The sequence below is a fragment of the Enhydra lutris genome, unplaced genomic scaffold, assembly GCF_002288905.1.
Source record: "Enhydra lutris kenyoni isolate GAN:26980312 unplaced genomic scaffold, ASM228890v2 scaffoldscaffold13, whole genome shotgun sequence".
NCBI lineage: Eukaryota > Metazoa > Chordata > Mammalia > Carnivora > Mustelidae > Enhydra > Enhydra lutris.
The window spans coordinates 35,465,517-35,606,404 of record NW_019154097.1 but is presented as its reverse complement, the minus strand read 5'-3'; the positions used below and the strand labels follow the sequence as shown (position 1 = coordinate 35,606,404).

The 140,888-nt window shown below is 52.9% G+C and overlaps 1 protein-coding gene across 1 annotated transcript; it reads left to right on the top strand.

The window, feature by feature from the left end:
- The first annotated feature begins 33,819 nt into the window (after positions 1-33,819).
- On the top strand, positions 33,820-113,177 carry LOC111145866 (Rap guanine nucleotide exchange factor 1). The gene is made up of 24 exons (XM_022501144.1): positions 33,820-34,939; positions 46,304-46,443; positions 47,037-47,150; positions 51,757-51,935; positions 56,550-56,706; positions 68,185-68,273; positions 68,960-69,112; positions 69,573-69,696; positions 70,120-70,303; positions 71,417-71,908; positions 77,095-77,294; positions 96,121-96,206; positions 99,131-99,242; positions 100,807-100,882; positions 103,067-103,151; positions 104,975-105,067; positions 105,979-106,164; positions 106,839-106,923; positions 107,066-107,160; positions 108,432-108,510; positions 108,604-108,705; positions 109,888-109,985; positions 110,835-110,963; positions 111,251-113,177. The coding sequence occupies exons 1-24, from the start codon at positions 34,927-34,929 to the stop codon at positions 111,399-111,401; spliced, it is 3,222 nt and encodes a 1,073-aa protein (XP_022356852.1). The 5' UTR covers positions 33,820-34,926; the 3' UTR covers positions 111,402-113,177.
- Positions 113,178-140,888: the final 27,711 nt, after the last annotated feature.

Here is a 140,888-nt window from a genome sequence, read left to right as displayed (position 1 = left end):
AAGTTCGGTGTTGGTAATTGCTGGGTGAGTCCCTGAGGTCCCTCCGGCCGTGACATTCTGTGACTGATCTGTGACTATGTGAACGTGTCAAAAGAAAATACCAATCTGTGCTTCCTATGACACACAGCACAAGATGTGCCTGTGCCGTGGATGGTTTCCTCTGGGGCTGGGCGGGGAAGGCACTTCAAAGTGGAGCCCAGAGGGCTCAGAAGCCTGACTCCCAGACTTTGTGCCTTACTGCTCTGCTGGGCCTGACCTCAGGCTGGTCATTCCCCTTTGTTTATGTCCTAGACTGAGCTGGAACTCCCACTTGGAACCTTCCCACAGTGCTTGGCCCTTCCGCATATTGTTGTATTTTTCTCCAGAGGGGAAGTGACCAACACAGACTTTCCTCCTCCCAGACGAAGTCCATGCACAAAGCCTTGCATCAGCTGGTGGGCACCTGCCTCTGCCTCCTTGCCACTTGGGGGAGGTGACTGTGCACAGTACAGCAGTCCCTTGCTTTTCCCATGATTTCCCTCAAGAAGTGATCAGTGCCCTGCGGACTCCCCGACTCGGGTCCCTTCTGAACCAGTATGTCGTGTTCGGAGGGGAGTCTCATTCAGAACTTTGTTTGTCACAGTATTACCTCCCTGGTTTAGGCCACTTTCCACAGTCGAAATGTGACTCTGCTGGTACAGATGTTGTAAATGAAAACTTTATTTGCACTAAAGGAATGAGTTGTTTGCCAGAATATTGCAGCGGATCTTACCCTGATAAGGAAAAAAAAAATCCCTTGTGAGGGTAAGTAGTTTTTCTTCAACATATCTAGGGCTGGATGTTTACAGATAATAAAATAATAAAACCAGCAAGAGTAGCTATTCTTTAAGAATGTCTGCTGTGTGCCGGGCACTTCTTCAATACCCTGTTTAACCTTTAACCTACCCTCTGAAGCCGGCGGCGTAATTGTACACGTTACATAAGTGAATAAAATGAAGTCCAGAGAGGTTAAGTTCTTGTCCCAAAGTTGCCCAGCTGGGAAGTGCCTGCCGATATTCAGATCAGGCCAGCTTCCCTCCAGGGCCAGCACCTTTCCCCTGCTCTCCCACCTTCTCCTGTCACGAGGAAATGGGTGGTGGCTTTCCCAGCCAGGGATAAACATGGAGCTAGAGCCTGCTGTCTCACCAGCTGGGTGGCCTTGATTCCCTCCCCACCATGGGTGGAATAGAGGAGGAGTTTGGGGGGCCTTGTCCTTCTGTGAGTGATCTGGGCTTGTGGTAGTGGTACTTCAAGGAGGAACTGGTAACATGTGGCCAAGTAGGGTCCGCAGCATCCTTGAAGCACTCGTGCGAGTCATGGCACATGTCAAATCGGCCATGCGCCGAGCATCCTACGTCGGATGGTGTTTCATTGTCGATTCAGGTCATCTGGTAGAGTCCCAGGTTGCCTCCCTAATGTGTGGACTGGAGATGGGTCCCCTACTACATTCCTAACTGTACTTTCATGAGAAAGTGCAACTCAGATTAGAAATAGTTGATTGACCATTGAACCTTACAAATGACCTAGAAATTTACTTGAGAGAACACCGTTGAGGTAAGGACCCTGTGATTCAGCTGCTTCTCAAGGAATCATGGCCTCCCAAAATGATTCAAATGTAACCTTTTTGGAGGTAGGTAAAGATCAGTGGACTAGCCCATTCTTAAGAATTCCTCACTAAATCTTGGGAAGTGTTTCTCACGGCACACCCCAAACTGGTCCATTTCTAGCTTTCCCCTCTCTGACCACCCGATTCCCCACTCCTCCCCCAAGGAAAGGCAGCATTGAAAGTGTTTGGAAATGCAGTTCACTCTCAGGCGGCCGCTGTGCGGATGAGTAACAGTGTCAGAGGAAGGCAAAGGAAGAGCTTCCTAATATAGAGGGACGGATGGATGGGGAGGGAGAGCCACCCGAAGGGCGATAACAAGCCTTTTCTTCTGGCTTCCTCTCTGGGAGTGAAGGGAGTTTGGAAGGCAGGAGGCAAGGGCCTCTGTGAGCAGAATTCAGGTTTTTCTTGGAGGCGTTGGCCAGGGCTTGCTGCTGCTTAGTGATTGGGATGTGGGAGAGATGAAGCCCCTTTCAGCCGGTGCCGCAGTCCTTACTCTGTTCAGCGAAGACACCTAGGCTCAGAAGGGGCCTTTGAGCTCCTGACTTTAGAATGGGCAATGCTGCTGAGAAACAGAAGCCCCGGAAACGAAGCCGTCTGTGCCCCTGGAAGCAAGGTAAGCAGGCCCTGGGCTTCATCTCCAGAAAGAAGGAGGCAGCATTGGGATATTTTGGCTCAGAACCAAAGCTGGAACTGCTTGGGAAACACCTTCCATGCCAGAAAGCTCTGCAGGTCAGCATAGTTTAAAGAAAATGAACAGACAGCTCTCCCAAGGAATAAAATGATTCATATCTCAATGTGATAGCACAGCTTGGCTGAGAATGAAGTGGGGCTGGAGGCTTGTGTTCCGTGCAGCATGTATCTGTTGGTTGAAAATTTTAAACTTTAAAAATATCCCAGGGGCTCCAGGGTGGCTCAGTGGGTTAAGCATCTGCCTTTGGCTCAGGTCATGGTCTCAGGGTCCTGGGATGGAGCCCCGCATGGGGCTCTCTGCTCAGCGGGGAGCCTCCTTCCCCGCCCCCCGCCTGCCTCTCTGCCTGCTTGTGATCTCTCTCCCTATCAAATAAATAAATAAAATCTTAAAAAAAAAAAAGAAAAAGAAAAAGAAAAAAATATCCCAAATAAAAATTTTGATATCCAGGAGTTTGAATCTTTTTTAGCAGTTCGGTGAGAGGATGTTATTAATAGCTTTTAAATATATAGTGTCTTTCTTCCAAAGAATTCAGAGTCCTTTCTGTAAGAAGTCTCATGGTTACCCATCCTGGAAGCCCCTGCTGCTGGCCAGCCTCCACCGACACCCGCTCTGTGTCTCCGCAGGGCTGTGTTAGTGTCAGCTCTGGGGAGGAGGACGCCAGTGGGACCCTGGGCACTGCCACGGTGCCCTTGAAACTGGGGGCCCGTCTAACCGTGCCCAGGGCAGTTTGGTCTTGCCACACACCTGGCGGCCTTTTTCATGGTCATTAACCCCTCAGACCAGCTGTTGGCCTTGCGGACTTCAGGTCTTGGCTCTTTTACCTCCCCTTGCCACACTTAAAAGTAGAGCTGGCTCTTGGCTGGCAGCCAGACAGTTTGCTTGCAACTGTATATATGAGTGTGTGTTTACGTGGAAAATACAACCTGGAAGAGAACATAAGGAAATGTTAACCGTCGTTGTCTTTTGCGGTCCGGTTACGGGTAATTTATTTTTCTTTTTGAAAGGGAAAAGTAGGTAGGCTGCTAATTCCATGCCAGGTTCCTGTGCCTGTGACTTTCCATCATTCGTTCTTTGTGTCCCATGTTACTGAAACCGGTACTCCCTAGCGGTCTTTGATTGGGTCCTGCTTTGAACAAAACAGTGATAAGACATTTGGGGACCGTTCAGGAAATTTGATGTGAACTGGGTAGTAGGTGATAATCTGGGGACTGTTGCTAATTTTATTATGTGCGATAATGGTGTTGAGTCATGCAGGAGAATGTCCTTCTTTGGATAGTCATGCTAAAAAGTGTTTAGGGGTGAAGGGTTATACTGTCTGTAATTTTACTCCAAAATGGTTCAGGTGAATGAGTGCATACCTACACACAGAGAAGCAAAATAGGTTAAGTTTAACAAGTAATAGGTATATGAGGTTTGTTATATTTTCTTTAATGTATTTTTACTAAAGGAGGAACCATTAGAAAAAATGGTTGCTGGCTGCGTCATTCTACTGTCTCCTTCAGAAGAATAATCTTAGCAGACATGGTTATTTACGGAGGTGGGTCAGGATCCAGCACTCTAATTCAGTGCCACATGGCTGGTATCTCTTGCCACCAATAAGCAAATCGTCGTGAAAATCTGGCAACTCAGAAGCACCACTTATTCTAACAGGCATTTAATGTATTTACTTTCAGGTAATCTCTGGTTTTCCTTAGGAAAATGTATAAGAGTTAAAACTTCTTGACATTTCCATTGGAAGCAGCCGAGTTTACAAACGAAACTAGAGCCGGCGTCTGTGTCTTATTTTGCAGTTTGTGCATGTGTGTTCACTAGTTCCAGCGAGAGGAGCTGTGGGAGCATGGTGAGTGGTAGTCGGCCCTGCAGCAGGGTCCGCAGTGAGTTGGGGTAAAAGAAGGAGCAGCTCCCTGCCCTGATTTCCAAGTCCGCATGGATCCCTTTGACCAGGAGCGCATCTTGGCCGGTGTCGCGTCAGGGTTGTTTGGTTTGTGCAGGGTTAGACCCTGGGAGAGCAGTTTGTCTCCCTGATCCAGAGTCCCGTGGAGCCCTGCCGGGGACCCACAGTAGCAAGGCTGTGCGGCAGTCCTCCATATTATCTGTTTGCCTCTGTCTTTAAGGGTTGTTGATGTTTTAGAAATAGGATTTTAGAGCAGTATTTAGGAATCAGATTTAGTGTATCCCAGACACCACGGTGACCCTGATCTGAGCACATTTTCCATCGTCCACACGTCAGCATGACTGAAATCTCAGTGTGTGACTGATGACTCCAGGCTCCAAGGCAGAACAACATGGTGTCAGTGGCTGCTTTGGGGGCAAGTGAACGGGAAACACATCTTTGTGTGCATTTGATGCAAAGAGCTTAGGCGGCCTCTGACTTCTCCCTCCTGTCTGTTGCCCTGCAGTGCCGGGGGCTCCCGGGAATACAGATTTTAACCAGAGCTGGATATTTGTGATGAGGAGGGTCAAGCCCAGAATACATTCCGAAAGCAAGAAATCATTATCTCCCCGTTAGGTCATTTACACTTCTGTTTCTAGGTTGTGCGCTTGGAAAGTTGAAAAATTTAAGTGACAGAATACTAGTTCGAGAAACATAAATCTTACCACCTCTGCCAGCTGTCTCCCTCAAGAGCATTTTATACCTCTAGAAAAATGTCCCTGTATGACTTTATTAATTTTTTGTTTTTAAAGATTTTATTTATTTGACAAAGTGACAACGAGAGGGTGAACACAAGCAGGGGGAGGGACAGAGGGAGAAGCAGGCTTCCTGCTGAGCAGGGATCCTGACGTGGGGCTTGGGCTCCATCCCACAACCCTGGGATCATGACCCGAGCTGAAGGCAGACGCTTAACATCTGAGCCACCCAGGCGCCCCTGTAATGACTTTAAACGGTGTGCAGTGTGCTCTCTCTTACTCTTACTCTTTTCTCATTGCTCTTGGAACCCAGAACATAAGGAGAAAACAGTGCTGCTCTTTTTGGTTTTACAATACCAGGTGCTTGCAGCGGTTGATAAAGGTGTGAGTCATCTGTGATACCATAGGGAGCTCTAGCAGGCCCCCATACCTCCCCCCCGACAAAAAAAAGAAGAAGAAAGAAAAGGATGGGAGGTTGTCCAAAGCAGTGGCTTCCAGCGTGATCCTGGAAATTCCAGCCAGAGCTCTGCCCCACACTTGCCGTCGGACCTTGAACACCTGGGTTTTGTAATCCCATTCCCAAACTGCGCCCACCTCCCACGGCTTCTCCAAATGACTGTGTTTTTCTGTGTGATTTCCTTATAGCCCTCACCAGAGGCATTTTTTGTTGATCTATTTATATACTCATGGTTCTGTCTTTCACCCCAGCACAGGGCCTGTTGCTTGTTACCTGGGGCCCTCCGTGAGTGTGCTCAGTGACAAAACTCCATGCTCCCAGGCTGGCTGTGCTACCACGGGTATAAATGAGGTACGAACGGCAGAGCCTGGTTCTGGTGCATCTTAGGTGCTCAGTAAATGCTAGCTACCAGTGCTGGCTGGTGTGTGGTAGTTATGTGGACCTGGAAATGTCCTTTCTTCATCCTTCTCTGCTCCAGGGGGAGACATTGGTGTTGAAAATAGGTACATCTTCCTCTGTTCTGCAGCAGTTCTGAATTTACAAAGAGTAAATCTATTGATGATTATTCACATTTGGAAAAGATTGGTTCACAAAAGCACTTAAATCATAGTGAACATTTAGATGCTGATTCATTGACCCAGACACCTGGTGAAACCTTCCATTTAGAGCGAACTTGAACTCTGAAGACACCTATAATCCTGTCCTCTCAGAGGACTCAGTTCGTTTGTTCTTTTAGAGAATTCATTTGAAGGGTTGCTTACAACAGCCGTTTTGGCTCTTGGGAGTATAACACAGGCAGAAGTTTCCTGGGGAATTAAAAATTGCAGGAGTAATTGCAAATCGAATTATCTCCTCCAGAAATCCCAGCAGCTTGGGGCCACACCAGCCTGGTAAACGGAAATGTTGATGATTTCCATGTTTGTACACAGTTGGGCGTGAGCGCATGAAATTAACACCCTCCTGGAAGAGCTGATGGGGGCTGCCTGGGGAGGAGGAGATTGGCTCGCTGGGGTGGGGGTGGGGGTGGGGGTAGGGAGTCCGGGATTCACATGAATTCCTCCCGTTCCCTGGTCCCTCTGCTGAAGGGGCAAAGGCAGCATTGTTTGGATTCCAATTGGTGGTGATGTTGAGACTTGCCACTGCAAAGTCAGGTGGTGAACAAGCACCCAGGGCTGCTGGATGCCCATGTGCCAGGGAATTAATACTGATGGCTTCTCTGGCCAAAGCTGAACCCGGCCCACCTCCCACCATCCATTTTCTGGTCTTTATTCCATGGCTTTGGGGCTCCAGGGGTGTCTGGTGTCAGCCTCTCAGCCAGTATACCAGAAAGCACAAGGGCTGGATGCTGCCCTCGGGCCACCCAGCTCAGTGCCTTTTAGCTGAGCCAGGCAAGCCACATGACTTCGCGTTTCCAAACCCGTCTCCTGGTCTCTGTGGGAGATTAATAAGAACAGCTTTGAAGGGCTGTTGAGAGAATTAGATGAGATAATACAGCCTTTAGCAGACAGCGAGCACTTAATGAATGATAGTAATTCTTGTTATTATACATCCATGAATGTGGATCATGGGCCTGGCTCTGTTCCAGCCCCAACTCGCCATGTGAGTTTGCTTGATTCTGCCTGTTTCCGTCTCTCAGTGTAAGAGACCACATGTAGCTGATTGCAGAGGTGCTCGTGAGGTCTGTGAGTCAGTGACCATCTGCACTGGCCAGGGCTGTTCCTGCTGCAGCCACTCTGGGGGTTCAGCGTCTGAAGAAGGTATCAGTTATGCTGAGCACCAGGGGCGTGGGGGGATTTTTATGGCGTTGAAGTTCTTTCAAAATGGTCATGGCAGGGCCCATCGTCATTGAATTGTTCCTCCTTTAACTAGGGTATTAAACTAATCAGGACCGTCCATTTTCCAGTTCTGCGCATGGTAGGATTGCCATTGTGATTAGGAGCCCGGGTGCCGGGGTTGAATCTTTGCTCCTCCACTTGCTGGTTGGCTGATCTTGGGTGGGTGAGTTCGTTAACTTCCAGGCCTCAGTTTTCTCATCTGTAAGTACCTGTAAAGTGCTTAGACAGCTCCTGGCACATAGTAAGTGTCCCTTAAGTATTTATGATTGGTGTTATTTTTAGGTTAAATACAGAGGAATCACATTTCCTTTTAATTGAAAAGATGGTACTTTATTAAAGATTGGGGAAAATGGACAGACGCAAAGAAGAAAATGCATGTTGAGCTTCTAAATCTAAAGGGCCTGAACCGTAGTGAGGGAGTGGAGTTCGCCGCTACTGTGGATCTTCTCCAGGGCTGCACATGGTGCATGTCTTTCAGAGTTGGGATCATGTGCAAGTCGTTTTTTTAATTTCATGCTTCTGTGTGGTCTTCATAGCTACTGTGATGACTATAACATTTCCATTATGTCAATATTCCATAACTTATTAAACCATTCACCTGCCGCTGACTATTGAAATTATTTCCCCTTTTCACTATTATTATAGGTGAGGCAACGATAAGTAGCTTCATTCATATATTTTGTGATTACGTTGCATGACTTCCTTAGGAAAGACCCTAGTGTAACATTCCCAAGCCAGGAAAGTAGGAATAGCTTTAAGTCCCTAAGGGACATATTTGTGTTTTCATGAGTGATCAGGTTATCTGTTAGCCACAAGCTCATCAGCATTGAGTATTATCATTTTGAAATTGTTTCTCTTGATTTACCAATGTCATTTTGATGAGTTATCTAATGGCATGAGACTCAGAGATGGGCATGGGCAGTTCAAAACTCAATATCAGTGTTAAGAATCTGGTTTTGTTTTAAGATTCTGTTTTTCTCATAGTCCTTTGCATGGGATTTGGCTCAACCTCATTCAGGTGCTGAGTTTTACAGAAGAGAAGCATGAGATTTTATTTAAGAATAGGCATTTACCATCACAACTTTTTTTCTTCTGCCTCCCAGGGAGCAGTGAGTATTAAATAATACCCATATGAAAGGTACAGAGTGAGCCCCCAAGAGTTGTTCACATTGTTGGTGTGATGACCGCCCTTAGTGCCAGTAATGAGCAGTTCTTCCTCTCGGCTCCTGTAGGGCGCCCTCCCCTGCCGTCGTCTCCAGCTACTTGCATGTGATGGGCCACCAGGTCAGGTGTTGTTAAATTTTTTTTTTTTTAAGATTTTTTATTTTTTATTTGACAGATGGAGATCACAAGTAGGCAGAGAGGCAGGCAGAGAGAGAAGGGGAAGCAGGCTTCCTGCCAAGCAGAGAGGCCAATGCGGGCCCCAATCCCAGGACTATGACCTGAGCTGAAGGCAGAGGCTTTAACCCACTGAGCTACCCAGGCGCCCCTCAGGTGTTGTTAAAATCGGCACACTGCTATTAAACAGCGTGCTGCCTACGTAGTTTGGATCAACAGATGCAGGCATGAGGGCTAGAGTAAATAATCATGGACGAAGGCAACGTCTAAGCCTGTTCTCAGCAGGGCTCGGCCTTGGTTGGATGTGACCTTATTCAGGTGGGAAAAGGAGGTTCTGAAGCCGCATCTGTTTACCACGCTAATGGAATCACAGATGCCTTGAGCTAGAAGAGAATGATAAAACAATTTCTAAAATGATTCCTTGGTTTAACCAATGAGGATATTGAGGCTTAGAGAAATGAGGTAACTTGTCTGAAGTCCTTTGTGGAGTTTGTGGCTAGTGCCTCCTGTGTCGGGATAGTCACAGACCGGTGGTGTAATAACGGATGTGCTAAGGGTACAGAGCAGCACCATGCATTGTGTCTCATGATTGCATATATTACACCTGTGTTCCGTATTTCCATGCTGTAAAATAGCATAACATGTTCAATACGTTATGCACGTGATGCATTGCTGTGTCACATCTATGCACACGATACGCCACAGTAACATCTGTAATAATAACGCAGTGGTACCACGTTGGGATGTAATGTTGCAGTAATGCTGCCGGCTTCCTGTCTAGAAGATCTGTAGACATAATGGACTTCCATAAATTGGATTTTGTTAAGCGAAAGATCAGATGTAGGAAATGGAGACATAAGTGTGAGGAATTTTTCTCGTGAAAAGTGTGGGGTGGTGTTTTGGGTGGGGTAAGAAAAGGGAAGGAAACTTCGCTCTGTCATCAGATGTTTCCAAATTTAGAACAATATCTGTCCCTAGCCTTTGGCTTTCATGTATGCTTCACCCTGGGAACACGCGCACATTTCCGGGTTCAGCTACTTCCCCAGCTGTGGAGAAGGTGTCACCATTACCTTGGATCGGAGCAGTGGCCGGGGCCACTGTATATCTAACTCCATTTCGGCAAGTGCTTCTAGGGCCCTTGATTTCAGAAGTCACTTTATACTGAAATACCAGATGACTGTTTCTGGAGGCTTTGTGGACCACAGCTGAAGGGCACCAAGGTCAGGGATGGGTCAGTTTTGCAAAAGGTCACATAGTGACTGTTGTGGACCTTGCAGAGTCAAGAGGCACCATCAGGACGATTATGTAGGCACTTACATAACCAGCAGAAATGAAACCATCTCCAAATGTGGAAACCATTCTTTACCTCACGGGTTGTAAACAAGCAACCCAAAATGACAACCAGGAGGCTGGTGGGTTTCGGGCTACAGGCAGAAGTTTGCCAGCCCCTTCTCTGTGGGGTCATTTTCGGTCTGGGTACCCTCTGCGGTCATTATTATGAGTTGAGCTCTGAAATAGGTCACTCATCAGTTAGGAAAAAAAAAAATCTAAGTTTTCAGGCCAGAAGACGACTTAAGTATCATCTTCTGGCTGTCTCATTTTGATAATCGGGATTACTTAGCTGAGCCTTCTGGCTTCTAGTCTTCCACTCACACATTCAGGTCTTTATTGATAAAAATAGTCGTCCGCATCACTACAGGCATGAGAAGATCGATGACAGAGGTTTGAAGAACCCGGCGCTATTGAATATAGATGCCTTAAAGTAGGCTTCCTTACTGGAAAATGGGACACATACTAAAAAAAAAACTCCGTTTTCTATAGTCATTCATTCCTTGATTGATGGATGTTTGCTCACTCAACCAGTACTTACGGAATAGGGCCTGCGTCAGGCACAGTTTTAGACGCAGGGGAATGCCTCATGAGAAAATGAGAACTTGCTGCCCTCTGGATTTTATAGTATATACATAAACAAGTAAAACATACAGTTTCGTTGGATGACAGGCATTATATAGAGAAGGAGGGAAGGGGGTAGGAAGTCCCGGCTGGGGGAGTGGTCCTCCATTCAGGAGTCTGGAGCCAGGGAGGGGAAGCTGCTGCTGGGGAGACAGGGCAGCAGGTGCAGAGAGCCCAAGGGGAGCACAGGCCGCATGGCTGGACTGAAGTTGCCTCAGAGAGAGTGGTGAGAGCTGAGGTCAGGGAGTAGAAAATCATGTAGGGTGGGACCTGCCGCAGGCCTGAGCATCTGTCTGTTACGAACACGAGGGCACCAGCAGAGCAGATGGGGCATGGGACCAGAGACCAGGAGCTGCATGTGGAACCGTTTGAGATGAGTTTGAGCGGAGTTTGAGATGTCTTCCGAGAGCTGAAGGAGATGATTGTTAGGCAGTCGAGTGTAAGCCTCAGGAGTTCAGAAACGCCCAGGCTTTGAGTCTTTGACATAAAGATGTTGTTTAAAGCCATGAGACTGGAAGAGATTACCAAGGAAGTGAATGAGAGAGGAGGAGGGGCCGTGGACTGGAGAGCCCGAAAGCACCCCAGCATTAGGAGGGTGAGGAGATGAGAAAGACCCTCTGGGAAGGTAGGAGGAAATGCTGGAGGTTGTGGTGTCCCAGGAGCCAAGGACAGGAAGTGTGATAGGGAGGACGGAGCAAGGGGGACAGGTCATGCTGATTGGAGTCATGTCACATGAGGACCGAGACTAGCCCATTGTGGTCACTGGGAACCTTGACATGAGGTTTCAGTGCATTGTTGGGAGCAAGAAGGCTTAAAAGAGAGGGGGCAGAGAGGAATTAGACACCGAGCAAGGCCAGTTTTATGCGGGGTTTTGCTGCAAGGGGGAGCCAAGGCGGTAGTTGCTGAACATAGTGGGGCCAAGGGAAAGCTTTTTTTTTTTTTTTTGGTTAAGATTTTATTTATTTATTTATTTATTTGAAAGAGAGAATGAGAACATGAGCCTGGGGTGGGGCAGAGGGAGAGGCAGACCCCCTGCTGAGTACCCCCCAGTCATGACCTAGGGGAAGGCAGATGCTCCGGAGTGAACCACCCAGGCGCCCCCACCCAAGGGAAAGCATTTTTAAAAGGGAAGAATAATGGCATGATTGAATGGTGGCGGGAAAGACCCAGTGGAGAAGGAAAGCCTGGTGGAAAACTGCTGGGCAAGAGAGAAGTCCCCATGGTCTCGGCTCCTTGTCCTGGAGCACTGCTCCCACGGGTGGTCAGCATGGACACATCCTCCCGGTGTTTAGTGAGTTAAAACGACTGGTTATTTAGTTCATGCTTCTGCAGATGGCGGTTGAGGTCGGGGTTCCTCGTGTGTCTGCAGTCAGCTCTGGGAGGGCTCGTGTCTGGGCCTCTGGCAGGCTTGGCCGGGTCACTCGCTGGATATCCGGCAGGTTTCCTAGGAGGGACATACACAAGGCCTCTTGAGGCCCGGGGTCAGAACTGGCCCAGTGTCACCACCAGCTCCTGTCACTGGTGGAAACAAGTCCTAAGGCCAGTCCAGACTCAAGGATAGGGAAGAGGGACCCCACTTCTTGATGGGAGGTGCCTCAGGTCACGTTGCAAAAAGGTGTGGATACGAGGCAGGGACTACTTTGGCCCTTGTTTGCAAACAGTCCCCTCCAGCCGTCTGTGAGCGGAGCACGTGCATTTGATCCCCACAGGATTGCTGTGTGGTGGGGGCACTTCTCTTCCTTTCACAGATGGGGAAGTGGCCTCGCTGACGTGTTCAGGATCACACAGCTACTGAGTGGCAGAGCTGGGACCCAAACCTTTGTCCTTAGTCTCTCTGATGGCAAAGCCCCTCTGATGGCAAAGCCCCTCTGTTCTGCCTTCCTGACAGTGTTGGTTTACCAGAGCAGACTAGAGTGTCAAGTCTTCTCTTTTCTTTTTTGGCAAGGGGGTATTTTGGTAAATGATTATTATCTCAGAACGGACTGAGGGTGGTGGTTATCTTATGTGATTTACGTGTTTACTGTGTGGAGATGAGACTACGTGTTTATTAGATCTCATTGAGGACACAGTGGTGGGCTAATTCGGTCTTTCATTGACAGAAGTTCCTGTCCCCACTCTCAGCTGGACCCTCCATGTCCTTTGACAGTCTTTCCTCTTGTCTTTGGTTTGCTGACCCTCCTCTTCCTCTTGGTGGCCTGTCTAGATCGTCATCGCTGTCTACAAGGCCTCCTCCAAACCCCCCTTTTGCCTCGAGGCCTTCTGACTGTCTGCCTTTATCCCTGACTCTTTCTGTCCTTGACATTGGGACCCCTGCCTCTAGTCCAGGGTTAGCCGCCTCTGCTCAGGTCTTCCTCCCGCCAGAACACGTCATAACCAGCGTCTGTCTCCTCACCCCGCTGGACTTCCAGTTCTCCGAGACCAAACTCCAAAAAGCAAAACAAATTGCCTCTGCCTCAGGGAACTTGGACTCTGTCACTGGTTGAGTAGCCTTGGGCAGGTCACCGTCCCTCAAGTTCACGAATCTGAGGAGAACAGTCCACTCAGGGAGAAGAGGGTCGGCTTGTGTCCGCGTAGGAAACCCTCGGCCTAGGGTGCATTTCTGTGCGCAGTGGCTTCCTGTGTGTCCTGGGTCCCAACCCTGTGTGCGTGTGGGACAGCCGTGCAGCCCACGGCAGCCCTCATCACTCCAGCGCCAGAACTTTGTGGGCTGTGGGGCTGGAGTGGCCGCTCTGCCCGTAGTGCCCTGGGAAAGCCGCTGGAGAGGGTGCTGGGCTGGGTGCTGGGGCTACAATCTCGGAAAAGATGGTATTTGGTTTGAAAGTAAAAACCACAGTGCAGATATTTTTTTAAAGCTCTCTGGGTAAAGGGAGCAGATAAGCGAGTCATTAGATGAAATCAAGCATTTCTAGTCTCTCTGACCTTGCTTATGGGGGGCCTGGGAGCTTTGCCCTTCTTTAAAGCCCCCAGTTAGGATCCCGCGGCGCAGAGGGGCAGCGGGGCTTCTGTCGGCTGAGCTCCCGGAGCTCGTGCACGCGTGCGGGACTGCCGACGCCGAGGGGGTCTTTCTTCTGATAGACTTTGCTGTGAGAGTAATTAGTCCCACTACTTATTTATCATGTAATCTCAGGGAAATTACTTAATTTCTGTCCGGTTCGGTATGCTTGTCTGAAAAGGAAGGCAACTAATGACACCTGCCTGACGGTGTGAGGGGTGAGGGAGGGAGGACTTGGTGGGGATCACACAGTGCCCCCCGCACGTCTCCCCTGTGACTGTGCTTACTAGGGAAGACCGCGTCTTGTTTACGTGGTAAATCATTTGTTAAAGATTTTTCACGCGGCCATGATTACTCTGCTTTGAAGATGCGTCCGTGTAGTTCTTACTCATTTAGTCATTCATTCACTGTGTTTGTGTTTATCAAGCACCTACTTACGGCAGGGTGCGGTAGATTATTTTCTATGTGTTCAGGTTCATTTCTGACATTGTATACCCAGAGCTATGGCTTGGTGAGCACCTGCCTCAGTAGAATTGTTTACCTGCGGGCTAGTTTCTAAGATCAGGGTATAAAAGGGAACATTGCGTATAGTCAAAATTACCCCTGAAACCCCTTAAATCTGTAATATATCAGGGGGTGATCAAACCTTTTCTCTGCAGAGTTGTATGCTAAATACTGGCTTTGTTGGCCGCACATCATCCCTATCACGTATTCTTCATTTTCTGAGCCTTCCAGAAACAAGCCTTGGTCTGCATGAATAGCCTGTGGGGGCAGGTTCCAAGACAGCCCAGCATTGCCTGCTTTGTGATATACAGGAGCCCAGATGTAGTCTCCTCCCATCTTGTCTCGGGTTGACCGCGTGACCACTGCAGAGACGGTGCCTGGTGTGTGATTTCTTACTGTGGCTGGGCTCTGCCTCGTCGCTGCCTTGGGTCCTCTGCTCTGGGGAGGGGCAGCTGCTAGGTGGAAGGGAGAGGCTCGGGAGGTGAGGAGCCCAGGCTCCCTGCTAACAGCCCGGGGATGCGTATTGAGCTTGGAAACAGCTCCTCCGGCCCTGGGTAAGGCTTCGGTGACAGCCCTGGCCAGGACCTGAGCCAGGACCCCCCGGCTCATTGAAATCATCCTGTCTGTGGGTGATTATCAAATCTTCAGCAGTAAAAAAGGGAACAGTGAGGCATTCTAAAGAACGCCTGCTTGCCTGCAAAGGCAACTCAGTCAGTCAATTCAATCAAAAATGCAGTCAGTTCCTCTGGTGCTAAGTATCTGTACCAGTTCACCGTGTCACCAAGTCTGTTAAGGAGTGGGAGAGTTCACGTGACCTGAGAGGAAGATGCAGCCCTTCCGGGTGGGCCAGCCACTGTAGAACACCACTCACTACCACAGCCCCCGCCAAGGTCAGCACTGGGCGCTCAGCGTCTAGTTTGATGACTCGCGCTCTAACACAACAGTGTGCTTGTCTGTGGAGAGCTTGTGCTCCCCCCTCCCCGAATGGCTCCAGATGGCCATGCTCTTTTTTGGTCTCACCCTGAGGACCCTCTGTACTTAATGGCTCTTCCCCGGGCAGCTGGCAGCTGACCTATGTCCTGTGGCCTGCCTTGGAAAGATGAGCTGTGCCAGTTGGTTCTGGCGCAGGAGTTTGATCCAGGAGTCAGACTGTGTGATCACTGGTGGGCACTTGAGCTGAAGAGGCTTACAAAATTGGAGGCAGGCAACCATGCTGTTGTCCCAAATTATGAGGAGGTAAGGTAGTAGTTCAGGAGCGTCTCGTGCATGTGTTTAACATACTGGTTCGAGCAGTGTGCTGGGCCTTGTTTCATCACTTAGGTTATAGGCCTCCATCCTCGTGGCCCATGGGTTTCTAGTAGAAAAAGAGGAGTCAAGGATGACCCCAAGGGTTTTGGCCTGAGCAGCCAACTGTAAGGATGGAACTGCCATCAATTCATTCAAGGGGAGAGGCTGTGGAGGAAGGCTGGAGGTCAGTTAGCAGTGCCTTCTAGATATCCGAGTGGAGATACCGAGTGCATAGCTAGGCAAAGAAGTCTTGAAAGGAGGAAGATCTGCACTAGAGATACACACTTAGGAGTCTTGGCAGAAAGATTGTTTTTAAAGCTGTAGGAGCAAGGAAGCTCCCTCTGGAGATTGTTTTTAAAGCTGTAGGAGCAAGGAAGCTCCCTCTGGGAGTGGGCTTCAGGGGAGAATGGAGGCAGGTGCAGAGAGACAGCAGCAAGAAAATGAGGCCTGCTGGTTCTCAGGGCCGCCTGCCTTCTTCGTTCCTGGCCTTCTGGACAGCTGGATGTTTAGCTGTCCTTGGATTCCCAGGAGTCTCCTTGCCGTCTTCTTTATCATAAACCTTTCTTTTTACTTGAACATGTTCATTGGGTTTCTGTTCCTTGCTATGGAGAAGCCGTGGCTAAAATGGTGGTACCATCCCCATTTTCAGGTAGGAAACGGTTTTGGAATTAAATTTACTCAAGGTTATCCCAAGTGGCCTAGCTGGAACTGGCATCCACCCGCCTCTGGCTCCAAAGCTTGTGCACAGTGTCCTGGGATCCCTTGTTCCTGAGCCGTGGATGGCCGTTGTGTGTGCTGTGTGGTATCACGCGAGTGGTTCCAGGTGTCTCGTGCAGATGAGGCGGTGTGGGCAGCGGTGCCCAGCTGGAGAGCTCATTGGCTTGACCTTGAAAGTTCAGGGGTCTCAGTGCAGTGAAAGGAAGCATTGAGTGGGTAGTTCATTGATTAACTTCTTTTTTCATTTTCGGTCGACAACTATTTCAGTACCTCCTCCGTGTCAGATCCCATTAGGCACAAATCTTTCTGAACCTGAGTTCTTCATCGGGACCACTGAACACAGAACTGAGAGACTGTGTTCTCAGATCTTCCGGGGGTGGGCCACAGCCCGGGTCATTCTAGTTGCCGCAGAGAGAGTTCATTCATTACACCCAGTAGGTACCTGCCTTAGCATCTCAGGCTTCATTCTCTCCTGTTAGGGTCCTTAGTTGAGAAAGGCAGAAACCCAAATAGCCCCAAGGTGGTTCAGAATTGTAGATGAGTAACTTCTATGACAAGTCAGAGCCAAGATGTGAAGAGTTAAGTCAGGGTTAACCAGGCGAAGTGAGGGGGGGCGGGTGGGGACTGTCTAGATGAGGAAACCTTGTGTAAAGGTCCTGAGGCAAAAGGGTGGGAGGGGGGAGGAGCCCTCAGTGGAAGATGACCGGAGCCTTTGTTGACAAGCTGAAAGCCATAGAGGTTTTTTTTGTGTTTTTTTTTTTTTTTAAGATTTTACTTAGAGAGAGAGAGAGCGCATGAGAACGGGGTGAGGGGCAGAAGAAGAAGCAGGCTTCCCACTAAGCAGGGAGCCTGTTGTGGGACTCAGCAACTGAGCCACCCAGGCACCACCAGTGTTTTAAGTGGGCCGCGTGTGCGCGTTTGTGAAAGCTTGATTGAAGTCGGACGTCAGATTTGTGCTCCGATAAGATTACCCCAGCTTCTGTGGGAGAATGCCCCTGGAGCAGCAGGAGGGGAGCAGCAGGAGGGTACCTGGCTGCTGCGCGAGCCATCCCAGCTGCTGATGCAGTGTGGACGGGTGGCCACAGTGGACAGGTTCACTGGTATTTGGAGGTGAATGGGCAGGACTTGCTGACAGTGGGGTTTGAAGGATAACAGGAAGTGAGGTGGGTCAGGGATGACAGTCAGACTTCTAGCTTGTGTTAACGGGTGCGCACAGTGCCTTGAGATAGGAAGTAGGGGAGGAAACCCGTTGTTTATTTGGTTTAAATATGAACAGTAAAGTATGGTTCCTTTAGGGCTCTCCCGCTTTTTGTTAATAACCACAGGAGCAAACCTTGTTGCAGGTGTATGCGGGTTAGTTCTCCTTGAAGTTCTTTACCTGTGGGATTTGAGGGGCTGCTCGAGGGAGCTGTTTGGAGGGACAGTGCTCCAAGTCCATGTTGAGAGGGCCTCCCTTCGCCTGGCATGACCTCTCTGGGGCAGCTTGTCCATGGGGCTCCGCTCAGGGGGGTAACTGCGCACGTCCTGACCTTCAGAAGGGACCAGAGACCTGACTGAGGCTCATTTTGTTTCTTTTCATGGGCAATTGGGCTCCTAATGAGAATGTTTTCTATTAGGAGGTCCCAGGAAACCTCCATTCATGAGTGACTCACATGATTTATTGGAAGAACTGCTGTGTCCCGTGCTCCTGTGGGTAAGTAATGCTTGCTACAGGCAGCCGCCAGGGTGTTGCCATCCAGTGAATGGGACCCAAGGTGACGCGGTATCAAGGTTGACAAGTTGATTTTTCTATTTATATGAAAATGAACTTCTTTTAAGGCATGTGGGTGGAGACCCTTGGATAGATAGCATGAAGGGAGGGAAGATGGGATCTCTGCCTTGGCATTAAGTATTTGCCAACTACATTTAAACTTGTCATCCTTGGCGCCATCCCAGGAGCTGGGCACCTTCTGAGTTCTAAAAAAGATCACTGGAAGCTGGTTGTATAAATGGGCTAATGTCCTTCCATGTCTCCTTTACTTCTTCCAATTAAGAAAGCTGAGGACTACCGTACGCTTAACTCTTGAGACTTTTTTTTTTTTTTAAAGATTGATCTGTTGGGGCACCTGGGTGGCTCAGTGGGTTAAGCCTCTGCCTTCGGCTCAGGTCATAATCTCAGGGTCCTGGGATGGAGCCCCGCATCGGGCTGTCTGCTCAGCGGGGAGCCTGCTTCCCCCTCCCCCTCTGCCTACCTCTCTGCCTACTTGTGATCTCTGTCAAATAAATAGATAAAATCTTTTTTAAAAATAAAGATCGATCTACTGATTTGTCAGAGAGAATGAGAGAGAGCACGAGCACAAACAGGGGAGCGGCAGGCAGAGAGAAGCAGACTCCCCATTGAACACGGAGCTGGATTTGCGCCTGGACCCTAGGACCCAGGGATCATGACCTGAGCTGAAGGCAGGTGCTTAACTAACTGAGCCTCCCAGGCACCCCAAGACATTTTTTAAAAAATGAAATCTAAGGAGAATGTACTCAGCTGAGAACGGGGCATGAGGGGAGGGTGAAGAGAATTCCCTGGGTAGGTTACTTGATTGGCCACTAAAAAATTGATTATTAATTGAATCCATTGCTTGGGCTTGCCTTCTCCAATTTTCCGGTCTTGTTGAGAAGCCAGTGGCTAATAGTTTGACTTAACGTGTTAAACAAAATCCAGCCGAGTCAATGAAGATCTGATTGGCTTTCTTGAACATTCATGAATTGGGCAGCATCCCATCTAGCAAGTGGAAACGAGCTCGGAGAAGATGTGTGAAATGGGGGCGCCTGAGTGGCTCAGTGGGTTGAGCAACTGCCTTCGGCTCAGGTCATGATGCTGGAGTCTCAGGATCGAGTCCCACATCAGGCTCCCTGCTCCGCGGGGAGTTTGCTTCTCCCCTCTCATGCTTTTTCACTCTCTCTCTCTCTCTCTCAAATATATAAATAAAATCTTAAAAAAAAAAAAAGTTGTGTGAAATGGAAGGGCTTTATAGGCAGAAGTAGGGCGGGACTCGGAAACTATTAGTAAAAGAAAAGAAAGGATCCTTTTGGGCTAGGTGGTCTTCCTTTGGGGGCTGGGTGGGGGTCTGTCATGCAGATTACCTTTCCAGCCCAGATCAGGAAATGCAGACTAAGTGGTTAATGGTCACATTCCTGATGTCACCCCTTGGTTTGCTGTTGTGGGGGCCCTTGACTCCATTTTGGGCCTGTTGTTTTCTTTTTCTTCCTTCCTTCCTTTCTTTATTTTTTTTAATAAACTGATATTATTGGTAATTTTATTATTTTTGTATAGTCTTGAACCGCAACAGTTGAAATGTTCAGCTTCTTTTGTTTCTTCCTTTGTACCAGAACCCCGCTCCTAGATTAAGTATCATGTGTCCTTGCAGTGCCATTTAAGTGCCAAGAATGAAGAGTTTCTGGGGTCCGAGAAAGCATGTTATGGGACCCAATCTTCTACTTCATTCAGCAGATATTAATGAGGACTTTCTACGTGTCTAGCACTATGCCGGGCACTGGGGATATAGTAGTGAGCAAAACAGACATAGCCAGGCCTCTCACCGCCCAGTGGAAAACAGAGGCCATCAGCCCAACCAGCAGCACAGTGGGGTGGTCACAGGATCTGTGGCCCAGTGACCAGCCCGGGGGGTCAGCAAATGTGTCTGAGATGAAACAGTTGCTTAAGCAGTAGGAGCTGAGCAGATCCTAGATGGTCTGGACGGCGGATTCACAGTGGTTCCAGGGCCGATTTGACAGCTGTCCGCGTCGGTGCCAGGCCGTGTAGTGGAGCTGTACTTGATACAGGCCGAGGGGCTGGGTTTGAATAAATGTACACAAGTGGTAATTGTACATGGTCACAGTTACTCTTAAAAATCCCAGCGGAAGACTAGCAAAGTCAGTTATCCTTTCAGAATTAAAAGGATGCTGTCTCTTTAGAGCAGGGCTCAGCACCCTTTCTCCCCTCCATCAGGGCCCAATGCACTTGGTTCCCTGCATTTGTAAATTAAGTTTTATTGGAACACAGCCACACCCATTTATTCGCAAATCAGCTGAACTGTTTTCCTACCAAAATGTCAGAGTCCAGTAGTTTAAAAAAGACTGTGTGCCCCACAAAGCTGAAGATATTTACTCTCTTGCCTTTTAAAGAAAACATTTGCTGACTCCTCCTTTGAGCAAATGTAAGAATTTGTTTTATATTTAGGCACCATATTCTAAAAAGAAAATTGTTTTCTTTAAACACAGAATCCTGTTAATGAGGTGAGACACCACGGAAGGCAAGAAGGGACGGCGCAGTCAGTCTCTGTGCCTCTCTTGCCTGACTGTCACCCGGGGTCATATGCTTATTAACGGAAGAGAGAGTGACTTGCCCAAAATATTTATCCTTCTCCCTCTCCCTTCCTTCCTCCCCGTTCTGTGTGTCTCTCTGTTTTTTCAAGTGCACACAATGGGGTTGATCTGAGGTCAGTGGAATGCATCATATACTCTTTGTACTTCAGGTGTGGAGGGCTGGTGAAGAAAAGAACAGTGAGACTTTGGACTTAATTTGTAGACCATGTGGTTCTACTACCGGGAAGCTAAAATGTCCTAGTGATTCAGGAGAGAAAAGTGGTAGAGAGCAAGAACCCAGAACACTGCCCTGCGGCTCTCCACACTGCATTGTGCCTCGCGGAGCAGTCTCAGGAGACCGTTGGCCGTACGCTCGGCCAGTATTGTTCACCTCAGCGTTGGGAAGGTTTTAGTTTCATTTGCATTGAACTATAAATGTGATTTGATTCGATAGTTGTAGAGAAACTAATCATGTGGCAGGCGGACCTTCAGGTGGCTTCCTCATGTTCCCGCCATTGTCTGTTGAGCTGAAGGGACCTGTGAACAACCCAGAGAGTATGGCAGAGGTGATGGGATGTCACTCCCCGATTATGTTTTGTTACATGAGACTCTTGCTAGCAGACACACTCTGGAGACATCGCCCTTTGTGTTGGAAAAGTAAGGCGTTCCATGTCGCAGGGACCTGAGGGCAGCCTCCATCCTCCAGCCAGCAAGAAGCCAGAGCCCTCACCCTTCTGTCTCCGAGGAAATTAATTCTGCCGGCTACGTGAGGGAGCTTGGACACGGGCCCTTCCCTGGTTAAGTACCATGTGAGACCTCAGCCCTGCCAGCACCTTGACCGCAGCCTTGCAGAGGTCCCATTTAAATGCACATCGTTGGACCCTGACCCACAGAGAGTGTGACATAATCAATGCACATGTTTTTTGTCACACAGCAATAGAAAAACAGCACAAGGCATAAAGAGTTTACCCCAGTTGTTATTGGTTCATATCGAACATTATAAAAATCCAAGCTAATTCCAGGAATCTGTGGTAGGTTGGGCCCCGCCCCCCACCCCCCACCCCTTGAGAGTTGTCCTTAAATCCTTAAATCATCAGTCACTTGACCGAAGTGGACTGAGTGGAAGCTTCCATGAAAGTGTTGTACTGATGTTTGATGGGTTGACGGCCGCACTGCAGTGACACCGGAGAGTACCTGTGTTTGTGGGAAGTGTTCACTGAGGAATTTAAAGGAACACACCGTGGTCGGTGTGGAACTGACCCTCAGATGGTTCAGGAGAACAAGAATACACGCATTGTAAGTCTGTTTGCACGGGCGTGCATCTGCGTGGTGGCTAGCGCCTGCCATAGAAGTGCAGTCAGAGAGGCCGAGAAGGTCTTTCCTCGTGCAGTAGAGCGTTTTACCTTTTGCTTTTACTTTTCCTCTCTATACCTCCTGGAGCAAAGTAGGGGGCTAAAAATACCCCTTGGTATTTGTTATTTTGTGCCGAAGCAGAAGAGGCCAGCAGAGGTAGGACCCCTGTCTGCTGCGGGTACTCATGTAAAAAAGCTTGGTTCTTCGGTAAATGTTTTCTCATTCGCTGCTCACAACAGCCCTTTGTTGTGGATGCTGTTGTCTGTCTCCGTTCTGCTGGTGGAGGGTGGGAAGCTAATCGCCCAGGCTTTCTGAGCTACGGAGCGGTCCAGCCGGGCCTGACTGCAGGTGTGACTTGGGGGCCTGTCCCCGCCTGGTTACCATGGAATTTCACCTCGAGCGCTGTTCCGCTTCTAAGGAACTGGCCTCCAGGAAGAGGCCGAACTACCGGGGTGACGCTGAGCCCGCATCCTGCCTTCCGATGGGCGCTCTGGTCACAGCCCTGGTGAGCCTGTAGGCCTTCGTTCGCCCTGTCTCGTCTGGCCGGCAGATCCCCCGGTGGCTCCTGTAGCTGTTTCCGAGGCGCCGACAAGGGACTGCTGATGAGCCCCTGCTAGCAGGCGCCTTGCTCATGGCCTGCTGATGGCCGCCCCGTGGGACGAGGTGGGCGCCCCACACCAGCCAGCCCAGCGTTCTCCTGCGGAGCGCACATGGAGGGTAGGGCCCGTGCTTGTGCTTGGCCCCCCAGAAGTCAGCCCCAGCTGCCACGCTTATCATCCCTCCTCCTCCATGCAGGTCCACCAGCCCCCTTCTTGTCCACACCAAGTTCCCCTTTTGGGCCTGCTTCACTGGAGCTTCAAAGCAGGGCGGGGCCGTTCCAGCATTTGGGGGCCGTACCGACCGGGGCATTCTCGTTCACCCTGTTCTGCCCACGACACTCCTCCAGGCTGAAGAGTCCCTGACCTTGTGGTTTGTCTTGAGCCTGCTGGTCTGTCTGGCCTCGCTGCTGCCTTCCTAGACCGAATCCAGTTTTCCTTAAGCTGTGGAAAATGGTCCAGCCCCTGCAGCCTCCCTCTAATCCTGCCTGCCCGGCTGAGCACTGGGCTCTGAAGAAAGGGTCTCTGAGGAGCAAGCGGGCTCCTGGTTCTCCTGCCCCAGTCCCCCACCTTCTGGAGCTGTGAGGGCTGGCCTCCAGGGGGCCGTCCCTTGGGCTTCTTCTGCCTACTGAGGTTCTGGCGGTACTGGAGGGCGCCCCGTTCCTGTGGGCGAAGAGCACGTCGGGCCCGAGTGGTCAGCGCTTTAACCACACCGAGTTCAGACCTCAGAACTCAGTGTCGATGTGACTGACATCTCACTTCTGCCAGAAATAGGTGGGGAAAACCCCATTTATTTTAGTTCTTTAAGGGCGGATTCTATATTTACTTGGGGCTCCTGGTAACAAAAGACAGGGTCATATTAATAATTAAGGTTAAACCTAAGAAATGTATTCACAAAAAGTTTTTGGGCTATTGATTTTTTTAATAGAGAACAGGTATTAAGTGGCTACTTAAAGAGCATTGTAGATCGTGTAAAACCAAGATTGAAGACCAAATTTATGGTGTTACTTTATACCCTCCCTGAAATTTCTTCTGGAGTGTCGTACCAGGGAAAAGTTTCCCTCTTCTGTAGAGTTCATATATTTTCTTTGGAAGGTCAAATTAATTCCTTTTTACCTTTGCTACTAGGAAACTGAGAGCCAACCATCCATGGCTCAGTTGCAGTAAATCTTGAGTTTCAAGCTTCTGATTCTCTTCTCTTTTAAACCCTCTTGTTTTGTGGTTAGTGTTGCCTAAAGAAATCCCTACATTGGGGGGTGAGGGGGGATTGCTTTGTCACTTTGTGCCTTAATTCTGTGGTTTGCCTTGGCCACCCGGCCCCGCTTCTGGGTAGAAGCAGCTGTATGTTATGTCAGTGATGAGGTACATGTTTTAACAAACGTAGACAAGAGCTTGTTGACTTGTGCACTGGGGGAGAACTCTGATGTCCACGTCTCCTCTAAGGAGTCCAGTCCCATGGCACAGTACCAACTGAGGAGAATTTTGTTCGGACTGAGACAGGGTCTGTGGGACCCATAGCGACCGGAGGCTCTCTGCCCGGTGTGTGTTAATGACCGATGGCTACAGCTGCGCCCCTGGCTTGCCTTCTGGCTGTGTTTCCTTTGCCCTCCTTGCTCACCGGACAGAGGGGAGAGGAGGAAGATTCTTGGCAGATGCTTTTAGCAGGACCCCCGAGGCGTGACGGAGGAAGCTAAGTTTAGTTCCATTTTTAACGTTAAGGTAATTTGGTTGCGTCTTTCCTCTTAGGGTAGAGCATTTGCGCTTTTGTTTTTGATTTTGCATTTCCTGTGTGTACTTCCCAAAGCAAAATGGACTGCTAAAAAGGTCACTTGGTGTTTTATTTTTTGCCTAGAATAACATTCAAGACTTGTGAACACTGTGAGTCACAAAATAGTTTTAGGAGAAAAGAAATGTTATTTGTGTTTGCATTTCCTTCTAGAAATTTTCCAGTTGATGTTGTATGCTTATTTAATTGGACATATATGGGGGCGCCTGGGTGGCTCAGTCGTTAAGCATCTTCATCTTCAGCTCAGGTCATGATCCCCAGGATCCTGGTTTTGGGCCCTGCATCGGCTCCCTGCTCGGCGGGAGGCCTGCTTCTCCCTCTCCCACTCCCCCTGCTTGTGTTCCCTCTTTCACTGTGTCTCTCTCTGTCAAATAAATAAATGAAATCTTAAGATGATTGGACATATATAATCTATTTCTTTCATCAGTAGCAATATAATAATGTTTTATTTGCTGGTACCTTGCAGCTCTCCTTGTATGCTGAACATCTTATTTTTAAAAGTAGAGTAAGTTTTGTAGAAGACAGTTAGAAAGGAAGGTAACTGGAAAACAGGCCCTGTGCACGTCCATCATCTTCAGAGCTTTCCCATGTGCCTGCCACCAAGTGGGCTTGGGGTTGTGCCCCAGGAGTCCCCAGTGTCTGGCACGGTGTGGACACTTTGTCAATACTTGTTGGAAAGTGAAGTCAGTAGTAGTACAGGCAGGGAAGGGTTAAAGAAGGACAGCTTTCTGAGACTAAGTAGGTAGGGAAACCAGCCAGGCCAGTGGGTGTCAGACGTGGCGTGTGGCGTGTGTCGGAGTCACCTGGCGGGCCGGTGAAAGCCCGTGACCGGCCGTGCCCGCCGAGCTTCTGACCAGCGGCTATGGCCTGGGGCGCAGGAGATCCCGTTGCTCCCCATTCCATAGGTGAGGCCGCTGTTGCCGCTGCTGTTTCAGGACGGGACTTTGGAGAACCACTGATCTATGCTTATTGCCCTTCTTTTCCAGAGGCGAAAAGAGGCCAAGAGGAATTGTGCTTTGCCTGTTTGACCAAACCAATTAGTGGCAGAACCTACATGAAAAGCCAGCCTCCCACTCCCTAACTTCCAGGAGAGAGGAATGTGTTCTGGCGTCCCTAAATGGGCAAACTGCTGTGGTAACCACATGCTCTGGTTTCTTTCTTGGGAATGAATCCCAGATCGCTGTCCACTTTGGGCCAGGACAAGAGGTGTTGTTCCAGGTGTTCGTTATTTAATCCTACAGACATGCTTTGTACCAGCTGCCCGTTTGTGAGCAGATGACGTCCACCACCCATCAAAGGAGGTGGTTTGTTTGGAAGCCGATTAAAGCCCTCTCATTGTGGCCAGTTGTGTTCCTGAAGTGTCTTGCCCATCTTGGAGATCTTAGCACAGCCCTCAGGCTTGGTCAGCTGTGGACGGGACACACTGCCCGGGGCCAAGCCAGCCCCTACCCAGCTCGTTTCCCCACAGCATGGTAGGCACTGAGGTGGGGGAGGGAGGCGCGCTTCCGACAGACCCCTGGGCTTCTCAGGCTCTCTTCGCCTGGGTGAGACGCCGAGAATCTCTGATGGGCAGGCAGCCTCGGAGCGCAAGCTGTTTGGTCTGGGCAGAGGGAGGTTATTGTCGGCATTTCCTGCTCACACCTTTCTCTTTCGTTTCCCATGCGCCGTGTGTACTGTTGGCACCCAGGACCGTGCCTGCACATTCGGATCTCACCTTGAGGCAGCTTGCTGTTAAGACAAGGTTAGGGGAGTTCATTTGGTCTAAATGTCACCAACACACTGGGGAAACGATCTTGTTGAAAGGAGGATGACTTCAGGGTGGCTGCCTTCTCACCCTGTGGGTAGCATGTTGAGATCTCCTTCTCAGAGCAGGAGAAGAAGGTGTGCTGTGAACCCTGTGCTCTGTCCTCCTCTGTAGAGCGCACTGCCCATGAGCACCTCTGGGAGGCAGGCCGGCTCCTGGGTCCTGCAGTACTCACCCCGCTGGCGCAGGCTGGCCTGCCGCCTCTCCCCACTCCCTCCCTGTGCCGTACTGACCAGGTCTCCTGATGCACCTTGAGCCAGCTGGGCCAGGACCTTCCAGACATGCTCATCCCTCTATCAGAAACACTTTCCCTCAGTCCACATCCCCCACACACACCCTAAAGAAAATGAAAATCTGGGCAGTTGTCGTGAATCTTTCTGGCTTCCGTTTAAACCAGTTTCCTTGCAGTGTTCATGGTGGTTGCCTGGGTGAAAGATGGCTTTAGAGCACCCTCTCCTGCCTTCCTACCGCCCCGCCCCCATCAGTGTTCCTGCACTTCGCACATAAGCGGCTTGCACTAGAAGCCTGGCTCCGTCTGCCTCTGGGGGCACCGGGCTGAGGTCCTTCAGCACTTGATCTCCAGCTGGGTGAGGGGCCTCGGCCTACTCTGGAAGCATTCAGCCCACTCGTAATGGTGTGTTTCGTTCGGTTCTCTTCCCTGTTCCTCCTAAGCCTTGGTGTCATGTCTGCCTGACTCCCTGCTGCACCCTGGGCACTGAGCACGAGGGGCTTGAGAAGTGCTTTGGGCTCTATGACCTCATACAGTCATCCTCCACGAGTTTCCCTTCTGTCCAAAGAGAGAGGGAATGGAACAGGATCTTCTTGGCGCACAACAACCAGCTCAGACCGTACTTGACTTGTAGGAGCCTCTTCACTTGGGGCCATGTGGAGGCCATCCTTGCCCGGGCAGGTGGGACCAGTGTTGGGGACACTGACCTTCACCAGACTGGATGTCATCAAAGGCCTCGCACTTCTCCAAGCTCGGCTACCCCTCAGCTGGCAGTTACCTCGCTGCCACGTGCCACTCACAGCCACAGCCCTGGAAGGAGAAAAAAATTTGTCCTAAATTAAGTGTGGGTCTCTAGATTTCTTTGTACTGTGGGAAGAGGCCTGAGTAGGGGCCCCTCATATTTTGGGGAGTTGGCTCTGGGTCAGCTGTAGAGCACAGAGGTGTGAGCCCAGTCTTGCCAGGTTGCCCTCTTTAGGTAAGAGATCAGAATTTAAACCCCAGCGGTGCTCTAGTACATTGGATGGAAGAGGAGATTTGAGCATTTCAGAGCTGGCCTCTCCGTGGATGGGTTCGGGCTCACCGCCCCCAGGAGCGGGTATTGAAGGCAGCGTGGCCAGCCTGCGGGGACAGCCAGGCTGTAACCGAGCTTCAGGACATGCCGTTCTGGGCTAATGTTTTTGTTTTGATGAAAAATTTAAAAACACCGCTCAACCTCCATCACAAAGAATACAAAAATATTATTATAAAGAAACTAAATATATTTCAATCCCTGCTTTGTGGTGATACTCAATTTGTAAGGAGAGTTGGAACCAAAAACACTTTAAAAGGTGACTTTCAGACACGTGCCGGACTTCTGCAGAGGGTAGACCCGTTTATATTTTCAATCCACTGATTTTCATGCATTTTCAAGTACAGCCGCTGGCTTTCTGGTAGCTGCGCATTTTTATTATTAAGGCACCCTCAGTTCTGAGGACACTGGGGCCGGCAGAACAAAACCTTCTTTGGGGATTTCCGTCAGGGTGGGTACACAACGGGCCCAGGCCCTGGAAGAAGATGAAGTGACAAGGTTTTCTCCGTGGTCAGTTGGTGGCTCTTAGACATTTTCAGCTGGACCCCATGAGACGTTCCCCTGCCATTCCTCCTCCTTCCTAAGGAAGGGTTCCACAGAGCCCCCCGCACCAGCCCACGTAACGGGAACCTGTGCTTGGGAATGCCGGGTCCTTGGCAGGTTCCTTGCCTTCCCAGTTGGCTTTGTTTTCCTGTCTAGAAAATTCAGGGCTTTCCTTCTTAAATATAAAAATACGGTTATCAGCTTAGAATGTGCTCTGAGGACTATAAATACTTTTGTTTTCCATTAAGAAAACGATTAATTCGTGGGTTGGGGTCAGCATGGAATAAGGACCCAGCTGAGTTCAGGCCAGGTTGCTAGGCCAAGCGGTGGTAGCTTTTCACCCAGCCTTAATCTTGGACACTCTGACACCTCAGCCCCTCCGCTTTTAGCTTCTGTGTATTTTGTCCAGGTTTGCTTTCTTCTTTTTTTTTTTTTTTAAAGAGAGAGGGAGAGAGTGGTGTGAGCTGGGGCTTGGGGGGAGGGGAGGGAGAGAGAGAATCTTAACCAGGCTCCTGACCTCACGACCCTGAGATCATGACTGGAGCCGAAGTCAAGAGTCAGATACTTAACCAGCTGAGCCAAACAGGCGCCCCGGGTTTGCTTTCTTCGGAATGCAAATATGAATGTGTATAGTTGCCTTGTGTATGCTTTTGACAGACACCTTGCCATTGACCCACTCTCTACCCTCGTGAGAATCATTGCCTTAGAGCAATGGCTTGAGGACAGAAACCATTTTTTTCCAGCACAAAGTAGATGCTGAGCAAACATTGCAGCCAGGTATGAGCATGCATGGCATAAAGCAGAGAGGAAAGCAATGAGTGATCACTTTGGTCGCACTTCCGGGTGAAATTTGTTGTCCGAAGCACTCACGCACACAGTGGGTCTTGAGAAATACTGACCGGCTTACCTGCACTCTGAGCCTTAGAGTCAAGAGATGTGTTTTGGCCAAATATCTCCGCTTGGGGTGGCTGGTTAGTTGGAATTTGGTGACTGGGATTTGGTGACTAGTGGTCATCCCTTCCCCTCAACCCCCATGGCTTTGCTCAGGCAGTCCTGTTCCAGGCACAGTGTTTCCAGTCTCTCTCCCCATCAGAAGGGGCTTGTCCGGAGGAATGTTCTGACGTGAGATTTGAACTTCCCTGTTGGAGTCCAAGGACCCACCTGCCTGTCGCTTTGTATGCGCGCGGCTCTGCTGAGCTTGCGGCTTGCCCATCTTCCACTCAAGATTTGGAATTTCTTCACAGTTTCTCTCTTTCCCCCAGACCTTTGTTCCCCTGGAGGACTAGTTAAAACCCGGGTCCTGGGTCCCTCCCCCAGAGATCTTGATTCATTAGGTCTGGGTTGGGGGATGGGGTGGAACTGGTATCCTGACCAGCACCAGGTCAGGCCAGTGCTGCTGGTGGTGACCCAGACCCTTGCCTCCCCTTCCCTCCCCTTCACCCTCAGTTGGGGAAAGGATTAAGACACCATTTGGCCCGAGAATTAATTCATAGGACTACAGAGTGAAATTGAATTTAAGTCAAAATCGAATTTTTAGATTTTTGATACATTTGTGTATATGATTATAGTATTTCTTACTATGGTTGGTGGTCAAGAGAGGCCAGAAAGTCACCGATCGCCTCCACCTTGGAAACGGCCCACTTGCTGGCACTATGCCCATGCATGGTCCTTGGTTCCAGGCCCAGGGCAGGACTCTCAGCCAGGGTCCTCGTGACTCTGGGAAAGGACTGGATTTGTGGTCTCGATCGCCCCTACAGGACCCCTCACCTGCAGCAGCTCCTCATTGTCCTAGTGAGGAGGACGTTCGGTGACCTCATGTCCTAGTGAGAAAATCCTCTGTGCCACACTCCCCAAGGAGAAGGGTCTTCGGCATTTTGAGTTAGTGGTAATGGAAATAAATTTCATGAAGGTGCTATTTAGCCTTAGTCTCTTCTGATCTATTCTGTTCTGTTTCATGTTTTAATCCACGGAATTGGTTTGGGGACCTGATACTGTGTCATGACATGGAGCCAGCGTGAGCAGGAGGAATAGACCAGGCGTCACCCACTAACCCTTTCTGCTGGGGCTCACTCCCTTCCGTCTGTCAGAGATGCTGAGATGCCTCTCTCACCCAAGGCAACCACGTCTCTTCACGTTTCGTGGTCCTGTTCCGTAATGTCTGCTCGGCTTACAGCCTTGGGGCTTTCTTCGTGAACTTTCCCGTATCTTTCTGGAAGGAAACCCTTTATTTCTTCAGCATTTGACTTGCTCTGCTGCGTGTTGGAGTGCTGGGTGTGTGGCTTTGCTTCTCGGTTAGCTTAGAAACCACGCGAGGGCAGGCCCTGCTTTCCCGTTCAGCCACGGACCGCGCCAGATCTGTGGCACCAAATGCCTGGCATGTGGCTGGCAGAAGGAGCGCAGCCAGGTTGTGCTCCATTGTATCAGGGGCCGCAGGGCCCAGATTCGGTCTCTAAGTTTGTTTCACTGAGTGAGTGTGTTCTGATTCCAAGGAACGGAGTTGGAGAAAATGAGTCTCTGCTTCCTTGGTTCTCCCGTGTGTGTGGCCTGTGCTTGTTCTTGCTCCTTGGCGTGCTGAGACAGGGACCGCCTCCTGTGGAAAGATTCGGTCCTCTACAAAGAACTTCAGGTCTAGGGGATGCAAAGGATACAGCTGCCCAGAGAGAACAAGGGAAAACTAGGTTCCCTCTTGGAAAATGTACATAGTGTCCTGCTATGAGGATTCCAGAATGAAGCATCTGGGTTTTTCATAAAGGTACTCTTTGAGGTGGGAGGGTTCTCACAAGAGAGAGAGACTTTGGAGAGAGTTAAAGGAATGTTACTTGGCTGAGTGAGTGTAAGACCAAAGAAGGGAGATGGCCAGCCCCGAAGAACTGTCTTTTAGAAGCACACATTGTGACGCCGGTTTGTTACTAGTTGGAGACTGTAAAGGTATAAATTCATGAGAACTGGGAGGCCTTTTTGACTTTGGAAAGCCCCTTACTAATGCTTCCTAGCCAAACGGCAACTCCAGCTATCACTCAACTACATTTTCTTCCGCAACCTGTTGTTTTTGGAGTTGTTTAAGAAGAGCATCTGGGTTCCATCTATAATCCCACCTCCCGAGGTGAGAGGCTGGGGCTGTCACTTTGGCCTCCCCCTGTGGGCTAAGAGACTGCCTGAGATTTCACCAGCAGGAGTATTTTTAGCCTGGGAGCTAGCACGGCAAGGAAGTCTTTGATGTGCTGCTGCCATGAGTGAGCCATCTTGGTCTTGGACTTTTCCAGAAGGGGGTGACTCACTTTTATAAGCAGTACTGTCCTGAAAGTCTTGTCTTCTACTCTTGTGGTGACTTGCTTACCCGTGCATCAAAGTTGTGAACACATCTAATAAACAGCGTATTGGCTGGGCTTTCATTTTGAAAGGAGGAAGAGGGATCCTACACCGAGATGCAGGGTCTGAGTGGGAGGCTGGGGTGGGGGCAGGGCGGCAGTGTGCGCGGCCAGGCCCAGAGCTGGTTTCTTAGAAGTGAGCCCTGACCCGGAGACAACAGGCTGTTCGTTCAGGGGACAAAGCGTGCGTGAGTCGGCCTTCCCCCGAGCCCGTATTCTGCTTTGTTTGACCCATCTTTAGGGTACTTCTTTCCACCTCAGAAGACTGTGGCTGGCATGTAAGCTACACTGGGCTCAGACCCAGAGTGTCTCTCCTCTCAGCCTCAGTTTCCCAATCACGGAGGGTCACCGTGAAAATTGAATGCGGAAGGCCTGTGAGGTGCCTGGGGTGGTGCTAGACATGGTCCCAGCTGTCGCCGTGTGGTCACTTGGTACCTAATGCCTTCTGCATGTGGAGCTGGTACATTTGACTGGAGGTGAATTGGTTTGGAGGTCAGGCTCTAAGCCGGTGAAATTCTGGCTTTGACCAAACCAGCATGTCTTCAGACTTTAGTCCCAGAATGTCAAGGGCCCTCAGAGCCTCTGGTGGGTGGCGAGACCTCCTGTGGCTGCAGGTTTCGCGGAGAACCGCTGGGTGTCCCCGGTCCTGGAGTAGGCTTTTTTTCCTGGCCCTCTGCATGTGTTTACTTAAGACTCTGAAGTTGTCTCATGAGGAGGAGGAATGTCTGGGAGAGGTTGGTTGATACTTCTTCAGCCATTACGGAGGAAGGAGCCCGGGACTGGCCTGGTTCAGGATGACTGGGTCCCAGGATGGGGGCACATCCAATCCCAGGGCCCCCGCCGCCTCCTCGGTAGGCAGACTCAGGATCCTTTCCAGTGCTCACGCCACAAAGCCAAGAGCCCCACCACTCACTTGGCACCTGCCCAGGGGTGCCACCTTGGCCGTGACTGTGGAGGGATGGGATTGATCAGCACTTGCTTCTGAAGGTGTAGAGCAGAGTGTGTGTCTGGACCATCGTACATAATAAATATTTCTGCCAGAATAGGCCTCCTGACCCCAAACATCTTTGTGAGACAGGAACAAGGGGTCAGGGTCCAGGAAGAAACTCTCATTGAGGAGCAGCTGAGAAGGCCCTTTCCTTGTTTCGTTCCAGAGAAAAATTCGATGCCCCTGGTTGGGTGAGACTAGAGGCTACCTCTCCCTCACCCCCAGCCCTTTCTGCCCTCCACCCATGTGCCTGGGAAGCCAGAAGTTTGCCTTTGGAGAAGTGGTCATTTTCAGATCCCTCTGTGGCCCGCAGAGACTCCTGTGGCCGTTTCCAAGCCGGCACCTGTTTGCTGAGTCTGATGCTTTCTGTGGGTCCCTGTGTGAAAGGAAGCCTGGAGCTGTTCCTGTAAGCCGAGCCCAGCCCTTCCTCCTGCCCTGAGGAGCAGGCAGGGCTGTCTTTCAAGGCCGCTGGGCCTCAGAGCATTTCCACAGCCCCCGGCACCTTCCTCCTGCCGAATGGGGCTGTGAGCAGCTGGAAAACCCCTGCGTTTGCTGGTCAAGTCTCCTTCGTGGGACTCCTCATCTGTGTCCTGACGGAGGACTTTTCCCAGCTCTTCCCTCCACCCCCCCCCCCCCCCCCCCCCCCCGCCCCGGGATTAGGTGGCGCTCCCTGGAGGGAGTAGCTGTGTCTTGCTCTTTCTTGACCCTGGCTCTTTGCAAATATTTGGCGTGTAGAGATAGAGGGAATGAATGAGGGAGGGAGTGAATGGGGATGCCCATGGGCCTGCCGTGCGTTATCGGGGGCACCCTGTTTCCCCAGGTGATAGGGAAGGGGAGGGACTCTCCGGGCGACCCTTGTCCTTTCACTTTCTTCCTTCTCTGCCCAGTAAGCGCCTCTTACAGTATCCCAGGGGCTGCTGGGGCCCGTGGCTCTCCTCTCCTCCCCCTGCTGCCTGGGAAAGAAAGAAATAACGTACTTGCTAACAAATGAAAATTTTTTTCCTCCGGAGGTCCAGAGGGTAGCCTGACAAATGGTTTCTCTGGATCCCTGAGCAGGGCCAAGTGCCACCGAGGCCAGCAGAGCCCCCGGCACCTCAGCCTGCACTGTCACGGGGCACCTGCCTGAGCCCCGTCACCGTGGCCCAGCCCCAAATACACAGGCCTTCCTGCGCCAACTTGGGCTGCTTTGCTGGTGACATGACGTGAAAAAATATGCTGTGAGGCCCTGGAGGAGCATTGTTTGAATTCTGAACTGGCACCGGTCCCAACGTGCAAGTTCCTCTGAGGGACAGAGGCGGCTCCAGACAGCTCCACCTCCAGGACAGAGGTCAGGGCGGACTCCGCTTCCTCCTGTGGTCGTGAGCCTGGACCGTGCTCTGCTTTGGCCCTGTCTGCTTTCTGCTGGTGCGGGGGTGTGTTCACTCAGAATCCACCGTTGCTCCTCCGGGCTCAGTCCCCCACTCCCCTCTCTCTCTTGCTCTCTGTGACTCTCACCTCTAGAAATAAAACTCTGGAGAAAGGGACAAATTCGCATCTAGGGATGTCTATAAAGTCTGTGGCTTTAAGAATCTCTAGGCCACTCCATCTGTCAAATAAATAAATAAAATCTTAGGAAAAAAAAAAAAGAAAAGAAAGAAAGAATCTCTAGGCCATTGCCAAACGGTGATGAGAAAAAAATACTTCCTTGGGAGGAGGCCTCGAGGCCTCCCCAGGCGGGCTGACCTTGAACGCTCACCACAGGAGCCAGCGCTCGGGTTGCCTGTGCTGTGTGCGTGCCGCGTGTGGGGTTGGGGGTTGGTGCTGGGGCCCTGGGACTTGGTTTCCTCATGTGTCTAAGGGCAGTGAAAGCCCTTTCCTTGCAGTGTTAGTGTGAGGATAGGGGTAACAGCGGGCTCCCTGCACAGTGCTCGGCCTGTAGCGGGTGTTTGAAGCGAGAGCTGCTGATGGAGCCTCACCAGGAGAGAAGCAGTTCTCAAGCTGGAAGCTCCGCTTTCATCTCCTCTTGGAATACCTGTCAATATTTGATGAATGTTTGCTAAAAGGAGTAAGTCTTGGGGAAAACTCCGTGTGAATTTGTTCAGATCCCTCTCTGGCGGTGTGCACGAGGGGCTGTTGGGCCTCTGAAGGGCTTTGCTTTTTTCTCTGAGGGAGAAGAGATGCCGCAGGAGGGTTTTGAGCAGCGAGGTGGTGGAACAGGACTTAACCTTTTACAAGGATCACTCTGGTTACTGGGTTGAAAAGACTAGAAAGGCAAGGAGCAGGGCATTCTTGGACAGGTGTGGTCGTGGTTTAGGCACAGAATGGCTGTGGTTTGGGTCAGGGTGTCAGTGGTGCCGCTCGCTGTAGTGGTGAGATTCTGGATAGACCGTTAAGGTGGGATGGATGTGCGGAGTTTGCTGAAGGACTGGGAGGTGGGTGTGAGCAAAAGAACAGAGTCGGAAGTTTTGACCTGAGCCAATGGGAGGGTAAAGTTTCCTGTTTGACCAGGATGTAGTGGCAGCAGGTTTGGGAGGGGCCTCGGGCAGAGTTTTGTGCTTGTGCCGCCTGATCCCGACATCCAGGACAATGACCAGGAACTCGTGTGTTGGAAGAGACCACTCTCACCTCCGAGGTGCGGACCTCTTCTCTGTCTGCGCCGGGCTCTGGGGTTCCCATCTGGTTTCTCGGCGTCCTGTGTCGTCTCTGTGCCACCAGTGTGCTCACGTGGACCCCGCCAGCCTCCATCTGCCTCCTTGACTCAGACTCCTCCCTCCAGCTGGTGAAACCAAGTTCCCTGGGCTCTCTGCAGAGGAGGGTTCCTCTGTCCCGATCCAGGTCCTGGCCCAGATGAGATGCTCAGGTATTTGTCGAGCATGAATACTGTTTATTTCTTAGACCAACCTCATGAATAGGTGCTGTTATTACTATACAAAATACATCGATTCACTCTTGGTTAAAAACGAATTATAGGGGGGCACCTGGGTGGCTCAGTGGTTTAAACCGCTGCCTTCGGCTCATGTCATGATCTCGGGGTCCTGGGATCGAGTCCCACATCGGGCTCTCTGCTCAGCAGGGAGCCTGCTTCCCTCTCTCTCTCTCTCTGCCTGCCTCTCTGCCTACTTGTGATCTATCTCTGTCAAATAAAATCTTAAAAAAAAAAAACAAAAAACGAATTATAGGACACAGATGTATGTACATTTAGTTCTTTGAATTTTCCATACAATAAGGGAAAGGAAATTAGAAAACACTTATTTACTGGTGATTTAAGATCATAAAAATATTTGTATTGGTTCTTTTATTATTTTTACAAAGATGAAACGGAAACTTCCTAAGATATCCGTAGATTCTTAGGTGTCGAGTTACTTGGGAAGACACTCCTTCTGGGTTAAACACGTTTGTTTGTTCCAGCGACTAGGATTTCCTTGAATTGTTAAATGATCTGTCAATCTGACCCATGTAAAAATCAAATGGACCCTTTTAAAACAACTTTAGACCCTTGTGTCTACTTTTTTCCAGGTTTTTATTGATGTGTGCCAGGAGTCAGGAAGGTACATCTGGCTTTAAGCATGCAGCTTCAAGACTTTTCACAAGTCGAACACAAGAATGCAAGCAGCTCCAGTCAAGAAATAGACTGGGGCGCCTGGGGGGCTCCGTTGGTTAAGCATTCGACTTTTGGTTTCAGCTCAGGTCACGATCTCAGGGTTGTTAGATCGAGCCCTGCATCAGGTTCCAAGCTCAGCGTGGGGTCTCCTTGAGATTCTCTCTCTCCCTCTGCCCTTCCACGTGTACACACATGTGCAGTCTCTCTCTAAAAAAAATAAATAAATCTTTAAAAAAAAACAAAAAAAAGAAATAGGCCATAGCTCCCTCCTGCCCCCTGCAGCTTACTCCTCCCACCCCAAGCATAACTGCTATTTCACTCCTAAAATCATAGATTAATTTTGCTTGTTTTTGTATTTGTATAAATGGAATCATACAAAAATGTACTTTTTTGTGCGTATCTTCTTTCTACATTTGTAGGAAGCACCTGTGTTTCTGTGTGTAGGTGTAGGTTACGCGTTCTTACTGCTGCACAGTGTTCCACCCGTGCAGGGGTCTGTGTCAGCATCTGGGTCTTGCTGCTTTGCATATTCTGGTACCTGTCTTCTGGTGACTTCACAAGGGCACACACCTGGGAGTGGGATGGTGGGGCCCCCGGGGAAACAGGTGTCAGCTGCCTTCCAGGTTCTCCATCTCCGCGGCGGCAGTGGACACCGCCCTTTGCTCGCCATCCTCCTTAGCACTTAGCGTTCTCCGTTTCCTATTTTCTACTTTTATCTATTTATCTATTCTGTTTTGTCTTTTTATGCATTTGAGTGTGTTTGTAATGGTATCGCTTAGTGGTTTTAATTGATTGTTTCTTGGTGCCTGTTGGAGTTGAGCACTTTGTCATCTGTCTGTTGGCCATTTGGACATCATCTTCTGTGTCGTGTCCGTTCCATGCTGAATCTATTTTTAATCCTTACTGGGTATGTAAGAGAACCAGAATGGTGGCTCTGTCAGATCTGAGCCCACATCCACGGTGGAGCTTGGTCTCTGCCGTCGGTAGCAGGCCCGGCCTCCTCTCGCACCCCGGCCCTTCTGCTTCTGCCCCAAGCCTCTCTCTTTGGCTCAGTCCCTGCTGGTCTGCTTCCAGCTCAGGCATCTGGATAGTATCTTACCTTTGACCTAACAATTCCATTTCTAGGGGCCCATCTCATGATTGCAGGTGCCTAGAAAGGAAACATGAGCGTGTTCATCAATTTAGCATTGTTTGAAGAGCAAAAGTTAAAAAACCATCAGCCAGGAGTCTGGTTAAATAGGTTTCAGCAGAAACATTATTCAACCATTAGCTGTGCTCATGGGAAAAAATGCCCACAACATATTAAGTTGAAAAATACCTCAGCTCTGCCATATGGAGAGTTATGAGGGATTTTTCACTTTCTATGTTATGTATTTTTGCAGGGCTTGGATTTTTATAACAAGTTTGTTTTACTTTTGTTGCTGGGGGGAAAATGATCTACATACTGCTTCCAGCATCAGCCACAGCAGCTCAAAGTTACCCGTAGATCGCCTGAATGCATGGGTGATACGAGCAACTTTCGTGGCAGAAAGGGGGGCTTTGGTGTTGCAAGACTCCAAATAGTATTTTCCCTCTGTTTGAACATGAATAGTTCTATAGTAAGTAAGACAGAGGATCTTTTAATATGGAAATTGTTGAAAAAAATGAAACATCAGGTTGCTACTAGGCTGTGGCTGTTTTTAGCTCAGGGTTGGCAGGGGTCTGGCCATGAGATCAGATAACAGTAATGGCCTCCATTTACTGAGCATTTGCTATAGATCATGTCCATGGCTACGTGCTTGTCATAGAGGATCCTCTTCAGCCCTGAGGTTATGCTTTTCTGTAGGTGAGGAACCTGCGGCTCGGAGAGATAGAGTTTGCCCGTGTCTGCGCCTGAGCTTGGGTTAGAACAGAGACGGCCAGACCCCAGAGCCCCTGCGCTGCCTGCCGTGGCCACTCAGCCCGAACTCTTGGCTTTAGCTTTTCTTTAGTCTGTAACATTTTAAATAAGTAACAGTCTGAAATGGTAGCTTTAAAAAAGTTCTTCCGGGGCGCCTGGGTGGCTCAGTGGGTTAAAGCCTCTGCCTTCAGCTCAGGTCATGATCCCAGGGTCCTGGGATCGAGCCCCGCATCCGGCTCTCTGCTCGGCAGGGATCCTGCTTCCCTTCCTCTCTCTCTGCCTGCCTCTCTGCCTACTTGTGATCTCTGTCTGTCAAATAAATAAAATCTTTTTTAAAAAGTCTTTAAAAAGTTCTTTCTAATGTCCTCAAGCCACTTCTTCACTATAGTTGTCCTTTTTACATGTTTGGAAAACGGGGGAGTGTGGCTTGGGTAGGTAGCTTTAGAGGGAACTCGTGTAAGTGGACACATGGAGGTCCTTCGCGGTTGTACCACGGTTCTGAACCCAGTACGCTGTAGGGAACAAGAAATTGACAGCCACGCTGTTTCTCAAGATCGGTTGCAGTAATTTTGGAACTGCCTCAAAGTGTTACCCACCCTGACCCTGACGTTGTGTTCCCTTATGTGGCTAATATTTAGAGAGTGCCCTTATCCAGAGTGAAATTAAGCCCTGACAGAAACCGCTGCTAAGTTGGGATCCCAGCTGTTGCCACAAGTGACATTGGAAGGGCCAGTTGATACGTACGTGTGTAGGCACCAGGCAGAGACCGTTGTTAGCCTTGACTGAGGAGCAAATTGAAAACCTATGAATGAAATATTGGTCCCTGGCAGATTGCTCAGGAAAAAATTGGTGCGACTTTTGGGGCTTGGGGGTTTGTTGAGATTTGCTTCTGTGAGCAGGTTACGTGCCTCTCTTCCAGCCTGTCCTTCCTCCGACGTTCGTCTGACAGCTGGGTCAGCGTCCTGTGGTGTTTGCCCAAGAAAGTGCCTGCTCTTAGTAACACCATGGCCGTTTATACAGAAATCGTGAGGCTACGTAAGCCACCCTTCCTCTGGAAGAAATGACTAGCAGATTAGTCACTGGGAGTTCCTGACCTTCCGTGCTGTAAATGCCTCAATGAGCAGTGGTCTGAGGCTCTGTTCTCTCAAGTTCTCTCGGTGACCTTTGAAGCTGCTCTCAAAAATTTGATAAATTACCATAAAATAGCAGCTTATGGCATTTCCTTCTTAAGTGGAGGAGGGTTTTTTGTTTCCTTTGGTGAGGTATGGCCGTGAAGAAAGTGGACCAGTATGGCAGTCCCACGTGTTAGTGGGGATATGGAGCAGCTGGGACCCTGACAGTGGAATTGCAAAGTGGTGAAGCCATTTGGAAAATCATTTGGCAAAATCCACAAAATTAAATACAGTATATACTCTGTAGTTAAGCAGTCTGTTCACAGAGAGCGCTTGCATGTGTTCCAGGAGACAGGTATGAGAATGTTCATAGCAGTGTTGTTTCTAGAAGCTGAAAACAGCCCCGTGTCCATGGAAAGTGAAAGCGTGTACATATATTCCAGTGTGCTTAAATGTCAGACCTACCTCTGAGTGAAAAAGCAAGAATATGACAATATGTACAGTGTATTTCCACTTATGTAAAATTCACAAAGCTGTAAATTAAGCTATACTTATAAACTGTCAAAAAAAAGTAAGGGCTGAGGGGCGCCTGGGTGGCTCAGTTGGTTGGGCGACTGCCTTCGGCTCAGGTCATGATCCCGGACTTCCAGGATCGAGTCCCGCATCAGGCTCCCAGCTCTTTGGGGAGTCTGCTTCTCCCTCTGACCTTCTCCTCTCTCATGCTCTCTCTCACTCACTCTCTCTCAAATAAATAAATAAATAAAATCTTAAAAAAAAAAAAGTAAGGGCTGATAAACACAAAAATCAGAATCATGGGGAGGAGGGGGTGCCTGGGGGCTCAGTTAGTTGAGCGGATAGCTCTTGGTTTCCACTCTGATCCTGATCTTAGGGTCATGGGATTGAGTCCTGCACTGGGCTCCGTGCTTACGGCGGAGTCTGCTTGGGACTCACTCACTCTTTCTCTCTCACTCTCTCTCACAAGTAAGTTAATCTTTAAAAAAAAAAAAAAATCAGAGTCACGGTTACCCGTTTTGGGGACGAAAGGTGTGATCACGAAGGGGCATGTGGTAGCATCAGTGGACTTGAAAACTTTCTGCTTTTAGAGCTGTGTTGTCTCATATGGCAGCCACCATCCCAAGTACTCAGTAGACACAAGGGCCATCACGTGGGACGGTGCAGATACAGAACATTTCCATCATTGCTGAAAGTTCTGTTTGATAGGCCAGGTCGGTGGATGGATGCGTTTAATTCTAAGTTGTGTGTGTGTGTGTGTGTGTGTGTGTGTGTGTGTGTGTGGAATTTTTCAAAAATTTGTTTTAATTTCAGTATGAGAAGATCTCTAAAAACACACGTGTACAAAATCGGAAGTATAACTAAGTAAGAAGTCAGGGACTAATAAGAGAGTGGTTGATGAAGCGACGTGAGACTCCCGTAGTGTGGGAGCTTGGCATTGGCCTCTCGGCCAGGTGACTGATACACTTGAGGGACTCAAGAAGAGGGGCAGGAAGTGGGTGTGTGCACGTGTGCGTGTCTGGTGCCATTGGCAAGATTACCCTAACAGAGACGCCACCTGTTGCTTCCTCCCGCCCCGCCAGCTCTGGTCATTATAGTACTCTGTCAGCTCGCAAATGCACAGTTTGCGTGACCTTGCAGGCCCCCTGAAATCTATGTTGTTGACCCATTGTTTCAAGGAAAAGATGACAAGCAGCCTCCGAGTCAGAATCTGTCCTATTAGTAGTGCTGTCTTCTATTTCCAGAGTTGAGGAGGTCCGTCACCATTACGAAGAAACCAGCTTTTTCCGCTTGATTTAACACCTTGTGTGTTAAAGGTAGGTCTTCCTAGGCTATTGAATACTCACTCCCAGGAGAGGCATTTCTTGGTGGATGCAGTTCTTTCTTTAAATGCTGATAGGGATTCCCAGTTGTGCCTCAAGACGGACTAGAATTTCAGGCTGAGGTCGAGAAAGTGCTGTAATACACTTCTTGCCTCCAGCTTGCTCTCAGGAGAAGGTGCCCTTGGTTGGCTTTTGGGTCATGATCAGGGCTGGCTCCGTGAGTGCAGGAACCTGAGAGGTTTTTAGGGGGGCCCACTGTGCGTTGCTTGCCTACCCCAGTCCTGCCCTGTTGTGATGTCAGGTGGTGAATCTGGCCTGTTCATGCAGCAGCTCAGGGTTGCAGACGGACAAAGCGGAAGTTGGCTCGGCCAGCCCAGGTCTCTGGAGGTCTTTGACCAGCGGAGAAACCATGCATCCTGCCTAGACTTCCCCATTTGTGTCTGCTTTTCTGGGTCTGCTTTCAGTCTTAGTTGCGTGGGTGGAAGTCCCACGGATTAGGACATTACTCTACCATCCCCCCTGGCTCGGGAACCTGCCTGGTTAGCACTGTGACTGTAGGGACACTGAGGCAGGCAGTGGAGACGTGCAGCCACAGAGGGAAACAGATTGAGACTTCTGACCCATGCTAGAGGAAGAGGAGGATGGCATTTCTAAGGCCCTCAATTACTTAGGGTCGTTAAGTTAAAAAAGTTCAGTGCTGCAGAATAACCTGATTCATATGGGAGATGAGAATTCATCTTGAGTTTGGTCAGCCTCGCTGCCCTTCCAACTAGTCCAGTCTGGTCAGCTCCCAGCACAGAGGCACCATGTGCTCGGCACCTGGATAAGACCCTCCCTGCGTTATCCAAAAGGCAGTGCCTCACTTATTCTACATCACGTTGGCCATCTCAAGGACAGCGTCATCAGCCTTATTTTCCGGAAAAAGGAACCTAAGACTTGGAAGGTGACTTTGAAGTATTTTAACCCAGATAGTCTGACTATAGAGCTTACCCTTCTAACCCCCGCATGTATGATCAGACCGGTGACATCATTCTGAAGTATAAAGAAGGAAGTACAGACTGTTTGGGGGACCCACCCTGCTTGGGTGGGGAAGAAGAGGCAAGGTAGAGGAGGACGGAGGAGCCACACCATGCCAGTCCCCTGCTGTGAATCCCAGGGATGACCGTGGCATGTAAGGGCAGGTGCCGAGAGCCCCTCCTTACACTGTACTGAGCTGTTCCGTGTGAGGGGAGAGGTGCACCAGCTTCCTGTAGATCTCTCTACACCTTTGGGGTCCAAGAAGGGTTTCCTGCCAGCAGACAGCTGCAAAACCGTGTTTGGCTAGACCGCACGTGAACGAAGGTCAGGCTCTGGCTTTTCTCTTTGGTCCAGAGTGCAGTGGGCTTCTAGATAGTTTGCAAAGAGCAGATAGTTTACCTGATCCTGCCTGCCACCTGGAAGGTCTTTGTCTCTCTGAAGCCACAGGCAGTAATAGACACGGTGACAGACCTGTAGCACAAGGTCCTATGTCATTTATTTGGAAGGGTGTTTTAATAGTAAACCGTTGGAAAAATGGAAAGGGGGGTTGCCTTGGGACACCTGGATAGCTTGGTCAGTTAAGCATCTGTCTTCGGCTCAGGTCACGATCCCAGGGTCCTCGGATCAAGTCCCACATGGGGTTCTCTGCTCGGTGGGGAGCCTCTCCCTCTGCTTGTGTGCTTGCTTGCTCGCTCTCTCTCTGATGCATAAATAAAATCTTTAAAATAAAGAAGGGGGGTGCCTTGTAGTTTTAAAACTACAAAGCATTTATTTTTCTATTGCATAGGATCATGTTCTGTCCCCTAATTTTCAACCACTTTCAAATATTTTCTGTAAATTTCAGGTAGTATCAAAAGAAGCAGTCTGCTTTGTGGGATAGTTCCTGATTGGTTGGTTGAATGTTTACTGTTGAGTGAATGTCTACTGAGCATCTTCTATGGGCCTGGTACCATGTTTGCACGGGGGATGCAGGCATGCACAGGACAGGTGTGGTCCTCAGGTGAGTTTGCATTCTTGTGAGGCAACAGGCACATAAATAAATCACATAATAAGATGGTTTCAGACCTGGACAGCACTGAGGTAAATGGTGAGATGAAGGAAGTCCTCAGTGGATTTTTGCTTTTTATAAAAACAGCTTCATTGAGATATAATTCACATGTACAGTTGGCTCAAAGTGTAGAATTCCGTGTATGTAGTAATTTACTGGGGTTTGGTAAAACCGTCACCAGATTCTAATTTTAGAACATTTATGTCTGCCCCAAAAGAAACCTCATACTCATTAGCAACCCCTCTCCTTCTCTCTCCCATTCCCTCATTCTTAGCCACTAATCTACTTTCTGTCCCTATAAATTTGCCTATTCTGGACGTTTCAAATCAATGGAAGATCCCGTAAGTGGTCTTTTGTGACTGGCTTTTCTCACTTTGCATAATTTTATCAAATTCGTCCATGTTGTAGCAGGTCTCAGGATTTCATTTCTTTTTATTGTCAGGCAATACTCTCTTGTATGGGTATGCCACATTTTATGTATTTGTTCACGGACATTTGAGTTATTTCCATCTGTCAACTCTTATGAGTAATGCTCCTGTGACCTTTTGTGTACGAATCACGTGGATGTGTATTTTCATTTCTCTTGGGTATATGCCTAGGAATAGAATTGCTGGGTCGTCCGGTAACCGTGTTTGATCTTAAGAGGAACTGCCAGATATTTTCCACAGCTGCTGCCCCATTTTACATTTCCAGCAGGAGTGTAGGAGGGTTCCAGCTCCCCAGCCATCACACACTTGGTTACTACGTGTCTTTTACTATACACCGTGGGTTTGAAGGAGTAATTTGTGTCGGTTTTGGCATTTCCCTGATGACTAATGATGTCCAGCATCTTTTCATATGGTTATTGCTCATTTGTGTATCTTACTTGGAGAAATGCTTTTTGAAGTCCCTGGGTCATTTTTAATTGGATTATTTGTCTTTTGTTGTTGAATTCTAAGAGTTGTTTGTTTTCTGTATGCAGGTCCTTATCAGGTGTAGGAGTGCAAATATCTTCTCCCATTCTGTAGTTTGTCTTTTCATTTTGTTCTGGTATCATTTGCAGCACAAATGTTTTAATTGATAGATAATACCATGTTAGTTTCAGGTGTACAACATAATGATTTGATATTCACAGGTGCAAGACAGTGACCACGGTAAGTCTAGTTTAAATTTCACCTTTCAGTGAAGTCCAATTCATTTGATTTTTCTTTTGTCACTTGTGCTTTTGGCATTCTAAGAAACCATCACCAAATCAAAGGTCACAAAAAGTTTATCTCTAGGTTTTATTCTAAAAGTTAATAGTTTTAACACTTATGTTCAGGTCTTTGATCCATTTTTAATTAATATTTGTATATGGTGTGAGGTAAGAGCCCAGATTCGTTCTCGTTCTTTTGTATGTGAAATGTCCAGTTGTGTCTGCATCACTTGTTGAAAAGAACATTCATTCCTCCATTGGATAGCCTGTATCCTTGTTAAGAATTAATTGGCCGTAGACACATGGCCAATTTATTCTGGACTCTCAATTCTATTCCATTATTCTATATGCCTATCCTTATGTGAGTACCATGCTATCTTGATTACTATAACTTCTGAATAGGAGGTTTTAAAGTCAAGAAGATGAGTCTTCTAATTTTATTCTTTTTTCCACATTGTTTTGGCTATTCTGTGTCTCTTATATTTCCATGCTTATTTTAGGATTAGATTATCATTTTCTGCAGAAAGCCATCTGGGATTCTCCTCGGAATTATATTGAATCTGTAGATCAGTTTGGGGAATATTGACATTTTAATATTAGTCTTAATTCGTGAACGCGGTATGCTTTTGTATTTATTTAGATTGTCTTTCTTTCCACCATGTTTTATAGTTTTTAGTGTGCGTCTTGCACTTCTTGTGTTAAATTTATGCCTAAGCATTTTATTCTTTTTTTTTTTTCAAGATTTTATTTATTTATTTATTTATTTGACAGACAGAGATCACAAATAGGCAGAGGGGCAGGCAGAGAGAGAGAGAGAGAGAGAGAGAGAGAGAAGAGGAAGCAGGCTCTCTGCTGAGCAGAGAGCCCCACATGGGGCTCGATCCCAGGATGCTGGGATCATGACCTGAGCCGAAGGCAGAGGCTTTAACCCACTGAGCCATCCAGGCGCCCCTAAGTATTTTATTCTTTTTGATGATATTGTCAGTGGGAGCTCTTTGTTTGTTTTTGTTTTGTTTTTGTCAAAGTGTAGTTGATACGCAGTGTTACACTGGTTGCAGGTGTAGGACCCAGTACGCCAGCGTCTCCATGTGTTAGACTATGCTCACCGCAAGTGTAGCTACTGTCTGTCACCAGACAGCGCCAGTACAATGTCATTGATATGTTCCCTATGCTGTACTTTTAACTCCAATGATTTATTCTTTCCATAACTGGAAACCTGTGTCTCCCACTCCCTTTCCCCATCTTCCCATTTTGCTCATCTTCTCAACCCCTTCCCTCTGCCAACCATCATCATTTCCCTGTAGTATAAATGGAAGCTTTTTTAAAAGATCTTATTTTATTTTATTTGTTTATTTATTTTTGAAAGACCCTTGAGAGAGTGTTTGAAGATTTTATTTATTTGACTGAGAGAGAGAGAGAGAGTACACACAAGCAAGGGGAGCAGCAGAGGAAGAGGGAGAAGCAGGCTCCCCATGGAGCAAGGAGCCCAATGAGGGCTCGATCCCAGGACTCTGGGATCATGACCTGAGCCGAAGGCAGACTCTTAACTGACTGAGCCACCCAGGCGCCCCAAGATCTTATTTATTTATTTTAGAGAGAGAGGGAGAAAGAGAATCCCGTATAGACTCCACACTGTGTGGGGAGCCTTACATGGGGCTTTGTCTCACGACCCTGAAGATCATGACCTGTGCCAAAATCAAGAGTTGGGCACTTAACCAGCTGAGCCACTCAGGGGCCCCTAAATGGCAGCTTGGTAAAATTTCATTTTGGAACGTTCATTTCTACTGTATAGAAATCCAACAGACTTTGGTATATTGATCTGTACCCTGCAGTTTATTAGTGCAATAGTTTTTTAGTGAATTGCTTGGGATTTTCCATACACAGGGTCATCTACAAATATGTCCTCCTTATGTCCTCCTTCCCAAGCTAGACGACTTTTGTTAGGTACTGGAGTACGATATCGAGTAAGAATGGTGAGAATGGACACCCTGGGCTTGTTCCTGACCTTGGAGAGAAACCATCCAGTCTCATACTATATTCCAGGGGGTTTGAACACCTCAGTGCTATTTCAGTCTCTAGTGCCAACTCTGAGGCTTTGCCCATGACACTTACTGTCGTTCCCTAAACCCACAGAAACGAGGAGGTTGACTCAAAACCTCAAAAGGAGGTTGACTCAAAAATGTATGACTTTCATTCCAGTTCATACATCCTGCACGTCCATGATTCTGCTTTGGTATTCTTGCTTCTTAGCCAAGTTCCCTTAGACTCAGCTCATCAGACAGAGTAAAGAGGACGCTGGAAATATTGGCAGATTCTTTTTCCATAGCCACTTTGACTGCCTTTGACTTCCACAATTCTGAACAACCTAATTTAGATGGAAATTGCAGAAATTAAAACACGTAAGCAGAAGTGTTTCAGTAGATCCGTCTTTCCTTTCCTTTGTAACTAAATAGCCAGGGAAGATTTGTTTAGGGACGATGCTCGTTTCTGCAGAAGGTCCACGGAGCACAGCTTCTTCCTACCCTGCTTCTAACCATTAGTCCTCTCCTTGTTTTCAGACTCTCAGCGTTCTCATCTCTCCTCCTTCACCATGAAGCTGAAGGACAAATTCCACTCGCCCAAAATCAAGAGAACGCCATCAAAGAAGGGAAAACCAGCCGAGGTGTCTGTGAAAAATCCAGAGAAGCCTGTGAGCAAAGTAAGCCGACTCTCTCTAGGTGTTCCTCCCGGCCTTCGCCTCCTTCGAACAGTATGAGTTTGTGCTGTTTTTAAGTTCGTTCCCTGGGGATTCAGCTTTCCGTGCCAAACACCTGCTCCATAGCTACTCCATAGCGTTTGTGCTGCTAGGCAGGGACTGTCCGCGTCCTTGTGCAGTATGAGCCTATAGGATGGTGAGTGTTTGTCCTGTTAATCAGAGTCGAGTTCAGTCGGCTAGAACAGTTCTCCTCTTCCAGATGTGTCATCCTCTGGGCATGTAAAACAGCTCGGCGCACCGTGTTTACACCCCATGGTGCTGCCTCCCTGCCCCAGATGGCCCCGTGTTGCCCTAGCACACGCACACTTAGAGGGAGGCATGTGACATCCAGAACTTCCTTCATTAGGCTTCAGGGCCCATGCTCTGAGACACGCCAAATCCTTAAAGCCCGGCCAAGGATGTCCTCAAGCACCGGCAACCTGAGCAGGGCTGGCTGGGCCGGCCGTGTCAGAACAGCGGTAGACGTTCACCTCCCCCGCTTCAGCCTCAAACGGCCATTTCAAGCTCTGTAGGAATCCAGGTTTCCTCTCTTCCAGGAGGCAACAGACAGATTTCTACCAGAGGGCTACCCTCTCCCCTTGGATCTGGAGCAGCAGGCAGTAGAATTTATGTCCACCAGTGCTGTGGCTTCCAGGTCTCAGAGGCAGAAGGTCAGTGTGACGCTAAGAACAATTGGGTTTGCCTTGCCTTCTACTGCAGAATCCTGGGCCGTGGTTTTGGGGCTGGAAAGAAAAAGCTACTGCACTATCCTTGTGTTCAGTTGGGCGGCAGCTGTGGGCCTCACTGTTCAGGAAACAGTCCAAGGGGCCTTGAGTAAAATGAAGTTTATCCAAGCCCCTGTGGTCTTTGGAGAGAGCTCAGCATTCCGTGACGAAAGCGTGGGGGTCCTTTCTGGGGTTGTTTGGGTATACTGCTTGGGTCCGGCGGATTCTGGGGGAGGTGGGTGAGTCTCAGCTCTCCAGACCCGCTCTTCTTTCCTTGAGCTGCTCAGGGGATGGGACTCATTAGGGAGGAGCGTCTGCTGGGAAAGGCGCTGTGTTACACATCTGCGAGACTGTGTGCGGCGAGGAAGCACAGAACCAAGTACTGAGAACCGGGGACACCTTTTGTGCTGCTAACATTTGTCCAGACTTGCCTTAGCCCCCCTGCTCGGTGCTTTGCGCTTACTCTCTCACTGAACACTCACAGCGACCCTGGGAGGTGGAAACTTACCTTGCAGAAGCGGAAACTGAGGCTGTAGAGGTAGGAAGCCTTAGCCACTGTCGCGCAGGAAGAGGTAGTGGAGCTGAGGTGAGCTCGGGCTGCCTGACACCCTCGTCAGTGCCTGTGGGGCACGGCGCTTCCTCTTTATGAAAGCCAGAATTGATGTTGGAATGTCCTACAAATCCAGGTGGCGACTCTCACACACGAAACAGAGAAGTAGAATTAACCATAGTAATGTAAAATAAAAGGAAGCCCATGGACAAATGCATCCAAACGCTCCGGTGCATGTCACACCTGCACTTGGACACCGCCGGCAGACGCTGCCCCATTACGTAGACACGTCGGCCTTGACTCGTGGAGTGTACCTATATTTTTGTTTTTGTTTTGACCAGAATATCGTAAAATTCTAGTTAAAAGTGGAGAACATTAAAGTCTGAAGTCCAGAAGTCTCTTGCTGAATAACCCTTTTCCCAAAGGAGGCTGAAGAAGGTCAAGTGTTGTTTGTTTGACAGATTGATGAAACCCCGGACTGCAGCGGAGTAGGAAAACAGAAGACTTGGTGTGCAGCACAGTCATTTTCTGGTTCAGTCTCTTCAGCAACCTCTTGGAGCTGAGTTTGGTTAAAAAACAAACCAAAAACAACAACCCCAAGCAGTGTCCACGGCTGGGTAGCGTAGCGCAGGCAGCCCGGGGAAGAGCGGCCGTGTCCTGCTGGTCCCCTCTGATAAGAGACTGTCTCTCCACTCCGTTCTTGGAGCGGTTCCCCCTTTCTTCATCTCTCCGAGAGATGGCACGGGGGCACATTCAGTGTGAAAGTGTCCTTCACTCAGGGTGAGTTCCTGCAAATCCCAGGGGACATTGGCAGTGTCTAGAGACATTTTTGGTTGTCAGTACTAGGCTGGTAAAGCAGGTGCTGCTGGGTCTGGTGGGTACAAGCCGGGGATGCTGGTGAACGTCCCACACAGTCCAGCCCCCCTGCAGCAGCGGATATCCACCGCAAGATGTCCGTAATGCTGCAGCTGAGAGCCCATCCTGTGGCAGGGGCTGTAGGTACGATCTTCACCGGGGAAGAGAGTTCCTCCAGGTGTGGGTTGTCATCCTTTAAGAAGGGTTGAATTACCCTGCTCTGCCCCACGTCAGCTGCCCAAGACCGTGTGAGTACACACCTGATTAGTAGAAACCCACAGGCAGAAGTGGAAGTGCCGGCGAATCTGCCAACACGTGTGAACTTAGAAGATGCTGTTGGAGAAATCTGAAAATACATTTGTCATTGGCTCTCATTATTATTGATTACTAACTCTCTCTCTTACCTCTTAGAGAATATTTCCATATATGTTCTCATTTTAATCCCAGTTTATATGCATGGCATTCTGTGTTTGTTGATTTTATTTTTACTTTTTTTAAACTAGATTCCACACCCAACGTGGGGCTTGAACTCATGACCCTGAGATCATGAGTCGCATGCCCTACTGCCCAGGCCAGCTAGGCGCCCCAGCATTCCCTGTTTAAATACTGGGGAACTGCAGCTCAGGAGGTCACAGATTCAGATTCATCTCCAGCTTCCGGGGGGTCTCTCTCTGCCCAGGCCCTGTCCTGGGTGATTCTACACTCTGTCCTGTTTGCTCCTCACTGTAACTGTGTGCAAAAGCTTCTTTATTGCTCATATACAGAGTCTAGGCTCTGGCCCAAGTATTCTCCATCAAAATCTGGTTTTATTTTATGAACTACTTCCATGTGCTTTCTCACTCACTGCCCCACATCAGGCTCTGTAGGTCACCCAGGTTAGGGATTAGCCTCCCTGTTTTGCAGATGAGCCTGAAGCCAGCGGTCCCCAAGCCCAGCGGTGGCTTAGGTTCTAGGCCCTCCCCCAGCACCACGACCCTCAGGCAGTTGCCGGGTTTGTGGATGGACGGTGGCGTCATCCCCCATAGCAGGAGGGGACACCCCGGTACAACCAGGTGACGTCAGCGGAGCCAAGGCTCTGGGTTCCCAGCTCTAGCACGAGCTCTGTCTAGGTGTCTCCCTGTAAACTCTTCTGACCGCTGGCTGCATTTGCAAGACGAGGAGCTGTTCAGAGGCCGAGGGGCTGTGACCGGACCGCGCTCAGGCTGATGGTTCTGGGAGTGCAGTTCGCTGGAAGCCCGGCGGATGGGACCTGACGCTGCTAAGTTGTCAGCTCCTTTAGCAGGAGTGCGGTGCAGGCTGGCGCTTCAGTGGCTCATTTGATCTCTGCAAAGCACCGGAAGATTCTTTGTGCTCAGAAGTGCCTTCCTGCCCCTTTTGGGTGCCCCCCATCTCCAGGTCAGCCCCTTTCTCCCTGGCAAACCTGATGACACATTTTCTCATGATGTTTCCTGCCTCCTCCCCGACTTTCACCATCCCTGGCTCCAGACATGTCCTGGTGTGCTGAGATGGGCAGGGTTGTGGTCAGGGCCCTCTAGCCAGACTGGCCAGCTGGGGTTTCAGCCACACTGATGTCTGGGTGTGATTCCTTCATAGTCACGTCCTTCCTGGCCCTGGCGAGCAGGGGCAGAGCAGAAAGCTCCTGTGTCCATGAGGTCCATGAGGTGGGAAACAAGAGCCTGACCTCTTGGAAACATACAGTGAATAAATGTGTCCGATTGTTTAAAAAAGAAAAAAAAAGAGAAAAGGTGAGGGTAAAGCGGCCAGTGATGGGGGTGGGGAAGGGGTGCCCCTCCCCTTAGAGAACTTCATCCTTGGGGTCTACAGACCACCTTTGGGGAAGTACCCCATTGAGGGTGGAAGTTGCCTCACCAAAGAAGCTGTCTACTTCTTGATCCCATTTGTATGTTTGTCTTTTGATATTCCCACTCATTAAACATGGCAACTTAAATAAATTTACACTGACATTCCCCATTGTTTAAGAAGAGAGCTAGTGTTCCGAATCATAATTACTTCTTGTTATATATGATTTATCTATTTACATATTATTGTTTAAATCAGCTTTTTCTAGGATGTTCTTCTTGCCCTTAGTTGCTTTTATTAATGTATTCGCTGGACGCCACAGAGCCCACAGGTGGCAATTTTCCTCCTATACAGCGATCGTAATTTGCACTGAACATGTAACCGGTTTCACTTGGGTAGGGCATCTGTTTTATAAATGGCCCTCGATCTCCCTTCCCTGCCAGCCAGCCGGGACCTGGGTTGCTGACATTAGGGCCAATAGAGAGGGAGGTTGGGGAAAGGAACCGAGGTGCGCGTGTACCCACTGACTGTGGATTCGAGGTATCCTGTAGTCGTAGAGAAAAGATTTGGGCATGAGAATTTGAATGCTGGTAAGCGTAGGGCTCTGTATGTTGTTTTCCTCTTAGCTGGGCTTTCTGCAGGAGCAGAGGGACTGAGTGCTGTTCACGTTTGCCGCCCAAGCAGCGACTGCATCGTTGCCACCTGCTCAGACTCCTTTGCCTTTTCACCCCAGCGCATCCGCCCCTTCTAACCCTGGGGTTTCTAGACCCTTTGAGAGAACCATGTCATGTCATTGAGAGGGGGCTGCCTCTTTGGGTTGAATGTGGGACTCCAGTGAGGGGTCCTGGGAAGATGGGTTTTGAACACAAATGCCTCCGCCCATCTTGCATAGTCCCTCAGGTCTTTGAAAGGCCTGGGATCTCTGGATTTGATTTACTGGATAGATAAGCACCAGGAGGAGATCTAACTGTTGGTTTTCTAAGCTTCTACAGCTGTGAGCAAATTAGTCCTCCCTACGCTTAATGAGATGAGTGGTGATATCTCAGTGAGGTAGAGGAGGAGAAGCCATTTTTAAGACCTCAGGCCACGTCAGTCTGTATGAGGAAGGGAATGCAGGAGGATCTCAGTGAACTGTCTTGGTGCACGCTCCCTTTTCCTTCCTTCAAGCCTAGCCTCTGTACCCTGACTGCAGTCCTTAGAAGGTAATTTGGCTTGGTTTCTGCAGCAAGAAGCCTTTTCTCTTTGCACCAGTGTCGAGCTAGTTTATAGGAAATCATACTTTATTTTTCTCAAAATAGCTCCCTTTAATCTCTCTCCTCCCTCCTTATGCTTAACATTTCCTTTCAGAACCTGAGCTGGCTGGAAGAGAAAGAGAAGGAAGTTGTTAGTGCCTTGCGCTACTTTAAGACCATTGTGGACAAAATGGCTATTGATAAGAAGGTCCTGGAGATGCTTCCAGGGTCAGCCAGCAAGGTGCTGGAGGCCATCTTACCGCTGGTGCAGAACGATCCTCGAACTCAGCACAGGTGAGTTGCGCCAAAGTCCTTAGCTGTGTCAGAGCAAGGGAGGCCTACGGGCATCTTGGTTTGGGGACACTTCAAACTCCGGGCTTCTAGGGATTGGGGAGAATGTTGGGAGGGAAAGGGGGCCCCCTCTCTTACCTCCACAGCTATGACTTGATGCTCTCCCAAGGTTGAGGTCGATGTGGCTCATGAGGCCTTGACACTGAGGGAGATCTCTTGCCTTGCTGGGGATGTAGCTGCGGGTAAGTGTGTGGTGGTTTCTTTGCCTCGGGTCATTGGCAGTAATCACACCGAGACTTGGACACATAGCTAGTACCCTTCCTTGGGTTTATTGTAGCATGAAATCTTACGAATATCTAGCCTGGTAGAAACCTCGACTGCTTAGCTGCTTAGGCCAAAAGAGAGAAGAATCCCATTCGAGCGTGGATTCATGAGACATTCCACTGTGTCAAGCCAGGATCTCCCAGACAGCGCCCGGAGCCCCTGGAAGCCAGGTGTGTGGCGTGGAGTCTGCCTTCTTCCCAGGGAGCTTTTGCGGAGGAACACTTCCCCTGCTAGAGTGCATTTTCCCCTTAAAGGCTGGGAGCAGCTTGTTCCCGTCTCTGTTGTTAGGAAAGGAATATTAAATGTAATCGTATGTGAGAACCTCGCAGGCGCTTTTCCTTTGAGAGGCTATCAGATGCCTGCTGGCTTTGTGTTTCTTTTCTGGTACCTGCTCAGGATCAACGCATCTCTGTTTTCAGCTCCTTGAGATGGTTTCCTGTTCATACAGCCCCGTGAGACTGAGCTTTTATGAACCTCTTTCAGAACTTGGTAGTTTCTTCTTCTGGGAGATAGTGCAAACAGTGTCTTTATTTCCAAGAAGCTCTCTGCACTGGGGCTTCGGCCGGCCTTGGGGTCCCAGCCGCCCCCTGCAGATTGTACTCTTCGGGCCATCTGGTGGCTGAGAACAAAACATTGGTATGGCTTTGCTTTGCTGCTGTCCTCACTTCTCCAGGCCATGCTGCTGTCCCCGAGGAGGAACCTGAGGGTCCCGGCGTGCCCTGCTCAGTTGCCACACACACACGGAGTGCTTTGTGTGCTGGCCTCCAGACCGAGGACTGTGTCTCCCTGGTAGTGAGCCCCGTGCCCAGCTCGTAGAGGGCCCCACGCGGTTCTCCTCTGAGGCAGTGTGCCTCAAGGATGCTAGATGTGTAGATGGCTTCGCTTTTTATGCCCTTTTCTCCTGCACCTCTACCCGTGAGATGGTCCCTACCACGGGGGAGTTAGAATCCTGTGGAAAAAAATCAACTTTCCCACATGTGATAAGATGCTAATTTTAGGGGCGCCTGGGTGGCTCAGTGGGTTAAGCTGCTGCCTTCGGCTCAGGTCATGATCTCAGAGTCCTGGGATCGAGCCCCGCATCGGGCTCTCTGCTCTCTAGGGGAGCCTGCTTCCTCCTCTCTCTCTGCCTGCTTGTGATCTCTCTGTCAAATAAATAAATAAAATCTTTAAAAAAAAAAAAAAAAAGATGCTAATTTTATGGTACCAAATGGAAGCTCTGTTGGGATTTGAAAGAGGGAGAGTTAGAGGAGAGCCCGTGGTCCAGTGGAACTTGCCAGAGCAGGAGATGCTGGGGCAGGGCCTGAAGGAAAGGTAGGAATTGGATAGGCCTTGGGGGCAGGGGAGCAGGAAAGGCAAGGGCCTGAGGCTGGCGGGGCACAGGTAGGAGACACGGGAGGAGACACGGCAGTCGTGTAGCGCAGAGCGTGGGGCCTGACTGAGGGGCTGTGGGGAATCGGGGCTCAGGCGCTGAGCCTCTCTGGGGGGTCGAGAGTGAACAGTGCTGAACGTGTGTGGCTGCTGGGGCTGTTGTTCCTGGACCTGGGCAGTTCCCTTCTGGACATGCCAACACGGGAGGAATGGATTAAGGGATGGCACACTGGTTTGGGGTTTTTTTTTTTTTTTTTTTGGTCTATGGGGATTTTTATAGGTATTTTGTAATTGATGAACTAGCGATAAAATGTCTAGAAACGTTTCCTAGAGGGAAGCAAACGCCTGGATGTGGGCGTGAGGAGTGAGGACTTTCCTCAGGTAGTCCTTGGGCTGATCCCACTTCCAGGACTTTTCTTCCTGAAATTCTTGTAAAACCAACTGATATTTTTCTTGGTCACCTTGATAGCTCCTCCTCGAAGTTTCCTCTTTGATTTCTTCCATCCTGTCATTCCTCTCAGTGCAGTTTATAAACTGGGAAGGTGCTTTCCTGTCTTCTTCCCCGAGCTTTCTCTGTGGGGTGGTCCTAGCTGGCGGGCTCTCGGTCGCCCTCCCCTAGGGTGCTGGGACAGTGGTGGACCAGCCTTGGAACAGGCCCCTGGGCCGCTGAGTGTGAGCAGCGCCCGGAGCCTTCTCCCACGCGGTGGGATATCTGGATCCGTTCTGGCCTTCAGTGCGGATGGCTCCGCTCTGTTTCCGAAGCAGACCGGCCACTGGTCCGCTGGACATGGTCACAGTCCAGGAACCTCCTTTCTCTCTGAGTGTCTTAGCCCCTGACACAGGAATATTCTGCTTCCAAGGTAACACAGTTGCCAGATTCGTCAGATGCTTTCAGGGAAGCGTTGCCGTTTGGTGCAGCTAGAAATTGTTATGGAAAAGTGTCTCCCTGCCTCCTTTTCGGCTTAGCCTGGCCAGTAGTTCAGCAGTGTGGTTGGTGCTTTGGTGGGATCCCTCAGGGGAGCTTTGGCAGAAGGAGGCAGTCTTTGTTCACAGAGCCCTCACCTGGCCCTGCTTGAAGCGAGGAGGAGGGCTGGCTGTGCACGCGCGCGCACACACACACACACACACACACACACCCCACCCCCGCAGGGTGGTGCCACCTCACGTCCTTCCCCGGGGAAGACTGGGTTCTTGTCTCCCTCCCACCACCCTCCTTCCCGAGAGAGTGGGTCCAACAAGAACTTGTCACTCCTGTTACTCTGTGAGGCAGCCAAGCCCCGGCTCTCTCAGGCCCTTTGGTAAACTGTCCTTGTTTCTAATGGGGCCCTAGGAGCTGCCTTTCATTCTTTCTGGCTGTTCTGTTTCTCCTGTTGGAACATGCACGGAGTGGAATGCCTGGCTAGATGGAAGTTGTCGTTTTTTCCATCCTACCTGATACTGAACTTCTCGCTAGAGCGTTGTTTGGTTCAGGTTTTTGTTTGAAATAGCTTTGTTTTTACAACCTGTTTGGGTTTTTTTGTTGTTGGGTTTGTTTTTGGTTTATGTTTTTTTTTTTTTTTTTAGATTTTATTTATTTATTTGAGAGTGTAAACACGGGGTGGGGGCAGGAGGTGGGCAGGGAAGAGAGGGAGAAGCAGGCTTCCCAACTGAGCAGGGAGCCCAATGCGGGGCTTGATTCCAGGACCCTGGGATCATAACCTGAGCCAAAGGCAGACACTTAACCTGCTGAGCCACCCGGGTACCCTTTTAGAACCTGTTTTAATCATATCTTACAATATTATATCTTTTTCTCAAAATTCTGTCTTTGGCTTTTAAATGTCTACCTCATTCTTTTTCTCCCCCTGCTGCTTTTTTAAGTGGAGAAAGGGGCCTCCCCCAAATCTTCCATAGTTTTACTCTTCCTCTCTTATGATATATAATATTTAAAATGGAAAAGTAATCCTTTCCATAATTCCTAGAGAAAATTATCTTTAGTAATCTAAAAATGTGTAGGAGATCTGGGATGCCTGGGTGGCTCAGTTGTTAAGCATCTGCCTTTGGCTCAGGTCATGATCCCAGGGTCCTGGCGTCGAGCCCCGCATTGGACTCCCTGCTCGGCGGGGAGCCTGCTTCTCCCTCTCCCGCTCCCCCTGCTTGTGTTCCCTCTCTCGCTGTGTCTCTTCTGTGTCAAGTAAATAAAAACTTAAAAAAAAAAATGTGTAGGAGATCTAAAACGTCTACACTGGGGCCTCCCCTCCCCAATCACTGAGGCGTCCAGGAGTCTCCGGGCCTTGCGCTCTGTGTGTGGGGTAATCACAGTGTGCAGTCGACGCCTCCCCCACCACGGGCCTCCTCGCCTCTCATCTGTCGTCTTGAAACGCTCTTAGTGCGCTGCTCTGGCGTGTCTGCTGCGGAGTAACTGCAGGGATGATGGGGCTGAGCCCAGTGAGGGAGTTCTAGCGACTTACAGACCTGTCGGAGCTCGCGTTTAGAGGCTGCTGCAGTAACGGATCCTGCCTGTTGGCTCCTTGTGACACATTTAACGTGTTAGTCTGATGGAAAACAAGACTGGTACAGTGCTTTGACCCGTGATTAGCAGCGAGGAGGAGGGGAAGGGGGGGCGCTCTTTGACAGAGACCGGACTCTCTTAGGATGTGAAGTTTGAAGAAGTATAAAAACTCATGTTGGAATTTTCGTATGTTCCATTTGGGAAGTGAAAAAATTTTATAACAGACTAGAATATAAAGCTCCGTATGGCATTTGTGGGCTGTAAGGGCCTAGGTCCTGGGGGTGGGGAGTGTTACCAAAAAGGGGGTGTGGCTCTTAAAGACAGATGGAGAAACATGCCCTCGTCACCGAGAAACTGGTTCCGGACTAAACAGTCGCTTCAGGTGAGGGTCGCTTTAGATGTTTAACTTTCTTTACAAACTCTTCTCTGCCCCCCAGCTCAGCCCTCTCCTCCTGCCATAGCCGAGTGTACCAAAGTCTCGCCAATCTCATCCGTTGGTCTGACCAAGTGATGCTAGAAGGTGTGAACTCAGAAGATAAAGAGGCGGTGACAACCGTGAAGGGGGTCATCAAGGCTGTGCTGGATGGAGTGAAGGTAGGACGCAAGCGCCGGGCAGCCTGCCTGCTGGCGTCTGTCACACAAGACCTTGTTCCCGAACCGAACACATTAGAACGCACGTTCTCCCAGCGTCTCCGGTGTGGGTGTGCTGCTCTGTCCCATAGCCGTTCGCTTCTCTCTTACAGCAATAGAAGCCTTTGGAGTGCTCGTCTCCATAGCTGGAAAGGCTGCCGGAAGCAGTCGGACTTTATTGAGCACATATTAAATCTTCAGTGAGCCTTTATATCACAGCTCTGGCTGTGCGTGCTTGCTGGCTAGACAAAAGGCAGAGGAAATTGTTTTTGCACTGACTTTTTGCAAAATTCTCAGCAATCTCGCTATCTTTTCATGTTATAAGAACTTCTGGGATTCTTGGTAGAAAAGCGGGATTGAGATGAGTAAGAAGTGAAACTGTCTGGATTTGAAATCCTTGATGCAGTCTGTGACTTTACTAGCCAGGGAAATCAGAAACAGCATGGTGGGAAATTGTGAATTACAGTTAAGGTGGGAGGTGAAGGCCGTAGAGGGTCTGGAATTGGGGTCCGTGGGACAAACTCTGATTTAGAGACAATAAGTCCTGGTGGGTGAGGAGCAAGGCAGAATATTAAGCATGAAGTGGGTGAGGGCCTTTGGGTCAGTATTAGGGCTGTGAGCAGTGGGAAAGTAGAGACCCTGCTATCTTGTGAGGCCATATTATTATGTAGTGGAAAGAAGGCTAGTCTGGGGCCTGGCTGGGTTTGAATCCCAAGTTCACTCCTTACTAGTCTGTGAAGTTGGGCAATTTACTCAAAGACTTTGTACCTTAATTAACTCATCTATAAAATGGGTATAATAACAGTGCCTTATATCCTAGGGTTGTGGGAAGTATTAAATTAGTTTCTACATATAAAGCTTTTAGAACAAAGACTGGCGCACACTAAGCACTCAGACTTTAACTGCTTTCTTTTTTTCTCTTTACTAATTTTGTGGTGCTGAGTGTATGCTTTAGAAACTAATCTCTTGTCTTGGGGGAATTAAAAAAAAATAGCTGTGTCATTCTCCTTTCTACACCCTTCAGTCCAAAACTGTAGCTGAGGTACGTAAAAAATACCTTTTCCACTCAACCCTGCTATCAGATTCCTAAAAGCTGCCTCCTCTGATTCTGGAGAGTGGAATAAAGGAGCCTCCCACACATGGTAAAAACTGTAGAGGAAAGGCTAAGAAAGCATTGCTTAATGTTTTGAATTGCTCCAGAATGAACTGTGTCGATTGGGGAGGTCTTGGTGGCTCCCTCCCTCCAGCTCCAGGGAAGGAGCTGCCATGTCTGCTGGGAGCGTCATGGAGTTCACCTAGAGTGAGGCTTGGCTGGGTGGCAGCCAGTCTCCTCTGATGGCTCCAGGCCCTCTTCTTTCCCCAAGGTTTATGAGGTCCCACGTCGTCTGTTTTGGCCAGTGAGACTCAGGGTATAGCCCATTGTGGCTGTTGTGCAAGACCTTTGTCACCGCCCAGATTTTGGAGCGCATTCAGACGTAGTGTCCCACGGAATCTTCCCCGCAGCTCTTGGAGGCCAACAGGGCAGAAGGTGACGTGACCTGGGTCCATGCTTCCTCAGAGTCTGTAGAGATCTGGCTCACCCAGCCCTGGCTCTTCCTGTCCAGGCTTCTGGAAATGCTGTTATTGAAAGTTGTTAGTCTGCAGGTGACATTGTTCAGGTTTCCTTCTGCCGGATTATAATGATGTGCGAAACGAGTCAGAATGCCCGAAACAGATGAGATGGAGTTTCTGTGTGTAGAGCTTTGTCATGTTCCCAAGTCAGTTTCTGTTATGGAATCACTAAACCACCTCAGTATCCATTGAAAGACATGTCTAAAAGACACATTTCTGATTTCTCAAATTAACCAGTGAGAGAGGGAGAGAGAGAAACTGACAGATTATGAATGCATCTGTATCTGGAAACAAATAACTTTTCCTCAGTTGTTTTTAAAATACTTAACCCAGAACGAAGACTCTGTAGGTGATGAGCTCTGTGAATTCAGTTCCGTTTCATTTACTCAGGAAGCATTTATCGAAAACCACCTGTGCACCAGGCCGTGCGATGGCGTTGGGCATATAGTGGTAAAACAGGTACAGTCCCGGACCTGATGCCGCTTATGGTCGGAAGAAGGGAAGGGACAACAGAGGTCGTAATCTGTAATTGTAACTAGGATGAGTGTTATAAAAGAAAAAATGGCACATGGTCTTACTTGGCTTTTTGGGAGACCTTCCTTTTTTAGGGTGGTTAGTGACTCTTCCCAGAAGGAGAGACAGGCCAGAGGCAGAAGGTTGTGCAGGAGTTGGCTTAGTCCTGGAAGCTTTAGGGGTTCAGATCAGTCCAGGCTACAGTGACCGTCCAGACACTGTGCTGTTGGCGTGTGTTGCTGGGGCCTCATAGTACAGGCAGCGGACACTTTTTCCCTCCTCACGCTCATGACAGTTCTGAACGTGGGCCTCATTGCCCCTTCACAGGTGTGGGAACAGGCTCAGGCCGACAGTGGTCAGTGGCAAGGTCCTGCCTCATGCCGGGGCCTGCTGGACCCCAGGCCCTGGGCTCTCCCCATCACCCTCAGCTGCCTCCCACGTGCCCTGCCTCCATGCCGGCTGGCCTCCGGCTTCTCTGCCAGTGTCCCATCAGGCTGAGCACAACGTATAAGCCTGTGTCCTGGTGCTGTGAGAGCCTTAGTTGGCTGGGAGGGACAGGGCCCTGCAGAAACGAAACAGATTTCTGAGAATGTCTTTATCCCACTTGTAGAGTGCTGGCACGTTCCTTTAAACTGAGTCACCGCCTTTCAAGTAACTCATTCAGTTGGTAAATGGAATCCCTTTTTTTTTGAAAGGTTAAAGAAGTGTTTTACAGGATTACTTTGTTTAGTTTATTATTTATATTATTTATTACATATTATTATATTTATATTATATAATATATATTATATTTAGTTTATTATCATTTATTATTTAAAGGCCTGCATAAATGTCACTTGTTAGCCCCGTAAGCTTGGGCAAGATACTTCTGTGAGTTTCAGGTAGGTTTTTAAATATTTACCCTGAAGAACTAAAGAAGGATTAAGTAAGACAATGTATATAAAGTACCTGGTAAGTGCGAGGTGTCCAGTGAACGGTGGGTGAGTACTGTTAGCCGTGGAAACGTTAGTACCTGGGACGGCTCACATTTACCAGTTCTTGACAGTGGGTGTGGCTCTTCTCCACGCATCTCACGTCAAGAGGCAGACCTGTTACTATCCGATCTAGCCCAGGCAGGTGCTCTGCTCACGGGCCTGAGGCTCAGAGAGGATGGTGACTCCCCGAGGAAGGAATGTGAGGCCCGAACTTTCCCTGGCACTGGCTGTTGGGAGCCGAGCTCCTCAGGCTCCAGCAGGAGACCTGGGTCTTCCTTTTGCAGCCAGCGCCCCAGCTCTCCCTACCTTTGCCATCTAAATGTCAGCTTCTCCTCTCCTCTCTGTAGCACAGTCTCTTACCCACTGCCCTAGGCTCTGCTTTGTCCTCTCTGCAGACCTTCCAGGGATGTCATTTCTCAGACTGAGGGTCTCTTCCCCTAACCTCCAGCTCCCCCCAACACACACACCACTTACGCTCACACTTTTTTTTTTTTTTTTAAACCTTCTAATGCTGACAACCTTGGAGGAAAATGTGGAACACGTGCAGTTCCATTGTCTAACCATCACTCCCAAAACTGGACTTGTATACCACGCCAGACTCCCTTCGTATATGTTAACCTAAAAAAATAAAAGTTATTTACTAGCAGAATGGGTTTAGTTGGGAAGAGCAGAGAATTGCAATTCGGGACATGCAAGCTATGGCAAAACCACAGGCAAGTCCAACAAAGAAAGGAGGGGGCATGGCTTTATGGACAGGACGTTGGGAGGGGCTGTCCTGGACCGAAGTTCCCTGGAGAAGCAGGACTTCAGGGCAAGGGCGGTTCCTCACTGGCTGAGCTGCTGGGGTAGTGGATTTCTCGTTGGAGAAGCAGCGTCCTTCCTTCCCTGTTGGGTCTGTAGTCATGATTCCCTCCTATGGCGGGGACCTCAGCTGGGGTCTCTAAGTGATGGTTCTTCCTGAAATTGTTGGCAGTGGTGTGGTTCCCCTTTCTAGCCAGCCAGCTCCACTTCAGTGCGGTTTCTCTGTATTAGAATTTTCACCTACAACAGGAATACTTAAAAAGAAATATTTTTCTGACTGTATCAGTTAGGATTAGGTTTGACTACAAGAAAATCCAAAATAATACTGGTTTTTAAAAGATAAAACTTTATTTCTCCTTTGTGTACAAGAAGTTCACAGTCTGCTAGGTAGTCTGAGGCTAAATAACATTTTCATACAACGGTCAGAGATGTGGTCCTCTCCCCTCTTGCTTTCGTGCCATCCTTAGCACGTGGATTCCACCTCATGGTCCAGAATGACTGCTCAGTCTCCATCCATCATGACTGTATTCCAGCCAACGAGGAGGAAGAGAGTGTAAGAAGGTGTGTCTTCTCCATTTAAGGACGCTTCCTCAAAGGCATTACAAAATTCACTCACATTTTATTGACCAGAATTTGGTCACATGCCCAGCTGAAATTCTGTTAATAAGGAAGAACAGGTAGCACGGGGCAACTAGCTGTCACTACCACACTGACATCTCAAATAAGCCATCTCTTTTATTCCTCATTCAGCCTGTTTTACATTTTTTGATGAAAACCTTCAAGCATTTGCAGAGGAAAAGACAGGACAGTGAAGGCCTGTCCCAGAGCTTCCACAGTTGTCTGCTCACGGCCAGTCTTCTATACCTCAGCCCACTCCCCTGCGCCATGGGAAGCAAATCCCAGCTGTCTGTCCTAGCGTCTGTAAATGCCTTCGTGTGTAGCTCCAGGCCAAGGCAGGCTCTTCTGCGAGGGGCCAAGTAGTACATATTTGAAGTCTCTCAGGCTACAGTGGTTTCTGCTGTATTTTGGTCTCTGTTGCACATTCTTTGGTGTTTGTTCATTTTGACTTTTTAAAGATTTTATTTATTTGAGAGAGAGAGAGAGAATGAGAGGGGGGAGGGGCAGAGGGCAAGGGCCAAAAGCAGACTCCCTGCCTAGTGCGGAGCCTAAAAGGGGTAGGGTGGGGGGCCGTGATCCCGGACTCTTAGACCATGACCCGAGCCAAAATCAAGAGCCAGACCCTTAACCAGCCGAGCCACCCAGGCACCCCCTTAAAGTGTTCTTACCTTGAGGGCTCACAGGAAGCAAGCCCTGGGCTGGACCTGGCCCGCACACAACATGTAGTTTCCTACCTAGTAAAGCTTGTGCACCTCAGGTGCCTCGGTGGCTCGGGTGGTGAAGCCGGTGGTGAAGCCTCTGCCTTCGGCTCAGGTCATAATCCCAGGGTCCTGGGATCAAGTCCCGCATTGGGCTCCCTGCTCAGTGGGGAGCCTGCTTCTCCCTCTCCCTGTCCCTCTGTGCTCTCTCAAATAAATAAATAAAATCTTTTAGAAAAAAATAAAGCTCATATACTTACTAGTTCATCAAAATGTATCTAAAGATCCCTTTTCTCTGTGTTTTTGTCCTTGTAACTTACTTATTTTTAGAAGGGCTTGGTTGCTGCTGCTGAAAGTCTCCCACATTCTGGGTTGTGCTGATGGCACCTGTGCCGTGTTGTTCAGCATGTGCCTCTGTCCCTAGAACTGAGGCTGAATCTCGATTCAGGTTTTCGTATTTTGAGTCCTTCCTAGGCCTCCTTGCACCTCCATCAGAAGGCATCTTTCCCTTTTCGATGTTAAAAGCCATTGATGGTTACTGCCTAGATCCAGTCATTGATTAGGAGTTGCAAAATGATCACATTCTAATTCTTTGTGCTGTCGATCCATCATCACTCAGCCAGGTACACTTAAACGGCAGACTTCCTGCGCCAGTTTGTAGTTATTCTGAGTTCTAATTCTCAGAGGAAAGGCAGGATTGGAACTCAGTTCCTTCCCTTATTTACCAGTTATCAAAATAGTGAGTGTTTCCTAGCATCCTTTTTTTTTTTCTTTTAAGATTTTATTTATTTATTTGACAGACAGAGATCACAAGCAGGCAGAGAGGCAGGCAAAGGGAGAGGGGGAGGCAGGCTCCCTGCCGAGCAGAGAGCCCGATGTGGGGCTCGATCCCAGGACCCTGAGATCATGATCTGAGCTGAAGGTAGAGGCTTTAACTCACTGAGCCACCCAGGTGCCCTCCTAGCATCCTTTAACACAACCAGTCAACCAAGCTTTTTCAGATACGATCTTGAACTCATGGCTGTGCCTGTGCTGGTCATGCTCCAGTCCACTGTGGTTGTCACTCTTCCTGGTGCCCAGGCCTCATCTTGGGCTGCTGAAGACATCTTCAGGCTGTTTCCTGAGTTCCCTGTGGCATGACCCTAGAGGTCTTTGAGAGTTTTCTTACCTTTTGATATGAAAAGATATTCGAGGCTCCTCTGATAGTTATTTTCTTTGGGCGTGGTGGTGGCAGGAAACGCCTTATTGAGATCTCATTCCCAGACCGTAGAATTCGCTCACTTACAATGTACAATATAGTGATTTGGGGGGGGGGGTATGTTCACAGACTGTACAACCATCACTGTAATCAATTTTAGAACATGTTCATCCCCTCAGGAAGTAACCTCATATCCTTTATGTTCTCCCCAGACCCTCTCTGCATTTCTTGCCATGCCCCAGGCTTAGGTGGCCTCTGGACTACTTTCTGTCTCTGTAGATTTGCCTGTTAAGGGAGTCGGATCCTCTGTGGCCTTGTGTGACTAGCTCCTGTCCATGTTATGGTTTCGGAGTTCACCCATGTGAGAGCGTGTGTTCTTTTTATTGCCAAATAATACCCCATTGTGTGGCTGTCCCATGTCTTGTTTGTTTGTGGACATGTGGATGGCTGTGTTGTTTCTACCTCTTGGTGATAAGGAGTAATGCTACCGCAAGCACTCCCGTACCCGGCTTTTTGTGGGTGTGTATCATCCTTTCCCTTGGTTACACACCTCGGAGCACAGTCACTGGGTGACACGGTGACTCTGCGTTGCTTCCTGTGTCTTCTAAAGCAGCTGCGTCCGCTCTCTGTCCTGCCAGCAGCGTCTGCGGGTTCCAGCGGCTCCAGCTTCTCCGCATCCTCTTGGTTCCTGCTTGTCCCTTGACGCGGCCGTCTCGGTGGGCTTGACGTGGGATCACGCGGTGGCTTTGATCCGCACTTCCCTGACAGCTAACGATGCTGAGTCTGTTTCGTGTGCTTCTTGGCCATTTACATATCTCTGGAGAAATGTCTGCTCGAATCCTTTGCCCGGTTTTTCATTGGCTTGTCTTTTTATTATTGAGTTGTAAGTCATCCTGTCCATTTCTCACACGGACCTGGAGTCAGCCATTCCTTGAAGGAGCTGGGGTGCCCTTCACTGGGCGATGGAGTTGGAGACCTCACTGAAGGCCGCCGTTCTCATTGCTGCTGCCGGGTCACATGGTTTCTCTGAGACAAAACATCTGGAGATTTTACTGGTACTTCCAACTCACCTTCACGACCACCGGAGTTTTCACGTACCCTCATCAAAACGGTGTCTTCATTTTCTTTCCTCTCACACCGAATTTGAGGTCTCCTCTGGCTGCCTCGTCTTTAGACTGTTTGAGGAATGCCAGCCAGTGCCTTGTGGCTGGACCGAACCCCCGAGCCGACACCAGAGTCACTCACCACCCAGCCCACGCGTGCACCTTGCCTGCAAGAACCACCTGTTCTTGACTGCATGGGAGAGGGAGGACACTTGCTTGGCTGTTGCTGCCTCACACCCCTCACACTTAGGATGTGGGTGGGAAGGTCCCTTTTTGTCAGCATAAAAACTTGGACACCCTGCGATTTCATTCTGCTGCTTCAGTGCAGGGAAGTCCTGCTGGCGGCCGCGTCCAGTGGACTCAGTGAAGGACTTACCCTAGAGCAAGCTTATCAGTAGAGGCCCCGTGTCATGACCTGAACCTAGAGTTCTTGCAGAGCCAGAGAGTGATGGAGGATAGACAACAAGGGGACAGGATGAGGGTGACAGCGAGAGAACGGGGTCAGCATGGCAGGCCATTGATGGCAGGGCGGTGCACTTTTTGATAACAGTGTATGGGAACTTGGAGGATATCAGCCACGGTCTGGTGTCCTTGTGGTGGGGGCAGCACGGCAGTGAGTCATACGATGTGAGCGGTCCCCATGGGCACATCTCATAAGGAGCCCTTTCGTGTGCGGCCTATGTCTACTCTGGCAGGCAGGAGCTCTGTCTTAGTGCCAGAGAGAAGACGGGAGCAGATGGGATCGTTCCTCTCTTCCGCGAGCACCACAGCTCATACTTGGAATTGATGAAGGTCATTTGAGATAGAAGCAGCCCTGTGATCATTTTCAGCGTGAATAAAATGAGCACCAAAGTAAGTACGATACACTTAGAAAGCCATCTTTCCAAATGCCTTTTGGCTTTTGAAAACTGCTTTTCCGTGACTGGGTAGCCGTCTGCTTCCAGTCACCGGCTATGGACACAGTTTGGCACCACCTTCCCCGTCCTTCAAACCTGTGCTTCACGAGGACGGCCACGTCTGACATCCTGCTCAGAAATTCTGCCGCTAGCTCGAGGTGTCGGGCTCTTGCCAAGTTACGGACGGTCAGCTTTGAGTGAGCTTAGGGTCGTTGCCCCAGGAGCCAGGGATGTGCACCTTCTGAGGGCTGTCCTTCATCTCACTGTTCGGCCCGGAAGGCTGGTGGGGTAGAAAGGCTGCCTGCCCTTTCTACATCCTCTGCAGGCCGAGGCCAGCAAACCGGAGTAAGGGAGCTACTGCCATCCGTGTCGTTCTCTTGGAATTCGGGCACGCGCCTGCACATATGCGCCTGTCATTCCGGGACTCTTGTGCCATTGCTCATTAGTTGAGTTCACACAGCTGCCTCTCCAGAAAGATGACATTCTAATTATAATTGTTTGTGAATCAATGAAGAATTAGTGGAATTTTTTTCGTACATCAGCAGATGCAAGTATGCAGACTTCTCTCTGTTCTCTCGCCCTGTTTGTAGAGAAGAGGGAGCGTGGACGCACGTCTTTCAGGACTCTGGTCTGGCCCTGTGACCCCTCTGACTCTGTGATGCTCGTCTGTGCAGCCTGCTGACGAGCTGCCTCTCCCGTCCTCCCACTGCCTGCTCTCTCCTCGGCACACTGTCTGTCTGCCCTCTCTCTGTCCTCGCCTATCCGTACTCACCAACGAGGTAGCTGGTCTTCGCCATCCGTGAGATCACATTCAGCTCCTAAGTTGTGGTAACAGGAGCATACGAACGTTCTTTCTTCCTCCAGTCCTTGACTCTTAGAGATCTTGCTCCTCTCTTTCCCCAAGAACGGGCGCCGGCTGTCACAGGCTGGGCCGTGTAGCTTCCAGCCGTACTGTGTGTGCCATTGGCTGTATTTTTCTTTTTTAATTAGCATTTCCGAAGTAATACATACTCACTGTAGAACATTGACAAGATGCAAAGAAACAAAAACAAGAAAATAAGGGCTGTTTTGGGGTGCCTGCGTGGCTCAGTGGGTTAAGCCTCTGCCTTTGGCTTGGGTCATCATCTCGGGGTCCTGGGATTGAGCCCCACATCGGGTTCCCCGCTCAGCCGGAGGCCTGCTTCTCCCTCTCCCACTCCCCCAGCTTGTGTTCCTTCTCTGTCAAATAAATAAAATCTTTAAAAAAAAAAAAAGAAGAAGAAGAAGAACCCTTGCTCTAGGGAGGATATTAACTCTGTTGTTATTGTCTACGTTGTGATTCCTGTGTGTGGCGTTTTGAGTGTAGAGAGGCTTTGCAGGCTGATTTAGGGACACGTTGCCTATTCACGCCTCTTGCTGCCGCCTCCGTAACTTCAGCAACTGGAACCGCCCCCCTCCCCTACACAAGTAGGTCCTATCCAGATGCCCGTCAACGGGAGAGTGGATAAGGAAAGGGAGGTTTGTCCCTGCGTTGGAATACAACTCAGCAAGGAAAAGGAACGGCACGCTCGTGCACACACAAACATGGAGCGTCACGCTGAGCAGGAGGAGGAATGGAATCGTGACACGGAGTAGGGCTGCGGAGGCTGGGGGAAGTGAGGAGGGGCTGGTAACGGGTACAGTTTCTTCTGTCAGGGATGCGAAGTCATAAAAGCAGTGCTGGTGTGGCTCAGCCCCGTGAGCAGACAAAAAACTATCGGATTGTCCCCAGTCAGTGGCTGGATTTTAAGGCATGGGAACTAGATTCCATAAGGCTGTTCAGAAACAGATGGGCGCTGAAGAGTACATATACTGCAGTGGTCCCGTTTAAGTCGAGTTCTAGGCAAAAGTATTCTAAGAAATGGTGAAATTGGGACACCTGGGTGGCTCAGTGGGTTAAGTCTCTGTCTTCGGCTCCAGTCATGATCTCAGGGTCCTGAGATCGAGCCCCGCATCGGGCTCTCTGCTCATCAGAGACCCTGCTTCCCCCACCTCTCTGCCTGCTGCTCGGCCTACTTGTGATCTCTCTGTCAAATAAATAAATAAAATCTTTAAAAAAAAAAGAAAGAAATAGTGAAATAACATTGGGGCGGGGCAGCTGGACTGGAGACAATGGCAGAAATGCTCAGGATTTGTGATCATCAGAACCCGTCACACTGGGGGAAACTGCATTCTAATTGGGAAAAAAAGTAGGCCTTGATCTTTTTTCTTTTGTTTTCTATTAAAATATTTTCTCCTGGGTGCTGGGGTGGCTCAGTGGGTTAAGCCTCTGCCTTCAGCTCAGGTCATGATCTCGGGGTCCTGGGATCGAGCCCCACATCGGGCTCTCCACTCAGCAGGGAGCCTGCTTCCCGCTCTCTCTCTGCCTGCCTCTCTGCCTACTTGTGATCTCTTTCCCTCTGTCACATAAATAAATAAAATCTTTAAAAATATGTATATTTTTTCCTAAGTCACGTCTCTGCTGGATGATACGCTGTTAACTTTCTGTCCCTCGACAAAGATGCCAGCCGGTCATCCCCCTACACCAGCTGCCACCACGCCCAGCGGTGGCTCACTTTGGGAAACCACCTTCCTGGTGCCAGAGGTTTTCTCCTCAGCACAGGCAATGTCCTGCATGTTACAGAATGCAGTGATTTTTAGGAACTAAAAAGGAGCTCTCCCCCACCACAAACTGACTGGGAATTAGTTCCACTGCGATTTAATTTGTGTATTGAACTTAGTCATTCTGAGACCCTGGGGTTTGTCATTTCCCCCTTCCAAGAGGAAGTGCCATTATGCGTTTGAAACTTCTCAGCATGCTCTGAAGGTATTTTTGGAGAGTAGGGGACATTTTGGGAAGTCGTGCAGCTTACCTAAGTCAAATAGTACTTGCATTTCTAGTATGCGGAAAATGTGTAGGCACAGAAAGAGACTAGGCGGCGGAGGACACACCAGTGACCTACCTTGTGGGGGAAACCAAGCAGCAAGGAGCTTTCTTAGCGCCTCATGACTTCTCTCTTGTGCGGGGTTTAGGAGCTGGTCAGACTTACCATCGAGAAGCAGGGGCATCCGTCTCCAACCAGCCCAGTGAAACCCAGTTCCCCAGCCTGCAAACCCGATGGGTGAGTTCTGACTAAACCCTCCAGTCATGGGGAGAGAGTGGGGGCCAGAGTAGGCAAGCTGTTTGAGGCCTGTACTCCTTTCTCGGCGACCTTGGGGTGGGTACCCGTATTACTTCAAAGTGTGCAAAGCTGACGCGCACTTTGAATTGTTGCCTGATCTCAAGGCTTACAGTCCATGTGACTCGGGATACCGCGCGGCGTCACGTGACCCACGCCCGTGCTTTTCTGGAGGAGCTTCCTTTCCTCGCTGGAACGGACTTGGCAGGGTTGGATTTGGGGGATTTGGCTTGAGAGCATTTAGCTTTGTCAGGAAGGTAAACTGAGGGCCATGTGGACAGTTTTAAGGCCCTGCAACAGGTTCTAGCATAAGTGCCTAGAAAAAATATAAAAGATCAGTTTGGAACATTTGGAGAGCCTTCAGGTCATGTAGTCTGAGGTTTCCTCCTACAGACAAGGAAACTGAGATGGGTCAGGGGGACTTGGCCAGGCTCCTGCTGTGTGTGTTGGTGATCAAACCAGACTCAAAACCCCGCCTCTGCCATGGAGCTCCAGGCACAGTGTCCAGGGCTCCTGGTCCTCGGCCCGGTGGCCCGCATTGTTTCCATGCCCTGGTCCCCTTCTGCCCCTCCCAGGACCTGTGTGTGCTCTGTAACCTTCTGTAATCCCAGGTGCTTCTCATTCTCCAGCCAGTCCGAGCTCCCCCTGACAGATCGAGAGATGGAGATCCTAAACAAGACAACCGGCCTGTCCCAGTCGCCCGAGCTTCTCCCCGACTCTATGGATGAGGAGGTCGCACCCCCCAAGCCCCCGTTACCTGGCATTCGGGTGGTTGATAACAGGTAATTTTTATATTTCTGGCACCCTCTGGACCTAGGCATAATCCGATGAAAGGATGTAGAAGTGAAGGTGGTGCCATGAGGGTGAGAACTTGGAACCCAGCCAGCCCCTCGCTCCTTAGAAGCCTTGGAATCTTGATCTTCCTTGGGAAGGCGTCTGTAGAGGATGTGAGCCTGGCCGCAGAGCCTTCTCTTGCCACATGCTCCAAGAACTCCCAGTGGAGTGCCTTTTAGCCTTAGTACAACTTACGATGGAAGGAAAAGAAAGGATTTTTCTGATTTTAGGGTTTTGGCATTGATAGGTTTATTTTGGCAGCGGTGGAGTTGGACAGGAGCTGAAAGTGTGAGAAGTAGACGGGAAGTGTCTGATAATGAAAGATCCCCACATTCTGCATCCTCACATCTTCGTAAGGAGCTGTCGTTTGGGTTATCTGGTTTGATTGGGTCTCTTGATCTGTTTCAGTCCTCCACCGGCACTGCCGCCGAAGAAAAGACAGTCTGCTCCATCCCCAACCCGAGTGGCTGTCGTTGCGCCCATGAGTCGAGCCACCAGCGGCTCCAGTTTGCCTGTTGGAATTAATAGGCAGGTAATGTAGCCCCATCTGGCAAGGCAGAGGAAGGCTTTGGGTCTGGGAGCCCTGATCATGCTGGTCTTCGGCCCCTGGCAATGAGAGGATGGTTCCTCTCTCTCGGCAGGACCACAGGACCTTGTCGAGGTTCCCTCGTCGGGGAGGGGGCAGGGGTGGAGAGGCTGGAGCTAGGGGTGTCTCCTGAGGACATCTGAGCCTGGCCCCAGGGTGCTTGCTTGCCACACAGACCCAGCAGTCAGCAAGGCTCCTTTCTCGGAAGTCACAGACCTGGCTTTTTACTGCTTACATCAAAGATGGGCCGTTCCATCCGGTTTCGGAGTGTGGCAGTCTCCTCTAACTAAACGTGCTGACCCCTCGCCCCTGGGCCCTGCCACCGTTTCTCAGAAGTGACTTGTGCTTGTCCTTCTTTCTCCACACGAGGATTTTGACGTGGACTGTTACACACAGAGGCGACTCTCAGGAGGCAGCCACTCGTACGGCGGGGAGTCGCCCCGCCTGTCCCCCTGCAGCAGCATAGGCAAGCTCAGCAAGTCGGACGAGCAGCTGTCCTCTCTGGACAGGGACAGTGGCCAGTGCTCCCGGAACACAAGCTGTGAAACACTAGGTGAGCACCGGGCGTCCTGGTCACGCCTCCTGTCTCATCGTTCCTTGATGGCTGCTTTGGGGTCACACAGGGAGGTCAGGCAGTGGTCATACAGCCCTGGCCAGCTCAGTCAGAGTCTGCTTCCTCGTCTGCAGAGTGAGGCTACCGACATCCACCTCTCTCAAGGAGGTGGGGCGTTTGAGTGAAATAACCGTGTGCATCGACAGAGGAGATGCTCAGGTGGTAGCTGTCATTATGGTCGACCTGCAGTGTGCAGTCTCATTCCCTTCGCCCACATGGGAGTCACCTGTGCTCAGAGCTATGGGTGGTGAAGGGGATGGTGAAGGGGAGAGCCCCTAACGACTTCGGACGGAGGGCAAAGGCAAGCGAGCAGCGCGTGCTGACCTCCTGGTGGGTGTGGGCGGGGGGGGGGGCAGGATATCGGGGAGGGGGCAGAGGCAAGTCCAAAAGGCAGCTGGGCAGGAGGTGTCAGGAGCATTAAGCTGTTTGTGTCCCGTGAGCTCGATGTTCCACTTGGAGAGTTTATCTTAGAGATCTGTGGCAGGATTTCTATCCAAGGACGTTAATGCCAGCATCATTGGGAGGAGTGGTAGACCAGAAACTCAGTGGTAGGAAAGCAGAGGAGTTGTACGTGCGTGTGCTGGGATAACACGGGAGTCTGAGAAACCAGTCATGATACACTGATCAACGGACAAAATCCAAGACCACCCACATGGTATTTTCTTAGTTGGGTTTTTTAAAAAAAGAATCCTAGGGGGAAAAAAGACTTTTAAGGAAATACATTAAAATGTAAACAGATTATAGTTAAATTATGGGATTGTGGATGATTTTTTTTTTTTCTATTTTGGCCACATTTTCTACAGTGGTCATGCATTTTTCTTTCTTTTTTTAAATAAGAAATTCAAAAAATACAGGAAAATACAAAGAACAGGGTAGCAAACAGCCATTTTCCCGCTTGCTTTTATGTGTTCAAGCAGGGAGAAGAATGAGGAATATAAAATACAGGGTAGAGATGAGACAGAAATCGTGTTTGTGTCGTGCACGAGTGAATGGGATCGCTGCTTTCTTGGGGCCTTGCGGCTGACAGTCATGTTTTTCCTGCTGTGAATGCAGATCACTACGATCCGGACTATGAGTTCCTTCAGCAAGACCTCTCTAACGCAGACCAGATACCTCAGCAAGTGGCCTGTAACCTTAGCCCGTTGCCGGAGTCCTTGGGAGAGTCTGGGTCTCCGTTTCCTGGCCATCCTTTCCAGTTGCCTCCAGCACCTCCGGAGGGGCCATCAGCCGCGGGACAGCAGATGGACATGCCGCCCGCCCTCCCCGAGAAGAAGCGCAGGAGTGCGGCCTCTCAGACCACGGACAGTTCTGGCTGCCGAGCGTCCTACGAGCGGCACCCCTCCCAGTATGACAACATCTCCGAGGACGACCTGCCGAACCCAGCCTCGGTCCCGTCCATCCCCTTCACGCCCTTTGCTGCTATTCTCCCCTTTCAGCAAGGAGGGTCCTCAGCCTCTGTCGAATTTGTGGGTGATTTCACTGTTCCTGAGTCAACAGGTGACCCGGAAAAACCGCCTCCTCTACCAGAGAAGAAAAACAAACACAGTAAGCTTTCGTCGAGCTGTTGTCTGGAAGCACACTCTGTGACCTAAAATGCGGGTGCGTTTGATCTGAGCATGTAAGCGTGAGGCCAGAATCAAACGAGCAGCCTCATAATTTCATAAAAGATGGGGCCAGTGGTATGTGGACACTTCTGGGAGCCTTGTTTTGTCGGTCCTGGTGATGGTTTGTAGAGCTTGTTAAGCCGACCTCTCTTACGGCCTCTCTCAGCTCTCAGGCTGCCAAAGAGCCCTGAGCGTCTGGCCTGAACACCCAGCGACAGAGAAGTAAGTGAGGGTCACAGCTTCAGGACAGTATCATTACGGCAACATCTGGCTAAAGCAGGATGGACATATGAATTGAGTTAGAGCTCACCGCGCCCACAGAGGGGTTTCCAAGGAGCCCTGAGAGTGTGCAGGGTTGTTGTTCAGAGAGGTCCCTGGTGCGCCCCGCCCCCACCCCGTCCCCTGCCCGCCTTCTGTTTGCAGACAGGGACTGTCACAGAATGAGAACCTGAGGCTGCTTGGTCGGAGCTGCTGAGGACGTTTCTTAGACTGCGTATTTGTAATTATGCTGTTACCAGAGCCCAGGCGTGGAGCTGAAATTTTAGATGTTTGTAGTTGGAATATTTTCCGACTGTCACTTTGCCATCAAATTCCCAAGTAGAGATTGTTTTCCTGCTGGCGTCCGGCTCTCTCTGCCCCACCCTGTCCCCCATTCCACTGGCCCACTGCTCCATCTGTCTGGCGGACTGGCTGTCACCATTTGGAGGTTTGTGTGGTCACCTGGGCCACACAGCCCCGGGCTCCCTGGCCTCAGCTGAAGCGCCCAGCAGAGAACGTCCACCAACTAGGAACTAACTCTCCTTCCCAAATTCCCAAGTGAGAGCTTCTGATTGGCCCCAGCTGGCATGGGGTCCACCCTCGAAGAAGGGGAGAGTGGTTAATGCAGCAGGGATGGCCCCGAGGGTGGCTGGGTGGGCCTTGTCTCCCAGCTCCTTGCTAGGTGTCACCCAGGCTGTGTCCTGGCCTAGGGTGGTCTCGTCCCCCAGCTGGAGGGAGAGCTGGCTCTGGAGGGCTGATGAGGTCATTCCCATCTGCCATTCACTTGTGAGAAACAGGTTGCTACTAGCGGGGACCGCCAGCGGCAGCGCCGGGGATGTTCCCCTCAGTCTCTCCCTCCGCACTGGCAAGTGTCTGGAGAGCTGTTGGCCTTTCCCCTCGACCCCCTCACCTTGACTCAAGTAGTATGTCACTCTGGGCTCATACCCTTTCCTCTCCCTGGAATCCTCTCAACCCAGAACACAGGGTGCGACTGATCCGTGCACACTGTAGCAGGTGCCTGGTGTGGCCTGGCCGTGGAGCCAGGGGCCTCACCTTCTCGGCTTTTAGAGCAGGTGTGGGCCATGGCCCTTATGTGGGGCTGCAGAGAGGAGGAGGAAGGGAGGCAGCCGCTATTCCCTTTCCAACAGCCTCAAGTCTCCAGTGGCTAAAAATATTTTCTATTTAGACGTCTATTTTTAGGCTTTATCTCTTCCATTACTGTCTGTAGCACTTGTGTCTGAAAACCTTGAAAAACTACTAAGAGCTTAAGGTGTGGCACGCCCTGGGCTAAAGCTTCACACACCATCATGTTTAGTCTTCACTGGCTTCAGGCAGTGATACTGGCATGGTTTATAGAAGAAACCGGAGTGCAAAGGAACTGAGCCTTGCCGGCGACAGCTGGCAGGGGGTTGGCAGATCTGGGTTTCGGAGCAGGCCTGCGTTTTCCCAGCACACTGAGGAGGAAGGGATCTGCCCTCCTTTGTGGAGACCGTATGGGTTTCAGTAGTGACTTCCAGGCAGCAGGAGGTCTTTTTTTGGACCCCATGAAAGGACCCCCAAACTTGAGGCCTGGTCCTAGTCTCCAGTCCACTCTTCACTCCCCGTGGGGACCCTTGAGGAGTTCCTTCTTTGACCTGGTGGAAAACTTGCAAAGTCGCTTTGTGGGAAAGGAGGGAGAGAATAATCATCTCTTGTGTTTGGGTAACGCTGGACAAAGCTCATATGTACACAGTCCTGATATCATAGTGTCCTTCTCCTTTGGGTTGCACTGATGTCCTGAGGGTCCTCTTGCTGAGGGCAGCCCTCCGAGCCCGTTGTGCCTGACGAGCTTCCTGATCATTGCCCACAGTCCTCGGTGCCAGCTGGAGCGCCAGCCTGCCGAGTATGCCCAGTGACACCCACTGCTCTCTTCTCGGAGCTCCCGTGCTGCCTTTGAAACGGACCCGGTCTTCCTTATTTCTCGAAGGTCGTGAACCTCACTACTGTCTCTGTGCTTGGTGAGCAGGTCCCAGCAAGCACTTAGACATCCGGAAGGTCAGTTCTTACTGAAACTTCCTGTTTTAGTCAGGCGAAGCTGCTTACGTTCAGTCTTTTTAGGGAGCACTCGGTGGGCATTTGGGATCCCCTTCTAAGGCTCGCACCTTCCTCTAGAACCTCGTGGTGTCAGTCGTGCAGTGCGCCAGAAAAGCATCACGAGGCTCGAGGGGGTGGCGCGCTACACTTGCCTTCAGGCAGCGGTGCCCTCCTGGGTGAGACCACCTTTTCCTACCCGCCAGTTAGGGCCAAGCTCTGCTCTGCGCTTGCTGGAGTGAAGACATTCTTATTGGTTCTTTGAGATAAAGGAGATGATTTTGTACCCCCTCCTCCAGTGAAGGGCACAAGAAAGACACCGCAGAGAAAGGTGTTCCTTGTCTACCTTGACCCCAGTTGAGGGTCTCCAGTTAAGCCCCCAGCCTCAGGCCATGTGAAAATACAGAACGGAGCCGTGCAGAATTGCACTGGACACTTTTTCTGGGTATCCAGCAGGTGCTGCTTCCCAGCACTTGTGATGTGACCCAGGAGAACAGCACCCGGCTCTGGATGGTACCTTCGACCGCTGCCATTCCTGTGCCTGCCCATACACGCACCTAAATTCCTTTGGTTCCAAACCTGGGACCCTTTGTCTTCCCAGCTCCCTTCGTCACTAGCTCCCTCCTAGTGTGTGTGCCGCAGCCCTGCAAATGAACTGATCAGCCTTCGTTCCTCACTCATGAATCAAGTGGTCATAACCATGTTTTCCTTGCAAACATGGACATGTTCGTGCTTATAGGGAGTTCCCTCACTCTCGGGAGCTCCCTCCACCTCCAAGAGAACGGGAGGGCGGTACTGCACTTCAGGCCAGCCTTGACCTGGACTTCGCCGTGGGGAGCGTCAAATGTGGGTTCCAGTCCCACAGAGAGAGGGGGATTAGAGAAGGCCTGCTCCCACCCAGCCTCCTGGCTTCATAAGGGGACCAAAGGACCAGACACAGTCAACTCCGAGCTGTCACTTGCCCTGAACCTGTAGAGCGTGTAGAAGGGCCTGGCTCTGGAGTTGGGGCTCCCATCGCTAACCCCAGGTGGGAGTGAAGTACCCTGATGCCCCCATGCAAGGGCTGCGGGGTCCTTGAGATGTTTTGCCTCCTCAGGCGGTTGAGGCCCCTGCTGGCGTCTGTGGCTGGGTTCCCTGGCCGTGAGAGTGCCCGGCTGAGTCAGGGAGCCTGCCCCTGGGCAGCCTTGAAGCTACGGGCAGAGCTACCCCAGGGGAGCAGGAGGGTGGCCAGGGCCAGGCTTTCTGAAGGAGGTTTAGGAAGGAGATGGTGCACGTGTTTTCCTCGCGGTCTGTGCCTCCCATCAGGATGTTCTGTAGTCTCTGGGCTCGAAGGGAGAGTGGGATTTAGTGGCTGTTACTTTATGTTTACCCGGTGGGGGCTTCACAAGACCCACCCAGGGCCATCGCCTGGTTTAGCAAGTCACGTGGTCGGGATGGATGAGGTGTGTTTTGTTCACTCATTCATTCTAGAGTTGTCTGTGGACCCTGCCGTGTGTCGGGCGCCCGTGGCGCAGCGGCAGACATGGGCCGGCCCTGTCCTCCGGCAGCTTCAGCTCTCTGGAGACAGGCAGTAAATCCTGTTTTATCTGCTTTGAACATGCATCCTGAATCACATCAACCTCACCACCTCCAGCCACACCACAGTCTGTCCCCTAAACAACCGCATGGCCCCAGAGTTGTTTTCTCAAGACAGAGCAGCTCCAGGCCAGCCTGGAGGGGAACCCTTCATAGGTTCCCATGGGTGCGGCAGCAGGTCGGCCTCCTTGCCCTGTTCCCACAGCCTCTCCTGACCCTCCCAGGTGATTGCCTCACTCCCTCCAGCCTCCCCTTTCTGGCTGTGCTCCGCTTTCTGGACCCCTGGCCCGGCCTTTGCCATCGCCCAGCCTGTAGCCTCGGTGTGGAAGGCCTCAGGTAGCTTATCTGTGTTCTGGAGAAGCCCCTGGCACCGAACCGCTTCACTCTCTGTCCTCAGCACTCACACGTGGTCTGTTTTCTGTCTCCTGGGAGGGTGTGAGCCTCACACGGACAGAAGACTTGCTTGCTGGCCGCTGTCTGGTCCCAGCCCCTGAGCTGGTGCCCAGCACGTCGGTGCCCGGTCAAGTCACATACATGGGACAGTCCCCCAGGCGGCTCATGACTGTGGGAAGGGCTAAGAGGACGGCGTGGAGAGATGAGGAGGGGCTGCTGGGCGCGCGGGTGGCGTGGAGCCTCTGGGAAACCAAGCCACAGGCGGGGGGAGAGCCTGCTTGCCGGGCACGCGCACCCCAGTAGTCCCAAGAGCGGAGGAAGACATGCATCTGGGTTCAGAGGAGTGGGAAGTGGTGCCTAGCCTCGGGTGTGACCACAGGGTGCCAGGAAACCCCAGGGCTTTTCGGGGAGTGTGGGGGTCCCCCATATGCTCTTTAAAAAATAGACTACTTTTTAAAGCGGTTAAAGACAGTTTTTTTAGAGTGGTTTTAAGTTCAGGGCACCACTGAGTGGAAAGTACAGAGTTCCCGCAGGTCCTGGCCTCCCCCATTGTCACCTCTCCACCACAGTGCTGTGTGTGAGTCACCCAGCCTGCACAGATGGGTCCCTGTCGGCCAGAGCCACAGCCTGCGCGGGTCTCACCCTTGCTGTGTGGCAGTGGGTTTTGGTTGGGCAGCATGGTGGTGCGGGCAGTGGGGGCGGGGTGCTCTGTGGGCCTGGCCATGGCTTGGCCGTGCAGGGAGGGGCCCTCTTGGGGTGGGGGGGTTCAGCCGTGTGCCCCGCAGCCGCCCCCGGTAACGCCAGGCCGCCCCACCCCCGTGTACCCCGCAGTGCTGGCCTACATGCAGCTGCTGGAGGACTACTCGGAGCCGCAACCGTCCATGTTCTACCAGACGCCGCAGAACGAGCACATCTACCAGCAGAAGAACAAGCTCCTCATGGAGGTGTACGGCTTCAACGACTCGTTCAGCACCGAGGCCCCGCAGGAGCTGGCGCCGCCCCCCGCGCTGCCCCCCAAGCAGCGGCAGCTGGTAAGCCGCCCTCCGCCGCAGGACCGCGCGGCTTCCTCTGCCGGGCTCCCCCGACGCCCCACCCTGGGGGTGGCGACGCCTTTCTCTCCCGGAGCAGCCCCGCGCAGCTGGGCCTGGCTGGTGCTCAGAACGTCTGCTTTCTCTGCTGACAGTCTCTTGTATTTTCCCTCTCTTCTCTGGCTCCAATATAGACCTCCCAGAAAGGAGGGACTCAATCAGGGCACAGGGCCTGGTCTGTGTAGGCCCATCTGTGGACTTGATTTACATAATGGCCCAACTACGCACAGTGACTGACACCCCACCCTGGCCAGGGATGGCCCCGTGGAAACAAGCTCTATTGAAGCACGATGGCCTTACACAGAGCCGTTCTGTGTTCCCAGCGTGGCACCCTAGCTCCTCTGAAAAACCCCCTGTGCAAGGAGCCCCTGTAGGTAACGAAGCCCAAGTCAGCACAGAGGGCGGGCTGTCCGGCCAAGAGCGAGCCGGCGGGCAGGCGGGCAGATCACGGGTAACTGCCGCGTCCCTCCGGATCCCTGTCCCTATGGCTCCCAGTTTACCAACCAGGGGGACCGTGGTCAGATGGTAGAGTCCGAGCAACTCACCGGGAGAGTGCAAAGGGATTCTTGACCCGTTCAGAGCTGCACGTGCCGTTACGCTCATCGGCTGGGCCAGCCTGGTAGTGTTCCCACTTCAGAGGGGCCTGGCCATCTTTTGTCCTTCGTGAGAGGACACAGAGGTGCTGGCCTGCCTTTTCTGACCTTGGGTTACTCCTCGAGCCCCTGCCCCGCCCCAGGGGCCCCTGAGCTTTCCCGCATTTGGTGAGCTCGGGCTGACCAGGCAGAGCCCGGGACTAGCTGTGTCTCACGACTGGCACTCGGGGCCTCAGGTCTTCACCCACCCTATGAACACCTGAATATGCCCCAGTGTGAATCTACGTGGCTGTGAAAATGTTTCAGAAAACCATCTTTACCACGGAAATAGAAACGCCTGCCCCAGGGACCCCTGACCTAAAATGTATGTATGGTTGAACAGTCGAATTGGATCTCGTTGAGATCTGAAACATCTCAGCTCCTCCTGCCGGTGTCCACAGGTGCCCATCGGTCATCCTTGGACGTCTTCTCCGCACCATGGAGCCCCCGGGCTTCACACAGACACCTAGGGAGCACTCGGAGTCAGAGCCTGAGTGGGGGAGCCCGCTGAGCCCTCCCCGTGCTGTAGGGCGGTAGCTAGGGGCCCAGGAGCAGGGCCAACGCCCTTCTGAGCGCCCTCTGTGTCCGCACTGCGGCTTGTTTGGCTTCATGTGGTGCCCCCCACGGCCTCTGTCACACACACCCCACCCCCGTTAAGTCCGCTGAGGCTGAGGGAGCCAGAGGGACTTCATTGGAGCCCACCCGCCACGGGAAGTAGAAGATGGGGACTGAGCCCGGCTCTGGCACAGCCCGGCGCAGCTTGTGGTGTGGCCTGTGCCTACTGTGTGGCCGCCCTCTTGCAGATACAGATGCAGGAAGGCTTGTGCTCGATTTCACCAGCAAAGATAGTAGTTCTCGTTGTGCCCGCTGGCCTGGTACAGTGCGGCAGGCCTGGCTTTGAGCACTTTACACACGGACGGGCCTAGACAGTTGTCCCCATTTTATAGATGCAGAGCCTGAGGCACACAGAGCTTTAAATAATGCCGGAGGCCAAACAGGTCCCAAATGGTGAGACCCAGGTTCAAAGCCAGGCAACCTGGCTCCAGCAGCACCCTCTGTGGAAGCAGGAATAACTCCAGGGTCTGCTCCCCAGGGGAGGACCATGAGGGCCCAAGTCAGTGCCGGAGCTGGATCCCGAGCCCCCTTGGCCTCCTTCCACATTGCCACCACTTCCAGTGAACACAACTTGTAGGAAAGTTGGCTTTTTAAATCCCTCATGAGGAGGTGAAGGAGGGCACCCTCTCGTCCAGGTAGACTTGGGCAGGCATCTTGGATTCCTCTGTTGAGCCAAGAAGCCATCCCTCTCCAGAACGTCCAAGCAGAATTAGGTAGCAGCCTATGAGCCTTCGTGTGTACCTGCCTGACCGTTCTCTGCTTTTCTCCCTCCTTCCCTGTCTTCTCTCTCGTCCCTTCTGTCCAGCAGGCCTCCTATGCTGCTTCTTCCTTCTCCTCTGTCTCCTACTGTGTCCAGCAAACTAAAGTGGCCTTCACCCCCGAGGACAGCAGTGCCACTCAGGGCATCAGTGTGTCCGTCTCTAACTCCTTTCTCAGCCGGCACGGCACCTTGCCTGTGCCCTCGGTGAGTCGCTCCCTGCTGCTCTTTGCTTGGAAACGTGAGTGTGAGCTTTCATTTGTCGCCTGTGCCTCCTGACTTGTGTACTGCTGCCCAGCCCTGACTCTGTCCTCTTGCAGACCCTGCATTAGACGGGAAGGGGCATGCGCAGTTGGTCCTCTGTGGCCCGAGGGACTGTGTGAAGTGGTGGGGTGGGCAGGGTGGGGGCGGGGACCGGGAAACGTTAGTGGGTCGCTCTCAGCATCACCACTCAGGTGTTAGCTGGCAGAAATACTTTGGCCTTTTTACCCTGGTCTCCCGTTGGGCTGTGGGTCAGCCCTGTAAGTGTTCTGTATTTAAAGAGAAGTCCTCCTCCCGTTGGAAGCAAGGCCAGGGAGAGCAGGCCTTACCAGGGCAGGACAGAGTTTGAGTCTGAGTCTACGGGCCTTGCCGGTTAACCTCTGCTGTGTAGTAAAGCGCTCCACACCTCAGTGGCTTACAACGGCAGTAACTGTTTGTCAGCGCTTCGGACACAGGCTGGTAGGGTGATGGACGGCCCGTCTGATTCTGGCTGTCCTCACCGACATCTCTGGGACCTCCGCTGGGACTGTGGGCCGCTGTGGCTGTGCTCCTCCGGACCCGCCAGCCTCCGTGAGGCCAGCCCGGGCTTGCTGTGGCCCCGGGAACGGATGGGAGCATGCAGGGGTCTTTGGGCCGAGGCTCAGAACCGGCCCACTGTCTGTCACTTCCCGGCATTCTCTCGCTTGAATCACAAGGCTGATCTGGGATTCCAGGAGTAGGGCACTGCGCTCTGCCACTCGCCGGGAGCTACTGCCCAGTCACCTTGCCGAGGGACATGGCTACGGGAGGGGAACGGGTGCTGCTGTTTCTGTAAAGTTTCCTTCCGAAACATAGCGGGCACTAACCCTTAGAGAGGCAAGTACTGGTCTGTTACCTTCTGCGTCTGTCCAGACACCCGAATGGCCACCGTTCTTCCTTCAGTTTGTTGAGATGAGACTGAGCAGCCCAGGAAGAGCTTGGCTGAGGCCGTGTTTGGGTTCTGCTTGAGATCGGCTTTGCCGTTGGGTAGTTTGTTTATGCCTCCTGCCTCTGTTTCATTCCTTTGAGATCACACGTGTCTCTTATTTGGTGATTGTGGGGCTTGAGTAAAATCACACAGGAGCGTTTCATTATTACAGCTCTTGCTCTCAGAGTTCTGGGTTCTAGGCTCGGCTCCATCCTCGTTCCGCACGTGACAGCTTGGACATGGGGCTTCATCTGCCTGGACTTCCTTTTCAGAACTCTGCAGCGTGGTGACTCACAGAGACCTAGCCAAGCTCGGGCTCCCAGTGTGGTCTTGTCTGGTTTCTGTCTTGGGGAACCATCCATCTGTGGCCCACGTTAAGACAGTCCTGCCTGCAGTGAGGAATGCACTGTTCTTTGGGTGCTAGAGCTTAACTTTTTAGAGCCCTGAGCAACTGTACACTTGCCGTAGAAAGGCTAAACGCCCGTTCCTCCGCACTCCTGGCCCTACCCTGGCACACAGACACCCTCTGTTTCCTCAGCAGGCATTTCTGGCAAGCTCCTTTCACAAATCCTGCAAAACTTGGCCTTTACACAATCCAGCTCTTGACTGTTTTTCCCACCCTGCGAACAGAAAGTAAGTGTGAGTTATCCTAAGAAAGCATCTACAATGTCCCTGTTGAACAGTTTGGGGTTGGACGGCTGTCCGTGGCCAGAACTGTTTGCTACAGAGTTGATGAAAGCCGGAGGGCGTTTCAGTGACGTTGGGGCTTGAGTGTGTCATGGTTTTCCTCCCTTGGGACGCAGGGGTGAGTCAAGCAAGGCACCTTGCACTGGGAAGACTGCATCCTCCATCCCAACGCCACGGTGCAGCCCAGGGGAGTGAGCTACTGAAGGGCTTTCTTTCTTTCTTTTTTTTTTTTTTTAAGATTTTATTTATTTATTTGAGAGAGAGAGAGGATGAGAAAGAGAGAGCGTATGAGAGGAGAGAGGTGAGAGGGAGACGCATACTCCTTGCCAAGCAGGGAGCCCGATGTGGGACTTGATCCCGGGACTCCAGGATCATGACCTGTGTCAAAGGCAGTTGCTTAACCGACTGAGCCACCCAGGCGGAAGGGGCTTTATTTCTTAAAAGGAAAGTCCCCCAGCCCCCAGAGCTACTAGTAATGGCCTGAATGTTTGGGACATTTGACATCTGATGTGCTGACAGCCCAGAGAAGGGGTTTAGTGCCATGCCAGCATATTCTTCGTGTGTTCTCTGCTTGCATTCTGAGATGAGCCCCGGATGGAGGGCTTTGGGTTGTTCTCAGAGGGGCCCTGTATTCCTGAATCTCATCATTCTGTCGTTCCGGGGCCTGTGTCATCCTTCCAATTGGGAATATAGCTGTTGTCAGATGTGACGACGCCTCACCCTCTCAGCGACCTGTTACTTCTGCTGGGGAAGATTCTAACCATTGAATACCTCCTGGGAACCCTGGGGCTCAGTCAGTCAAGTGTCCGACTCTTGATTTCAGCTTAGGTCATGATCTCAGGGTCGTGGGATCGGGACTGGCTTTGGGCTCTGTGCTGAGTGTGGTACCTGCTTAAGATATTCTCTCTCTCTGTGTCTGCCCCTCCACCCACTCATGCGTGCGGTCACGCTCTCTCTTAAAAAAAAAGAAAACAAAACAAAACCTCTTGAATTAGAGCAGGAAAGCTGCATTGACCAAGCTTAATTGAAGTAGGGGCTGAAAAAGCGTCTTGTTCCATCATCCCTGTGTTCCAGGATGAGTTATGCAGCAAGCACAGGGACTCCCCCCGTGCAGGTCGTGCACCAGGAAGGATCCTGAGGCAGCGTGTGAGTAAGGCCAGGAGAGTCACAGGCTGTCCGTGGGAACACCCTGGGCTACAGAGCCAGGACAAGGTCAGGCAGAGCTCTGCAGGGGAGGTGGCTGTGGCCTGAAGGACAGTTAGGATTTCAGGTAGGTAAGGGGTAAAGGTCCGGGAGAACAAAAAGACCACACAAAAAGACCTACCTGGAGGATGGGAGCCAGAAAGCCTAATGTGCATTCTGGAAGGGGGCCTCAGGGGTGAGTGCTCGGGGATCAAGGTTACGGGGGAACTGGCTGAAGGGTGGTGCCCGTCGTCAGCCCTTCCATGTGTCCTCAGGGTCAGCACTCCCTAACTGAAACAGACCGCTTCCCCAGCCGCTCCCTCCTGTGCACGGCCCTTGAGGGTCAGGCCGGGGGTGCCCCCTGCCCAGCATCTTCCACTGCGTCTGCTCTGCTCTGCTGTCTCGTCCCACAGAAATGTTCACTTGCAGTCCGTGGACTGTCTGTCCTGCCCGGCTCATGCTTCATCCTAGGAAAGCGGAGCATCCGTGCAGACAGGCGTCCACACCCGACGTGCGGCCTCTGCGCCATTACGCCCTGTCTAGTAGAGAAAAGTGTTTAGGGAAACTAGGACTGAGTGAGAGCAGGAAAGATGTGGAGAGCCATGGGCAGCCTCCGAGAGGCCCAGGGAGGCCAGGCCCCTGTTCCTGGTCTGATCCCATTGGGCCTTGGCCACGTGCCTGCCCCGGGGGCGCTGGGAGGTGCTTCAGTGATGGGACTTCCTGCAGACGGCTCTCTGACATGTCCCAAGGGTCCTTCCTTTCTGTCCCCAGACTCTCTTGGTCAGTGCTACCCCCAGAGCTGCCCCCCCTGCATTCTCCCCGCAGCCCTACCATGTTGGCTGCCTGCCTTCTGCCTCCACTCTAGGTCCGGTCACTCGGGTGTCAGCCCTTTCCCTCCGCACTGAATTCCCACGTGCTGTCTCCTTTCCTTGGCCCTTCTCTGGCTCGCGTTGGCTCTGCTTCTGAATCCTGGTCTTGTGAATCTAAAAAGAATCTTAAAAGTTGGATGGGGTCTACGTTCACTTTACTTGACCAAGGCAGTGAGAATCTCTCCTGGGGGCCTGAGTGGCTCAGTCGGTGAAGCATCTGGGGCTTCAGCTCAGGTCCTGATCCCAGGGCCCTGGGATCGACCCCGGTTCAGGCTTTCTACTCAGTGGGGAGTATGCTTCTCCTGCTCTCCCCTTCTGCCCCTCTCCACCTCTGTCTCTCTCTCAAATAAAATATTTTTTAAAAAGTTAAAAAGAGGGGCGCCTGGGTGGCTCAGTGGGTCAAGCTGCTGCCTTCAGCTCGGGTCATGATCTCAGGGTCCTGGGATCGAGTTCTGCATCGGGCTCTCTGCTCAGCAGGGAGCCTGCTTCCCCCCACCCCTCTCTCTCCATCTGCCTCTCTGCCTACTTGTGATCTCTCTCTGTCAAATAAATAAATAAAATCTTCAAAAAAAAAAAAAAGTTAAAAAGAGACTAAGAAAATCTCTCAGTAACCATTAAGGTTGCCAGTGCTGTTCAGGTATTGAAGTGCTGCTGTCAGAAAAATCACCTTCCTCCGTGCCCAGACTGTCTTCTGGTGCGTCTTTCTTTGGCTGACGGCCAGGTGCAGGTTTGTACTGTCACCGAGAGGTCTGTTCGGGTGCTATGAATCTGTGGAAATACCCTTTACCATCGTGGTCTCCAGAATGATTCTGAATAAGGAAAGCCACCAGAAGACCCAGGTTTTGTGAAGCTTGAACAGGATCCACAGCGACGGTCATTTGTTTAAAAACAAAAAAAGCTCTTCAGGGTCAGAAAGTCCAAGGGTGTATCATTTTGAGGAGTTCAGTTACAAAGGGCGGTGGGGAGTGGGGTTCTCTAGAGCTGCCGGTGTTCCGTTCTGAGCAGATGGTGGCTCTGTAGGCGTGGAACCCAGGTTTCTGGACGGCAGCACGCATGCTGTCACCAGAGCGTCCGTTCGCAGGCGGTGTCTCTGCCGTGCCGTCCCCTGCAGTGCTGCAGCGAGGGCCCACTCCCTCAGACCCGGAGTAGCTCCTGAAGGCCCGCTGCTGCATCTGCCCCTCGCAGTGACTAGCAGCTGCCGTGGAGACTGCTGTGGGCGGAAACACTGGTGTAATGGCCACACGGGGAGGGAAAGAGTGAAGGAGAGACCGTGGGACAGGGCAAGGGGAAGAGAACCACGTGGAAAGAAGCAGACAGAGACCGCAGGCTCGGCTTGCGTGGCACAACACCATGTGTGTCTTCTGGAAGAAACAAGCCCCCGCCTTCCTCGCCTCTGTCCCTTGCTTCCTCATGAGGTTACCTTATCTTTATGGCTCCCTGCCCTGCTTGGAGCTCACTCTCTCGGAGAAAGGAGAGCAAGGGAGTGTCCGTGGACAGCACTTGCCCAGGGAGGGGGACTCTTTCTCCAAGCTCCAGCTCTCCCCAGGGAGGGACTTTGTTCCATCGGCCTTCTGGACAGTCGGCCCCGGGGAGAGAGAGAACCACGCTGCATGCGAGCCTTGGGAGCCAGGGCAGTTCCGGGTCCTGGGAGTTGTAGAGACTTGTGCTCTGCCCCATTTGGGGGGGCCTTACCACTGAGTGTAGTGTGCAGCCACAGGTGCAGGCATCTCACTAGACTCTGGGCTCCCCGCAGTAGGAAATTAGATCCCACACCCCTAACCCGTGAGAGGAACAGTTAAACCCTTCTGCTCCCATCCTGCTGATGATTTCTGTTTCTTCTTCTCCTTCTTCTTTTTCTTCCTTTTATTTTTTAAGATTTTATTTATTTATTTATTTTTTGAAAGAGAGAGAGCATGAGAGGGGGGAGGGCCAGAGGGAGAAGCAGACTCCCTGCTGAGCAGGGAGCCCAGTGGGATTCCAGGATCGTGACCTGAGCTGAAGGCAGGTGCTTAACCAACTGAGCCATGCAGGTACCCCTTCTTCTTTTATTTTTAAGATTTATTTATTTAGAGAGCACATGTGCAGTTGAGGGGAGAGGGAGAGAGAAACTCTCAAGCAGACCCCGTCAGTGGAGAGCCCTGTGTGGGGCTCGATCCCACAACCCTTAGACCATGACCTGAGCCAGCTAGGCGCCCTGCATCCTTGTTATTTCTGTGAATGTTGCCACCATCCACTGAGTTGCCCAAGCAAGGCAATGAGGTATTGTTGTCCCTCCCCCTCCCCAGCCCTCCGCCACGCGCCACACACACACAGCAGGTTTACACGTGACCCGCACACCCATGCACCAAGCCCTGCCGCACTTCTGAGTACATGCCCTCAGCCGGTCCTCTTCTCCAGCCTTGTCACTGCTCCCCTATCCCCGCCCCCGGCGTGGCCTCTGTGGCCTCCTTGCTGGCCTTCCTGCTGCCACGTGCCCTTCTCAGCACCAGTCAGACTCCGGTGTCCCCTCAGCACTGCAGAGCCTTCTGTGGCCTCGCCAGCTCCTTCTGCCCACCTCCATGCCCAGGTCTCCGTACCCCCCTTTCTCCTGGCCCCAACTCCTCAGCACCCCCACACAGACTTGCTTGTGTCTTCTGTTCCAGCCCTCCTGATGTCCCCCGTCCTCTTCCCCACCATGTTTTTCCTTACTAGCTGTGTGGACCTGAGCATGCTGTCCCCAAATCAAGTGGGGTGTCCCCTCCACTTCCTCTTCTTGATGGGAGCCTGGAATTGTCCTGACGTAAAGCATGTAACAGTATAAGACACACAACTGACATTTAATAAGAACGGAGGCATTTTAATACATAATCACACTGGGAAAGTGTTTCTTTCTTTTGTAATGTTCACGTTCTTTTTTTTCTCAAAGTCGTAAATCCCCTTGAGGGTAAGGACTGGGCTTATGATGTGCTCGCGGCCTCAGTACGCAGCTCAGGGCCGAGCCAGCAAGTGGCAAGTGCTTTGTGACGCCAGACTGACTAGAAGGATCTTAATTCACCCAAAAGGGACCAAGGAGGCACCTAGCTCTCTTTGGCCACCCGTCACCATGCCCAACTTCCCCACTTCCCCACATTTCATTGCGACAGCATGATGCTGACTCATCCACTTCCAGGCGTCAGACACACTGGTCCCAGACTGGGGCCAAGAACCCAGCTTCTTTCTTGTTTTCCTTCTCTGCTAACCCTTAAGGCCGTGGCTGCTGGCTGGCTGGCCCGAGACCAGAGCTCAGGGACCCTCGGCCTTGGAGACTCGCAAAGCAGCCACTGTGACTCAGCCATTTCTGCCCCTCATTTTGAAGACTTCTTTCTGCTTTTGTGTTGGTTCTTGTGGTGTCTTGGAGGGTCATTGCTCTTGGACCAGCTTTAGACCCAGGAAATAACTGTAGCCCCTTGTGCAGACGTGCTCTGACTCCATCTGTGACAGTCCAGCTGGTCTGGCGCCAAAAGGACCCGCCTGGTCCTTATGAAGGTCCTGTGGTGACATGAACCCTAAGGATGCCGTGCTCACACCCGGACTCTCGCCTGGACCTTCACAGTTCAGGCCGCTTGTCACTGCTCAGGGACAGCGTGCTTATCCCCTCTAGCGGTGGGGAAACTGGAGGAGAGGAGCCGAACCGTGTCGTCTACTCAGAGTCTCAGTTAGAGCTAAGATAAAGAAGCCAGATTGCCACTGTGAGGAACAGTGTTCGTTTGGTATTTAGTAACTGCGTGATTGCTGGTCAATAGTGGAGACCTGACAAGGCGACTTGAAAAGCCCACGTACCGGCTGGACGTCAGGAAGAGGGTTTCCGTCCTTCGTGTCGTGACACCTCCCAGAGTGCGGCTACGGCTCTAAATAGAGTTCTGAGAAGGAGTGTAAATCAGAGTCCCCGGCATGCCGGTTGAATCCAAGCAGAGCAGAAATAGTTTAGTCAGATTTCTAGAACGGAATTCAAATCATTTTTTAGTCCATACTAAACGTTTCTGTAAAGAGTCGATGATCTCAAGGTCAGTATTTAGTGAACGTACAGAGCGTCCTAAAATGTGTCGGAGGTTTTTGCAAGAATATTACTAGACATGAAATCATTAGCCCAGAGTCTGGTGTTTTCAAGGAGGATCTTGTGATTCAGCTTGCAAAAATATGTCACGTGAGAAGAAATGCAATACGTTTCTTTCTTTTTTTTTTAAGATTTTATTTATTTATTTGACAGAAACACAGAGGGAACACAAGCAGGGGAACTAGGAGAGGGAGAAGCAGACCTCCCGCTGAGTGGGGAGCCCGATGTGGGGCTCGCTCGATCCCAGGACCCTGGGATCATGACCTGAGCCAAAGGCAGACAGTTAAAGACTGAGCCACCAGGCGTCCCTGCAATACGTTTCTGCTTTCACCCATCCTACTACCTAAAACTCTCCCAAGAAACATTTTGGGTTTGGTTTTTTGTTTTTTTTTTTTACATCCTTTATTGTAAAATACTTATTAGAATGTTCAAATGGTTTTTAAAAATAGATTCCACCAAGAAGTTTATTCAAAAAGAAGCTATTTTTTGGATCCAGGGTGATGCTGGTGTTGCCTTTCTTTGATGGGATGAATACTGTCCCATCACCCCTCCCAACAGGTTCAACAAAAGTGGCTCTCCTTGCCGGAAGCAGAGAGCGGCCTCTGGGGCAGGTGCTGGTGGCAGCAGCCTCAGAATCTGCTGCTTGGCTTTGGAAACTTACCCTTGACATTATGTAAAACGTAGTTGTTATAAATTAACACAAAGACATCAAAGAAGGAAGTTGCTTCTGGGCATAAAGGGCACCCCTCCACCCGCCCCCCAGTCAAGAAAGGCTTCAGTAAAGAGGTAGTTGCCTGGGACCCGGAAGGAGAGAGGAGACACATGGAACAGACTTCCAGTGTGCCGCCCAGTGACGAGGGATGTTATCAAGGGTCCTTCCTGGTGACTTTCCTTCTCGTAAGAGCCAGACCAGGCGCGCTTCTCTGCAGGAGATCCATCCCCCAGAGATGGCGGAGGGGGCTGTGCAGTGGCTAAAAGCTTGACTTCGTTCCAAGAGAAATCACTTAGCCCCGTGTCGTGTTGACACTCTCAGTCTCTGGTTTAAGGGGAGCGTGAGCCCAGGACCAGTGCTGAGCTGTGGTTCCCGGTGATTCTCTGTGCGGGAAGGAAGCCCAAACCACACTGCAGCAGCAGCCGCCCTGGGGTGTGTTTCCTCACAAATGATGGAGCCAGACATAAGCCTGCAAACCAGCCGTCCAATAGCCTGTCTGTGCTGGTAAGCAGCATTCAGAAGCACTGAAGTCATAAGCCTTGCTTGAGCCAAGAGAAGGCAGTAATGGCCAATCTCTGGCAACTTCTGTGCTTCCCAGACACTTTACAACAGTGAGTCCATTCACTCGAATGATTGCATTGCCCGTGATCGGGAGGGTTGAAAGCCTCAAAGCTCGGAGCTCCAGGCGCGGCTGCTGCAGGGCCGGCAGGCAGGGTCGCTGCTGGCCCGTGGCTCTGGCCCACAGCTGCTGGCACGCTCTCTGCCCCCCTCCCGACGGTCACAGGAATTAAACGGAATGCCTGTTGCAGTGAGGGATCAGAATTTTGCGTTTCAAGGTCTCCACTCCTGCTTTCTTGCCAGCACGGGGCTCGTCCCTAGTCATTTTTCAGGCCAAACCAGAGAGGAGGTACAGTGTCCTTGCAAACCGCCACCTGCCCAGCTCCAGGTGGCTCTGCGTTCTCGTGTGCGCATGATCACAGGCCGGCATGCACGGTCCTCAGCCATCGTTCTTCCACCCAGAAGGCTCACAGTGGTTCGTTCACGTGTCTGTTTGCAAAAGAGCAGATTGCTCGTTCCTGCATCTTCTGTCGGGAGGGTGGGTGTTGTCTCTGCATCCCTGGCTTGCAGACTAAGCCGGCGCTCTCAGCCAGGTCGTAGGAGTCCCACAGAGCTGTAGGGTTACACGGCTGGGGCCTGTCCCGTGCCCAGAGTGTTCCGTGACTGGGACATCCCTTGCCCCTCTCCTAGGATCCAAGCTGTGCGTTGGGAGGTGTGGCCCACTCTGTCACCCTGCTTCTCCATCTTTGTGATAAGGATCCCAACAGCCCTTCGTGTCAATGACGTGAGATAATTCGTGCCAACCCTTAGTCCCTCATCTGACCAGCAGGTATCGTCCTCCCCAGATGGTCCTTGCTGGCACTTGAGCTAATGATGTGATCGAGGCTGACGTTTTGGGGGCCAGGCAGCCCCTCCTAACTGCTTTCCTGGGAACTTGCTCTGGCACTCCCAGATCTTCTGCAGAAATCTGTAGTCTCCAGCCAGGCAGCCTCTCCCCCACCACCCCCCCCACCCCCCCCGGTGGTATGGAGTCCTCAGCGCGGTCTCACTCTGGCTATAAATAAAGATTCCCGCCACAGAGAGCCGCAGCTCTGTCAGAAGCACAGCCGGGCACCAGCCAGGTCCCAGAATAAACTCCAGGCGGGGATGCAGGGGCATTTCTGCTCAGCGGCCCCCTGCCTTTCTCTCTGCCCGCCCCCCCCACTCCCCGCCTTTCTCCCTGCTGTGATGAGGAAGTGTGGTCTTGGAGGCGGGGAAGTACTTCACGGTGGTGCGACAATGAGCCCCAACATGGCCCTCCCCTCCCGAGCTGCAGGAGGGGCACTGAGGGTGCTTGGTGGTGCTCAGAGTGCAGTGCCTTGTCTCTCCCCACTCCGTTGAAGGTATTTTTCAAGCTTGGCTCTTGGCCCAGCAGGACTGCATAGCTGAAATACCGGAGGCTAGAGCTGCAGGGGGTCGGGGGGAAGGGCAGCTGGCCAGGAGGCTTTGTCCCGGAGATGGGAGCCTCCTGGCCTCCTCCGAGGTGGCCCCCTGCTCCTCTGGGGCACACATCCTTGGGGCAGCCGTCCTGGGACGTCTGTAGCCTGCCCCCACCAGTGTCCCCCTGTGGTGGGTACAGCTTGTCCGGTGCCCTTCCACCCTCAGAGCCAAGCCACCGCTGTGAGGCGGGCGCCATTCTGGACACTTCAGTTACAATCTCAGTCAGTGTGTCCGTGTCCCTTCGTTCGGTAGATATGTGGTAGACCCCGTGACCAGCCCAGCCCTGTTGCCTGGAGGGTTCCCAGACTGGTGCTTCGGAAGGCGAGGGGGGAGAGCGGACACCGTCAGGTGCTGGCTCCGTACTCAGGACCACAGCGCCGTGCTCAGACAGTGCGCACGGACCCTCCGGGGGGAGTGCTGGTGTTTCCGTGCTCGTTCTAAAGGCGGAGGAACTGGGGTGCCCGGCTGGCTCAGTCTGAGGAGCATGCGACTTAATCTCAGGGTCGTGAGGTCGAGGCCCACGTTGAGTGTAGGGATGACTTAAATAAATAAAGACAAAGAAACCAAGGCTCAGGAATGTCTGTTATGTACCAGAGGTCCCACGGGTAAAAAGAGAAGGCCCAGAACCCAGTCTGGGTGACTTGAGGATGTCCCTGCCGCAGTGACCCTGGCCATCGCCCGGATGAGGCACACTCGGAGCATGTGTGTCTGCCACCCTGAGCTCATCCGGTCAGACCTGATGCACCATGTGATCGCGCAGGCCCAGCTTCTGTAGCACATCGGCTGCCAGGTCGCCACAGGGCCTGCTCGAGTGCTGAGTGAGCTCGTGTGGGCCAGGGGCCGTCTGTGAGGACAGTGTCGGAACTCCTGTAAGGACTGGCACCTGCCTTAGTCTGTTCATGCTGTCTGACCCAGTCGCACAGATGGGGTGGTTACACGCAACATGGGCCTGGAGGCTGCAGGTCCAAGGTCAGGACTCCAGCACGGCTGGTGCCCCCTTTTGGTCCCAGTCTTCTCCTTGTATTCTCATGTGGTGGGTGACATCATCAGCTTCTGAGCCTGGTGGCCCCTGGTCTCCCCACCTCCTAATACCACCATCTGTGGGAGTTAGGATTTCAGCATATGAATCTGGGAGGCACAAACCCTAAGCAACATTGGTCTTAAAGTAGTTGGATTTGTGCACGAGTCAGCAGAGCACGGCAGCACCTACCCTTGAAGACGCGCAGACAAGATCTGAGAGCTGGGCTCCCTAGGGAGACAGAGCCACTGCCTGAAGCAGCGGTGTGGGCGTCCCTCGGGGTGGCCTCCTGGGACCGGGCCCCACTGTCCACTGGCCAGTGAGAGAGCCTCACTGTGGGGAACATTGACCAGGGATTCACTGGAGAGTCCCAGAACCCAAATCCTATACCTCACTGCCATCCCCAGCAAGGCCTACGTTGGGTTGGCCTGGGTGGCCACTGGGAGAGGCCGGTGAAACGTGGCACCTGGCTGGTGAGGGCACAGTGGGCGCTCGGCATCTCCGCCCCCCACCCCCGTCTGAGAGTTACGGAGCCAGGGTTGCCCGTGTGCAGCTCGTTCAGAAAGAAGGATAGGCACAGAGCTTCTTACAAGGAAGCTAAACACCTTCAGTGTGTCGCTCAGAACGTGGACAGCTCTCCCCACTGATGTGTTTGGCCATGTACAGGGTTAGTCTTGATTTGGGGAGTCAGGTGGAGAAGAAGAATGTGCGAGAGGGAGTAGCCACCATGTGCAGGTGTCCTGGGTCTGATGGAAACCAGCAGAGCCAGAGGGAGCTTTGATCAGCCCAGCCAGGAAGGGGCCGGGGCCGGGGCCAGCAGCAGGTGGGAATTGGGGGGGAGAGTGTGCCTGTCACTTGAGTTGTGGCCCCTCTCAGTCTGGGGCAAAGTGTAGCTTCACAAAAACACTTTAGGATGTGAGTGGCTTTAACTTCCTGTTTAAAATTTGATTTCTTCTTTCTCCTTTTCCTTGTCCTGGGTTCCGAAAACCCAGTGGCAAAATGGAGAGAACATCTGAGTGAGCAACGTGAACGTTTATGTTGAGCTCAGCTCTTGCCAGATTCTGACGTTTACAGAGGGCAGGTGGGCCTGGCAAGGACTTCGGATGCAGACCCTTCCACATGTCCCTCTCCCATTACCCTGTGACAGCATCAGGTTGTCAGGCCCTTTGTGGGAAATGGTGATATCGTCAGGTTCTGAGCCTGGTGGTCCCTGGTCCCAGAGCTCCTCTCTCTCTCCTCCCACAGCAGAGTCCAGGCCCGGACAGTGCTCGTTGACTCTACGAAGCTGCAGGCGTCCACTGTCACCACTACCGCCCCCCAGCCCGGCTTTAGACTCGGTCCTGATGAGAATTTGAGAGAGTGTGGCCTTGCAGTTCTAGGCTAGTATCAGAAGCACTGCAAGACCCTGTCATTTGTTTAAAAAAGAAAAAAGGATTGTATAGGAAAGGACATGAACTCAGAAATTTTTAGCGTTTTAATAATATGGTCCTTCCAACCATTTTTAAGGCCTAATCTTTCCCTCCCCAAAAGCATCTCAGGTGGATTATGGTATTTGAAAGGCTGCAGTGTTTGACTTTCAAGGGATAAAACCAAGGAGATTCATGCAAAAGGTTCAAAATGACTAAATATGACCCAGGTGTATGAGTCCACATACTGAATTTAGCCAGGAGGTTCCTGAAGACATTGCAGGGTTTGGGTTTGGCAGGTTGGGTTCTCTGACAGAGCAGAGTGGGATTACCGGTCCAGCATGGGGGCTGGTTTTTCTTTGGGGGTGCCTGCGTCCCACTGTTCAGACATGGAAGATGGCGCTGGTTGGTCCTCAGGCCCTTCTCAAGGGAGGATGTGCCTGAGTTGGGCAACCTCGGCCGGAGGAATGCGGGGGTTGGTTTGGCCTGATCGGTGGTCCATGTTAGAATTACTGTGAACAGCCCGCGCAGCTCAGCTGAGTTAATCTAATGACTTTTTCTTTTGTCTGTTTTCTTCCTCCCATCTTCCCGTTTTTGTGTCTGTCTTCCGCTTTGATTCCGTAGTATAAATCTGTGTTTAGGTCCTACTCCCAGGATTTCGTGCCTCACAACCAAGCTTCCGTTCAACCTTTCCTTCCGTCTACCTCCTCTTCCTCTCCACATTTCCCACCCGTCCACCAGTCTCAGAGCTCTGACTTAGCGGGGCCAACCGTAGCCAGTCTGCCTCCCAGCACCGTGGACGGGCCTCTCTCATCTTCTCAGGAGAGCAACTTTCATGGGAGCACTGTCTGCCTTCCTTCCGAAACCTCTTTCACTGACTCGCCCCAGACGCCTTCGGTGAGAACTCCGCGCACACCCCCCTCCACGTGGGGCTGCCTGCTTTGAGAAACCGGTGCGGCTGTTCCCGAGGCCGTCGCCACCTGTCCCCGCACCCAGGCCCATTGCCGGTGCACGCCCCAGTGGCAACGGGGCACGATCCAGGTCCCCGGAAGGTCACAAGGTGCCATAGTAGCCTGTTTCCAGCAGCGGGAACCTTCCATACAGAGTTCCCGTCAGGTGGGGAATCTGATTTTCCAAAAACGATTGGTGACCGTTTGGAGACCGTCCTCATAAGGCTGAGACAGAGAGTGCTCCGGTTTTCTGTGGGGTCGTGTGTTAGGGAAAGCTGCCGACGCGCTAGGAAGACAGCTGCAGACGAGCTCGGACAGCGGTCAGGGCCAGTTGCGTGTGCGGTTGTGTGTGCTGGCGGAGAGCCTGCTGCCAGGCCGTGTCGCTCGTGGGGCCGTGGACGGGCTGGCAGGTGTCGACTGGGCGGTGCGGCCTCTGCCCCCGCGGCCCGCGGCCCTCCTCCTGCTGCGCCGGGAAGCCCGCAGGCCCCACAGCCGCAGCGCCTCCTGGGGCAGTTTGAATGGCCCTCGACCTCTTTGGAGAAGGTCTCGCAGGAAACTTGCGTCCCCCGTAACGCAGAGGCAAGAGGTGGCCGAAGCGCAGCCTTCTCGGGCCTGGGAAAAGCTTCCCGGGAGCGGCGAGGGCAGCTGCCGCCATCCGCTCCTCCTCCCCAGTGTCCTCCTCAGGGCCGGCCCGGCAGGCCGCTCTCTCTGAACCGTGCGGGGTGGCTGCGGGCCTGTCACATGTGCGTTTCCTCTCATCCTGTCTCCCCCAGAGTGAAAACACCAGTGAGGAGGCTGGTGAGGGTGAATACGTCAATCTGTATTCCTCAGGCCAGAGCAGCGAGGAGCTGGCTCGCTCTCGAGGCGTAAGTAACGTCAGGGCGGCCTCGTGCATGCGGCCGGGCCGGCCCTGCTTCTGCCTGGCCGGGAGCCCGCATGGCTCCGTGGGGAGAGGACGAGGCTCCCAGAGCAGGTCCTCCCCCGGCTTGCAGTACGTGTGGTGCGCTTCAGGCCTGGCCGGGGAGTCTTCTGGACATCCGCGGAGGCAGCATGGCGTAGGCCTGGCCACACATCGGTTGCTCTCCGGGGTTTCTTTCTAGTCTGCCTTGCTAGCCTTGAAGTCCATCTTCTGTCCCCAACCCAGAGGGCGGGAGCCTTCCCTCCCACACTGCCACGCTCCCGGGCCTTCGCCCCCTCACACTTGCCCCAGCACGCCCCTCCCCAACCGCGGGAACGGCTTCCTCAGAAGCTGGGCGGGTCTGGCCCGGAGCCCCCGCTGTGTCAACACACCTGCCGCCTGAGAGCGTAGAGAAACACCTGGTGTGGCCCCCCTTGGTCGACTTCTGTCCCAGCTCCATACGGCTGTTCTGCTGAGTGGTCAACTTCCCAGGTTTTGCTGCAGCAAAACGTGAGCAAGTTCAAAAGCTTCCAAAATAAGGAGTCCCTTGAGAGGAGGCGCCATGAGGACTCAAGTCCTCCCTGGTGACCAGCTCACAGGGCCCAGCTTGTTAAAAGTCTAGTCACTCCTTATACGAAGCCCACCAGGGGCACCCCCACAGGATCCTAGATGTCCACACAAGGCAAGCCCCACTGGAGACGTTTGCAAGTCCTAGAGCTCTGTGGATTTTCACTGCAATGGGATTCTGTCCACCGGAGACAGGAACCCAATCCCTGGAAGCTGCTTCTCCTCTGGTGTTTCCTCCTCCCCTGTCTCCTCTGGTGACCTGCGCCCCTGCATCACCCAGGTCCACCTCCACACAAGGAAGCTGTTCCCTAGCTGGCCTTCGTGGCTCTCCCTCCACCCGGGACCATGTTCAGTGCTGACTTGAACACCTCCGAGCACTCTCTCTGAGGATGATCTGTGTGTTCATGCCACCCTGCTCTCTCTTGTGGCCTCGGTGGCAGTCCAGGGGTGCCAGATCGCCGTGTCGTCACCAAGTGGGGTGGGCCCAGATTCCCAGGGCCAGGCCGCTGGAGGAGAGGGGGCTGCAGTCATGCACTCGAGCAGCTAGACCCCTTGGAACCCTAACTGGGAGGCACTTGACCACGGCAGTCCCGAGGACTGGTTTAACTAGGAAGTCAGCCAAGGCTTGCTGCACACTGGCAGGGCACCGTGGTTAGGGACACGGGTTTGGGGGCAGACGACCCTCGGCTTGAACGCAGGCTGCAGCCTTCTAGCCGTGTGGTCTTGGGCAGGGCCTTTAACCCCTCCCAGCCTGTGGCGGGGGTGGGAGGGGGCACTGTGATGCCAGCGAATGGACAGGGTCTTGGTCAGGGCCAGGTGAGAAGAGGTACTCGAAGCCCTTAGTGCAGTGCCTGGCTGAGCTTGGCTGAGTGGCGGCGACCCTGGCAGTCGTTTCTTCGAGGAGGTGCTTGGGATGGCTTCCTCTAGGTTGGCAGCTGACAGAGGTCCTAGGTAGGGGTACCTGTTATGTCCACAGAGGTGCGATGCTAGGCCGAAGAGGGCCTCCCCCTTCTGTGTCATTGGCCGCACTCACAGTTCCCTGCTCACATCTCGGATTGCTCTGTAGGAACTTGCACTTGAGGCCGCTTGCAGGCGGAATGCTGGGAAGCAGATCCGCCCGCGTGGGGCACCTGTCACAAACCCAGCACTTCTCTTTTCAGGAATCACCAGCTATGAAAGACGGCCATCCCAGAGATCCCTCGTCGGCCAGCAGCGCAGCGGGGAAGGAGAGCAGAGACGGCGACAGGTAGGGAGTGGCCGTATAGTGGAGGTTCCCTGAGAGCCGCAGGCCGGGCTGGGGAGGGCAGCCCCCTGCCCGCCAGCACGCCAGGCCTGTGGGAGCTGGCGGTGTACATCCTTCCCTTTCCTTCTGACTCACAAAATTCTGCATGTTCAGGGTAGAAAACATGGCAAGTACAGAAATGTGCAAGTCAGCCAGAAAAATCACTAATAATCGCACCCTTCAAGGCGTCCGTTCTGGCGTGCAGTACGCCCTCCTGATTACGTGCTCACATACCACTGACTGCAGATGACCCAGGATAGTCTCTTAAATCCCAGGCCAACCTTCCTTGGCCTCTTCCAAGTTCAGGCGCACTAAAGGGGTGTCAGAGACCCCCCCCCCAAAAAACGTTGTGAGTTACTAGGTGTGTATATTGTGTTAAACCATTTGAAAGTAAGTTACAGACTTGACAGTCAGCTTCTAACTATTTCAGTGTGTCTCCTAAAATATTTTAATTTTTTTGAGAGACTTACTTATTTGAGAGAGAGGGCAAGTGAGCACGTGGGGGTAAGGGAGGGTGGGCCAGAGGGAGAGACTTAGAATCCCAAGCAGACCCGCAGCCCGGCACAGAGCCCGCCTGACACAGAGCTTGATCTCATGACCCTGAGATCCTAACCTGAGCCAAAATCAAGAGCTGGATGCTTAGGGGCGCCTGGGGGCCTCAATCAGTTACGGGTCTGCCTTCAGCTCAGGTCATGATCTCAGGGTCCTGGGATCCAGCCCCACATCAGGCTCCCTGCTCCGCGGGGAGTCTGCTTCTCCCTCTCTCTGTGCCCCTCCCTTGCTCATGTTCACTCTCACACTCTCTCAAATAAATAAACAAATATCTTAAAAAACAAAAAAAGAGTTGGACGCTTAAGTGGCTGAGCCACCCAGGTGCTCCTCCTCCTAAAATATTTTAAAAGTCTACCAGATTATACCATTATCACACCTAAGAAAATTAATAATAAACTCCCTCGTATCATCTGACATGTAAACCTTCTTCCATTTGCCCAACTCTCCCTAAAATTAACTTGTATAGCTTATTTTTGGGGGACCAGGATCATTCAGGAGTCAGTACACTTAGTTGTACGTCTCTTTAATCTTTTATAACATTTTTCAGTATTAGCACAAGTCACACCTGACCAGGTTCAGAAATATGTAGTAAATTTCTCCACGTGTAGGACCCACAGACCCTCTCTGCCATCGGCGACTTCACGAGGACATCACCTTCTTCGTGAACTGTTACACAAGTTCAAGCTTTTCCTCCCTCTCCAGGCCAAGGTTCAGCTACCTCTGGGTTCTGGGCACAGAGCGAGGCAGTACCCACTTGTCGGGCCTCAGCATAAATGGTTGAAGAGGTGGTAAAAATAAAACAGCGAGAGACAAGAGGAAAAACAGACTCCGTTCATTCTACAGGGGCTTGCTGAGGAGGGCTGCCTGCCCAGCCTGCTCGTGGCCCTCCAAGGAGCTGCCCGTGTGGAATCTGCCTGGTCTGCCTGCCCGGGCTGAGATCTCCCCATGGATTAAGCAGGGGATGATGGGTTTTCTAGTTGAACACCTAGTAGCAAACGGCGTCTGTGCCAAGCAGCAGAAGCCCACGGGTCCTGCCTCCAGCTGCACTGAACCCGAGAGCACCATTTTCCAGAATTGCAAATGGCCCTTGAAAAAAAAAAGCAGAAGGAGGAGCACATTCACTGCTTAGAAGCAATTACAAAAATGTCCTCTTTCCACAGAGGCCAGACCGCGGACCTGACACTGAAGGCACACGTAGCAGGTGGTTCTTCCCAGGACTGTGTGTGATTTTGCTCTGGGCCATCCTTGTCTTACTGAAGGCACAAATTTTTATGTCTCACATACTTAGGGTTAAAAATGTGGCCCGTGACCGGAAGGCCAGCCTGGGCCTCACAGGCTCCATGGTAGAAACCATCGGAATAAAATGGGAATATGAGAGAAGATGCTGGGGCAAGAAGGGCCCCTGCAGACCCAGTGTCTGTCTGCTCCCGGAAGGCCCCTCGCCGCCCCTCACTTCCTCTCTGCTGGTGGTTCTCTCCTTCTCCCCCGCTCACCAGCAAATTCCTGCTCTGCTCAGTGCTGCGGGGTGTGGCTCGGCTGTCCTGCCACAGGGGCCTGTTGTCGTTCACACTGGCCTGGGTCTTCCTGCTCAGGCTGGTGCCCCTGCTGCTTGTTTTAATGTCAGTCTCTCCTGCTACACCCAGCATCCCAAGGACAAGGGCCGGTCTGCCTGGTTCATGCTTCTGTCCCGCAGGAATGTGGCCTTTGGAAAAGACTGGAGGAAGGACACTAATAGCCATGCAAACTCTCTTCCAACCTGAGCCCTTTTGCTCTTCCTGTTCTTGGATACCCACTGTGCATAGGGTGGCCTCGACAGTGACTGATCCCATCACTTATGTAAATAGCTCAGGGAAACCTTGATCTTTTTTTTCCTTTTCGTTTTTTTTTCTTCTTCTTTTTTTTTTTTTTTTTAAGTAGGCTCCACGTTGAGCATGGAGCCCCACACAGGACTTGAACTCATGACCCTGAGATCAAGAACTGAGCTGAGATCAAGAGTCAGGTGCTTAACCAACGAGCTGTGCAGGCTCTCCAGGCTCCTTCTTAATCCCTTCTATTGATAGAGCATCCACAGAGAGCAGGAAATGTCCCAAGGTCACACAGGTCATCAGTAGCGATGCTGGCAGTCCAGTCCGCGCCCTGGCTTCCGGCCCCCACTCAGGCCCCCGTGCTGGGTGTGGGGAGCTGCGTGGCCTGCACACGAGAGCTGCAGTTCCAGAAGAACCTGTCAGGAGTAGTCGTAAATCGGAGTCTTACAGAGAGCTGCACGGCCTCAGCCCCCTGGTGTCCTGGACCCCGGGGCCTGCTGGACCCTTACAACACAAACCACTTCTCTCTAGGGCCTCCAGGTCACCGGATGGTTCAGAGTTGGCGCGGTCGGAGGAGGAAGTGGACGAGCTGTCCCTCATCGACCACAGCGAGATCATGTCCAGGCTGACGCTCAAGCAAGAGGTGAGAGCGGGCCGCGCGGCCTGCGTAGCGGTGAGGGGCTCTGAGGACAGTGTAACCTTGCGGTGTCTCAAATAGAAGGACCCAAGCAAGGCAGTGACAGGTGAGGTTGGACCCCCCCCCCCCAACTTCGTGAGTTCTGCGCTCGGCATTTATCCTGGGCATGTGGAAGGCCTCCTGGAGAGAGTGCGCTGTCCCCTTCTCTGACACTTCCAGTCAGTCATCTTGGCAAGTCACATACGATCTCTAAGCCCCAGAGGACAGGACTTTGGGGGACACTGTAACAGTGGAGCCCACGTAGGGTGCTCAGCATGGACGCGAGTGCAGCGAGCCCTCAGCAGCATAAGCTTCCTCCCCGTCAGTATCGATCGAACCAGCCCCTGTAGTTTCGGTGGGAGCCTCAGACTGATTGAGACGTCTCGGACCTGCAGCCGCCTCTGTCCTGTGCCTTGTCAGGAGGACCTGGGCGATTCTGGAAACCCAGAAGAACGTCTTAACGTGCTCACCCTGACCCGCCCTGCGGGGTGACTGTGTCTCTGGGCTCTGGCTGCGCGGTGGGGTGCACACAGAACAGGCAGGGCGGGGCTCACGGGTCCCTGGGGCAGCCAGCTTCTCTGCAGAGAGAAGTGATGCTTCGTGACCCTTGCCAGAAAAGTTCTGAACAGTTGGGTCATGGGCAGCTGCCCTCAGCCTTAGCTGGAAATCCAAGATGCTCTCGGGACTCTGGAATCCAGGGCTGAAAACATGGATGCCCTGGAGAGGCAGGTGCATCTCCGAAATGGAGGGCCTGGGGGGCTCGAGGGGCGGTTTCCATCAGAACCAGAGGTGGAGGGGCAGGGGCCGGTTGTCAGGCAGGCCTGCCAGATGACTGCTGTCTCTGGCTTTGGGCAGGTTTATGGGCTAAAACCTCTGTTTGGCCACCTGGAAGTATGACTTTTTCCTTAATTGGCAGAGGGTAGCCAATATCCTCTGTAAGCAACATCTGGGACAATTAAACATCTTTGTGACGCTTTACACTCCTTTGAGGGCTCCCTGTACAGGAACTTGTAACATGGCAAGTGACTCTTCCTTCCACCTGGGGAACGGATGTAAATGTGGGGCGGCTTGCTGCAGCTTTAGGAACATGACCGTGCCCGGGCTTAGCTCTGCTGCCCCTGTGGCATTGTTGGGAGTGGCTGGTGCAGTCCTGCCTGCCTCCATGGGAGGGTCCCACCGTTCCCAGCGTGAGAACATCCCTCCTCATGTCCCTGTCCCCTGGCTTGGTGAAGAGGGAGAGATCTGTTGGTGCCATCGTCCCTCAACTGTGCTGTGACCCAGCACAATGTGCCCTGGTATCTGGCCGGCTCCCAGGGCCGTCCACCTCCCAGATGAGCTCTGGTCTGTGCTGTCTTCAGAGTGCAGAGTGGCCTCTGTGCTCGGTCATGCTGCTCCCAGGCAAGGGAGGGCGGGGGCAGGGCCAGGGTCTCTGCAGTGCCTCGGCTTTGTCGTCTTGTTCCGCCTCGGACTTCCTGATCGGACTCTGATGGCTGCATTCCGCTGCATGCCCTCCTTTGCTTTGTCTTTGCAGGGTGACGACGGGCCAGATGTCCGTGGCGGGTCTGGAGATATCCTACTGGTGCATGCTACTGAGACAGACAGGAAAGGTGCGGCAGCGCCCTGGGCAGGGGCCTTGGTCCTCGTCACTGCTCTTGGGGTGGGCTGGCCCCACAGACCTCGGTGGGGTCAGAACGTGGTCCTGGTGACCCGCAGTCATTGTGCAGAGAGCCTACCCCTGGGGATGGGACCAGCTCTCTCGGGGTACGCCCTCCATGGGTGAAGCCTAATGATGACCCCAAGGGCCCCCAGGGGCCGTGGAGAGAGAGCTTCACATGCAGAGCTCAGCACCTCAGGTAACAACACGTCTGATACTATTAACCTTCCAGCAGCATGTAGGTGTAGCTGTTTCTACTTTTCCTGATGTCTGACCCATTATGTTATTCCAGACACCAGACAGAGTTTCACTTGTGGCCTCCACGAGGAGACCCCAGCACGTGTTCTGTCCGGAGCGTCTAGGACAGAGTTCTGACCCCCTCAGCACGTGGCCACCCCATTCAGTGTCCTGATCCCGTTAGCAGGGCTGGGAAGGCAGGGGACCTAGTGCTAGCAGAAGAGTGCTCACTCTGCATCTGGTCCAGCAGGGAGGGGAGAGGAAGGGCTGTGACCTTGACCTTGACCTCCACCAGGAGTGCTGCAGGTCCTGCCATGTCCCCCCCGCACACTCCTTTTCCTACTATGTCTTTGAAAGTTATTAAAAAGGGGATGTGACAACAGTATTAAAGCCAGTTGTGTGAAAAATTAAAATGCCCCAATCCAGAAACCCTCACCCACCAGTTTTATTTTTATATATGACCATGCCCCTGTTTTTACAGTAAATTTCCCCAGATATATTACACAGAATGATTTGAGGAATTTTTAAATTACAAAAACAGTACAGAAATGGTCACATTGCAGAAAATTTGAATAACAGGGAAAAAGAAGAAATGACCCCAATAAACTTACCATAGCCATTATTTTGCCCTTTGCGGTTTCTTCACCCCCGGTTTCTTTGGACTAGGGCAGAAGCCCAGTCCTGGGGACTGAGTTCAAAGCCAGGCACGTCCCGTCCCTTCCCAGCCTCAGCAGACCCGCCTGTTTGAAGAGGTCCCAGTGGGCAGGGAGAGGCGCAGAGCTGACGTGAGGCGGCACGGCACAGCCATTCAGGAAGCAGCGAGCGTGCTCAGAAGCAGCCCTCGCGCTCCTCCACGGCACCCCCACCCCCACGCCTGCCTGAGCGCCGGCCTCAGCTGGGCAAGAGGAACAGCTGTCATTTCCATCCAGAGGGCTCAAGGGGGAGCTGGCTCCGTCCTCGGCTCGGGGCACCAAGCTCTGCGGTCCTGTAGGGGCAGCTGGCTGCAGCCCCGGCCAGAGGGAGCCCCGGGGGCAGGGCAGTCCAGAGCCTTCAGGTGGCCAGCGGGGACCTCCACTTGACTTCAGTCATGGAGAGACGTTGAAGCTACAGGGAAACAAAGTCCCGTGCACATGGATGGATGCTGGAGGCAGAGGCCCTGGGCCACACTGAACATTCCTTGGGCAGGTGGTTTCCTGTGGACCAGAGACCACCCCGGTGGTTCTCCACTGGATGCCCACGGCTCAGGGCCTGCAGACTTGGATCTGGTCCTCCAAAGCAGGCCCTGGCCTGTGCTGGGCCCATCTCTGCCTCCTTACCCAGCCCATCTCTGAACAAAAGCCCCAGGGGGTGGTGAGCTGGTGAGTTGAGGGGTCCGGGGAGGAGGGGCCTGAGCAGGATGCTGTCGGGCCATGCTGTGTGTTTCCTGCCCAGGAGCCTCCTTCCCAACACCTGCTCTGCCGGCCAGGCCCACCCCAGCCAGACCCCGGATGCTGGAGCCGATGTTGCTTTTGCTTTCGTTTGTCCTGGAGGTGACCAGGCAGGCCAGAGCACAGGAGCCAAGATTCAGCTGAGCCTGCGCTGCTCTGCTGGGGAAGCAGGGATCCTCTTGATTCCTCCACTTGGCAAGCTGGGGGATAAGTGAGAGAAGACGGGAGGAGGGGGTCCGTGTCCAGAGAAGACCAGCCTTATCTTTGGCCTCGCAGTATGTGGAAATTCCTAAGATTTTTGTCCCTGGGCCCTGCCATCTCAAGTATTCCCTGTGATTTAGCTTCATAATCCTGCGGATGAGTTTGAGTTATTTTCTCTGTGCCCACAGTCTGAGGTACATGCAGCAGGCGCGCTGCCCGTCTTTGTCCCCTGCCAGCAGCAGGCGTCACTAATCAGTTGTTCTTTGCTCTAGATTTGGTCCTGTACTGTGAGGCCTTCTTGACCACCTACAGGACCTTCATCACCCCGGAGGAGCTCATCAAGAAGCTGCAGTACAGATATCCTTCCCCGCGGCACCTCCGCCCTGGCCCCACGCCTCTGCTGGCGCAGAGCCTTGGGAGGCAGCCAGGAGAGAGAGGGCCTTGCGTGCCTGCTCCCCGCGTCCTAGCTTCGGGGCCTCGGGCCAGGCTTTCTCTTGCAGTCCCCTTCCTTGTCTGAGTGCTGAGTGAGAGACGTGCGGCGCCGGGTCATGGGTGTGCTCACGGCAGCTGCGGTCACTAGGGAGTCCTGAAGAGGAGTTAGGAGCGGCTGACTCACCCCAAGAGGGAGCACGCGCACAGGCCCCTGCAGCTTCTGAGCCGAGCCCCAGGCCACTGAGGTGACAGGTCCCAAGTGTGCGGGGCTTAGGGGAGTCAAGACTCACATGAGCAGCCTCGGGGGAAGGCACAGCCACTCTGCCTGGTGGCAGACCCCGCAGTGGACAGACCACGTCCAGACAGAATTGGCCCCTACCCCTTAGCTGTCTCTGGCTCGCCCTTTCCAGGGTGACTCTGCAGTAGCGGTCAAGGAAGACCCTGGGCCCTAGGACCCAGCGTCCTTGACTTTCTCTCAAACCTGCTCCTCCTGCGGAGGCTAACCAGAGCGGCTGCTCTGAACCACGACCAGCCCTGGCGCCCGGCCCCGCCCCCTCCCCGTGTCACAGCCCACGACTGCCATCTGCCGGACAGCTGCTGCTGCTCGGGCCAGGAGGTCCTGAGTCCTACGGCTGCCTCCCTCCCTTTCTGTGTGCCCTGAGGCTCGGCCTCTTGTCTCCCCCGCACCCTGTCGCTCCTTTCACTGTCCCCGTGCCCCAGCCCTAGAGGACCTGGTCCCTCAAGATGGAAGGAGACGGTCCTCACTGCAGAAACATGTTCCTTCAAGCCTCACGCGTTCAGTTGCTCCCAGGCCTGGCTCAGCAAGTGACAGTAACTCACACTTGTTGAGAACTTCCAGTGTCAGGCAGGATGCTAAGCCCGTGCGCGTGGAGGCTCATTGAGCTATGAAACTACTTGCTTTATAAAACGTTTTTATAAAACTACTAGCACATTACTTATGCCAGTATGTTACTACTTATCACGTGACTCGGGAAGCAGCCTTGGAGAGCCTAAGTGACCCACACAGCAGCTCGGTGGGCGAGGGGCCACCCTGTGCCCCCACGCTCCTGAGCTCCGGTCCCGGCACCTGCCCTGCGTGGCTGCTGCAGGCATCCGTGAGGACGTCGCAGCACCAAGGTCCTGGGCACAGCCGCCTAGTGAGCCCTGTGCGGCAGGCTATGGGGTCAGTGCTGTGAGGCTCCTTTTTGAGCACTCGTGGATCCCTGGAGAGCGGCAAGGAGAGCCTGGCAGGGCCTGGAGAGTTGATGGTGAACACGAGGGGATGGCGAGAGTCTGTGCTCCTCCAGGCAGAAACCATGACCTTGGGAGGAACTGGAGGGGGTCAGGTGTGTGGCTGCTGAGGGGAAGGGGTGTCTGAAGCTCCAGAGAGGGCTGGGAGGGAGCTCAGGGCAAGAGTGCAGGAGGCAGCTGTGGGCCACGCACCCTCCACCCAGTCCCATTGGGAGGGTGTTCAGGGCATGTGGATTCTGACCACCTTTTACCACCTGAGGCCCAGCTGGGCAGCCTGCAGCGTTTCAGTAAGTCCCACAGGAAGCTTGGGGGCCCGGGGGAGACCTGACAGAAGGGCAGTGGAAGCTGTCCCACGGGCATAGCTCCTGGGGGCGGGGGCCTCGATCCCAGGGCTCCTGCACGTAAGCGCCCTGTAAATGGCAGCTGGGACAAGGTAGCCCCCCCCTTCCCGCCAGCCCTGCCTGTGTGAGAATGGCTTTCCTTAACCCACACTCCACGTACGAGAAGTTCTCTCCCTTTGCCGACACATTCAAGAAGCGTGTCAGCAAGAACACGTTCTTCGTGCTGGTGCGGGTGGTGGACGAGCTCTGGTGAGTGCTTGTGCCCGGGAGGTGGCAGGGAGTCCGGCAGGCCTGGGGCACCCCAGGGTTTCCCAGCAGGGCTGTAGGCTTCCTTGCTGAGACCAGGACATCCTGTCTCGTTCCATCTGCTTCCCCCAAGCTGTGTGCCCACAGAGCCGCCCCGTGCGGCTCTGGGTCGGGCTTGTGCTTGCCCACCTGAGGAGGACTCTGGGGAAGAATGAGCCAGCCACCCAGACCAGGCACGGGCCACACCGATCTCCTCATGGGGCCATCCCTTGCACGTGCAGCTTAGGCCTGGTCCCCGGCAGCCACAGGGTCAGCGGGCAGGGGCGGCCTCCTGCTCTCACCCAGCACCGCCCACCCTGACTCAGCACTCACTTAACAAGCGCATTTCCAGCTGCTCCCTCTCCTGGGTCTGGAGAGCCGGGCTGAAGGAAACCGTGGGCCCTGCCTTCAAGGCATTTCCGTCCTGCAGGGAGAATGGCCTCCACCCTGGACGGCACCGAGGCTGACCATCGAGCATAGAAAGCGCCGCGTGAAGGGATTGCAGGAGCGTCCTGCAGGCAGGGGCCTCAATGACTCACCACCCAGGGGACCAGGGGCTGCCTCAGGGTCTGGGCTGGAGTGGGACGGTCTCCCTGGCCCAGGCCTGCACGTGGGTGCTGGAGCTTGTCCCGCGCTAACAAGCATTTGCTGAGAGTGTGGCCGTTCTGTGTCATCCGTGGGACCACTCCCAGTGCTTCTGAGGTGGCCGTCTCGACGCCTTTTCTTGCTCTCTTCCCTGAAGAGGTTTCCGAGCCCTGCAGGTCGCTGCCACATGACCCTTGGGTATTCTGAGGTGGATTGTGGGCGCGGTGGTAGCCGTCCTCTTCCTGGGCCGTGACACAGGGCCCCTCACTGTGTGGCCCTTGGTCCTCCAGCCTTGTGGAGTTGACAGAAGAGATCTTGAAGCTGCTGATGGAGCTGGTCTTCCGCTTGGTGTGCAGCGGGGAGCTCAGCCTGGCCCGTGTGCTCCGGAAGAACATCCTGGACAAGGTGGACCAGAAGAAGCTGCTCAGGTGTGCCAACTCCGACCAGCCCCTGGCAGCCCGGGGTGTAGCCGCCAGGTGAGCCGGAAGATGACAGGAGTGGTGCCTGGTAGCCATCTCCCAGCCCTAGAGCCCCATGTCCTGGTTCTGCCCAGACCCTGCGGCAGGAGGTCTTCTGGACAGCCCGATGGCTTCCCCAGGAGTTGGGCTTCTTCTCCAAGGGGTCATGATGGGTGATGTTTAAAATTCCCCTTTTTAACCAGGAAGCGGGGGGGCACTTACTGGGACAGGAGACAGGTGCACGCATTTCTGCTGTGGTTGGCTCTTGTCTTCCCGGCACTGATGTGGCAGCTGTGCGTTCTCAACCGCCCCCACCCCCGCCCGCCCTTTGGGCCCTGCTGAACCTTCCTATGAACCTGCCACGACCTACTCCGTTGCTGGTGGCCTGGCCAGCGAGCGTTTCAGCCTTCATCCCTGTGGCACCGTCTGTCCCCACTGGGCCCTGGCCGTGGGGTTAGGCCGAGTTCTCACGCAGCACATTGGTCTGTGCTGAGCCACGGGACCCACCCAGCAAAGGTGCCATGGTCCCCGGCAAGAGTGCGATCTGGTGCTGCCCTGCCGCTGGCCGGCTGGGGGGCCAGGCTTGGGGCGGCTGCTCGCTCTGGCCGCCCAGCTGTGAGGCCACAGGACAGCACCCAGCCAGCTCCCGTCATCCCTGTCCCCACTGCTCATCTCATGTCTCTGTCTTCTAGGCCAGGGACTTTGCATGACTTTCACAGCCATGAAATAGCCGAGCAGCTGACCCTGCTGGATGCTGAGCTCTTTTATAAAATAGAGGTATGCAGTGAAGCAGGGCTGGGGGCTGCGGAGAAGGCTGTCCCCTGCCCCGGGATGAGCAGCTGCTGCTGGTCCCTCAGCAGGAGAAACTTGCCAGGAAGCCAGAGGGCTCTAGTTCCATCCAGTCTACTTCCTTTTCCAGATTCCTGAGGTTTTGCTTTGGGCAAAAGAGCAGAATGAGGAGAAGAGCCCGAACTTGACCCAGTTCACGGAGCACTTCAACAACATGTCCTACTGGTAAGAAGGGGCAGCTGTGCGAATCCCTGGCTGTCTCTGGCAGCGTGTCTGGCTGGGTCCCCGTGCTCTCCCTCCCATGGGAGGAGGTGCCCTTCCCCCCCAGCTCCTTCCGAGGCCCTGGGTGTTACTTGGGAGCTGCAGGCAGCAGAGAGCCCGGTGGCGGAGACAGCGGCTGCGAGGAGTGCCAGGAGCGATTGGTAATGTCTGCCGTAGGCGGCCGCAGGGACAGGGGTGTCTGTGGTGCCACTCCGCGCTGGTCACTGCCCAGCTCCCCACTGCCAGGCAGCCTCAGGGCCGAGCCCCACAGGATGCTGCCTGAAGAGAACAGCAAAGGCGTGCGTTCTATTAATACTTTAATTAGGCCTGAATTCTTAAAGGAAAATGAAGCCCAAAGATGTGCTTATACTACAACACGTAACAGAATGGTGAGCTTATCAAGACATGACCTGAAGGTGCCCCCGCCTCTCAGAGCGGGGGTAGCCACGCAGCCAGCACTGCGCCCACTGCCGGAACATCTATGAGTTGTTAAACGTGGCGAGGACTGCTTGTTGGAGGGGACTTGGGTCATGTCCCACTTTGCCAGCTTTGCTTCCCACCTCACAGCAAGTGCTCCGCTCCCCAGCAACGTGAGCTGAGCCGTAGCAAGCCGCCCTGGGAGGCAGGGGTGTATAGGCAGGCGGACACAGCACACAGCCTTGAGCCCCGCCTCTGCCATACCCCTTGGGGGCTTCTGAGGAGGAGGCGCAGGGCCCCCCAGAGCCACAGTCCTCAGGGCGTGCACTGGGTCCAAAGACACAGCAGAGGTGGCGCTTGCTCCAAGTGCCCTGGCAGTGGCCCCCCGTGAAGCCACAGGGTCTCCAGGCCATGGTGAGGTCCTCGTGCGAGGCTGGGCTTGTGGTGGCCACCGAGGTTCTCAAGGTACCCTCCTAACGCCGTGCTCCCTCGTCTCCTAAGCGAGTCCCGAGGCCACAGGAGGAGCATTTCCAAACCCAAGAGTGCTGGGGTCCACGCTCGTCAGGAAAGTCTGCTTGGATGCTCCAAAGCGTCCATCAGCACGCGTGGCCCAAGGTCCCCGTCACACTGTGTATGACCTCTCGGCCTGTCCCTGGGATGCTGTGAGCTCCTCGAGAGCAGAGATGGGGGGCTGTGCTTGGTGTCCCGGAAGCCCCGGGCGTGCGGTGCAGGTGTCTGTCCCTCTCCACCAGGACCACCTAGGGGTCTAAAAGGAGACCAGTCAGCTCAGCCAGCTCTTCTGCCCTTTGGTCTTACAGGGTCCGGTCAATAATCATGTTACAAGAAAAAGCCCAGGACCGGGAGCGGCTGCTGTTGAAGTTCATCAAGATCATGAAGGTAGCAGCGGCTGCTGTCCCCGGAGTCCGCTCCTTCGAGCCCCGCCCAGGAGCCCTGGGCCTGCCTCATGGCCACCTCTCCCTCTCTCTGCAGCACTTACGGAAGCTGAACAACTTTAACTCCTACCTGGCCATCCTCTCGGCACTGGACTCGGCTCCCATCCGCAGGCTGGAGTGGCAGAAGCAGACCTCAGAGGTGAGTGGCTGGGAGGGAGGCCGGCCGGCCCCTGGGGAGCCAGCCACAGGGGAAGGCACGAAGGAGGCTGCTTGGCTGCCAGCCACCCCCAGCCCCTGGCTTGCTGTGGCTTATCTCTGATCTTTGGGTCCGGAGGGACTGCGTCGTTGGTGCTGGGGTTGTCCCCTCACAGGGTCCTGCTGCCTGGCTGCGGGCCCGTACCTGGGTTCCCGCTTCACTGCTTCCTTCCTTCTGGAGGGGCTGCTCCGGGCTGGCGGCAGCACTCGTCCTTAGGGACATACTGTGGACAGGCCAGACCTATTGATTTCTTTAGGGTAATTGCCAAGAGGGCAAGGACGGGGCGGTGTGGCCCGTTTGGGGGTCAGGGAGGTCCCTGAGGAAGGGTCAGTCATACCAAGACCCAACAGGAAGAGTTTCTGGAGAACAAAGGGAATTCCCAGGCAGAGGGGACAGAAGCATGTAGAGACTGGCATGCACAAGCAGCAGGACAGAGGCCAGCATGGCCATATCACTGGGGAGGGGACCTGCTCTGGACCACGACATGGGCCTTGGGGAGGCCCGGTGAGGACCTCGATGCTTGTGTGGGGAGGCTCCTTTAGAAGAAAGGCAGAGCCCACAGGGGCTGGATGTCAACTGGGCCACCCAGGTGTTATCTCAAGGGGTGACATTAAGGGACAGTTGTAAGTCTACGGTATGGAGAAGTGTGGGACCTTCACAGTGGCTGCCACAGAAACACCTAGGAGGTCCTGAAGAGGAGACATGTCAGGGTGCAAGGTAGCTAACAGGTGAAGAGGCGAGCGGGGCGGATGGGCCAGAAGCACCCGCTGTGTGCAGGGGGCGCTCAGGTCACTGGCTAAGCCTCGGCAGCTCTGTCGTGAGTGCGGCAAGGAGCCAAGGCAGGCTCGGAGCCGGGGATGGCACCGTTCCGGTGTGCTCGAGAAGTCCCTGCGGGTTACAGGGCCGGGCGGCCCCCAGCAGGAGGCCTGGCGCCAGGCCCCATACACGCCACGGGCAGTGGGGGCTTGGAGCCAGGGTTCTGCAGCGGGTACACGCAGGCCTGGGGGCCCGTTCCCACGGTAGGACCAGTCTCCCCGCAGCCGAGGCAGGCCCCAGGGCTGGGCAGAGGCAGGGGCCAGGGAGGAGGCTGGCACCGGGGCCTCACACACGGTCCCTCCCACCCAGGGCCTGGCTGAGTACTGCACACTGATCGACAGCTCGTCCTCCTTCCGCGCCTACCGGGCTGCCCTCTCCGAGGTGGAGCCCCCGTGCATCCCCTACCTGTGAGTAGAGCCCCCGCAGCTCTGCCCCACTGGCTGCTCCCCGGGGGGACGTACGTGTAGAGAGAGAAACTCTCCCTCCAGGGTTTCCAGCTCAGACGTTAGACTTCGATTTTAATGTTAAACTGTAACAGGGAGCGTGTTTTAAACAGAAAGGAAGGGTCCAATGAAAACAGTTCCGCTCTCCCATCTCCCGGTCCCACTGCTGTTTCCTTCCCGCGTCTGCCAGGAACAGGACCACCCCCCCACCCCCGCGCGCCAAGGGTCCTCAGCCGTGGCTGCACCTTACAGTAGCCGGAGGGCTTTATGGTCAGTCACCCAGGAGCCCTGAGAGCGCTTCCCCACGTGGAGCCAAGGCATGGAGGAAATGGGGGGAAACAGCCCTCATCACGTAAGCTGAAGGCAAGGGTTGAAAAAGTCAAAGCTAGACTGGTCTGTCACAGAGCCCTTACTAAGCGGGTAGACACGGGGAACCTCCACGAGGGGGCAGAAGACTCCGCAATGGCCCCGGGTGGGGGGCTGCCCTCCCAGAATGCTACCGTGCTTGCCCCGGGGGGTGGCGGCTGGGCTCTTGGCAGTGTGTCACCTGGGCCCCATTGCTCACCTTACGGCTTCCCGTTCTCTGGTGAGAAGCACCTGTTAACACAGAGACTCTCCATGCCTCCGTCCCCCTGGGCTTTGGGTTTGCTATTTTTTTTCCTGCTCATGTATTAATTTTACAAGGCTCCTCCCACACCCGAGCTGGCTTTCCCAGGGACCCAGAGTTTCTAGGTCAGGAGTTCACGCAGGAAGAGACCAACACGGGCCAGACGTGCTCTCCGGAGCAGTGACCGGGCCTCTCCGTCCTCCCAGGGGGCTTATCCTGCAGGACCTCACCTTTGTTCACTTGGGCAACCCAGACTATATTGACGGGAAGGTGAATTTTTCCAAACGGTGGCAGCAGTTCAACATTCTGGACAGCATGCGGTGCTTCCAGCAGGCGTGAGTACCGGGGCGCTCGTACCTGGCCCCTGAGGCACGAGGGGGGCGGGGATGAAGGAACACCAGGGTCTGCACCGAGGTGGTGGCCCGCCGCGTCCGGGGAGACTGCAGCACAGGGGGCCCGAGGAACGGGGGTTCCCGAGGGCAGCTTGCAGAAGGGCAAGCGGGCTCCTGCCACCAGCCCTCCACCTGTGGGGTGCTCGGGTGCCGGGACCACACGCACGGTCCCTCCGGGAGGCCGTCGGGCTGCTGGCCCCACGCCGGTCCTGACTGGAGGCCCCCCACAGGCACTATGATATCCGAAGAAATGATGACATCATAAACTTCTTCAATGACTTCAGCGACCACTTGGCGGAGGAGGCCCTGTGGGAACTCTCTCTGAAAATCAAACCTAGGAACATCGCGAGGAGAAAAACAGACCGGGAGGAGAAGACCTAGGAGCAGGTGCCGTGAGCAAGGAGAGCGCTCGAAGAGAGGCTCTGAGGGCTGCCGCGACCGGGCGGGACTTTGGACCTGGCCCCGGGCAGGCTGCACGTGTCCGGCCCCAGGGCTCAGCCAGCCCTCTGCTGTGCCGGGCAGGAGCCCCAGCCTTCCTGCTCCCCTTCCCCACGGGAGCGGACGCCGTGCCCCCCGTGGAGCCAGCAGGCAGGTCTCGTTGCTGATTTGTGAGCCCGTGGTTTGGTTTCGGTTCCGGTCTCTGCGCTCACTTCCCTATTCCTCCCCTCCCCACCCTCGCCGGGGAGCCGCACAGGGAGAGCGGCAGACCAAGGCACACTGGGACTCTCTTCACCCTTCCCTTAAGTTTGAGGGTCCTGAATCTGCTGAAATGACAAATGAGTGGACGCTGAGAGGTGGGGGGCTGTACCCCAGGGACTTTCAGTTGGGTCGGCAGAAAGCAGAGAAGACCCGGGAGGCTCCTTTTACTTTCCTTTCCCGGCTTCTTAAATGCAAGGTGGTGTGAGCTTTTGACGTGGCCCAGAAAGGTTCACCAGGTGGCCTTTCAGTAGCGCTGGGCTGGGGCTCCCGTCATGGTACTGGCCCTCAGAACCGTCCTCTTCCCGTCCCTTCATCTCCCCGACCACCTGGCACTTGGGGAGCCGGGAAGAAGATGGAGCAAGGGAGGGTGGAGGTTCAGCTGAGCGGGGGCCAGGAAGTCCTCCTGGGTGAATGAAGTTGGAGAGTGGAGGGGCGTTTCTGTCCTGGGGAAGGTCAAGGTCCCTCCTCTGTCGCTTGCTGTGTGCCTTAAACTCCATCTCCTGTCCCCTAGTCCCCGTGGGCTCCCCTCCTACCTTGCTCCATCCTGGTGGGGCCAAAGGGTGCCTCTCCGACCTCTCCCCCAGTGCGCAGCGAGCTCTGCCCGGTTTAGGACAGGGCGCCCCGCCCCAGAGGGGGGCTGCCGTGGCTCTGGAGGCGCCTGCTGAGGCTGACTGGCCGGCTCCTGCCCCCTGCCCCGGGGCCTGCTCACTCTCCCCATCTTCCTGGTTGGAAACCACGCTCGCTGGTGAGGTGGACTGTCGGAGGCAGGTCCGCAGGGCGGTCCCCGAACACAGAGGGACCACTGTCCCCCTGCCCCTTGGGTCCTGGTTTGCTGACTGAGCGCTTGCTTCTCCTGGCCTTTACTTGGTCAAGCAAATGCCAGGGTCGAACTTCTTAAACAACCATGTCACTTTGAGTCTTTCCTGGGTTCTGAGCAGCTTTCTCCGCTCTTGTTTGGGGTCCTGGACCTAGAGGGGAGAACGTGTGAAATGCCAGTGGCGCCCCCTCGGGCAGTGGTCTGGCTGCACGGGCCGAACGTGTCACTTTCTTATTTAAAGCATGTGGTCGCTGTTCTTCAGCAGTGCAGGGCCAGGAGGCCCCTCACTGGGGTCGCGTCCTCCCCCTTCCCGTCTTGCCCCTGCCCGGCCCAGCGCCGCCAGAGGCTGCTGCGTGCGGGGGGCCGCCCCAGCCCAAATACTCATGCGGGGTCTTCACCTTACACGCCCGTCCGCGGATGGGGATGGGGGCTTTACCTTCCGTCCCCTCCCCTCTGGGAGCCCTGCCAGGCAGAGGGAGGCAGTGTGGGGGACAGGGGTCCCTGCGTGAGGACCACAGGGGCCATGTGCGTTTAACTTACTGGCTGGCAGGCTTCCCACCCTGTGCTAGCCACGCATCCGGGCTCTGATCGGTCTTGGGGACCAGGACCCGGTGTTACCTGCGGGGGGGGGGGGGGGGGCTGGAGCCAGGGATGGGCGGCCGCACGCCAGGTCAGAAGAAACCCAACCTTTCAGAAGCGCCTCCCTCTCCCCCCACTCCACGCCTCCCCCCGTTACAGTGTAATATATATGTATCCCCACTAACCTGGCTGATGGTGGTATCTTCCTGCAGACATTTCAAACCTGTAACTTTTATACGAAAGGAGAATAAACACGGATGAAAGCTGCGTCCACGTGACCATTTGAGCTGCCCCCACGGGGGGTGGGACAGAGGCCACCAGCCCATCTGGAATTTTCCCTCCTTGGTCTTGTGCCCCGTAAGTGGATTAGTGCACAAGTCCCGTACAGCCCCCCAGCCTGCTGGTCAAAACTGAAATTTCTAGGGTAGAATTCTGGGGGCACAGAGGTACCTGGAGCTACTTTCCAAAGCCCCCAAAGCAGGGTCTGTGAAGGCGTGCCTTCTGTACCATTCTGTGTCCTGCACACCCCGAGGCAGCATGCACAGGCTTGGAAACAGCCCCACACGTTTGGGTTTCTGTGCTCTGACGGGGCTGCGTCTCCTGCTACGCTGAGCCCTTGGACTTCGCCCCAGCCTGTGTGTCACCCCCAGCATCTGAGAGAGAGACGGTCAGCTGCTGAGTCCTCTACTGGCCGCCAGTACCAAGAACCAGCCTGAGCTGGCCCCTCTCCTGCAGGTGACCAGGAGGCCACAGGCCGGGTGCAGACACCTGTGCTGAGCCTGCCACCCAGAACCACAGGGCACACCGCTCCCCTCAGCCTGGAGAAGCGCCTGGGTCCCACCGCCACCCCCACATGGCACAAGCAACCTGCGTGCTTAACCCAGCAGCTCAGGAGGTGCAGAGGACCTGAAAATAAGACCTCCCTACCCCCACCCTACATTCAGACCTCAGATCCGTGTCCGGCCCTGGGAGGGGTGCAGTGGCTCCGCACAGCTCCCTCCAGCAGCATGAGAGGCAGACCCCGCACATTCACGGAAACCACTCCTCCTTCGTCGGTTCGGCTTACTCACTAGGGGTGCACGACTTAGGAACCCAGTCAGGCAGGGCGTGGGTCGTTCTTGTCCCGCATTTGCTGGGGACGCCCTGGAGGTACTTCACCCTTGTCTAAGATGGGCTCCGGTCCTGGTTCTGTACTGAGAGGCCACGTGACCTTAGGTAAGTGGCCCCCGCACTGCTGCCCAGGTTTCCCAGCTGGGGCTGGGGTGATAACAGCTTTTACCTCAGGTCTCTGAAGGCGCAGTGAGTTAATACTTGGAATGGGGTCTGGTAAGATTACTTCTCCGCACACACACAGAGGTGTGGGTCCCAAGCACTCCGCAGACCCCTTTCCTTCACTCACTCTCTTAACTAAATAATCCCCCCCACCCCCCAGCAACCCATGACAGCCATGGTAAATGCCACATGAGGAGGTGCCTGACCTCCGCTCACAGACCTCCGGTCCACACAGGCTCACCAGCAATTCGTGCCGAACAAGTCGCTTTAGTCTTACGCACACGCGCCTAAGAACAAAAGGGGGAAACACCTCTCAACTCGTCGAGTAGAACATAGTCTTGACATCAAACCCAGACAACCGTCCAAGAAAATTACAGGCAAATACTTGCACAAAACTTCTAGAATAATCTTAGCAACCCTAAGCCAGGAGCATATAGAAGTCCATACCCCCTGACCACGCTGGGCTTACCCTTAAATGTAAGGATGGAATGTCAGTGAGCTGGCGACCATTCCAGACCTTCATGCTCCATAGCTTATCCAGGTGCCCCCACCTGGTGCCCCTCTGCTTCCTGGGCACCGGGGAGACGCTTCTTCCCAGCCCCCTGCAGGGAGGTCCATGAGACCCAAGGGGCCAGACACGTCACTCGGGCCTGGGAACTCAGCATGGGTGCCCCCTTCATGCTCACTCTTTCCCCACCCTGACACACTTCGAGTCCAAATGCTGAGATGGCAGAGCTCTAAATGGAGGGAACCAGACAGGGACCACCCCTACCATCCCCCACTCGACTTCACGTAAGAAGTGACCCTGTGCGAGTTAACCCACTGGGATTGCTGGGTTTATAAACGTTCACAACATGGCCTAGCTGCTCCTGAGTGTACCATACGAACAAACTGAAGGAAGAATACCATATAATCACCTCGGCAGTCAGAAAGGCCTTTGTTAGAAATGCGACACCCATAATTTTCATTTAAAACTCTTAGAAATCAAAAACTTCCTTAATTGATAAAAGTCACCTTCCAGAAATTCCATGCAAACGTTATACTTAATGTTAAAATACTCAGAGCATTTCCGTTAAAATCGGAACAAATTAAGGACCCTGCTGTCACTTTGTCCATCGCTCTATTGGAGATTCTAGCCAACACAGCAGGAAAAGGAAAAAACGAGATTACTAAGAAAAAGCTACCAGGCTGGGTGGCTGGCTGGGACAGTAGAGCGTGTGACTCTTCATCTCATGGTCTTGACTTCAAGTCCCATGTTGGACTTTTAAAAAGAAAGAAAGAAACTTAGGGGCGCCTGGGTGGCTCAGTTAAGCATTCAACTCTTGATTTCAGCTCCGGTCATGATCTCAGGGTCTTGAGACTCAAGTCCTTCATTGGGCTCCACACTGAGCATGGAGCCTGCTTGGGATTCTCTCTCTCTGCCTGCCCACCCCCAACTTGTGCACTGTCTCTCTAAAAAATAATAATAAAAAAGGAATCCTTGAAGGTAAGTAGCTGTGCAGTCAGGAAAAAAAAATTGATTATGTTCCAATATACAACCAACAACTAAAAACCAATTCTTGAAGGCTCCCACTTATGCTGGCATCATAAGCCTTAAGTGAAACCATTAACCTCCAAAAAAGAGGATGTAGCAATTGTAAATACTTTTGTACCAACACAGGAACACCTTTATACACAGCAAATATTAATAGACCTAGAGGGGGAAAAGGACAGCAATAGAATAATAAAGGACTTAAGTGTGCCACTCACATCAGTGGACAGATCATCCAAACAGAAAATCAACAAGGAACTGTCTGCCTTAAAGGACACATTAGACTGGATGGACTTGATGGAACATTCCATCCCAAAGCAACAGAATACACATCCCCAAACACACATGGAGCCTCCCCCAAGGAACATACATGTCAGGCCACAAAACGAGTCTTAATGAGTTTAAGAAGTCTGACATCATATGAAGCGTCTTTCCTAACCAGAATGATATGAAACCAGAAATCAGTTACAAAAAGAAAACTGGACAAGCGTTACGTGGAGAGTGAGCAACCAGTGGGTCAAAGGAGACATCAGAATACCTTGAACAGGGCGCCTGGGCGGCTCAGTCACTTGAGCGACTGCCTTTGCCTCAGGTCGTGATCCCGCATCCGGCTCCCTGCTGAGCAGGGCATCTGCTTCTCCCTCTGACCCGCCCCCCTCTCATGCACTCAGTCTCTCATTCTCATTCTCTCTCTCTCAAAATCTTAAAGAAAAGAAAATACTTTGAACAGGGCACTAGGTGGCTCAGTCGGTTAAGTGTCTACCTTTGGCTCAAGTCATGATCCTGGAGGAGCCCCCAGGATCGAGTCCCGTGCGGGGCTCCCTGCTCAGTGGGGACCCTGCTTCTTCCTCTGACCCTCCACCCCATGCTGTCTCTCTTATTCTCTCTCAAATAAATCTTAAAAAAAAAAAAAAAAAAAAAAAACCTTCAACAAATGAAAATGGAAACACAACGTACCGAACATACAGAGTGCTGTAAAAGCAGTTCTAAGGGGGAAGGTGATGGGAGAAAAGTAAGATAAACAACCTGATTTGTGAACAACCTCGGCAATTAGGAAAAGAACAAATGAAGCCCAAAGCTAGGAGAAGGAAGGACATAACAAAGATGGGAAATAGAGACTAAAAAGAAACAAAATGAACAAATCTGTAGCTAGACTCCCCAAGAGACTACTCAGAAATGAAAATGATGTTACAACTAAAAAGGGGAGAGGAGGGGCATCTGGCTGGCTCAGTCAGCAGAACATGGGACTTTGGATCTCAGGGTCATGAGTTCAAGCCCCACATTGGGCTTAGAGCTTACTTAAAAAGATAAAAATTGATGTTACAACAGATACCACAGAAATACAAAGAATCATAAAGAGACTACTATGAACAATTATGTAACAATGACCGGGCAACCTGGAAGAGATAACGAAGTCCTACAAACATATAAGACAGAATTGTGAAAATACAACAAAACCGACAGACCAGTGAGTGGAGGAGACAGAGTCCGTCCATCAAGAACCTCCCAACAAACCGAAGTTCAGAAGCACGTGGCCTCACTGGTGAATTCTACCAAACAGCCGTCCTCCTCTAACACTTCCACAAACAGAAGCAGAGGGAACATGTCCACACTCCGCTGACGAGGCCAGCGTCCCCCTGATAGCAAAACCAGACGAGGATGCCACAGAAGAGAAAAATCACAGGCCGGGGCGCCTGGGTGGCTCAGTCAGTTACGGGTCTGCCTTCAGCTCAGGTTGTGACCCCAGAGTCCTGGGATCGAGCCCCACATCGGGCTCCCTGCTCAGCGGGGAGCCTGCGTCCTCTGCCTGCCGCTCCCTGGCTTGAGTGTGCTCGCTCTGTCAAATAAATAAAATCTTAAGAGAAAAGAAAATCACAGCCAACAGCCTTGATTGACACAAATGCAAACATCCTCAGTAAATGAGAGCAAACCAAATTCAACAATACATTAAAAGGGTCGTGCGCATGATGACCCAAGTGGAATGGGATTGCAGGGGTGGTTCAGCGTACACAAGAATTAGGGTGATCCACTCACTACACTAACAAAAGGAAGGAAGAAAGTCATAGAATCATCCCAACAGATGCAGAAAAAGTGACAGAAGTCAACATCCATTTATGATAAAAACTCAACAAAGTGGGTGTAGAGGGAACACACCTCAGTATAAGAAAGGCCACCAACTCGGACAAGTCCACACCTGGCTGCATTCTCACTGGTGAAAAGCTGAGTCTTCCCTCCAAGCTCGGGAACAAGCCAAGGGTACCCACTCTCGCCACATTGATTCAACTTAGTGCCAAAGTTCTCGCCGCAGCAATTAGGCCACAAAAAGAAACAGAAAGCATCCGCATTGAAAAGGAAGAAGTACAACTCATTATTTGCAGATAGCATGATATTATATGTAGAGAACCCTAAAAGTTCTGCCCAAAAAAACTTGAAGCTAATGAATGAATTCAGTGAAGTTGCAGGATACAAAACCAACACACACAAAACCGATTGCACTTCAGTCACTAATGAACTATCAGAAAGAGACATTAATAACACATTTACATTGCATCAAAAAGAAAATACCTAGGATTGAATTAACCAAGAAGGTGAAACACATGTACTCTGAAAATGAGATATTAATAAATTGAAGACACAAATAAATGGAAAGCTACTCCATGCTCGTGCGTAAGAAAAACAGTTAAAATGTCTATTCTCGGGGCACCCGGGTGGCTCAGTTGGTTAGGCATCTGCTTCTGGCTCAGGTCATGATCCCAGAGTCCTGGGATCAAGCCCTGCATTGGGTTCAGCGGGAAGCCAGCTTCTCCCTCTCCCACTCCCCCTGCTTGTGGTCCCTCTCTCGCTGTGTCTCTGTCAAATAAATAAATAAAATCTTTTTTTTAAATGTCCATTCTACCCAAAGCAATGCACAGATTATTGCTATCAAAATCCTAATGGCATTTTCCACAGAAATACGGGGATCCTAATATTTGTACAGAACCAGAAAAGACCCTGAATAGCCAAAGCAGTCTTGAGAAAGAAGAACAAAGCATCACACTCCCTGATTTCATACTATATCTCAAAGAGACTGTAATTAAACACACACACACATCAATAAAACAAGAGAGCCCAGAAATAAACCCATGCATATATGGCTGATTAATTTACAGCAGAGGAGCCAAGAACAGACAGTAGAGAAAGGAGAGTCTTTCATTAATAGTTCTGGGAAGGCTGAACAGCCACAGGCAAAGGAATGAAACTGGATGTGGACTCCTGGGTGGCTCAGTCAGCTACACATCCAAATCTTTCTCTCCAGTCAGATCTTGAATCTCAGGGTCATGAGTTCAAGCCCCACATTGGGCTCCACACTGGGTGTGGAGGCTACTTAAGAAAAAAATGGAACTGGACCCTTTCTTATACTATACACAATAATTAACTCAAAATAGAGTAAAGACCTGAATTTAAGACCTGAAACCATAAAGCTGCTAGGGGGAAACAGAGGCAGAAAGCTCCCTGACATCAGTCTTGGCAATGATTTTTTGGATTTAACACCAAAAGCAAAAGCAACAAGAGTAAAATTAAGCAAGCAGAACTACATCAAACTAAAAAGCTTCTACAGGAAAAGAAACCATCAACAAAATGAAAAGGCACCGTACTGAATGTGAGAAAATATTTGCAAATCATACCTAATGTGGGGCTAATATCCAAACTACACGAAGGACTTCTACAGCTTCATGGCAAAAACCGATGTAATGAGCGCCTGGGTGGCTCAGTCCGTTAGGCGTCTGCCTTCATCAGGTCATGATCCCAGCCAGGGGCCTGGGATCGAGCCCCGCATTGGGCTCCCTGCTCAGCAGCAGCCTGCTTCTCCCTCTGCCCCTCCCTGCTGCTTGTGCCCTCTGTCTCTGTCAAATAATTTTTAATTCTTTTAAAAAAACAATAAACCAGGGGCACCTGGGTGGCTCAGTCGGTGAAGCAGCTGCCTTCAGCCCAAGTCATGATCCCAGGGTCCTGGGATCGAGCTCCACATTCGGCTCCCCACTCAGCGGGAAGCCGGCATCTCCCTCTCCTACTCCCCCTGCTTGTGTTCCCTCTCTCATTGTCTCTGTCAAATAAATTTTTTTTTAATCTTAAAAAAAAAAAATCCGATGAAAAAACGGGCAGAGGATCTAAATAGACATTTTTCTAAAAACGTACAAATGGTCAGCAGGTGCACGAGAAGCGGCTCAGTACTCACCATCGGGGGGTGCAAATCAAAACCGCAGCGAGCTCTCCCCTCACGCTGGTTAGGACACCTAGGATGCAAAGCAACAAGTGTTGGTGAGGGTAGAGAAAAAGGAGCCCTGGTGCAGAGCTGGGAGAGCAAACCGGCATAAGCCCCATGGAAGCCAGTGTGGAGGAGCCCAGAAATACTGAAAGTAGAACTACCCCATGGCCAGCGAGTCAGCCCACACTTAGTTATCCAGAGGTGACGAAAGCACCAACTCAAAAAGATGCACACATCGCCGAGTTCACTGCTTGCTCTGGGGGGCCGGAGGCAGAGGATGGAGGCAGGCAAAACGGGGGGAATGGGTCAAAAGGGACAGACATCCAAACCTCTGGTTCTGAGTCAGAGGGAGAGGACCTACAATGGTGATGGAATCCGCACTGTACGGCGTGTTTGAAAGTCACTAACAGGGTAGATCTTCAAAGTCGTCATCTAACTTCGTATGGTGACACGTTAACCAGACTCACCGTGGTGATCATTTCACAGGATACACAAATGTCAGACGCTTCCCTATACACCTGAAACATGCCATATGTCAGTTAAACCTCAGTGTGTACATTAAAAATGATAAGATTTTATTTAAAAATACACAGAGAGGGACATCTTTTGTGGGTGGGAAGAGTAACTTTCTTAAAGATGTCATGCATTTCCCAGTTAATGTGTACATGAGAAGTATCCAGAGAAATTCCAAAAAGATGTCATATAGTCCTTGACAAGTTTATTCTAAAAATGTATAAGAATTTCTACTTCTGGTAGATGCAGACTTGGTGGTTCAGACCAGCCCTCCTGCGAGAAAAGCTGTACAGAATATTTTCAATCACTGCCTGAATTTGTGGGAAAGCCAGCCAACGAACGAATGATTGGTCCTGGCTTCAGCAGGAGACAGGAACCCAGAGAGGTAAGCCGGACACCTGGGGCCACATAGTAAAGGCACCTGCCAGCTCCACAAGAGGAAGCTGGGAAGTTCTGCAGCGCTTCTGATAGCAGGGGATTTAAAATAAGAGTCTGGAACTCCCGCTCCGCGCGAAGGGAGAGACTACGAGTACACCGCCCTGAGGGACTGAGCCCGTGTCAAATCCTCTCTGTCCCTGAAAGCGGATGTCTGGCGTCCCCGGCACCTGCCAGAAGCAGGTAACGACGAAGCCTCACGGTGGGAGGCGGCAGCATCCCAGGCCTCCGGTCAGTTCTCCAGTTTTTCACATACAATGAAAACCAGGGATGCAAGGAGACAAGCAGCACGAACAGAGGAAGCCCCAGAGCGGGACGCCTAAGTGGCCCCGGTGGTTGAGCATCTTGGGTTTCAGCTCAGGTCCTGACCTCAGGGTCTTGAGATCGAGCCCCACACCGGGCGGGCTCCGGGGCCAGAGCGGCTCTGCTGGAGACTCTCTCCCTGCTGCTCCTCCCACTCACGCTCTCGCTCTCTGTAAAATACATATAAACAAGCAGAATATTTTTTAAAAAGACCCCCCAGGGCTGGGATTCGGAAAGCACGGTGCCTACTTGTCCTAGGCGTAAGGCAAGATGGAGAATTTGGGTGAACAACTAGGAACATAAACAGAGGCCGAGTGGAAATTCCAGAACCGAAACATACAGTGAGTGACCAGGAGCGCTCCGTGAATACGGTTCCCAGAACCCGGGACCCGCAGACAGAGGAGGGGCCCCGGCAGGAGGAAGCGCCCAGAGAGACGCTGGACGCCCCGGCTGGGCAGAGACCCCGGCGGGCCCAGAACACGCCTGGATCCAGACACCGATGCTGCGCTGTGTGTCAACTTGCCAAAAGTGAACTGGAAAATTTTTTGAGAAAAATAAATAAAAATTTAAAAATAAGTTTAAAAAAATAAAATCCGAAGTGGAACTGGGCACCAGAAGGGCAGGGAGAAGGTCAGAGCACCCGGAGACGCGTTCTTGCTTGGGGGCGCCCCAAACGGGACCGATCTGAGCGCCCGCCCGCCCGCAGGAGGCGGCACGGACCCTGTCCCCACACGCCAGGGCGCTGCTCCACGGGAGGCGACCTGCCGTCCTGCGACGGACGACGTGCGCCCCGCTCCCGCGCCTGCGAGCCGTGCAGAGAAGCGCGTGCGGGCCCCTGCAGAAGGACAGCCCGCTGGGGGCGCGGCCAGCAGCATCTCCTTGCACGTTTCTCCCCCCGGTCCGCGGGAAAGCCTCTCCTCAGCACGCTCAGGGCGACCCCTCGACGCCAGGCGACCGCGACCTCTCTGCGGTCACGCGCCGAACCCGCTCCACCTCGGTTCCACCCGACATTGAGGACTTGCCCAGCGCCCTCCCTCAGGGTGCTCTGGTGACTACACGGTCTGATAAAGGTCTCCCAGGCCGGACTGGAAGCTTCGGGAAAACAGACTCCTCCCTCCCCGCTGCAAACCCTAAAACTGGAGCTGCCCCGTCAAGGCGCGCACCTTTCCGGTTCCTTCCGGGACACAACGCACCAGCCCACCGGTTCGAAAGCGCAGCGACGGACCGCGCAAGCCCTCCTCGCCCGCCCCTCCTAGGGCACTGCTGTCAGCCGCTGAGAAGGTACCCTTCTAGACTGTTCTTTGCACGTATACGAGAAGGTACCCTTCTAGACTGTTCTTTGCACGTACACGCACGTGAGTGTGTGGTGCGTGCATTCTGCAGGGAGGCCACAAGCACCGGGACAGCGCACACACCGGCCGTGAGAGTCCGAGTTGGGTCCCTCGCCAGCTCCGGGCGCCCGGTCTTCCCCAGGCTGACGGCAGAAGCCACCTCGTGGTCCACATCCGTACTCGCCGGACACGCAGTCCTCCCCGCGGCTTTCCAGGTGTGAGCAGCCTCCCCTCCCGCCCAGCACCCCGGGCTACAGACCTCCCCCACCATCCTCTGTCGCCGGTGGAGGGCTGTTTTACACTTAGCTCTTTAACCCATCTCGGAGTTGTTTTTGCATGTAATTATAAAGAATTCTTTTTTCCAACCAGATAACCAGCTCCGTATTATGAGCCTTCCTTGACTCTCCCAATATTAAAAAACGCCATTTTGATCAGCTATTAACACACAGATATACACACTGGGAATGTTTTCTGGGCTTTATTATTTTTCACTGACCCATCTCTGTGGCAAAGACATGCTGTCCTGATTTTTTTTTTTTTAAGATTTATTTATTTGAGAGAGAGAGCACAAGTGGGAGAGGGAGGGTGGTGCAGAGGGAGAGGGAGAAGCAGGCTCCCCACTGTGCAGGGAGCCTAACTTGGGGCTCGATCCCAGGACCCCAGGATCATGACCTGAGCCAAAGGCAGAGGCTTAACAAGCTGAGCCCCCCAGGAGCCCCATGCGGTCCCCCCGGGGCAGCTGCAGGCTGTGGGCGGCGCACGGTCAGTGCACAGTGGATTTCACTCCATCAGTCTTTCTTGTATGGCTCCGTGGGGTCGGGTGGGGGACTTCCTCCTCGCTATGCAGATGGGTTTCTATCTTGAGTCACAGACCCCTTTGAGAATCTGGACACCTTCCCAGGAAAACGCCATGAATGGCTTTTCCTCCCTGCCGGTTGGGAAGCTCCGGGCTGTGCTTAAGCCCGTGGTGAGGGCCTGCTCCCTGCTCTCTCAAAACCTTTGGCTGTGGGAGACCCTACAGAAGTCCCCACCGTCCGTACGCAGCTGGTCCAGGCTCTGTGCGGAACACCCATGGGGTCTCCACGAGTCTGCCCCCCACTCCAGGAACAGCTTGTACTGCCGCCACCCCATTTTACAGATTGGGATTTCCCCATTTTCTCAAGAAACCAGAAACTCCAGGGCCTGGGTGGTTCAGTTGGTTAGCATCTGCCTTTGGCTCAGGTCATGATCTGGGGGTCCTGGGATCGAGCCCTGCATCGGGCTCCTTGCTCGGCGGGGAGCCTACTTCCCCCTCTCCCTGCTACTCTGTCTGCTTGTGCTCTGTGTCAAATAAATAAAATTTATAAAATGGAAAAGAAAAGAAAGAAGGAAGGAAGGGAGGAAGGAGAAGAGAAGAAAGAAAAGGAAAGGAAGAAAAAAAAGAGAGAGAAGAGACTCTTTGAAGGCAAGGACTGGGACTGGGGCCTGGACAAGTGGGAAGGTCAAGGGCCAGGAAGCTGCAGGAGGCCTCCGTGCCCCACTCCCCAAGCCCCCTTCCTCTGCAGACGGTTCTGAGTCTTGCTAACGCGGAAGGCCATTCTCAGGACCACAGCTGACCGGGGGGGACCAGGCACGAAGCAGAGACACGCACGTGCACCGCGACAGGCCGCCCAGCAGCCTCTAGGGCGACCTGAGTGCTCCCCGGTCAGGGTGGCCCTCGCCACACAGGGACCCCCAGTGGAGCTTCCATGGGTGGGCGACAAAGTCAGGGACCGAAGGAGTGGGGGTGGGGCCGACTGGAAGACGCAGACGGCGAGAACAAGCAGGAGGCAGGACGGGGGGAGAAAGAAGTTTCTGGTAAAGCAGCCCCATGAGAAACGGGTCACATCGCAGAGGGGCCACACAACATGAGCAACCAACAGACCCCGGCCAGAGCCGCCTTCCCCAGTGTCTCGGTGACCGTAGCCAGGACAGCCCCAGAGCCCGGCGGGGCGCGGACGCCGCCGCTCGCCCCGCACGGGAGCCCGGAAGCAGCACGCGGAGCTCGGCCCGGGGCTGGCTTCTTGTTTGTTGACCGGACACGGGGGCCGCACACGGAGTCGGCATGAGAGCGCCGGGCTCCTGGGTCGGGGCAGGGGCTCGGAACCATCCGCCGGGAGCTACCGAGGACAGGGGACGCCGCTCGGCTCCTCCACGGGGAAGAAGAAACACCAGCGGTTCTGTCTTCGGGCACCAGGCCGGGCGGCAGGTGGCTGGGGCCGGAGTCGGCTCGGAGGACAAGGACAGCTCTGGTCCCTCTGGTGGTCTCCCGGGTGTGAGGGGAAGGCAAGGGCCCTGGGGGCCCAGCCAGCACGGCCCCCGAAAGACCTCGGGAGGAAGCACAGAGGCCAGGGGCTCCGGCGGCCCGGGCCCCGCAGCAGGTCAGTTAGGACGCGGCCGGGGCCACCGGGAGGGGTGAGGCCCCGCCACTGCTGTGCCAAGGGCGCCACACCCCAGCTGTTCCTGCCCCCGGGGCCCCTCTGTAGGCGAGAGTCCACAGAATCAGTGCGGCTTGGGTGTCCCTGTGCGTCCCCGCAGCCCTCAGGACAGGAAGAGCGCCACCAGCACGTAGACGACCCAGCCGGCGGACACGAACACCCCGAAGAGCAGGCTGAAGAGCACGAGCGAGCGGGCCTTGCGGGACGCCTCCTCCGCCTGCGCCAGGTCCCCCCTGCTCAGGGCCACGCGGGTCTGCAACGAGACGGCGGCGGGTGTGGACACGGAGCCCCACGCCCGGCCCGCGGTGCCGGTGCCCTGACATGCCTGCGACCTGCCCGCGCCACCGCGCGTGACGCGGTCGCAGCCACGGAGGCCACGGGCACCTGCCCCTGGGCCCCTGCCACAGGCCTGGCCCCCGAGCCACAGCCTGGGCCACCGTCGCCCCCACTCTGCAGCAGAGGAAGCAAAGACTCAGCCGGGGCCACGCGGCTAGTGGGGGAGCCAGAGCTCACGGGCGGCTGGGTGGTGGCCTCCCGAGTCCCCTCCGAGCAGTCCCCAGAGCCGCCCTCCCCCCACCCCCCAGCTCTAGGACGGGGGGAGCCTGACCGGCACGCGGGCCAGCTCTGCCCACGCAGAAGCCCCCGGGGCCTCGCCTACTCGCTTTCCCAGAACATCCTCATCACCGGGTCCCCAGGGACCAACCCCGTGCCCGGTCAGGAACGTCAGGACGAAGGAAGGAGTTATGCAGGGGATGGACAGACGGAAGGAAGCTATTCAGGGGATGGACAGAAGGACAGACGGATGGACAGATGGTGGTGGACAGACAGGGACAGTGGCTGAGTTCACAGATAATGGAGGTGGGTGACGGAGGGACGAGCGGAGACCAGGGAGGCAGTCAGCGGGCGGCTGGGCGGGGGGCGGACGAGGCGACGGGAAGGGGGCGGCGGGCAGAACCGGGCGGACGGACGAATGGCGGCCTCCAGCCCACGAAACACAAGCCCCCACCGAGGCAGGTCCTGGGCCTTCAGTCATTCACACCTTCGTTACAAACTGGTTTAGCCACATTTTCAAGAGCGGCTCTGCAGGGGTGTGGCGCGGAGGCAGGAGGGACGAGTATCCCCGTTCCCCCGCCCGGCCCCAGCCTGCCCGCCCCCACCTACCTCGTGCGAGTACACGACGGCGACGAGCCCCGTGAGCAAGCAGCAGAAGAGCGTCACCAGCACCGACTCCATCATGTGGTCCTTGGGCAGCGGCCTGTGCTCGGTGGCGGCAGGGGCTGGCATGCCGGCCACGGGGCCGTTGTACTGTGGGGACGGAAGCCACGACCCCGCGGTGAGGGGACAGTCATCCGGGGACACCGCCCACTCCCACTCAGTGAGGCTGCAGGTCACCAAGGGGCCAGGCGAGGGCCCCCCTCTGCCTTCTCGGGCCACAACCGCACCTGTCACCAGCCCCCAGGAGTCCCCTCGCTTCTGCCCTCTGCAGACTGTGCAGTCCAGGGGGTCCAGCTCCGTCTCTCCCCACCCTGACTGGGTTCCTACCACAGGCCCTCTAAGCTCTCCCCGACAGGCACCCTGGGGTCCCTCAGTGTTTCTTAAAGCCTAATCGAGTCACTTGCCACTCAAAGGCCCCGGGGCCTGCACTAGGGACCCCACCCTCCTACCCTGTCTCCTCATGAAGCTGAACTGACCCCCATCATCCCCAGAACAGGTGGGGCCTGGCCCCCCCCCCCCCAGGCCTGTGCCCAGAAAGCCCCTCCTCCTCCTCCCCGCTGCCTGAAAGCTCCTCTTCAGCCCTCAGAACTCAGCTCAAACACCCCCACCTCTGGGAAGCCTTCCAGGCTTGCCCACCGCCCCCCCCCCCCCCGGCTGCGGAGTCCTTTGCAAGTCCCTCAGCTGCAGGGGCCGCTGACAGGGACTCTCTGTCTCTCCATCTCCCAAGCTGTCCCCTGGAGAGGGAGGCTGTGGTGAGTGGGGGCGGCAAGGGGGGCTTCCTGGGAGGTAAGTGCACATGTACAAGGGGCCCCTGGGTGGTGGGGGACTGCATGGGAAATAGGTGGGCCTGGCGCAGGGGTCGCAGGGTGGGGAGGGAGGCGGGGGCCGGGCCCACTCACCACCGGGAAGGGTGCGAAGAGCGGTGGCGCAGCGGGCGTGGGGTACAGGGGCGCGGCCGGCGGTGGTGGGTACAGGGCCTGGGGCGAGGGCCCGGGCTGGAAGAGGACCGGCCCCTGTGGGAAGGGCGGGTACAGCAGGTGCACGGCCTTGGGGTCCGGTGGCGCGTAGGGCGGGGGCTCGCCCACGAAGCCGATGTTGGGCACCCCGTGGGCTGCCACCTTGGGCCCCTGCCGGGCCTCGTCTGCAGCCTCGGCCTGGGCGGAGGACACGGCCACAGCCTCGGCCTCGGCCTGGGCATCGGCCAGAGGTTCCTCCACAGCCGGGGAGCTGCCCCCATCCACGGCCACCTCCTTGCTGGGCCCTCTGTCCTCATCCAGGAGCTGTGGGAGCTGCGGGAGCTGCGGGAGCGCGGGGCTCCGGGGGTCCTCGGAGGCTGCGGGGCCACCGTCCCCTTTTGCATTGGCTCCTGGAAAGAAACCCCAGCTGCTGTGAACCCCAAGCGCCACCGAGCCCGGTGGGACTCCTCCCGCCTCCCTGCTGCAAATCACAGCCCCTCCAGGGAGAAGGTTCTATTGGCGCTGCCCATCCCCACCCGCATCCCGCACTCGGGCCTCTCCCCGAGGCCGGCGCTGGAACAATCTACCCAAAGCGCAAGTGTGGGACAAGAGGGCAAGGGGCTTGCTGGCGTCACTCGGCCGCACATCACCAGGCTGGGCTGGAACACAGGCCTTGCCCCTGCTGGCTGCTGCTGGGCACTGGTCCTGCGCCCGCGGCCCTGTGGCTGGCAGACTGGACCAGGCAAGGATCCGTCCAGGGCAGCCCCTGAGATCTGCTCTGAGAAGAGCTGAGCCAAAGCGATTCCTGGCTTGAGAGCCAGGGAAGATGCGGGGCCGCCGGGGTAGCAGACCCTGGCCAATGGGCTGACCTCAAAGAGCCAGGAGGTCACTACAGGCCAAATGCCCGCTGAGGCACAGAGGAAACAGGAGCCTGAATGGGGGTGGACAAGGGGCAGAGAGCAGAGCAGCAGGTGGGGAAAAGCCCACCAGCAGCAGGGTCAGTGGGTGAGAGCTCAGAGGCCCCCAGGCGCCCAGCTGCCCTCCAGCCCTGACCCTGGCCTGCATCCATGCTCTCAACTCCTGGGGAAACCCATACAGGGAAAGCTCACTAACATGGAGGCAGGAGGCCAGATGGGAGAACTGTCCCCCCAGCGTCAATTCCAGGAAGAACCATCACTTAGACACCCCAGCAGAGGCCCCGGCCACAGGAGGGAATCACGACGACAGACCCAACAGGGAAGGACGGGCGCTGCTTCTCCGACGAGAAACCCGCCACCCCAGCAGCTCAGCCACGAGGACCCGCCCTCTCCACAAAGCCACGCTCCTCTTTCCGTGTTGGACTTGCCTGTGATTTTGCCGCAGTTTACCTGTCTCGAACTGCAATTCTCTGCTCTTCCTGAATAAACCCGTTTGTGCTGGTAAAGTAACAGACTCTTCTTGCCCAGGGTGTCTCTCTGGAGATACCCAAGCAGGTTCTACAAGTCCTGAAGGGCACCCTGACCAGCTGAATACCTCTGAGTGTCAGGAAGCCCACAAGCGAGACCGGGGTGAGCCTGCAAGGCCTCGGCAGGGTGGGCGGCCCAGGGCCTGGCTTTGGACGTTTACTTCCCAAATGCTCGTACAGGTCATAAGAGGCAAAGAGAGAAGTAAACGGCTGTAGCGGCAGCAGCTCGGGAGAGGTGGGAGGAGCCTTGCTGAGACCGCCCCTCCCATCCCTGGCCTCCTTCTCCCCTCCCAGGCCCCCCCCAACACCACCCCCTACAGGAACTGGTCGGCAGAGTCCGAGGCCAGGGATCCTCCACAGAAGGGGTCCCCAAGAGCAAGGAGTACTGAACCCCAGTGAACCCCCCAGCCTCCCACTCCCAGACCGGCGGGGGTGGTGGTGGTTTATGCTCCACCCTGTCACCTGTGGCGACACCCTGGCCCTGTGCCCTTGAATGTGGATGGGGCATGTGACACACTTTGGCCAACAGAACACTGATAAACCCTTCCAGGGGCGCCTGGGGGGCTCGGACGGTAAAGTGTCTGACTCCGGATTTTGGCTCAGGTCATGACCTCAGCGTCGTGAGATCGAGCCCCCCGTCGGGTTCCACGCTCAGCCCGGAGCCTGCTCGTCCCTCTCCTGTGCTCCTCCCCCCACTCGCTCAAACTCACACTCATTCTCTCTCAAGTAAATAGATAAAATATTTTTTTTAAAGATTTTATTTATTTATTTGTCAGAGAGAGAGAGAGAGAGAGAGAGAGAGCGCGCGAGAGTGAGCACAAGCAGATAGAGTGGCAGGCAGAGGGAGAAGCAGGCTCCCTGCTGAGCAAGGAGCCCGATGTGGGACTCGATCCCAGGATGCTGGGATCATGACCTGAGCCGAAGGCAGCGGCTTAACCCACTGAGCCACCCAGGTGTCCCTAGATAAAATATTTTTAAAAACAACTTCCAAGCAGAGGCTTCAAAAAACCTCTCCCCCCAGGTTACCAAGGGCCGGAGAGCAGGGGCGAGGCAGCGCGTAACGGAGGCGGATTTCAGGTGGGGAGGACGGACGCATTCGGAGAACGGACGGACAGCGGCAGTGGCCACGCGGCAGTGTGAACGTGCTCGGTGCCCGACCTGTGCAGGTAACAGGGGCGCCCGGGGGGCTTGGCCAGTGAAGCGGCTGCCCTCAGCTCGGGTCAGGATCCCGGGGTCCTGGGATCGAGCCCCGCCTGGGGCTCCCTGCTCGGTGGGAAGCCTGGCTCTCCCTCTGCCCCTCCCCCGGCTCATGCTCACTCACTCGCGCTCTCTCTCTCTCTCTCTCTCTCTCTCTCTCTCTCACTCTCTGACAAGTAAATAAAATACAAAAGGAATCTACCTGAAAACACTGAAAGTAACCCAAAGTGGACAGACGGTGGACGATGGAGTTGAAACAGAAAAGCGACTGTCAAAGGTACGGGTTCCCACAGACTTTCTCTCATTTCCCTCCAGCTCCAGGGCCACCCCGAGTGACATGATGGGGCAGGACAGGGGACTGAAGCCACTCCAGAAACCCCGTCACGTCCCGACCAGAGGAAGCCAGAAAGGGCCCCGCAGAGTGGGAAGAGTGAGGAAATTCTTGGGTTGGAGGAGGCCATTAAGGGGACATGAGCGCAGATAACCCCATAGCTGGACCCCAGCATTCGGAGGGTCCTCACCCCCCCTCCTGTCCTAGGAACGTGGGTCCCCACTCACTTCCCCAACCCCCGGCCCCGCAGACTGCCCCCAGGTCACAGCCCACAGCCCCAGTGGTGAGACCACCCGGACAGTATCTGTGACTGAGCCCAGTTAAGGCCGCTCTACAGACTCGTAAGATGTGGCAGGGGTGACCCGCCAACCCTGTGGCCCCTGCGAGGAGCCTCTTCTGTGTGTCCACTTGCTCACGAACCCCGCCACCTGCCCATCTGGGCCCCCTCCCTGCAGTCTCTCCCTGCCTTCCAGAGCAAGGGGGCAGCTTTGGATCACACCGGAGAAGCCACCAAGGAGCAGACAGACCAACGCCTGGAAAGGGAGGGCGGCAGAGGGAGCACCCCTGCTTGTGTACGTGAACGGGGGCGACCAGTGGGTCTGTTTCCCCAAGACTCTCAGACTCACTACCAAAAATCGCACATCCTGTGAAAACCCTTAGTCTCAAACAAACCAGGACAATTAGTCACCCGAGACCAGATCCACACGGGTCGTGGGACTTAGCCCTGAGCTGCATTTGTAGGGGACAGACCCAGACCGGCATAAAGGAACACCAGATGACCACCAAACCAGGGCAGAAGTATACACCTATCAATTAATTAAATGTCAATGTCCCCTACAAAGCCTGGGGGGCTCAGCAGGGGAGTCCACATCTCCCTCTGACCCACACCCACCATGTGCTCTCGCACACACTCTTGCTCTCTCTCAAATCCATTAAAAAAAAAAAGCTTAAAAAAAAAAATAACTGCTCAGCGGGGAGCCTGCCTCTCCCTCTGCCCCTCCTCTTGCTGGTTCTCTCTCACTCTCAAATAAATAAATAAAAATCTTAAAAAAAAATAATTAAGTGTCAATGGCATAAATTCTCCAGTCAAAAGACAGTGTCTGGGGAAAAAAAAAAAAAAGACCCACTCTATGCTGCCTCCAAGAGACTGACTTCAGATGGAAGGACACACACACCTTAATTGAAGGGATGGAAAAAGGTATCCCGTGCAAATGCAAACCAAAAAAAAAGTGAGCGTAGCTGTGTTTATATCAAAGTAATAAAACAAAGACTGTGGGGCACTTGGGTGGCTCCGTCGGTTCAGCGTCCAACTCTGTTTTGGCTCAGGTCTCGATCTCAGGGTCATAAGACTGAGCGCGTGCACTCAGCATGGAGTCTGCTGAAGGTTCTCTCCCCCTCCCTCTGCCTCTCCCCTACCCATGCACACATGCGCCCACTAGCTCTTGCTCTTTATATATAACTAAATAAATAAATTGAACCAACAAAAACTGTAATAAGAGACAAGGGTATTGCGTAAGAATATAGCGGTCCAACAGAAGGATACAGCAATTATAACCATGTTTGCCGCCAGCACAGCAGTACTCAGTAAACAAGCAAATATTAACAGACCAAAAGGAAGAAACAGACGGCAACATTGTAATAGCATGAACTTCGATGCCCACATACATCAATGGACAAATCGTCCAGACAGAAAAATCAGTAAGGAAACACCAGTCTTAAACAGGTCAGACCAGATAGACCTAGAACTACACAGGACATCTTACCCAAGCCCAAGGAAATACACACTGTTCCAGGGCAGAAGAACATCACCAGTACAGAACACACGTTAGGCCACAAGCAAGTCTTAATAAATTCAAGACTGAAACCTTCCCAAAGATCTTCTCGAGCCACAGTGGTAAAAACAAAACAAAAGAAAAACCTAGAAAGCAGGGGGGCCTGGGTGGCTCAGTTGTTAAGCGTCTGTCCTTGGCTCAGGTCATGATGCCAGAGTCCTGGGATAGAACTCCACATCAGGCTCCCTGCTTGGCGGGAAGCCTGCTTCTCCCTTTCCCACTACCCCCCTCCCCTGGCTTGTGTTCCCTTTCTCTCTGTCTCTCTCCCTATGTCAAACAAATAAAATCTTAAAACAAAACAAAAAACCTAAAAAGCAATTACAGGAAGAAAACTGGAAAAATCACTGGTATGTGGAGGATTAACACCTTGCTGCTGACCAACCACGGAGCCAAAGATGGAATCAAGAGGCAAATTAAAAAACAAAATGCCTCATGACTAATGAATATGGAAATACAACATCCCAAACGTATGGGACTCAGCCAAAGCAGCTCTAGGAGGGAAGTTCATAGTAATCCATGCTTGACCGAAGAACAAGAAAGTCTCAAATCAATGACCTGACTTCACACCTCAAGAAGTCAGGGGGAAATGCTACCCAAAGTTAGGAGAAGGAAGGAAATAATAAATATGAGAGCACAAATAGAGACTAAAGAGAGAAAAGAAATCAATGAAACTAAGCACCAGTTCTTTGAAAAGATAAAACTGACAAACCTACAGATTTGTCACAAAGGGAAAAAGAAACAAAAACACAGATGTTCTAACAGAGAGCACAGAAATACAAAGAATCGTAAAGAGACTATGAACAATTATGTAACAATGACAGGGCAACCCAGAAGAGATCAACAAAGTCCTAGAAACATACAAAACAGAATTGTGAAAATACAACAAAACCAAACAGACCAGTGAGTGGAGGAGACAGAGTCCGTCCATCAAGAACCTCCCAATAAACCGAAGTTCAGAAGCACGTGGCCTCACTGGTGAATTCTACCGAACAGCTGTCCTCCTCCAACACTTCCACAAATGAAGCAGAGGGAACACGTCCACACTCCATTGATGAGGCCAGTGTTCCCCTGAGAGCAAAACCAGACGAGGTTTTCTCTCCACGGAAGAGAAAAATCACAGGCCGGGGTGCCTGGGTGGCTCAGTCGGTTACGTGTCTGCCTTCAGCTCCGGTCGTGATCCCAGAGTCAGGGGATTGAGGCCCGCATTGGTCTCCCAGGGAGCCTGCCGCTCCTCCGCTCCTGTGCACACATGCTCTTGCTCTGTCAAATAAATTAACTCTTTTAAAAAAGATTTTATTTATTTGTCAGAGAGAGAGTGTGTGAGTGCATAGGCACCCAGAGTGGCAGGAAAAGGCAGAAGTAGAAGCAGGCTCCCTGCTGAGCAAGGATCCTGATGTGGGACTCGATCCCAGGATACCCGGATAATGACCTGAACTGAAGGCAGATGCCCAACCAACTGAGCCACCCAGGCGCCCCTAAGCACACTTTTTTTTTTTTTTTAAGATTTTATTTATTTGACAGAGCGAAATCGCAAGTAGGCAGAGAGGCAGGCAGAGAGAGAGGGGGAAGCAGGCTCCCCACTGAGCAGAGAGCCCGATGCGGGCTCGATCCCAGGACCCTGAGATCATGACCTGAGTTGAAGGCAGAGGCTTTAACCCACCGAGCCACCCAGGCGCCCCCCTCAAGCACATTTTAAACAGAAAGATACAGAAAGATTGAAAGTACATGGGTGGGAAAGGTATGCCACAGAAATAGTAAGCAAAAAAGGTTAAAGTGGATTTCAATATCAGATAAAATAGTCTTCAAGACAGAGCATGGTCAGTAATAAAGAGGAACCCTTCATAATGATAAAAGGGACAAATCACCAGGAAGGCATAACAGTTATAAATGTATGTGTGCCTAATCACAGAGCTTCAATATTCGATATACATGAAATGAAAATTTATAGAAATAAACACACAAAATATACCATAGTAACAAAAGACTCTAATATTCTTCCTATAGCAATTGATACAATAACTAGACAAGCCATCACTTAGGACCTAATTGATCTGAGCAATGTTATAAACCATCTTGACCCAACTGATGTTTACAGAATTCTATGTCCAACAACTCTTCTCAAGCACACAAGGTACAGTCACCAAGGACCACATGCCAGGCCACAGAACAAGTCTCAGTGTTACAGGGATTAAAATAATCCAGACTGTCCTCTCTGACCAACCACAACAGAAATAAGTTAGAAACCAAGAACAACGATCTCTGTAGAATCAAATACCTGAAAATTAAATGACATACTTCTAATTTATGGCTCAAAAATAAAATCATGCAGTAAATTAGAAAACATCTTGAACTGAATGACAATGAAAAAACAATGCATCAAAATGTGGGAGATGCAGCTAAAGCTGTTTATAGAGGGAAACACAGAGCTTTAAATGATTACATTAGAAAAGAAGGAAGGGGCGCCTGGGTGGCCCAGTGGGCTAAAGCCTCTGTCTTCGGCTCAGGTCATGATCTCAGGGTCCTGGGATGGAGCCCCCGAATCGGGCTCTCTGCTCCGCAGGGAGCCTGCTTCCTCCTCTCTCTCTTTCTGCCTGCCTCTCCGCCTACTTGTGATCTGTCAAGTAAATAAAATAAATAAAATCTTTAAAAAAAAAAAAAGAAGGAAGATCTCAAATCAAGGACATAAGTCCACCCAGGGATCTTGCTAGAAAAGGAAGAGCAAAGTAAACACAACGTAGATAAAAGGATAAAAATAATAAAGAACAAAAATCAATAAAATAGGGGCAACTGGCTGGTGCCTGGCTGAGGAGTATGTGACTCCTGATCTCGGGGTCATGAGTTCAAGCCTCATGCTAGGTAGAGAGATTACTTTAAAAAATAGTTTTACAAAAATTAATGAAATAGAAAACAGACAATAAAAAATTAAAGTCAGGGCGCCTGTGTGGTTCAGTTGAATAAGCATCTGCCTTCAGCTTCCATCATGATCCCAGGACTCTAGGATCGAGCCCCACATCAGGCTCCTGCTTCTCCCTGCTCCTGCCGGTCCCCCTGCTCATACGCATGGGCTCTTGTAGTCTGTCAAATGAATAAAATCTTTTTTAAAAAGAAAAGAGGGGCGCCTGGGTGGCTCAGTTGTTAAGCCTCTGCCTTCGGCTTGGGTCATGATCCCAGGGTCCTGGGATTGGGCTCCCTGCTCAGTGGGAATCCTGCTTCTCTTTTTTTCACTCTCCCTGCTTGTGTTCCCTCTGTGTGTGTCTCTCTGTCGAATAAATAAATCTTCTAAAAAAAGAAAAGAAAAATTAACAAAGTCAAAGTTCGTTGTTTGAAAAGATCAAAACTGACAAAGCTCTAGACTTATCAAGAAAAAAACATAAATAAACAGGTTGGGAATGAAAAAGGGGCTATCATCACAGATCCTACAGATACTAAAAGAAGATTAGGAGAATACCATGGACAACTTTATGCCAACAAATCTGACAACACAGATGAAAGAAATTTCTCTCTCCAACTCTCTAAAACTAACACAAGAAGAAACAGGAACTCTGAATACTTGTGAATTCATTAAAAAAATTAAATTTGTTACCAAAAACAGAAAAGTTCTGTGCCTGGATGGTTTCACTACTAAAGTCTATCAAACACTCAAACACTAATATTACAGATTTTTTTTTTAATAGAGGAGCTAAGATCACTACCCAACTCATCCGATGAGGCCAGCATAAGCCTGATACCAAAAGCCAAAATGTTACAAAAAAGGAAAATTAGAGACCAACATCCCTCATGAATATAAGCACAAAAATATCCTTAATAAAACAGCAAATTCATCTGGGACTCCTAGGTGGCTCAGCCAGTTGAGCATCTGCCTTCGCCTCAGGTCAGGATCCCAGGGTCCTGAGTGGAGGACCCTGCTTGGCGGGAAGCCTGCTTCTCCCTCTCCTGCTCCTACTCCCCCTGCTTGTGTTCCGTCTCTCACTGTGTCACTCTCTCTCAAATAAATCAATAAAATCTTTTAAAAATAAATAAATAAATAGGTAAAATCTTAAAAAAAAAGAATGAAATTGTGCCATTTTCAATGACATGGATAGAGCTAGAGAACATACTGCTAAGCGAAATATGTCAGAGAAAGACAAATACCCTATGATTTCATTCAAACGTGGAATTTGAGACACAAAAGAAATGAACAAAGGGGAAAAAAAAGGGAGAGAAGGAGACAAACCAAACAACAGAGTGTTAACTACAGACAACAAACAGATGGTTAGCAGTGGTGGGGAGGGTCATGGGTGAACCGGGATGGGGATTAAGAAGACACTTATCTCGATGAGCGCTAGTTATGAAATTGTTGAATCACTATATCGTGCACCTGAGACTAATAACCCTGTGTGTTAAGAGCACTAGGATTTGTTTTTGAAAAAGCCAATATTTAAAGAAGAAAACCATCACTAAGAACATACACAGGCAAGTCACAGAACGGGAGGAAAACATTCGTAACACACGTATCAGGCAAAGCAGTTGTAGCAACTGCATAAAAAACTCTCACAATTCAGTAGGTCAAACACCCCAGGAGAAAACGGATGACAGGTGTGTGAGCACTTCACCAAGAGGATATCCAAATCATCAGGAGGCACATCAAGGATGTGCTTTGGCGGCAGTAGGCACCAGAAATGCCATCGAAATTAGAAAAGCCAACTAAAACCAGCTGGTATCACTACACCCCCCCCCCTTAGAACGGCTGGAATTAACCCCCGACGACCCTGACCCGAGTGAGCTCTAGCGCGTGTGAAACATCCCAGCTCTTGGGAAAGGAAGACTGTGCAACCACCTCGGGCAACATTCAGCTGTTTCTCTAAAAGTTCAGCATATACGCCGACCATAGGGTCCAACTACTCAACTCACAGGTATTTGCCCAAGAGAAATAAAATACAGGACCCCATACAGACTTGTTCACAAATATTTGTAGCAGGGGCACCTGGGTGGCTCAGTCGATTATGCTGCTGTCGTCGGCTCAGGCCATGATCCCGGGGTCCTGGGATCAAGCCCTACATGGGGCTCCCTGCTCAGTGGGGAGCCTGCTTCTCCCTCTGCCTCTCTCTCAAATGAATAAAATCTTAAAAAATAAGTAAATGTAAATGCTCGTGATGATTTAAGAAACAAAAGAACAAGTATTTGCAGCAGCTCGAGAAGCAGACACGCTCGTTGTGTGAAGCTGCTCGTTTTGGTCTGCTCCATTACACGGCAGAAGCCGACGGATCACTGAGAGGAGGTTTCCTCTGGCAGCCGGAACCGGGGCATGGGAAGGGGCCGTAAGGAACACAGGAGAGCTGGAAGGAAGCAGCGGGGATAGAGGGAGAGGGGACAGTGGCCTGAGCAGAAGGGAAGAATGTGGGCGAGCAGCCTCCTTAGATGCTCTTGAGAATTCCAGGGCCCCAACCTCACTGCCTCCCACCCCCACCCCCAAGGGCTGGGGCTCTTGAACAACCAAGTCCACAACAACAGACACAACACATGGGAACGGAGTTAAGTCCCCTCTGCTGTCTACACGGGAGGCTTCCTCTCAGCCCAGAGCCACCACCCAACCACAGGGAGCCCCCAAACCGCCTTCTGCGTAGGTGACCCGCCAAGGCGCCCAGCCAGCCAGCCACTCCATCCTGCACGCTGGTGATGGGCACTGACCGCTGTCTGGTGCTGGGGGCTCAGAAACAATTCTGCACACGAACCCTACGAAAAGACCACGATTTCAGCAGGTTCAGGCGCCGGGGCGGTGGGGGGGGGGGGTCGCCGCTGAGCAGATGGAGATTTGCAGGTAAGACGCCAATGGCAATGCCACGAACAGCAGCGACCGTGACCGAGCATCTATGAGATGGCGGGCCCTGCGCCCCCCGACAGTCCACCCGCATGACCGCGGACAGGGTCCAGCAAACGCGAGGGGCCTGGCTGCGCCACCGGAGGCCCCTGACACGCCCCCCACCCCTCAGCTGCCTCTGTGCCATGAGAAGAGTAACAATCACCCCAAAGCAAGACCCGTGAAGCTCTGGCCAGCTCTGTTCTAGGCGTCTCAGGTCACGGTCAGGTGCACCTGTCCCATTTCACAGGTGCGCGAAGCGAGGCGGCCGGCGGGGCCCGCCAGGTGCAGGTGCGCTCGGAAGGCTGGTCCCCCGCAGAGGCCGGCCCAGCAGCGCCCCAGTTATCGTAACAAAAACCGCAGCTTCCCGGGGCCCCGCCGGGGCAAATACCTGGCCCGATGGCGCGGAGATACGGCCGCTGAGTAAATAAATTTGCTGGCGGCCTCGGGTTCTCGGGTTCTCGACACCCGAGCCTCCTCCGCGGACATTCCAGCCGAGAGCAGGGCGGGAGGCGGGCGGCGCGGGGCGCACCCCCCACCCGGAGCTCCGGGCCCGCCGCCGTCGGCCCCCCGCCAGCCTGGGGCTCCCGAGGGCAGGGCCCGGGCCCGCGCTGGGGCCTGGGGGGCCGTCGGAGCTCCTGGAACGAGCCTCTCTCGGCCCCACCCCTGCTGCCCATCTCTCTGCTCCGTCTCCGCACCCCGTTCCGTCCCGCCGCGCCTCCCTCCCCGGCCGGGTCCCCCTGCCCTAACTCTAAGGACTTCAGCGTGGCTGGAGGGGCGGGCAAAGTCCCCAGGGAAGGACGGGGCGTGGGACAGAAGAGGGGGACATGCCCCCCAAACGGCCCGGCGCGGGGCACCTGTTGCCGGCCCTCCCCCACCCCTCCCGCAGGGGCGCCCCGGGAGCCGGAGGGAGGCACCGCCTAAGTTGCCCGAACTTTCCCCAGCATCCTCCCGGCGTCCCGGCTTCCAGAGGAGGGGTCCCAGGGCCAGGTTGGGGCCCCCGCGGGAGGAGCGTCCGGGCGCGCCCCCCGCCGCGGCGCCGGGACCCCCCAGGAGCCCTCACCTGCGTCCATGGCGCCCGCTGCCCGCGCCCCGCCTCCCGCCGCCGTCGGGCCGGGCTCGCCTGGCGCCGCGGGCTCGGGTTTCCCGGCGGCGGCTGCGCGGCCGGTTAATGATTGACGCCGGGAGGGCCCGCGGCTGAGCCCGCAGGTGGCCCTGCGCGCGCCGAGCGGGGTCGGGGAGGGGCCGGGGTCCTCGCGGGCGCCCCTCCCCCGCCCCGAGCGCCGGAGGCCGGGGGTGGGGGGGGGGAGTCGCGGCTGCCGGACCGGCCTTGCCCCCTCCCGCAGCAGGAGGGCCCAGAAATGAAGAGTTTCACGTGAAATCGGAGTTTGGGAAGAACGCGTGCGCGCGTCTACGCCCTGGAGCTGGGCGGGCTGGAGGGCTCGGAGCGGGTCTGCGCGCAAACACCCGGGAAGGCCAGAGGGGCTCACAGAGCGGCCAGACGTCTTCTTAAATTCCTAGCCGAGCTCCCCAGAGCGGAAGGGGGGTCCCCGGGGACCCGAGGGGAAGCGCCTGGTAGGCCCAGAGGCGAGCACAGCCCTGGGGGTGGTGAGCCGTGGTGGGCTGCGGCCCCGGCAGGCAGGGCTTGAGTCCCGCACCCAGATGTGGACCGGAGAGAAGCCGTGTGGGTGCGGCGATGAGGGGGCAGCGTTGGAGAGGATTTAAAGACACTGAAAGGGACCCCAGGTTGTTCTGCTTTTCATCAGCGCCCGCACTGATTCTAAACTAGGTCAGGGACAAAACGCTCCCCCTGAAAGAGGTAGTTGGTTGGCCCGAGTTCTGCACAACTGCTGTGGTTCCCGCTGGCTCGGGGAAAGCCAGCGGACAGGTGTTCACCGTCCTGGCGGGGACAGAAGAATCCTCTCCTGGAAGGACGACCAGCCCGAGAGAAAACATACAGAAATGCTAGGGTTGGGGCGCCTGGGGTGCTCTGTCCTGAAGCGTCTGCCTTCGCCTCAGGTCATGATCCCAGCGTCCTGGGATCGAGCCCCGCATCCGGGCGCCTGCTCAGCGGGAAGCCGGCTTGTCCCTCTCCCACTCCCCCTGCTTGTGGTCCCCTCTCTTGCTGTGTGTGTCTCCCTCTCTGTCAAACAAATAAATAAAATCTTGAAAGAAATACCAGGGCTTCCTGCATGAAAATACTCAGCCTAGGAAACGTCCCCCACACGCTCAGAATTTCCAACCATCTGGCGCGTCGCCCCTACTCTTAGACGTCATCAGAGAGGTGAGGACCCCCCCGGGGGGGGGGGATATGAAGACAGCAGGTCGGGTCACAGAAGCTGGACTTCAACACAGGAAGAAACTGGGGTACACAGATGGCACAGAGAGAAGAAAACTTAGAACCTCTCTTCAGGATCCTCAGAGATTCAGGGAGACCTCCACGAAACAAGAACAGGACCCTCTAAAAAAGGAATTATTCACTAAACAAAACAGAAACACCCCTGAGAACTCCAAAGAAATAAACTGACATCAGAAGTAAACTGAGGAGGGGCACCTGGGTGGCTCAGTGGATTAAGCCTCTGCCTTCGGCTCAGGTCATGATCTCGGGGTCCTGGGATCGAGCCCTGAATTGGGCTCTCTGCTCAGCGGGGAGCCTGCTTCCTCCTCTCTCTCTGCCTGCCTCTCTGCCTACTTGTGCTCTCTGTCAAATAAATAAATAAAATCTTAAAAAAAAAAATTTTTTTTAATTTAAAAAAAAAAGAAGTAAACTGAGGGAACTGATTCAGGGAGAAGAACTAAGACATCGGACTGAAACACGGCTCTACACAAAGAAGTGTGGCGATGGAAAATTCAGTACCGTAAAAAATGACTTTAG

Coding starts and splice junctions, on each gene's coding strand:
- LOC111145866 (XM_022501144.1), top strand. Junction 69,697..70,119: donor CTGTTGGAATTAATAGGCAG/GTAATGTAGCCC, acceptor TCTCCACACGAG/GATTTTGACGTGGACTGTTA. Junction 105,068..105,978: donor CGGGTGGTGGACGAGCTCTG/GTGAGTGCTTGT, acceptor TTGGTCCTCCAG/CCTTGTGGAGTTGACAGAAG.